Source organism: Lissotriton vulgaris, chromosome 12 (genome assembly GCF_964263255.1).
Source record: "Lissotriton vulgaris chromosome 12, aLisVul1.2, whole genome shotgun sequence".
Taxonomy (NCBI): domain Eukaryota; kingdom Metazoa; phylum Chordata; class Amphibia; order Caudata; family Salamandridae; genus Lissotriton; species Lissotriton vulgaris.
In genome coordinates, this window is record NC_141700.1 from 62,326,134 (window position 1) to 62,470,312 (window position 144,179).

General features: G+C 46.6%; 1 protein-coding gene across 2 annotated transcripts; it reads left to right on the forward strand.

The window, feature by feature from the left end:
* Window positions 1-1,109: 1,109 nt before the first annotated feature.
* CACTIN (cactin, spliceosome C complex subunit) lies at window positions 1,110-60,555 on the forward strand. Of its 2 annotated transcripts, XM_086947113.1 has the most exons (11): window positions 1,124-2,183; window positions 2,244-3,193; window positions 29,890-30,385; window positions 38,472-38,567; window positions 39,256-39,401; window positions 39,559-39,721; window positions 42,261-42,375; window positions 44,091-44,283; window positions 45,922-46,044; window positions 46,679-46,935; window positions 57,400-60,555. In XM_086947113.1, exons 1-11 carry the CDS (start codon window positions 1,161-1,163, stop codon window positions 57,888-57,890), a joined length of 4,053 nt encoding a protein of 1,350 aa, XP_086803239.1. In that variant the 5' UTR covers window positions 1,124-1,160; the 3' UTR covers window positions 57,891-60,555. The 2 variants fall into 2 exon arrangements, with proteins under 2 accessions (XP_086803238.1, XP_086803239.1); XM_086947112.1 differs by having other exon boundaries at window positions 1,110-3,193.
* The last annotated feature ends 83,624 nt before the right edge of the window (window positions 60,556-144,179 follow it).

The following is a 144,179-nucleotide window of genomic DNA, read 5'->3' on the forward strand; positions in this document are numbered from 1 at the left end:
TTAAACTACGGATGCATTCTGTTAACACCATCGCTGCGTGCAAGATTCCCCTCCTGTGCTGGGCCCTAATGTAAATGGGTGCTCATGACGAGCTCAGCTCGTCATGAGCACACGAGAGGTATACCTGAGCTCGTCATGAGCATCGAAGGGGTTAAGCCGGGTGTTCCCAGCTGGACCTGTCCACTCATTCTATCCTGCGGACAAACTGAAGAGACTTAGTGGTGGTTTGTTGTTTTGTTCCTTCCCACAGGTTGTACTTGTTTCTTTTCAATAAAGTTTGGGAGGGATGTAGTGTCTTGCAGGATACAGTCTAAAGTTTGTACATGTAGTGTTTCCACCAGCCCCTCCTTGAGGGATGGCTTCCACACCCATCCATCACCGGACAGGTGACCCAGCTATAAAAGGGGCTGAATACATGTGCCCTGGGCCAGTTACCAGTACTATTCCACGGTGTCCGTGTCCATCATTCACAAGTATTTGGGCCTTGAGCCCACTATGTTACACTATCAACCAACATGACCCCATTAAGTTAACTTGCTTTACTCTCCAAAAAGCCTTTTCTTCCATTCTTTTTAATGGGATTCCCCATTTTAACCACCTGGCCTCACTCATTCAAGAGGCTCCATGTGGACATTGATTCTGCGCAAATCTCTTCTTCTCCCTGTGAAAAATAAAACGAATGTGACCTTGTGTAATATTACTGGTATTCGGCGAGATACTGTGGGGCGCACAAGCTGGGCATGTTTCAGTAGAAACAGCACCCTTGCAAGCTGTCATGTCAAGCACATCCTGGATAATTGAGCATAAGGCCCTTTTTTTGCTCTTTGTCTAGCATATTTTGCAGAAAATAAATATGTACAGGTTAGATCACGACAGTAAGACACTTATAATTTTGCAAGGAGATTTTTCTTTATTCTTTTGCATTATCAAACATCAGTTATCATTTTTAAGGAGAAAAACAAAATTTACATGAATGTGGTTAAACCATTGCAATATGGCCGACCCTTCAAGCAGCGAAATACTGTAGGCCTTCGTTTGTGTCAATGCCCTTCCCTGTCCACGCGGGGTCTTTCCTGGCTCTCGTCGCATGTTTAGGTGTCCGCGGCGATGCCAGATAGAGAAAGACCCATCCATGAACTAGTGGCCGGGCGGCTCCTGCTATGGGCTCCCGGGAGCGGGCCGGGAAGCGCAGGAAGAGGAAGCGGGACTCGGAGTCAGACTCGGGCGCGGAGAGCAGGCGGCGGCGCAGGCCGCAGTCCTCGGACTCTGAAAGCGGCAGTGACCGGGGCTGGAGGAGGGAGAGGCGGCGTGCAGAGCCGGAGAGAGGCCGAGGGAGGGAGCTGAGCCGCTTCGGGTCGGGTATCCCCGCGGAGGGACGGCCCAGACCCAGCAGCTCCAGTGACAGCGAGAAGGTGCGCAGGAGGAGCCCCCCTACGACCCGTCTGAACGACAGAGAGCACCAGGGGGTGAGGAGGGAGCGGGGAAAGGCCCACAGGAGCAGCCGCCCATCTTCAGCCGAAGCCAGGGGAAAGAAAGGAAAGCCGGGCCGCGCTGGGTCCAGCAGCTCCAGTGACAGGGGCAGGAGGAGCCGGCCTGGGTCCAGCAGCCCTGGGGGCCGAGGGAAGCAGAAGGCCCTGGGCAGGAGGAGCCGGTCTAGCTCCAGTGACAGGGGCAAGAAGGCCCTGGGCAGGAGGAGCCGGTCTAGTTCCAGTGACAGGGGCAAGAAGGCCCTGGGTAGGAGGAGCCGGCCTGTGTCCAGCAGCTCTAGTGACAGGGGCAAGAAGGCCCTGGGCAAGAGGAGCCGGCATGGGTCCAGCAGCCCTGGGGGCCGAGGGAAGCAGAAGGCCCTGGGCAGGAGAAGCCGGTCTAGCTCCAGTGACAGGGGCAAGAAGGCCCTGGGCAAGAGGAGCCGGCCTGGGTCCAACAGCCCTGGGGGCCGAGGGAAGCAGAAGGCCCTGGGCAGGAGGAGCCGGTCTGACTCCAGCAGCTCCAGTGACAGGGGCAAGAAGGCACGGGGCAGGAGGAGCCCATTTAAGCCCAGCAGCCCTGGTGGCCGTGGGAAGCAGAAGGCCCTGGGCAGGAGGAGCCTGTCTGGGTCCAGCAGCCCTGGGGACATAGGAAAGCAGAAGCCCTGCAGGAGGAGCCGGTCTGGGTCCAGCAGCTCCAGTGACAGGGGCAAGAAGGCCCTGGGCAGGAGGAGCCCATTAAGGCCCAGCAGCCCTGGGGATCGAAGGAAGCCGAAGGCCCTGGGCAGGAGGAGCCCATTAAGGCCCAGCAGCCCTGGGGATCGAGGGAAGCCGAAGGCCCTGGGCAGGAGGAGCCCATTAAGGCCCAGCAGCCCTGGGGATCGAGGGAAGCCGAAGGCCCTGGGCAGGAGGAGGCGGTCTGGGTCCAGCAGCTCCAGTGACAGGGGCAAGAAGGCCCTTGGCAGGAGGAGCCCATTTGGGCCCAGCAGCCCTGTGGACCTAGGGAAGCAGAAGCCCAGCAGGAGGAGCCCGTCTGGGTCTAGCAGCTCCAGTGACAGGGGCAAGAAGGCCCTGGGCAGGAGGAGCCCGCCGCGGCCCAGCAACCCTGGGGACCGAGGGAAGCAGAAGGCCCTGGGCAGGAGGAGCCGGTCTGGGTCCAGCAGTAGCTCCAGGGAACGGGGGAGGCAGAAGCCCTGCAGAAAGAGCCGCTCAAGTTCCAACGACAATGGGAAGAAGAAGCCCCGCAGGAGAAGCCGCTCGGGATCCAGCAGTCCGGAGGGCCGTGTTAAGGCACAACCTGGTACCAGGGACAGACGACCAGGACTCCCCGGAGGCAGGAGTCGCAGTGGCTCCAGAAGCAGGATGAAGTGTGTCCGCGGTGCCTCCCCGTCAAGCAGTAGAGAGAAAAAGCGTCCGAGGAGGACACGCAGGTCGTCAAGCTCTTCTGGATCCAGTGCCTCAGGGGAGAGAAGGAAGCACAGGCCCCGCAAAGAGAACAGCTCGGCCTCCAGACCTGGTAGCCCTGCTGAGGACAGGCAGGCCCGGTCTGTGGGGAGCGGAGCCAAGCGCAGGAGACGCAGCGGGTCCTCTGGTTCAAGGGACAGACAGGCATCGAAAGAGAAGAGGAAGCGTGTCCGGGACTCGCCGCAGAACTCCCATCCACGGAGGAAGAGGGATAACTCCCAGGGGAAAGAACGGCGCCAGCGAAAGAGGGAACACAGTGGCAGGTGAGCATGAAATCTGTTTCCTCTTGACCCTGCTCCCCCATCCAATAGGTTACAATGTCCACTTTTCTATTATATCTGACAGTCCTAGGATTGTGTTGATTATAAAGTTCCGATGTCAAGTGGTAAAAAATGTTTTTTTTTTAAATGAACAAAATGGTTACTAACCAGTGGGAGTAGTTTTGCTGAATTTCAACCCAACCATTAGATGACCGAATAATGCACAGCATGTGAATCCAGAAAAGATTAATGCTACAAAACGTTATCTGCCATCAGTATGACCTTGCATCACTTGTGAGTTTAGGTACCTTCTTGACCTTAGTTTGAGGATTGTGGCATAGTCCCAAGTCTGTTTTGGTTGGTGAGCTGCAATGTCAGTCGTGTATTTCTGGTGTTGATTGATACTAGCGATACGTTTTTTTATGATGATAAACTGAGTTCCAGATATGTCAACACACTTTTTTTTGTCTTCTATCACATGGTATTGGCTCATTTAACACAGACTTTCATTTAAGAGCCCTTATCACACAGAGAAGATGCTCTTTTTTAAAAAAAAACATCCACAGAGTTCCCAGCGCCTTGGAGCAGGCTCTGCCTGGCTGATGGCCATTATGCTTTTTAAAATCTTTCATGGACATAGACTTCCGTTTCAGAAGCTTTTTAGTGTTATTTGCTACAAGGTGGAAGTAGATGCTCAAGTAAGAACTGGACTCCTAAGCCCTATTCCCTTCACAGCACTTCCATAGCTGGTAAGGCAGTAACTGGCTCTGTGCCCACCCCTGGTGGCAGAAGATCTTTTGTGGGCCATAACAAGAACTTACAGTGGGTTTATAGTCTGTCAAATTCTTCAATTGGTTGGCTTCATCGTACACATTTGCTTGCTTCATACTTGGTGACAATTGTTCCTCTTACTTCCTCTTCTTTTTGTTCCTCGCCGAAGCATGGTCTTTTGCTATCCTTTGGATTGGCTGACTTGTATTCTTCGAATCCTCACTTTTGGGGAACTATTTTCCTTTTTTGTCAAGCGCTTAATGAGCGTACATGTTTTCCTTTCTTCCTTGTATGTTTTTCCCCTTTGGTACCCGCCCCAGAGTTCTTGTTATTCTCTCTCTGATGTGCTTCTGCTTCTTCCCTGCCCTTCTGCTTCTCCCCTGCCTTCGCACTCCTTTTTGTTCTGTCCCTACTTTATTCGATGCCCTCCCTACATCCACCCAGCTTTTTAGGTTGAAGCTTGCCAGGAGGTTACGATCAACCTTTACTACTGGCGTGAGCATCAACCCTCTCTGCTTACATTTTTTTGTTTTTTTTAAGTATTTCCTAGAGCAAAGACACTTTTCAGTTTTCTGTTTGGAATGTTCCCATTGGTGCAGAAAACTGCTGAATAGCCAGCTTCATGTAATGCATGTTGATAGTATAACAGTTTGAGGAAGGGTGATTCGAACTTGTTAAGTAAAATATAGTTAGGATTCCAGTATGGAATGTGGTGTGCGGCTATAGAAGGTATGAAGATACCTATGAAACCCCCTGCAAAAATTGAAGGCTGGCAAGTTGGTAAACTAACTATTCAAAAATTTGCAACATTCCTGACAGTTTTTCAATTCTGTTAAGGTCATGGGGGTGAGGATTATGCTTCTCTTCCTTTTACTGCTTCAAAACAAAAGCCAATCACAAACTTTTTTGAAACACTACATTTCCCATGACTCCATACAGCCACCTGACCAACCATAGAGACCCAGCCCTATATAACTCCTCAACATCCCTTTATAACTCCTCAATATCCCATGCACTTTCTTTCTGTGCTCAGTTCAATGAAACAAAGGCAGTCTGAAAACCTAGCAGTGCCGGATACAACCAACGTTCAGGCATCTGCAACAAGGCATCAGCTAACAGTACTTGAGCCCCAACAGGGGTCGGAATCTGGACTCCTTCCAATGATTCTTCAATGAGCATCTCCGCCGTAAAGTAGCTCCTCACCAACCAGGGGATCTCCATTTCCCTTGGAACGTTGGATAATCTGACTTTCATTTGTTACTCGTTCCTAGTAAGTAATCAATATATTAAGCCGTAAAACTGACCTAACCACAGACATCTCATAACCAGAATACAGTGGAGAGGGAGGGAACAAGGAATAATCAGATTACATATCAACTGTAATACATAATCACAGATATATAAATACATCGTGGTAGGGATAAAGCTCGCTATATCCTTAATAGAATGGGAAATTCTTGTCTATAATGTTGGAAAATTTTAATTCTATGTCATGCTAGAGGTTCCGATTATGCTTGTTTAAACCTGTGTCACCACAACAGAAGCAACAACCACAATAGGTTTACAATAGAATGACTGGAACGTTGATTACACTGATCAATCTGCCGCTTTCAGAATGCCAGACAAACTAGAACTCAGTAAATGATTTAGAGGCCAGTGCGCCACACGTTGAGTGGGCAACCAACATGGAAATGTGAATCCCAGCTTCACTCATAAGCCAATGCACCCATCTCTCAAGAGTGCCAGAGGCCACTGAGCGAAAGGATTTCTCAAAAGCAATTGGCCTCTCATATCAGTACGAAATTCAGCAGTACTTACCTCGTATGCTTTCAAACGCTGCACCACATGAAGTTTGGGGTTCTCTGGAAAAGCAGGATAAGAAACCGATGATGAATTACATTTGTAACCCCGTCGGAGGAAAAAACTCATCCTGCAAGATCCGTTTCTCGGACGTCTGACACCCTCTTACAAGATATGAGACACAATAGCGTAGTTAGTTTGGGCAACAATTGCTTTCAGGACATATATTTATTGTGAGACCAGGTTTCAAACACCGCACGACCACAGACACATCCCACAAAACAGAATACTTAAGAAGAGGAAGAGGGACCCTGCTGATGCCTCTCTGTAACTTACAGACAATGGGGTGTTCGCCTACCGGTTTACCATCAACCAATAAATGACCCGCAAAAATGGCGGACCTAAAATTGTTAACAGATCTGTATGCAATACAAAACAGATGCCAGGGATGACAAAAAAGTCACTACCTAACAACAATCTACTTCAGCTGGATCTGCACCCCTTTTCACGGCACTAGCCACTCCAACGCTTCCAAATGGAAGAATTTCGTTGGTGAGTGCTGGAAGACCAGGCCAGACTGATAGGTCATTAGCCCCCTGCTAAGTCCTGGGACACTCCATCTGCTCCTAAAACTCTTCAAGCTACTAGAGAGAGGTATTGTGACAAGATCAACAGCAGAGGAGTGGGGAGTGGGGGGGGGGGTTCGCGGCGGAAGGAGATTACAACGGAATCCGAATCAGACAAGCACAGGTGAGCTCCAGGAGAACTGAAATAATGGCCGTCCTCTCCAAAAAAGTGTCGCTAGCACAAGTTATGCTAGTTGATGGCGCAGCTGAGCCAACACCCTGGGGATCATCAAGAACTGGGTAAAGGCATTAAACAGATTCGGAGTCCAGTCCAGAAGAAAAGAGTCTGTGGCTTGGGCTTCCGGATCTGGAGGCCAACTGAAGAAGATTGAGAGTTGGCAATTGAGCCGAGGCACAATCGGGTCTATCGCACAAGGACCCCACATGCGATTCAGCGCATGGAACACTCTCTGATCGAGTCTCCAGTTGCTGAAATCCCGAAGATGCCTGGACTGCCATTCCGCAGCAGTATTGCTCTGTCCCGGAAGGTATTCCGTCACTACAGAGATCCAATGCTGCAGACAAAAATGACAAAAATCCATGGCAATCTCCAATAGAATGCAGGATTTCGTCCCGCCCAGATTCTTCCAGTAGCGTACCGCCGAAATATTGTCCATTTGAAGCAGTATGCAACAACCCAACCTCGCTGGAGAGAGGCTGCGGATCACAAAGTATATTGCTAGGCGCTCCAAGCAATTGATATGGAGGGACCGCTCCTCCTGAGACCAATGACCTCCTGTTGAAATCGTGCCGCAATGCGCTTCCCAACCCTAGCGACTGGCATCAGACTCGATCACAATCTCTGGAGTTGAGACAAATATCGCCCTATCATTCCATGCTTCCATGTGATTTAACCTCCACAACATCTGACCTGTTCGGCATAGCTGAGGCCTTTCTGCAGATGTCGAATCTTGAATCTCTGAAGCGCCAATAATGCTGGGGACCTGGGAAAATGTCTTGTATCGATGAGGCCAACAAATCCACTACTCGAGCAAACAACACCAAGGACACGGTCCGCCTGCTCTGAATCTACCTCTACTCTCTCTTGATATTCTGGACTTTTTGGGGAGAGAGAATCGGTTGGCAAAGGAGGGGGGATCTACTTGAAATCCCAGAAATTTTATGCATTAGAATGGAGTAAGAACAGACTTCTGAGGATTCACTATAAAATATTAACAACAACGTGTAAACGAATAAAGAATATTTAAACAAAAAATCTTTTTAGTGTCTTTTTCTTCATATATATCTCTCTTACTATCCCCCTCAAGAACAAAGAAACCCCTTAAAGAAAAATATTCCTAAGGGGAACCAATGTCCCTGTGTGATTTACAGAAGGAAAGGAAGATCTTATCTTTTTTAGTTGTTGTTAATATATTGACTGGGGTACAGGAGTGCCTGCTCATGCCCTTTCTCTCTAGTTGTTATTTGAGATTCACTATAAAACCCAGATTTTGGAGAAGGATGATTGTCCATTTCAAGGGAGTGATAACCAACTGAGGGCATTGGGCCATGAGCATGTTGTTGCCTAAATAAATAATTAGACGCTCCTCCCCGAGAGCTCTGAGCTTCTACCACTGGCCTTAGGAGCTTTATAAAGCACCAAGGGGCTGATGAGAGTCCGAAGGGGAGGACTTTGTTCTCGTAACAAAGGTCTTGCCAAAGGAACTGCAGAAATCTTCTGTGGGGTAGACACATTTGAATGGAAATGTATGCTTTCTTCAAATCTAGACCAGCCATCCAATCCCCTTCCTGAAGAATATTCCACAAAAGATGGATGCTCTCCATCTTGAAATGGCGATAGACAACCCAGCCATTGAAGTCCTTGAGATTCAACATTAGATGAGAACAGCCATCCTTCTTTTCAACCAGGAAGATGCAGCTGAGAAATCGGGTGGGTGACAGGCAGAGGCTATGGAACCCTTTTGAAGAAGGGTATCAACTTCGGAGGAGATTAATCTCGCTCTCGTTTGGAGAAATACATCATTGGAGGGGAAATGGATTGTCTCAGGGAACTGTAGAGTTTGTTTGTAGCCCTGAACAGTCTCCAGAACCCAAGCATCTTTAGTAAGTGTCTGCCAAACGTGTAGGAAAGACTGAATCGCATCTAAAAACGGAATTAGTTCTCCCTGCGTTACCAGAGTTCTGGGAGCAGCCTTGAGAGTCTCCATAGCGCCCTTTCAGGAATCAATTCTTGTTGGAGCGGGGACGAGAGGAGTAGAGGGTGGGGTTGTTTGGGTCTTGGTAGCCACTTCGGTTCTGATAGTAATAACCTCTGTGTGGGCCTTGTTTGTTTCCACGGCCGAACATGCACCCTCTAAAACTTCCAGTCCTGCAAAAGACCTTGCGGTGGGGCCCTTGCGCCTTATCCAAACTGCTAATTGTTGCCACGCATTTGAAAAGCTTGTTTAGGAAAGGTTGGCCAAACAGCAGACCCTGTGCCACTGGGCCTGATTCCGATGATGCAAGTTCGGTGAGCTTTGGTTCGAGCTTAAGGAGGATGGACCTGCACCTCTTGCTGGAAATGGCACAGTTTATGCTGCCTACTCAACAAATAGCTTATTGCGCCCAACCTATCAACTCAACTGGGTCGATGGACATGTCTGACTCCTTGGCTCGGCAGCTCAGCTCCTGGATCTTTGTTAAAGGACCGGACAAGTCCAGCAGCTTATCCTGACCGGACGGGCAGGATCTATGGATCCCTTTTTTTGGATCTTTAGAATACTTTTTTGGTACCTGACCAGGGTAGGATCAACCTCGAGGGTGTCTGAGACCTTGCCCGGAAGATCATGGCTAGGCCATTTGGACCATAGCCGAGCTCGCACATCTTTATCAAAAGCCTAACAGATATGTGATTGAACGTATACCGCCGCTTCTTGCGGAGGGAGCCATGGAGTACATTTTGGATGGACAGTTTCAAGTGGGCTCAAATATAAACTGCGCGGCCTGAGGAGTGGGATTTACGTGACGCTCCTTGTGTTTGTTATGGCCAGACGCATCTTCGTGGTATGAGATTTGGCCCGAGGAAGAGCCGAAATTATCATCCTGAAATGGATCGGGTGCTTCAACAGAGGATGCAGCGCTATAGTCCTGATCTGCAGTGGGAGAGTTGGCCAACCTCTCAAAGACAGCAGCGTGCGGACCTCTAGAGACCTTACCACTGGTCTTGGAACGTAAGGGACGGGTAAGCAGCCAACCCTGCTGCTTTGCTTACCCACAGAGCTGGTGGTTCAAGGGCTCAGTGGCCCTTACCAGGGCTTTGTTGACTAAATGCTGCTCCCCAACATCTAAAGCGTCCACTGCGTCTTCCCCCAGAGGTCCAGCAGTGTCCTCATAATAATGCCCTCTTCGTAATATTCAGCCAAAAATACGTTTTCTGCACAGCGGAGGGCAAAAGACCAACGAGCATCAGAGGCATAAACAAGCCTCAATAAGGCGCAATCGGGGAAGAAGTAATCCAAACACCAAGTCGGGCAAAGTATTTAAAGTAATGAAGTCAATAAAGAGTGGAGGGGGTGTCTGCACCATGAACTCTAGGCAGAACCTATATACATTTTCCAACCCTGTACTGTAGCAGAGGCAACAGGGCGTAAATTGGGAGCTGTACACGAGGGCCAGGACAGTGAAGAAGTTTAACGCATCTTCGCATGTTCAGTTGAAGCCCCCGGTTTGTGGAAGGCAAACAAATGGCCTCCGCGCATGAGCAGGGCCGCCCAGTGTGTAAAGAGAAAGTGGACCGTGCCGCATGCAGACACGTGTCCTAGCTCCCTTCTCCTGCTTCACTTAAAACTAGTTCCGGATATCAAATGCCCCGTTAGTAGGTAGCGCGCTTCCAAGGCGTAGAAAAAATAAAAGTGAAACGTGATTGGTGCGGCAGGATCACGGTATAAAAAAACACCTTAACAGTTGGCAATAACACATAAAGAGCGTCCGAAGTGCCAAAAAATGCAAGAATGTAAAGCCATTAATCAACAGACAATAGCACAAACTTTCATAAAGACATAATGAAGAGTGTACTTAACTGGCTGCGAAGCGGCAAAGAAAGAGGAAGTGCATGGGATGTGAGGAGTTCTATAGGGCTGGGTCTCTATGGTTGGTCAGGTGACTGTATGGAGGCATGGGAAATGTAGTGTTTCAAAAAACGTTGTGATTGGCTGCTGTTTTGAAGTAGTAAAAGAAAGAGGAGCATAATCGGAGCCTCCGGTCCTGAAATAGAATTGAAATGCTTGCTGTCCTGCTGGTAAAGCAGTGGAAAAGATTGTACTCTTGGGGACATGTATATAGCAAGCATTTGCAATGCAATAGGTCTCGCAGTTATGTGAGTTTAAGCTATTGACATTGTAAATAACAATGCCTTTTATTTTTTGTTTTCTTTTTAAAAACTTAAATACAAGGCATTGTTATTTACCACGCCAATAGCTTAAACTTGCGTAACTGCGAGACCTATTGCATTGCAAATGCTTGTTTTCTTTCCAACAAGCACTCATAAAAAGTGTGTTTGCAGTCCTCTGCTTCACTCAGTTGTTTTTAACCCACACCTTGCCCTCCACCAGCTGTGTTGTTTTTAAGCCACCCGCCCTCTTCCTGCTCTCAGCTGCTATTTTTTAAACCCCCCTCCCCCCCACTGTTTTAACCAAGTCCCCTGGCCCCCTCTGTTTTTATTGCTTCCCAATGCGCCTCCCACACTTTCTTGTTTCAACTTGCACTTTCTGTTGTTTCACCCACCTCCTGGCTCTTTCCTCCGCTCTCCAATGTGTTCCTGACCATCCTCCTTCATTTTGTTTGAACCCCTTCCACCACCAGTGCTCTTTTAGACATATTGCACAGCAGCGCAGGCTGCGCTGCTGTGCAACATGGCTTCCGCGGAGGGTGGGAACCATGACCTGATCAATACTGGGCTGGCCACGTCATTGTGCTTTTTTATTTAATAACTTTAAGCCATGTTTAACATGTAAAAAAACTTTGACAAATCCAGTACATTTCACGTAGGTGAAACCTATTGACTTTGCAAATGCTTTTTTCCAGCAGCTGTCCCCTTTTTTTCTCTAAGTCTAAGATGACCTTTAAGATACAATCTGAAGTCTAACACTAAGGACGAGCATCAGAATCCTAGGTGCACAGCTCTGGAAGATGCTAACACCAGACCTGAGAAGCCAACAGATTTGTCGTCAATTAAGAGAAATGAACAAGCATTTACAATGCAACAGTCTCGCCTTTGTAAAAGTTAGAGCTATTGGCATTGTAAATGACAAACTTTTTATTTGTGTTGGTTTTGAAAACAGATAAATAAATGGCATTGTCATTTACAATGCCAATAGCTTAATCTCTCGCAAATGCCAGACATATTGCATTTGCACCCACACGCACACACAGAGGGCCACACACACACACACACATAGATGTGGTGCTGGTGAATGTGGTGGTGGTGGATGTGGTGGTGTAGGATGTGGTGGTGTAAGCATAAGAAAAAAATGTGTGGGCGTAAGAAAGAGTTCAGCGCCCGCTGCGTAAAGGGGACACCCATACCGGGCCCTTTGCAAGTTCACACCTCTCAATAGTTCTTTTCACCCCACCCTTACCTGCCGTGCTCCACCCAGACTTCAGGACCAGGGCGTGCCAAGTGCGGATAGAATTATGGAAAACAAGCCATGGCAAAGCCAAGGCGCGTGTTTAATGTACTAAGGCATGGAATGTTAGCACATTGGAGCGAGATACACAGGCGGGAATTAGCAGGCACGAGAGAGTTGTAAATTAGTCCCACCTGCAATGTAAGCGTTCAAGGAGAGGCGGAAGGCTATACTCCTAGCCAACAATATTAGGTGAGAGGTCTGTACCGCTGAAGCTGATTGGGTAAATCTCAAGCCAATGACTGAAAAAGATTGGTTTTAAGAAAGCCAATCGCTGAAAGGGGTGGACCTGAAGCCACCTGTATGTATATTGTTAACAAAAGGCCACTTGCAACTGCGCTGTCAAAACCCAGATGGATAAAAGTCCAAACAACAGAAGGAAGCTGCCCAGAGTTTCCCCAGGCGTCTCTGCGTCCAGTGAACCCCAGCAGCATGGCAGATCTCAGTCAGGAGGCATCTTCGAAATACATCAGGTGGGGTGACTGTATTGGTCCCTCAAGATTTATTTACCCACAATGCACCCTGGGAAGCACCAATGTTTACAATACAGCACCTTCAGGAGTTCAAGAGTTACTCAAACTTAATGAGGAGAACGGATGGCGTGTCTGAATCCATGGGGCAGATACAGGGGCAGTTAGAACTTTGAGGAACAGATGGGGCAGACATATAAAAGATGTCGAAGTTTACAGCAGAGGAAAGAAGGAACGGAGAAAGAATGAAAGAAGGTCGAAAATAGATGGAAGGAAAGAGCTGAGGGGAGACTACAGGGAGAGAACGTGACCGGAAGAAAGAAAAGAGATGGGAAGTAGTGAACGAGAAAGTGAAAGAAAAAGAAGGGAGAAATAAATATTTTAAAACGAAACAATGGAGCTGAGGCAGGTGCAAGGGGAAATGGAGAGGAAGGAAGGGGAGAAGGAAGGAAAAATGGAAAGACCAGATAATGGTGGAAAAGACAACAGAATTTATTAAAGAGGAAAGGAAAAGAACAAAGATGGAAGGAAATGGAGAGAAGAAAATGAATGGTGTAAATAGAGACAATAAAGAAGGGAACTTGGGAGAAAGAAGAAAATGGCAAAGAAAAAATAAACTGTAAAAGTGGAAGGACAAGAGATGAAATGACGGAAAAGAGAGGAAGTGAAGAGAAAACAAACGAGATGGGTTACACTGAAGAAGATATAATGAGGAGGGGATGAACAGAGAAGAATAAGAGTGAGAAAGTAAAAATTGAGCGAGATAAGGATGAACAGCAACAAAGACAGGAACCACGGGTGAGGACAGAAATAAAAGGGGGGAAAAAAGTAAGAATGAAAAATAAACACTCGAAAGATAGATTGAAGAGGGTTGGGTCATGTTTTTAATTTTTAAGTCGTGATCAGGGTGCTGAGCTGAGAGGCATCAGGGAGGATTAGGGAAGGGAGCTGGGGCAGCTGGAGAGTAAACTAGGCAGGAGCAAGTATGTCAGAGACTAAGAAACCATTGGGGGGGATGAGAAAGGATCAGAAAAGGGGCAGATAAAGGAAGTATTCGAGTGTCAGAGGGAAGCAGGATAGGGGCGTAAATCTGTCAGATTGATGGTGCGTGTGAGGGCAGATGGAGAGGCAAGAGAAGGGCAGTTAGAGGAACAGATATGGGGCAGTGGGGACAGAGTGTAAAGAAATGACGCTTAATGGAGCGGATGAGGGTTGGCATTGGCGAGGTCAAGGGCAGGCCGGGGCAGGTGCAGATGCAAGAGAAGGGGCAGTTAGAGGAACAAATGTGGCAGAGAGTGGAGAGACTGACACTGGGGTACATGAGGGCAGGCACTGGCGAGACAAGGGCAGACAGTAGGGTTGGGGCAGGTGCAATGCAAGAGAAGGGGCACAGATGGGGCAGAAAGTGATGGAGCACAGAGTGGAGAGAACTGACACTCATTGGGGTAGATGAGGGCAGGCACTGGCGGGGTCAAGGGCAGAGCGGTGGTTGGGGTAGGTACAGATAGAAGCGAAGGGGCAGTTAGGGGGAACTTAAGGAACAGATGGGGCAGAAAGTGAACGGGCACAGAATAGAGAAAACTGACACTCTGGGGTAGACGAGGGCAGGCAATGGTGGGGTCTAGGGCAGAGCGGGAGTTGGGACAGGTACGGATGTAAGAGCAGGGGCAGTTAGAGGGAACTTAAGGAAGAGAAGGGGCAGAGAGTTGAAGAAACTCAAATCTTCATTCTCAGGGGTCTCACTAATACTTGATAACAAAGAAGTTGGCACAGAAGCTGAAATATGAAAAGACATCTTTATTAAACTTAAACAAGTGAGACTACGTCACACAGAAGCCAACTGAATGAGGCAGTCTGAGGAGTACAGAAAACAGAGGTCTTGTATATGCTTAGGGTCACAAACTCAGCATAAAAGTAAGGGGCAGTCCTAGCTTTTGCAAACATACAAAATGCCTAACATGGACATGCAAGATCTGTCAAATATTAGCCAATAGGAAAACATTCAAAACAAGGCATCATTTAACCAGAACATCCCCCTTGAGGCGTGCTTTTGCCCAACCCGATAAGTCAATCAATTACAGCACATATAGGTCAATCAGTAATGGCAGAACATGTCTGTGTGCTTCAAAGGAAAGGTTGTGAAATAAGAAAACGCAGGGAGAGAATAGCGAAGGCCAAAAGATAAGATACGGCACAAGAAGAATGCTAAAGGCTAACAGGTAGTTGATACAGGGATTAGGTGGTCCAGACAAGAATTAGTTTAGGCCGGCTGGTGTCTGAGATGGGTTTCAAGACCAGGACAGAGGGGGTTTTCAACACATTGCAGTCCAAAGGGCAGAGACACTTCGTGAATCATGCAGCCTGTGTAAAGGCAACACAAAATGGAGTTGAATGTAAAATGGAGTCCAAATTAAAGAACCTCAGACCCTCCTTTTGCCATTACACCGGCAAATACTAATTAATTGCTAGGCGAGCATTTTCCATTCTAAACATTTCATTAAAGGTATGAGCAGGAATACAAAGAGGACAGAGCATTGGGTCATAATTAACATATAGACAACAGGAGAAAGTAATGAAAACTATTACAAACCAATTATCATTTTCTACTACCCCAAGCAAAAAGCAAATCCTAAAATTATCTAGTAAGATTTTTAGGGCTCCTATGCATTTCAGTAATTTATTATATATTCAGGTGAAACAGTGGCGATACTTATCAATGCTCTGAGGTGAAAAGGGGATACTCTTCCACAGAGAATGGACTTTATTCTGCTTTTACTAAACAGAGTACTACTTTAAAACAATGCCAGCAAAACAATAAGAATCAGTCTCCTAACACCCATTTTATGCAATCACACGGAAACCACTTGTGAAACCACAACCATGCCCAGAGTCCGTTCCATGCCTCTCTGGCAGGCTTCTATTGTCTATCAAATCTGCTCCCATTGTTTTCACATTGGGTCTCTCAATTCAGGCATTCCATGAAAATAGTGCTTCTCAGTATCCGTTGGAGTGCCCTCCTGGCAAACACTCACAGCTCACTTGAAAGTCTCAATGTCTCAATGCAGTGCACCAGTGTCTCTCCTCTGCGGCAGACACTACAGATATTGTGCTCTTCATTGGTCATGGGCACAGATCATTTAGTGCAGACCCGGGTCTACATTCTCAGGCTCCAACAATCATTATTCAGTGTCAGAGGACGCTCAAGCTGCTCTTTCATGGGCACCAGAATGTAGTGCCTTTTGCCAATCTTGGATCCTCCGGTGCACTGCACTTCCGTTGGAGCAAAGGAAAAGGGGGATGTGTGTGGCCAAAACTCAGGCCAAGGGGCTCAAGGGACTGCACACTGTCAGAGGTTACCAGCACATGACAGGTGGAAAACTGAAGCCTCAAAACAACAGGAATCCGTCTTTCGCTCTTTTGCACTGAAATTCTGGTTCTGTGATGTTCAATGCCGTCTGATGGAGCAAGTGCGATGCTTTAAACAGTTCATTGTATAACAAGGGGACTGCAAGCAGATGGCCTGCAATCTTCAAAGGAGTGGCCATACGCCATGGGACAATTCTGATCTAGAATACACTGTAATTTCTCAAAGACAATACAAAGACAAAGGCAGTAGGCAAAACAGTGCCTCTAGCCTCTTCAATTGGGTTTCCGTGTGAGAGAATATCCTCCACCATCTTAGGGTAGATAGCGACATGATGAAGTCTAGGTATTCCTAAATTCCTAATCTAGAACATCTCAAACGAAAAATCGCATAATACAGATTATCAGGGACATTTAGATACCTCCCTTTTAATAACTGTGCATCAGGTGCACTATGCAACACACAAGCTAATGATCAAATGTGGAAACAAAAGACAAGAACTAGAGAGTCCTGGTATTTCCATGATTTAGAACACATCTTATCTCACCAAAAATTAAAGAAGCAGGAACAAAAGGGTAAAAAACCAAATTAAAATAGTCAATGAAAATTTGTCATGTTCAAAAAAATAAACGTAAGGTATCTCCTATTGGGGTGGAAAACTTGTCTTACTATAGTATTGAGTCAGTTAACCAGTCCATCACTACCCTGACAGTCAGACTGGAAAACCTCGAAGTAGGCCTAAAGAAAATTCTTAAAAAAACAGTCTGGTCATACAAAAGAGAATTATACATAATATAGGGGTTCCTGGTACATTACTGCAGTCTGGAAGTGTGAACCTGAACAATACACCAATAATAATAAATGGGCTGACGGGTGAAAGGAATATGGAAAAGGGAAATGGAACTAGGACACAGCTAAAATCCCCAATAACTAGGCACGATGTGACATCGGTCAGGGGAGAAGCGACAAAATAAAAATCTATAGGAAGAACAAGAAATTACTTGGGTGATAGTCAAGCATGTGACACAATACCAAGAGTATGGGTGATACACAAAAATCAAAATAGTTCACAAATGTTAGTTCTACCGCTGGCCGCTTAACCATATACGGTAACCTTAGCTAATGTTCCAGTTCCTTCTTCAGGGAAAAATGAAACCTTGTTTACTTTATGGTACAAAGCCATACACTACTTAGGAAGCAGAACTGACTAATGTAATATAGAAATTAGGTCACCATGTACAAGAGTCACAGATCTATAATTTATCCTTTCATCCAATCAGGATACATAAATCTAGGGCTGCCTGTTCCTTAAGGGAAGGGGGCAGTAACGTGACTAACGGCAGGTGACACACTTTAATCCTGTATATCTTTTATTTTTCTTGAATACTATTTATAGCCAAATTGACATACACTGGTGAAGTGTTGTCTGTGTCGTGCACAGTATGAAAATATCATATCTGTGAAATTTAGCAAATCAACCCAACTGTTGTGCAGCGATATGCATCGTCATAAAGATCCCTTCACAACACAGGGGAACTTGTAATAGTATCAGAACCAACAACAACAAAACAAAAACATGCATAGAATAAAAAAATGCACAAAACGCACATTTCAAGCCATCAGAAATACTTGCTGTATATCGAGCACAAAAAGCATAGACAAAACAATAGCATATGTGAATGAGCGGTGACGCACAACACCATGTCATGTACTTTATGCACTGTGAACCTGCAGCCCAAAACCCAATATTCGGGCCTGCTTAATTTGTCAGGTTTAAAATACTTACCCTCCTTTTGACAGCAGATCACCAGGCAGTGGAAATCGGCTGTCAAATACAACTTACTGTGTCGCTTCTGACACACAGGAGCAGCAAGAACAATTCATGATAGGACCAAATACACAAACATAAAAAACACATGAACATTTCTTTCTAAAGAAGTTACGCAAAAACACATCTCGTTTCAACCAACCAAACTTGCGTGTCTTGTCAGCCTTAAAATCACCCAGAACAATCCATGAATGATCTGTGGGCAGAAGCAAAAGAATACACAACACACAAAAGTGAAACATTTCTCATAACAAACAAATATCATATATAACGTCTAATCAGAAGACAAAACATGACACACATTAATAAACACAAAAATAAATTTCCATTACTTAACTGTTACCATCTTGTCAGTCAGCTTGCAACATTAAGCCACCTTAATTTTAACTTTCTAAAAGTAAAATTGTTTTACTGACACTCCATGTTAATTTGGCACCACAATTTCCACTGTGAAAAATAATTCTTAATTGACAAATTGTTCTCACTTAGGCATGTAGCCTTCAAAATTTTAGTAAAGGGCTTAGTCTTATTTTCTGTCTAAGACTTAATGTAATACTTTGTTTTCTGTCAAATAAAAGCAACTAGCAGACATTATTTTTTTTAGAGCAGAGATACAAATGTATCAGTTCTGCAGAGCATTTAGCATGATGTTGAGACTTTCAAAGAAACCCTTTTTTCATATTTTCCCTTTGGAATTAAGGTCTTTAATTTTATTGATGTTCTTATGGAGAAACCAGAAACCACCCCTTTTAGAGGCCCGTTTAGCAAGGTCATTCTGCACTTCACAGAGACAAGGCCCTAATTTAAAAGGTCACAGATGTCAACATGACAGCCTCCTTCCATTGTTTACAGGGAAACTTAAGATAGCACCTCAGCGCGACTTGAGCCAGCCTCTGCAGCTCTCCTAGCCCCCAGCTTCTGCACACTCTGAGGCTAGGTAAGCGCCGCGATTTGAGGCTGCTCCTGAAAGAATTTATTTGCTGCTAACTAGCGCGAGCACAGCGCTTTTTAAAACGCGGAAATAATTAATTAATTGTTCACTTTTTAAAATTAATCGAAGGGTCCTGTTTCCTGGTGGGGTTTGAGTTAGGACATACCCACACTCTAATCGGAGATTGCACCGCTGTTGAGCGGGTCTTTAGCTGCTTTCTTGCTCTCTTGGGGTGGGAAGACATCTTGGGGGAGGAAGCGCCGCTTTGGGACGCCATTGTGGTTTGCAGCCTAGTTGCTGCCTGGCCACCTGCACGCTCGAGGCTACTTAAGCTGAGAAGCACAGGGCTTCTTCTTGCTAGGTAAGCGCCGCGATTTGAGGCTGCTCCTGAAAGAATTTATTTGCTGCTAACTAGCGCGAGCACAGCGCTTTTTAAAACGCGGAAATAATTAATTAATTGTTCACTTTTTAAAATTAATCGAAGGGTCCTGTTTCCTGGTGGGGTTTGAGTTAGGACATACCCACACTCTAATCGGAGATTGCACCGCTGTTGAGCGGGTCTTTAGCTGCTTTCTTGCTCTCTTGGGGTGGGAAGACATCTTGGGGGAGGAAGCGCCGCTTTGGGACGCCATTGTGGTTTGCAGCCTAGTTGCTGCCTGGCCACCTGCACGCTCGAGGCTACTTAACCCTGCCCTCATGCAGGCGCGCAGCGTATGCGCGCAGCGTGGGCGCGCCGGAGGCTCGCCAGAGGCAAGCCCATCCATCAGGGCCCAGACGGGACCCGGGGCCACGACCCCTGGTTCTCGCTTGGTTTACTCCAGAGGTGAGTTGGAGTCTTTGAACTCCTGTAATCTTGATATCAGCCCAGAATGTGTTGCCATTCTTGAGCGCGAGAGACTCCTGTCTACCCCCACTCCCCAGTCGGATCGGAAGGTGATAAGTCAAGCCCGAGGCTTACGCTTTGGCCTACTTAATACTCGCTCCCTGCAACGACACAATCTAGAGGTGTTCACCCTTCTAGAAGGAGGAGAACTAGATCTCCTGGGACTCACCGAGACATGGTTAGAGGATTCCTCTATGCCGGATCTCGTTGCCTCCCTACCACCCGACTTCTCGGCACTTTTCCACAATAGATCTGGAGACAAGAGGGGGGGGGGTGTTGCCCTCCTGTACAACTCACGCCTTTTGGTCGAAAGGGTCCTGATGGAAAATTTAGCAGGTGCGGAAGTGATGGGTGTTAAGCTGCAATCAGGAACGGACTGTTTGCTGATTATGCTAGTCTATCGCCCTCCGTGGACTACGCCTGACTTCCCTGACTTGTTCATAAGACTGGTACAGGACATTCGCTCAAGATATGACAAGGTAATGATAATGGGGGATTTTAACTACCATTGGGAGAAGGTCCCAAAAGATGGTCAGGCGTTACAGATTGATGAGGCACTAACCTCATTAGACCTGGTTCAACAAGTAAGAGGACCAACACATGCCAAGGGACACACTCTAGACTTGGTGTGGACGACAGTTCCTGTTCAGGACATGGTTGCGGCTCAGCCATGCGTGTGGTCTGACCACTACTTGGTGAGAGGCAAGGTTTTGGCGAATAGACAGAAAACAACAACTAAAGGAGGATGGAAGGCAGTTAGGAAGTGGAATAAGATCGATGGGGAAAAAATGGTAAATATACTTCGCACCAACTCCCTTGCTAACGATCGCCCCCTCAACCCAGAGGCCCTTTGTGGGGCACTCACGGACAAACTTCAGATTGCTATAGACACAGTTGCACCAATCTGTAGGGTGAACCGCTCGGATAGGAAACGAGGGGCCCCATGGTACAATGAGTCACTCAGAGCTCAGAAACGGGGGCTACGTAAACGGGAAAGATACTGGCGGAAAAACTATAGTCCTGACTCTCGCAGTAACTACCTACGGGCTCTCGCTGATTATAAGCAAGCGATTATAGCCAGGAAGTCCGAGTTCTACGAAGAGAGGATTTCTTCAGCCACGAACCCTCAGAAAGAAGTCTTCCGAGTCCTTACGGAGCTCAGGAAGAATAAGGAACAGTCCCCGGACTTTAGTCAGGAGGATTGTCAGAAGTTCCAGGACTTCTTTACCAACAAAGTCATTGACTTGGTCACTGAAATTGCGGCAACCTCGCAAATTGACTGTCCACCGGTGGATGTCCCAGCCATACTGCCAATTACAATCCCGCTCTCTAATCTACCCTTGATCACTAAGGATAGTTTAGTCTCCCTCACGGGACGGGTTAAGTCCGGTTCTAGGTCGGACCCATGCCCACCTGAAGTGTTTAAACTTGCACTCCCGGGCATTGAGGAGGACGTGCTGAGTCTCCTGAATCTTTCTCTACAAACGGGCCAAGTGCCATCGGCCTTCAAGGAAGCTCGTCTGATTCCCTTGTTAAAAAAACCAGGGGCAGACGCAAAATGTCTGAAGAACTTCAGACCAATTTCCCAGCTACCATTCCTGGCGAAGGTTCTGGAGCAGCATGTCCTTATCACCCTCTCTGAACATCTGGAAAGTAACATGCTGCTAGAACCGAACCAAGCAGGGTTCCGCACGAACCACAGCACGGAGCTGGTGATGTTGTCAATCGTGGATGAACTTAGGAACAGAGCAGACAAGAAAATCCCGGGGGCCCTGGTGCTGTTGGACCTCTCCGCGGCATTTGATACCGTGTGTCATGAACAACTACTGTCGCGGATGAGGGATATCGGCATTCAGGGCATAGCATTGGCATGGTTCACATCCTTTCTTCAAGGGAGGACGCAGAAAGTGCAATTGGGTGACATGCTTTCTACCGCAGCCTCGATCACTTGCGGGGTCCCACAAGGGTCGGCTCTGTCACCCCTATTGTTCAATATATACCTGCAGCCTTTGATTCGGATGCTTAATCAAATGGACTGTCAGGTATATAACTACGCAGACGACACCCAGATTATTATCCAGCTGGAGGATAGCCAGAATGCCTTTACCAGACTGCAAAACATTCTGAGAAGCACAGCTAACTGGATGTCCGGCAACTCCCTAAAAATCAATCCGGACAAAACCGAGGTGTTGCCGATTACCATCGCTGGCAACCCTTGGTGTGATCGTTTCTGGCCTGGGGAGTTGGGCACGCCGCCAGAACCGGCAGAGGTGGTCAAGAGTCTGGGCATCCAGGTGGACAGTAAGTTGTCCATGAAAAAGCAAGTTTCAGCTGTGGTGGGCTGTTGCGTCGGCCTCCTTCGCCAACTTAGGAAAGTTTCCCCGTTACTTTCTTTTTCCACCTTAAGGAGCGCGGTTTCTGCAATGATTTTGGCCAGGCTGGATTATGGCAATTCATTGTATATAGGACTCCCACAGGGTCTCTTAAATAGAATGCAGACGGTAATGAATGATGCTGCTAGGCTCATCTTCAAGAAACCAAGGAGTACCCAGGCATCCCCCCTCCTGCGGGAACTCCATTGGTTGCCAGTGAGGCAGAGATTAATGTTCAAGGGGCTCTGCATTGTACACAAGGCGCTTCATGGCAGAGCACCCACCTATCTGAAATCTCGTCTGTCCCTTTACAAACCAGGGAGGGCGCTTAGATCTGCTGACTCTATTTATCTGGTTCAGCCACGCTGTAGACTGACTACTGTGGGTGGACGCGCTTTTTCACATACTTTGCCAGCTATGTGGAATAAATTACCGCTGAAACTCCGCAATGAAAAGAAACTAATGCCTTTCCGCAAACAACTAAAAACTGTGCTTTTCCAGCAAGCGTGGGGTGGCCTTTAAATGTAATTCTGATGCATCTTTTATTGTCTAGCTGATCCTAACAAAGCGCTTAGAGACCCCTGGGTTATAGGGCGCTATATAAGTCACAATAAATAAATAAATAAATAAATAAAAGGCCTTCCTAATTCCTCCTAACCTGCAATAATTCACTCTATTTTGAAAAAATAATTTCTCCTTTTTAGGCGCAAAAAAATTATCTCTATTCCCAGATTATTAAACAACATTTACTGTGAATAATTCACAGAACCTAATAACACACATACCAGTTTTTAGAACAAATGCTTGTTGCAATGGTACTCATTTCATAAACCTTAAATGGATTTCACTGGGCCATTTAAAAGTAAACCCCACATGGGGACTACCTGCAAATTTGTATTATACCTAAATGTATGCATTTACTGAAGCCTAAAGCACTTTAAAGCTATTATAAATGGCAAGAATGCTGTTTTAAATGGTCTATTTTACCCAAATTCCACTTTGATATTAGGGGCACTTAAAAATAAATATCCTATAATTGTGTTACATATTAATCATCCTCAGAATGTTCTTTATAAATTGCAGAGATTGGACATTAGACATATCTCATGTAAATCCTTAGAAAAATGAGGTTTTTTTACGCCTGCGCTAAGTAAAATTCCATATGCTAATGTCCTCATTATGCAGGACAGCACAACTTAAATTAAATTATAATGCTAGGAGGTCACAGTATGAGCATTAAGCTTCATGAATAGTAAAAAACGAATTTTGTAGCACTTATTTTTAATAATTATTTTTCATAATTAATAATTATTTTTCATAAACCCAATCGTTTTTGATAATTCCACATATAAAAGCCAGCTGCATCTCTTGCCTATCATTTTTGACGCATTCATTTATAAGCCTAAGCACAGAAGCCTAACTTGAAACATGACAAAATTTGGCGCCACATTTTTTCTTTCTAAAAAGGACAATTTTTATTTAGCAACAGACCCAAGAATATGCTTACAAAAATGCTTAAAGAGAGGAAACCCTTAATTGAAATGCCTTCCTGTAATACAAAATAATGAACCTTAGTTTTGGAACCTTTTGAAAACAACATTCTGAAATGCAAAGATTCACCCGTGTTTAACTGAGGGCAAAGTCCTGGCTGAGTAAATACTCCTGTTTATTTAGCTTGTCTCTCAGCATTGTAACATGAGCACGGTGGCAGTCTTTTTCAAACGAAGACACATCAATGCATGTTCTATAATATGCGTCTGAGTTCAGCAAAAATTTACTTCAGCTGAAGTGTTTGGCTGGAAATTTCTAATACAATGTGTGTAAGTAAAAAATGCTATAAGTTTGGTTTTCTACAAAACACACCATTCGTTTTTGGGGGCCTTTTTATTCCTAGTGAATGTTTAAATATTTTTTTTAAGCATTTAGACATTTTGCTTTATAGACTGAAAAACCACAAACACACATTTGAGCTCATTTCAGACATAAACAGAAAGGGGTTAAAACACTCAGGACACACAATACGGTGCGCTTTAGCCATGCATTTCGTGAATAGCGCCATCGCTATTCACTTACAGAAGTTTGCACTAATGGGAAAACCACATAGACATTTAAATACACATTTAACCCACAAATCAATACTCAGGACAGAAACAAAGGACAGCGCACAGACTGTACTTGAACCTAACCATTTGCAAATACTAGTTGTAAGTCATATTTACAAGAAACGCTTCTCAATAGTGTTCCAAAAGACTGTAAAAACAGACTGCTGCATATCCAAGAAGCCAAAACACTCAATTCACTAGCTTTGGCTGGCAGAACACCAAAAATCGCTCTGCATATCTTCATTCATAAAATTGCGCAGAACAAAGGATCCTTGTTTTGTATTATGTCATATTTTAATTCCTTGGGGATACAAAATCACCAAGGAAGAAATATGTTTTTAAATCTAAACCTATTTATGATATTCCCTCTAGGGGAGCCGGCTAATTTACTTCACATTACACTATGGTACCTTTCAAAAAAGCAACACATTCTTTGATGCACGCTTGAAAACAGGCATGCCAGAAATATTTGCAGAATATGCAAATATTATAATCAAAGTAGTGCTTAAGGTACTTTTCGTACGTGCACCGTTCAATAAAACCAAATAGAGAAAAATCTCCTCATTACCTGCCTACACAAATTGCAATTTGCATATCCAAAATCCAAAACATATATAAAGTTGGCCAACACAAATTCCAAAGCTACAGTAAGCGTTACTAAACTACCTTACTCTTACCAATCGAAAGGTTGTCCAATTTCTAACTGCCAAGTTCTGAATGACCTAACGGTCTATTTTAGAATACTTACGCCAAAAATATTCTCAGTCAGGAGTGACATCATGTGGAGGATCAAAATCAGGAAGATCAGAAATATACTGGGCTGCAGAGACAAAGAATCTCCAGAATCCCTGTGCACAGAGTACCTTCTTAGTAGAATCCTGTTCTGTCCTCCTCAGTAGATTTCAGTCTCCTGACAAGATCACTCCCACAGATAGTCACTCCTCTGATGAAGCCCACGTTGGCCGCGCCAATTGAAGAAACTCAAATCTTCATTCTCGGTGGTCTCACTAATACTTGATAACAAAGAAGTTGGCACAGAAGCTGAAATATGAAAAGACATCTTTATTAAACTTAAACAAGTGAGACTACGTCGCACAGAAGCCTTAGCAACTGAATGAGGCAGTCTGAGGAGTACAGAAAACAGAGGCCTTATATATGCTTAGGGTTACAAACTCAGCATAAAAGTAAGGGGCAGTCCTAGCTTTTGCTAACATGCAAAAGGCCTAACATGGACATGCAAGATCTGCCAAATATTAGCCAATAGGAAAACATTCAAAACAAAGCATCATGTAACCAGAACATCCCCCTTGAGTCGTGCTTTTGCCCAACCCGATAAGTCAATCAATTACAGCACATATAGGTCAATCAGTAATGGCAGAACATGTCTGTGTGCTTCAAAGGAAAGGTTGTGAAATAGGAAAACACAGGGAGAGAATAGCGAAGGCCAAAAGATAGATACGGCACAAGAAGAATGCTAAAGGCTAACAGATAGTTGATACAGGGATTAGGTGGTCCAGACAAGAATTAGTTTAGGCCGGCTGGTGTCTGAGATGGGTTTCAAGACAAGGACGGAGGGGGTTTTCAACGCATTGCAGTCCAAAGGGCAGAGACACTTCGTGAATCATGCAGCCTGTGTAAAGGCAACACAAAATGGAGTTAAATGTAAAATGGAGTCAAAATTAAAGAACCTCAGAGTGGCGGGAGCTGGCACTCTGGGTATATGAGGGCAGGCCCCTGCGGGGTCCAGGGTAGGCTGGGGGTTGGGGCAGGTATGGATGCGAGAAGGGGCAGTTAGAGGAAAGTTTGGGGAGCAGATGGGGCAGAGAGTGATCGAGCACAGAGTGGAGAGAGCTGACACTCACTGGGGTAGATGAGGGCAGGCACTGGCGGGGTCGGGCAGACCGTAGGGTTGGGGCAGCTACAGATGCAAGTGAGAAGGCAGTTAGAGGGAACTTTGGGGAGCAGGTGGGACAGAGCGCGGAGGGAGCTGACACCCTCCACGCTCCGGGGGGGCTAGCGGGGTCTCCGGGCCTCGTCCATGGCGTGGATCCTGCAGCACAAGCTCTTCATAGGGCTCCACGGGGAGGGGGTGGGAGCCTGGTCGTGTACGGTGGCCCCGCTGGCCCAAGCAGAGGCAGCATGGCCGCAAGAAAGGGAAGGGTATCTGGAGTACCGGAGGCCGTGAAGTCCTCGCCAGGGCCGGAGTGCACCGTGCCGCGGGAGCGTTGTGGTTGGGAAGTGCTGGTGGCACAGTGATCGCAGGTCAGGCCCTCCAACTGCATGGTAAAGCAGAGTTCTCTTGGAAGTGTCAGCCGTGGTAGTCGACAGTGAGGAAGCGCTGCACAATTGGAACGCAGAATTTAAGGGACTCTAAGGCTTCGTAAATCTGCATGCGGTGCAAGCAACGAACCAAACAGTCTTAGGGGTAACACCACCATGTTTCTTCGAGGTCCAGCAGAAATGCCTTGGAGAAACGCCCCATCATTTTCAGACTGGGGGGGCGTGTTTTTCTTTCTCTCCTCTTCCCATTGGCTGGAATGTAAAATTCCAGCCAATGGGAAGAAGAGAGAAAGAAACTAAAAAACACACCCCTCAATCCGAAAAAGACGGGGCTTAAATGGAAAGAGAAACCTCTTCTCCAATGGCTGGCCTCCGTTTAGGAAGCCAGCCAATGGAGAAGAGGGGCGGGTTTAAGCCCCATACTCTAGAAACATAAAATCTCGCCAGCGAGACTGCGCAAGCGCAGCCTACGTAGGCCGAGACCTAAAAAGGAGGCTCTTTGCTTCTAGATGCCAAAAGAAGCACCTCTTCTTCTGAATACAGGACTCCTCTTCACCTTGGAGTTGAACATACATGATAGGAATTCCCTGATCTTGTCTCTGATCCATAACTTTTGACCCTGGAGAAGTCCTAAAATTGATACTTTCAAAGGCTTAGCGCTATGAAATGGCTTCTTGTTGCACATCAGCGGCTTATAAGTCAATAAAATGTCATAATTCTACGCAATCATCTAAATTGACTGTCACTGCTCAGGGCTCGACAAATCTAAAAAATTGTACTAGTCCTGCAGGTCTAGTAACTTGGAAAATCCCCTCGACCCAACTGCAACCTACTTGACCTCTGTCTTTGAAAACAGAGCAAAAGTGACAAGTTAACAAGATTTAAAGGCATCTTTATTGCTTAGTTCCTTTGTGAGCAATAAAAATGCCTTTAAATCTTGTTATCTTGTCACTTTTGCTCCGTTTTCAAAGGCAGAGGACAAAAGTTAGTTTGTTTCCTACTCGCCAGAAAGGGCGAGTAGGAGCTAAAAATAGCTCGTCCTCATCCATTCTCCCTCGCAAATGCGAGCAGGCGAGTGGATTTGTCGAGCCCTGCTGCTGAACAGGGACGGCGGCTCTTGGGTGATGCGACCGGTGCACCCGCAACTGGCTCTAACCTCGGAGGTGCTGTATTTGGAAACACTATAAATAACTTACATGTGTAAACGCACCTGCTAAATTGTTCCTTGTGTGTCCAACAGTTTTCAGGCAGCAATAAAAATGTCAAGATAACTGGTGATTATTATGTCTGCTAGAGAGAGTGAGTTTCCTCTAGTAGCAGTTTTGACTCATCATGAAATAGTGCTGAAGGTTAATGTGCCTGCTGCAAATAACTTTTACCATGTAGATCACAGAACTGTATTTTTTGTGGATAGCTCACTGGGGTACTGCTTTTGCAACCGAGAACCTTTTGTTACTTACAGTTAATGAGTAACATTCTCAATATATAGCACAGTGACCTATGAATCGTCATCAAAGAGATGCATGCGAGGTATAGGCTTGGAACATTGCTTTTTCCCTACTCTTTCATTTTCCTAATGTTGCTAAAAAGGTTTGCTGGGTAGAAGTCCTTTCTTATTAGTAAAGTCAACCCAACCACTGCCGTACTTCTTTAAATCGTAAATTTGTGCTTCTTCAGACCAAGCACTCTTAAAGTATACTGGCTACTAGTATGGATGACACGAGATTCCTGCACCTTACTATTCTCATTGTGTTATGTAACATTTCCCATCGACTGATATACACCGGTATGTTTTATTGTTTCTGTATAATGTGTTAGTGATGCAAAGTGCTCCCTACACTGGTATGAGTAGCACGATAAAGCAAATGAAATGCTTGTGGGAGAGGTGCTATGGAGGAATGAGGAAACTATTAGAGGGTGTTAGTGAGGGAATCAATGAAGGAGATTTATTTTATTTTCATTTGAAGAGTTTTATATAACGCTGGCTAGACCCGGAGGTATCAGAGCACTTTACATGAGAATTAGCGTGTTACATAAATTACATCTGTTACTGCAGGATAGCATAACATAGGGAAAAAACAGTGATTACACAGTTACATGATTTACATAGCATAACATAGACACAAGTCCTATGGGGCATAAAAGGTAGAGGGGGAAAAGTAAAAAGGGTTGGAATGTAGATCGAGGTAGGGTGGAGGAAGGCGGGGTAGCTCGCGCAAAAAAGATTGTTGCACCGGGCGCCACCAGTGCTAAAACTGGCCCGGTGGCTGAAGTAAAAAATGTACAGCTGCTTCAAGTTCCATATTTTGTACAGTGTCCTCTGTAAAAGTAGATATAGGTTTAGTGATATAAAAGCTGGTCCGGGTACGCGCACTTGCCTTGCAATAAAACCCATGGCCAATACCTGCCCTTTATGACAGCTCCGATGTGGTGTTGACAGAACTACCGGTTCGGCAATCCGGTGCTCTGACATCTGTTCCAGTTACACACCTGATCGATCTCTTTTACAGTGAAATAAAGTGAAACCTACACCCTCCCCTGTCAGGCATTCGACAGCAGGGCCCGGGCGAGCACTTGAGCTGTTTAACCCCTTCGTTGTTGTGGGCCTGTGCGTGACAGTATTAAGCCAGTAACAGGTAGCGCCTCCGATCAGGAACGCACATGTAGTATAAGGGCCTGTGGCCACTGACTTGTGTCTATGCAAGTAGTGAAAGGAAACCGAAACACACACACATTACATTAGCCAAGAGATTTCGATCTCAAAAAGATCACAGTAATTTTTTTTTCTGTTTTAAGTGACTTCTGGGCATATGCTGAATTTTTTTTTTTTTTTTTATTACTTTTTTCTGTAAGGCATGGGTGTATAGATCTACTTTCTTTCTGGATTCCGAAAGGTTTGACCAGTCAGGCGATCCGTACCGGGAGTTGTAATTAAATGTGTAGGCTTTGAGGATGTTTTCCTGGGGCCACCTTCGCTGACCTTTTCTGCCTTTTATCTCAATGGACGAACGGCATAATTTATCACTGAACATTTATCTCTTGCGTGCGTACATAGCACTCTGGAATGTTCTGTTGACTCTTTGCTGGAAATGGAAAACAAGTTACACTGAGTGTGTCTGGCACTGTATTAAATCTCCGACATTCACAAACTCTGTGATTAATAGCGCAACTTCTCCGAGACCGGCACTTACAGACCAATAAACAGCGTGACAAAGCTTCAGATAAGAAACTTCGCCACAACGGCCGTAAAGCAGGCTACCATGTCCCAAGGGCCCGTTCCAAAAGCGGACAGGGCGGCAACTTAAAACCCTCCTTTCTAATGGAAAGCCAGCGTTTACCATGAAAGCTGACGCTTCCCAATTGAAAGAGGGGCAGGGCTTAGGCTCCCTTTTTGTTTACAAGCTCTCTCACTGGGCGGGGTAGCTTCGCTGCCACACCCACGCGAGACCTAAAAAATATATGAAGAAACCTAATGCTTTGTGACTGACAATGACATCCAGACTAATTCTATCGGGATGATTCACTTTACTTTCTTGCGAACCAACCATGGGGATCCACCTTTCCACTACTTAGATTGCTCATCATCCCTCTAGTTAACCGGTGTCTCTTTGATCGTTACATATAAGATTATATTCATGTTTTTTTTAGATCGGATTCTTCGGAGGAGCAGAAGAAACAAAAAGATCAGACGATCCGAAGTGCAGACTTCAACAAACCAAGCCAACAGCATGGACTTTCCCAATCCAGGGACCACTCATCTGATTCAGACTCCAGTGTGCCACGCAAGGATAAGAAAAGGGGCAGAGGCAGCCGCGAAAGGAGTAGCAGGCAGAGGTCTCATTGCTCTGTATCCTCTGTCAGCTCAATATCGCCGGCTCGCTCTCAGAGTCCAAAGGGAGACTTGGAGATCCAGCTGACTCTTCAGGAGCGGCTTCGACTCAAGGAGGACAAAAAACGTCAACAGGAGATGCTGAAGGCCATGGAGACTCCTGAGGATAAGCGGGCCCGACGCCTAGCCAAAAAGGAGGCTAAGGAAAGGAAGAAGCGGGAGAAAATGGGCTGGGGCGAGGAGTACATGGGCTACACCAATACAGACAACCCTTTTGGGGACAACAACTTGCTGGGGTCCTTCATTTGGAACAAGGTGAGTGAAGCTTTATCCGTATGAAGGTGGTGATGTGTAATTTGTTGTGTAGCTTAAGTCCATTAAAATAGACAGTATGTCTGGCTTGTGTTTTTAGAGCGAAGTTAAATATACAACTAGGGTTGACTACTACTTCCTTTTAGGAGAAAGAAATATGGGAAGCCAAAGATTTGCTACTGGGACGGGAACTAGATGGACTCGAAGGTATTGAAGTTGTAGTGGTCGGGCAGGAACACCCTACTTCACACCATAACACCAAACAGATGTGTAATTGGCTGAACGTTTCGCTGTTAAACTCTTGATTATGAAGATATAAACCCGAGCAGGCATGAGGTGGTCCACCAAATAAAAATACCAAGCGGTTTTCTTTTTGCAGCTCATGGCCTTAGGTCAGTTGGTTCTGCAACACATACTACAAGTTCCACCGACAGCAACCCCTGAAATAAAGAGGCATGCTCACATTGGATCCTAGAGGTAGGAAACTCTGGGACAGTGCAAAATCATATGGAGAAGTACCATCCAAACAGCTTGAAAAATGACCAGAGAAAGAGTCAAAAGGCGGGGGTGGATTGACCGCTCTGTCCCAGTAACCGGGGCCATAAACAAGTAGTTAGAACGGCACAGGCTGTACTGAAACTTTGCTCTGGGGCCAACAGCACATACCAGAATTGCAAAAACGATTCTGCAACCCCAGTGAGGTGCACCCACATGTCCTTTGAGGAGCCCTCGTTCAGCATTGAAATCACAACCTGGAAAGTCCACGTTTAACTCTTAGGTTAGAGGGGTACATTAATCCACCTACCCTTCGTGCTCGAGAGTTCTGTTTTCAAATGCAAATTAACTTGCTCCCATGAATGTGCTTAAATAGTTGTTAGGTGAACTTAAAATCACAGACCGCTGTCTACCTAAAGTGCCAAGAAGCCAAACAGGAGCTTGGTGCACTTTTCAAAAATAAATGTCTCACATAGCGCACATGACAGATCGACTGATCGATTGTCTTTGTGAATCTGGCCACGGAATGAATATTCAGAGTTTGTGAAGAGCCAGAAGCTATTTTTGAGAAGCTAGGGGTAACTAGGGAGTATTGCTCAAGATTCACTCTGAAACGAATGCACCAGTGGGATCCGGGAAGAAAGAGAGACGAGTACATGAATACGCATGAGACCTGAGGGAGTGAATGGCAAGAGACGAGAGAACGTGGACTCTACAAGCCAGATTGGAATTTCACAAACCAGCTTGCGAACTGAGATCCCATAGTTTGACTTTAGCCAAAATGAAATGAATAAGGAATGCCGAATCAGGAGCCTGCTCCTTGTCTTATTTGGTTGCAGTTCAATGGAACTCTTTACCGTTGGACATTTGTTTAATTGATAATCATACTAGGTTTAAGAAAAAAGTGAAAACTTGGTTCTTTCCTAGTTAAGACGTTCCTGTCTTGGTTTAGTGAATCTCGCTCAGAGGATGGGTTGGGCGTCTACCTAGTACTGGGACATCCCTTGGGGGATAAGTTTTGCGCTCGACAAATAAGAAAAATAAAATAAAGTAATAAATGCACAAAATAGAACATGAAATGAATATCCAAAGTAGACCAGGGAATGAATGCACCAATGGGAACAGGGATTAAATAGGGCATGGGGCACTCACAAATATTTACTGAGGGGCCACAGGTAAAGTTTTAGAGTTTGACCGCGGCCACATTGGTTGGGGAGGGGGTTGGTTGAGCAATCATAGATGTAAAGCAAGATAAAAAACAGCAAATGTATGCTTACTTCTGAAATCTACTAAAAGAATGAATTTCCGTATATTTTATTTCCTCTTCTTTGTGTGTTTTACAAACCAGAGAAAATAAGTTGAGAAAAGTTCACTTAGAAAAGTAATCCGGAAATAAATGATTTACTTTTTAAAATGCTAACATGATATGCTAAACTGTCTTAGAAATGTGTTAATTCCCTCTTCTGTACGCTTCTGCAGTGCCCCTAGTGTGTCATGAATTGCATGTTTATATTTCGATAATTAAACTGGGAGTCACACATGGAAGTGGCTGCTTTCACTGGTTCGGGCTTCAAATAGCAATGGAATGCTCACAAGGAGGGTCTGGCAGGCCGCATGTGGCCCCCGGGCCGTACAATGAGTCTCAGTGGAATAAATAGGCAGAAAAGACGAGGGAATGAATATGTAAAAGACCACATGGCATGGAAGAGTAAAATAGACAAGGGAATGAGTGAACCAAAGAGACCTAGGAAATGCATTACCCAAAGGGACAGAGGAATGAAGGAGCAGTTGAGACCATGCAACGACTGAGCTAGCAGGCCAGTGAATGAATGTGGGACCAGGGAATGAATGACCCAAAGGTGGGCATTGAATCAATAAGCCAGAGGAGACCAGGGAACAAATGAGTCTGAAGAGAGCAGGCTGCGTATGAGCAAGCGGGACCTTTGTCTGAATGAGTCAGTGAGTAAGGAACAAATGAGCCAAACTGATCAATGAATAAATGAGCCATGCAGAGCCACAAACAAATGAGACTTGGGTACTATGGCATGAATAAGTCAGATGGGCTCGGGATTTGATGAATGAGTAAACCCAGAGCTTGAATGAGAGAGGACGAAGGGAATTAATAAGCCAGTGGAATTGGGGATTTAATGAACAAGTAGAACCAGAGCTTGAATGAACGAGAGAGAGGGAGAAGGGAATGAATAAGCAAGTGGAGCTATCAAGGGAATGAGCCCGAAGGACTTCTGAATGAATGACATACGGGAGCCAGAGTGTGATTGAGCCGAAGGACTGGGGAATGAATGTGCAATTACGACCAGCGTGTGAGTGAACAGAGGATTTGAGCCAGGCGACTTTACCCTGAATAGATGTTCTACTGGTGTGCCAAAAAGCAATGCTGCGCGCTCAAACCTAGAGGGAGAACACAGAGTTTACAAGAAGTAAAGGTACACAAGAGAATGAGCTCCTCAACACACCCACCAGGGAAGAGAGTGATTTGCCGAGTAATTAATGTACTAGTACACTATAGACAGGAGAACTGTTCGCCAAACACCAACAGCTTGTGTCAAAGGTATTTTTTGGGACTTTATTTCTATTTTATAGTATCTCAAAATCATGGCCCACACTGGTTGTCCTGTTTGCCTTCTTAATACAGAAAATAAAATGTGGTGGTGTGAAGCTCATGGGCAAATTGACACTGTTTTTGTATTTTAGGGTACCTTGAAAAGAAAGTATTGTGTGAAGACGTTCTACCACATCCTGTGAAAGGGCTTCAGAAATGTTTTGCCTTTTGAAGTGTCTCTATTAAATGGGTGTGAAACTTCTGGCAGCTAAGTTTGAGAAGCTCCCAGGCACAGAAGGAGATGTCTACTCAGATGTAGGGTAACAGAGAGGCGAGCGGTTCATTTGTTCTGTGCGTTCCAGGACCAGTCTGGCTTCTCTGTTCAGATGGAATGTTTCAGAAGGAAAGGAGACTAACAAAAGGCCTGATGGCACTCCTGCAGACCCCCCAGGCTATAGCGGCAATGATTCGCAAATTTAGCGGCACAAATATGGAAATTTAGCAGCACAAATATGGAAATTTAGCAGCATTTTTGCTGCATTTTATTTTACTCCTAATCATTCATTTTCAGCTTTTAAATCAATGGAAACTGTTTTAGCAGAGTATTCCACTTTGAATAGGCAACCTGGAATATTGAATAGAGGAAGCAGCCCACAGGTGAACACTGTTATTCCTTGGAAATGCAATTCTCCATTTGCCTTAGTATAGGTTGGTAGCAGTTATCGTACCTTTTGACACATTGTGGGGCCGGTGTTTGGCACATCCTTAACCCGTTTCTCGCCTGAGAGTCTGAGGGCGGCTGGACACCGCTTTCGTGGACAGGCCATGGCCCGTTGAACAGGTCCAAGAAGGCCCACTGTGCGAAAAATAACTGACTTTGGGGTAGATAAGAGATTTTAATATAAAGGTCTTTACAGGTGGTCTCTTTGCTAGACAAAGTAGCTTGGTAACGTGACTTTGGCGAGGCTGTACATAGAAGGGTCACACACTGTGTACATTATTTACAGCTGCCACGTGAGTCCATGTGTTGTCAACAGTCCTTTGCATGTTGTCTTTATGCTCCCAGTTTTAACCTCTTGGCTGCCTAGCCTTTACCCTCAAAAAAGCAGAGACCTTTTTGGGGTTATTGTAGGAAGCTGCCTCTATGTATGGTGCACCATATCGAGATACACTGCAGTGTGTCTAGGCAACACCCAAATTAAATACAGAGACACAAATGACACTCCAAATGCTCTCTTTTGCAGTAGTGTGGACACACAGGCATATCAGAGGGTAGTGCGAAAACATTTATTTATACACAGGCTTTAAATGAGAGAGACACCAAATAAAGACCTACACTGATTCATAAAAATAACACATACTTCTATATGAATTTAGATGTGATCTTGAAAAGTAGGATGAGCTTTTTAGTCTAGTTTTGGATTGGAAGTATTATTGGTGTGTGGATGGAGGACCCCAGCAACAGTCCCCACACTCTCCACCACATGCAGCAGGCCCCTGGGGGCCCTACACAGGAATCACCATGCCGAGGGGTAGTCATGCCATCCCAAGTCTTTAGCTCACACTCTAGGCTGGCAGCAGAGGGCAGGTGGCAAAGTAGGCCCAGTCGCTGCTAGGGGTGCCCCCAGGCAGCCCTTCTGGGCAAGTCCAGGCCCAAGCAAGCAAATCCAATCCCTCAAAGGAGGCTCGTTGGGGTGCAGGATACATGGCCCTCTAGAGTCCAGGTGGCAGACACTGCTACGTCTCAGCACCAGGCCCTTGCCAACTGGCCCTGTTCTCAGACTGTGGCTAGTTAACCACAGCAATCAGTATGCCCCCTTCTCACCTGATATGCCGCGAGTGGAGTGAGGGGCTTTGCTCATGTGTGGTCGGTGGGCCAGAGGCACAGGATGCGCAACCCTCTCTGTTTGCGCCACTTTCTGGAGATCAAGTGCAGCGGGAGGCCTCACCTTCAGCTCCCCTCCCTGACCTGGCCTCACAGCCACTCGCCGACCAGCCATGCGCCCTCCAGCCCAGACTATCAGCACCTCACAGCTGGCCCGTGGTCTCTGCTGCAGGGACAGGAGGAGACTTGTTATGTGAGCCCGTAACTCACAATGTCACTCCACAGGCCCTGCATTGAGGTCCCTTCAAGCCAGAACCTGTTGAGACATTTACTAGGTCTCACTGGATACCACATAATATCTTTAGCCTACTGTAGGACCGTAGTGAGGAAAGAACACTTTAATGGGGGGGTTCTTGATTTCGCAGGCACTTTTGTAAAAATTGCGCCTTTTTTTTTTTTTTTTTTTTTTTTTTTACAAAAGTGCGATTTCGTGGCAAATCGCGAAATCCTGGAGGGTCTGTTTGAGGGATGGAAGAGAAGCACTGGCCATAAAGGGAATGTGCCAGCAGAATAAACTCCTGTCTTACCCTGGAGCGCAGTAATAAACGAGCCGAGGATTCCAGTGTGAAAGGCGTCAAGTCTGTTGTCACATTCGTTCCTTAGCTTGGTGTTGCCCTTTCTACACAATGCAGAGCTGTTCAGAATAAAGAAAGGCTAAAAAGTGAATTCTTGTTTGGGTAGAAAGCTCTTTGCAAAGATACAGCTGTGGCTGTGTTGAATTATACTGGCAGGAGCTTGCTAGAGCTCACTCGGATATGTTAGACGTGCAGAAGTTAGGGTTTCAATTTATACATCTTGCCTTCTGCCCCAAATGCCTAAGTTTGTCTGTGTAAGTAAATATTATCTTGATGATCAAAAAGAAAATGGCCATTTTCCTAGAGCCAGCAATCTTTTGGGCAACAGAACCCATCTTTTTGTACCAGTTTTTAACGGATATCCCGATTTCACTTGATGTGCGTACTTTATTCTCCACGAACGTGAAATTAAAAATCTAGTTTGGTCCTTTTTCAGCTATTGGAGCAGTGTTCATTTTTCAGAACTATAAGGCTAATACATTGGCTATTTTACTTAGGGAAGCAAACTGCAGCATTATCTAGATTAGAGTAGCCAGTCAGTCAGTCAAAAACTCTTTATTCGATTAATTAAAATCATAAAAGAAGCAACATTACATACATACAAAGTAAAAATATATATACATTTAAAAACAGACATCTATGTACATACATACATTCAATGCAGATTATATATTGCAACGTTCATGGGGTGTTAATTAATACAAATTATCTCCTATTGTAATTAAAAACCACTATTAAAACAGTACAAATATTAAAAATTCTATTCCACGATTATGGGGAAGTGGTTTAGATCAATTTATCTGTAGGGTTCTTTTGTTTTTAACTCTGGCTGCAGCCACCAGAAAACTAGCTACGCTGAAGATAACTCGCACATTGTTCAGTAATTGCAAATACAGTAGTGCAGGCCTCACCTGCAGGAAACCCGCTTCTCGTAATATGGGCAGCAAGAATTTATTTCGTGCCACCGAAAATTTGTCACAAAACATAATAAGGTGAAGGGTGTCTTGTGTCGAGAAGTTGTCGCAGGAACATGGTGGAGAATCAGCTGGCTTACCCCAATGTTGTTGATCTCCCAACACAAGATGAATAAGGTTAAATCTAAACCTTGTAAGCAAAAAGCGATGGTATGGCTTTGTTACAATCCTGAGGTAGGGTTCTGTGTGGGGCGAGGACTGCAGAGCATAAATGCTTCTTACTCCTGATTTTTTGAGTTCTATATCCTCCCTGTCTGCCTCAGCCATGATTTGAAAGTTCTGCTTAATCCATCCCAAATCCTCTTTCTTGATACCCTCTGGGGTGGAAAACACGTCCAGACGTCCCAGCCTGACACACGCCGCTCTAACGTATGCCAGCCATGGGATGCTAAGTGCTTTGTCTAGAGCCAAACAGTCTTTAAGGATGAGATGATTAAGGGTAATGTCCTCATTTAGCCATGTCTTAGCCCAACAAATCAAAGGTGCTGCCTTAAGATGATCTGTGATATATCCCATTCCTAGTTCACAGTGTACTGCCATGGTTGACGATGAATGTGGTACTGCCAGCAGTGATCTAAAAAACTTATTTTCTACCAATTGAATTTTATCCACGTTGGCATATCCCCAAATCGGTGCCCCGTAAGACGCAATGGCCCGACACTTAGCCTTATAGATTTTGAGCATGGGTTCCATGGGTTTCGCTCCCAGTCTTTTAGCAAAATTGAGAAGCCCTATGGTGGATCTAGCCACTATGTTGCTTTTGTGCTTCATCTGGGGACCCCAATTACCTTTCTCATCGAATAATACCCCCAGATAGGTAAAGACTGGGACCCTTGCGACTTCCGCCCCCAGGCATCTAAAGATATTAACATTCCTAGGCTTCCTGCCGGCCCCTGCAATCATGACATGGGATTTTTTACTATTTATTTTGAGGTCAAGGGCTTCCATAAATTTTCCAAAGCTGTCCAACAGCCTTTGTAGACCCAGACCTGTACGAGCAATGAGAACGGCATCATCAGCGTACAGGAGGACCGGGATACCCGTTCCACCTGCACTAGGGATGTCCGCACCAGCCTTAGCTAAAGATTTTTCCAGGCCATTTATATATATCGTGAAAAGGAGGGAAGCCAGAATGCAGCCTTGTCTGACTCCCCGTCTCGATCTAAATTGATCCGTGCACCTGCCGTCCTGTGTAACCCTGATTAGAGTAGCAAAAGAGAATTAGGGCCATTAAGTGTTTTCCCGTTTTTGCTCAGTTCAACAAAATACCAGAACTACATGGCATCTACCACTTCTAATCAGGAGTATTCCCATTTTTTTTTTTTTTTTTAAGTACTGGTGATTTAAGATAAACGCCTTCATACTAGGACCTGGTAGACGGCGAGAATCCTGTCGAGCGTGTTTCACAATTTCAAAAGATGTTTGTATTTTTTTAAGGTCACCTAGTCATTGACTAAAACTCACTGAGTAGTTAAAGCTGAAGCCAGGCACGCTTGTATGTTCTAGAATGGTTTCATGTGGATGTTTTTCTCCTGTGCGGCAATGTTAACCAGAATGATTCCTTATGTCTTAAACATGTCGATTTGATTTGATTTTTCAGGCTCTAGAAAAAAAAGGTATTTCACATCTCGGGGAGAAGGACCTAAAAGACAGGAACAAGCAAATCCAGGAGGACAACCGCTTGGAGCTCCAGAAGGTATGAAGGCCCACCATCTATCTGTTCTCCTGACAGCTGGGATTTTCTTTTCCTATTTTATGACATGAGGCAGGTTTAGCATCTTCTTGCTGTCCTTGTAGATCTGAATAAATCCTTTGTCAATGTGCCATCTTTAGTAACGTTGTCTCCAGACACAGATATAATCTTGCCTCTTCATTGCAAAGTTATCCTTGTATTGCTCTGTCTGGCATGGCCAGTCTTTTCTTTCGCATGTTTGTGCATTTCGTGTGGCCTTTGCCTTTTGCAGGGTAGTACTATTAGAGTGGGGTGATGGACTTAAGATGGAAGTCTGAGTTTTCTAATCCGGTCGCCATTTAGCAATCACCTAATAAAAACTTAGTGTATTTCATTTTGAAGGATGACCTGACTGGATAATTATCCACAAAACAGTTTCAAGAATTTAAATAATAAACCGTCAAATGTTATCAAATGCTTCAGGCCATCTTTTTCATCCTCCCTGCTGGTGATCAGGTGGGGTGTCTATGATGTTTAATGTGGAATGAGTCTGACACATGTACCAGCCAGATCTTAGCTGTAGTACTTTATATTGCCGCTCCCATGTCGTGTCCCCCTCCTTTATTTATCATAAGGCCTCCACTTGTCCATTTAGCAAGCTCTTTGCATCTACTGGTTTATCATTGGTTTGTTGTGCCCATTGACTTTCTAGGTTAAGCAGTTGCGCTTGGAGCGTGAACGAGAAAAAGTTATGCGAGAACAGGAATTGGAAATGCTTCAGAGGGAGAAAGAGGCAGAACATTTCAAGACCTGGGAAGAGCAAGAGGACAACTTCCACCTCCACCAAGCCAAGCTCAGGTGAGTGTACCAGCAGAGAAAGAGACAGATCAACGCTGCTATTTGTTGAACTGTGCAGTTGCACTGCCTCTATGCCTCTGGTAGGTTAGTTCAATGTAAATATTCTTTTTTTTTTTTTTTTTTTTTTTTTTTTTTTTTTGTTCTTCTTTATGGTCAGGTCCAAAATCCGTATCCGGGATGGTCGGGCCAAACCGATAGACTTGCTGGCCAAGTACATCAGCGCCGAGGATGATGACCTTGCCGTGGAGATGCATGAGCCTTACACGTTCCTGAATGGACTGACAGCCCCTGACCTTGAAGACCTTTTGGAGGACATCCAGGTCTGGATTGGAGAGCAGGGGTGCCTCACTATTGCTGTTTCTTTGGCAAAGTCTTCACTATTCTCGTATTAAACTGAATCTGTGAATGTGTTTCAAAAATATAATTGAAATAGAACATATTAAACAAAAACTGTGGTTAATATAATGAGACTCAAACCTGCAGTAGTTCTAATCTTTACTTTTTCAGAGCTTCTTTCAGGTCAAAAGTAATGTGCTGCTTTACACTTCAACCCTCTGTGAGTAGCTCACTTAATAGAGAGAGCTCACACAATATTCATAATTCTGTAAATTACTCAACACATTACTGTTTTTATCTCTCAAATTGCTTTAAAAAAGCAATTGTAGCCTGGCCAGCTATTGCTTGCTGTTTTGTACCAATGTGACCATGGCAGAAATAGGTTCACGGATACTCAGGCTGGGCAAATTAGGGATTCAGTGTTATGCATATGCCAAGGTTGTTTTCTTTATATGTGGCACCCAACCACATCTATTCCATACACTCTAACAACAATCTAGATTTATCCTCTGGCTTCTTCACTAATTTTTCCCAAAGTATATTTTCCCAGTTGGGTCTCCTACACTCTTGTACAGTTGTCAGTGCCAATATACAGCTGGCAATTGGTGTTCTATTGTATTGAGTTCTTTGTAGACCTTAGTGGAGGCTTTGCACTGAATTTGAAACATTGGGTGGCCAGCAGCGGTGGCCCATTACCTGCCAAAGTGGCGGGTGGGCCAGAGGAGGAACAAGTGGAGGGTGAGGTTCGGGGATAAAAAAAAATTAAATAACTTACCTGAACACCCCTGCCGCATTGCGCTCTTCCAGTCTTCTTCTGAGCACAGGCTCCCAGACTGTACTGCAGCCAATCCTGACACTGCTTGAAAGCTGCGTCGGATTTGGCCAGACCGCTGTCAACTTGCACTCCCAGGCAGACTTGGAGCCTGCTCTCTCCAGCCCCAGCAACGCAGCTTGGACTGGAGAGGGCTTAAGTACATGTGACTGTTCGGCTGGCCTGAGACAGGCGGCCAAACGGTCATGCGTACTAAAACAGTACCCACCACTCCCTCCCCCCCACCCCACCACCAGCAGTGCTGTCCCTTGGACCCGCCCCAAGACTCAGATTCCTGGGGACGGGTCCAGGGGGATTAACATAAAACAAGTTTAAAGCCAGTTTTATTATCGATTTATTTGAGGGCGGTGGTGAGGCGGCACGCTCCTCTGCCATAGTGGAGGGGCCGCCGCTGGTGGCCAGTGCTGATCTTGGAGTTAGTGCTACGTTCTGTAAATGTTGTAGCTTTGACAGGGAGCAGAAAGAAACCAGGAGTTTTCCTTGGTGGGTGATTGTCTAGACAAACTCTAGGCACAAACTGCGAAGCCAAAGCCTGCAGTTCTGGAACGAAAGTTGCTGGACACCGCTGTCTAGTCATGTACTTTAAAAATACTTTTCTTTAGCCTACAAAAGTCTACATATGCTAAGGAAAAAAAGCTTGAGCAAAGTAGGAACTGGCATAAGTTTGCTGAATTTAGTATAGGTTCCGTTTGCCCCTAATATATACAAAGGGACCTGCTTCTAGTAAGATTTTAGAACTTCATCCCACTATGCCTCATCGTAAGAGACCCTTTAGTCAAGCCCTAAAACATAGTAGTTCTCTCTTTCTCTGGTTTGTTAAGCACACGCTCGAACCTAGAGCGGTCATCAGCTTGCTGTTGACTTCGCCACCAGGAGCACATTCCTTGTTATCAGACAACACCCCAGTAAATGCAGCATATGATGAGTGATAATATGGAAACTCTGGGGGCTTAAAAGGAACCTTTGTCCATGTGCTGAGATCTGAGGTGTAGTAATGATAGAGGAATTTATAAAGTGGTGTTAAGGACCCATCGAGATCACATGAGTTTTCAAAACTCGCACGGTTTTCTGTGCTCTTTAATTCTGATTATGACAATTAGCTTATCTACCTCTAATAGGTTTAAGGATTATTGGGACTCAGTCCTTTCTTCTGCAGCGGGCACATACGTCAGTAATGAGCCGTAAACCCATGAAGACCGGTCGGAAAATGCCTCAGTGTGGGGGCTCAGGATGAACAAGTGGCATGCTTCCGTGTTGATGGGTATGCGATGATGGCCGCCCTTGCTGATCTTCCATGGAATCATTCCTCGAACATTCATTTTTTCAGTAGATGGAAATCCAAAGTCCTGAGTCTGAGCCTCGGTTTTTATTTTTTTAAAGCCAGATTTACTTGTTAGGACCCAATGCTAATTCAGTGATAGCCACATTAGTGCTTTTAGTTTAATTAGTTCCTGTTGTGCCTTCTATTACCCTGTCCATGGGGATCGGTGGGTTTGTATACGGATATAGTGAGTGTTTGCAAGGACCTGAACTGCCCCAAGGTGTTTGTTCAGCTTTTACATTCTACCCGCTGTGTCCTTGCCTGTCAGAAGCTATATACTCCATTTTCACTACGTCATTGCTTATTGTGTGTGCTTCTTAAGCCGGTTTGTCTCCTTGAAACATTCCTCATGTGTTTTTTTTTTTTCCAGGTATACATGGAATTGGAGCAGGGTAAAAATGTAGACTTCTGGCGCGACATGACCATCATTACCGAGGATGAAATCTCCAAGCTTCGCAAACTGGAGGCTTCTGGGAAAGGGCCAGGTAATGAAAGATCAGAAGTCTGTTACAGTACCCCAATATTTAAAAGGCATCGTCAGTGGCTATGGGACTAGGCCTAACGGTGGTACGAGTGGTTTCTCCACCTGACCCCAAGAAATAACATAGGTTGAAATGGCACAGATTGACAACAAGAAAACAGTGGTCAGGAAGCAGGTAGTTGAAGGCTCCTCAGAGGCTTTGCTTCGGTGTGCCATCATTAGCATGTTTCTCACTGCATTTATGTGTCTGGTGCAAAAACGTTTTGAGGCTTCATTTAATTTGTTTTCTATGAAAAAAAGTATGTTCTGACATTGCTTTTGCTGTGGAGTATATTGCTCATTACCTCAGCTTTTGTTTTTTCAAGCACTTTTGTCTCCGAAGCCGTAACTTATGCTGTCTTTGATTATCGCTATGCATTGGTCTCCAAAGTCTACTTAGACGCTTTATAAATCCGAAATAGAAATGGCCCTCTCTGGCAAACACTTTGTAACAAGTAAGAACTAGCTGTGAGCTCACATTTGGCTTGGGGTGGGGCATGGGAAGGGAATTTAGGTTCAAAGCTTTTGCACAGATTTCTGAATTGTGGGCAATGTTGCAAGACCTGTGATGGCCCATACTCTTCATCTGTAGAGAGTGGAGTATGTGACTGGTTACGTAGTTACAGTGTAAGGACATTACTGGGGACACTGCTTTGCTGTGAAATAGAAATTCCACTGCTCGCTCCATTAAATTGAATGCTATACAAAAGCAGGCAGTGAAAATGAGCCTGAAATCAAACCAGGCACAGCATCTGTACTTCTGTTTTTGTCAACCTAGCAATTAAGGACCCAGGCACTGTAGCAGCCTAGTGCATTTGAGTGCCTCCTCCATAGCACTGTAATAACTGATCCTTGGCACCCTTCTCTATTAAATCCCCTCTATCACATCCTGACCCATTAAACCAAATCTTGTCCGATGAGGCTTTGCTATCTGAGAAATTGTAGCCCGTTGGGCCCTCTGACTGTCACTCTTGTGCATGATGACCATGCGCTGCACGCTTTAGTAGCATCTCTCTAATATCATAGCTGAAAAAAACCTTCTCTGGAAATTCTGGAACCAGTAATGCCAAAACAATCAGACCTTAGCAGTCTGAAACACAAACTATTAAAGGGAAACAGAGTTGCAAGTTTTTTCACTCCTTTTGTGAAATCCAGACTCATGACAGACTGGGTTTACACTTCCAGCTTCTGCAATGTTTTCAGTAAAGCTACCTCAGTAGAAGGTGCCCTTTTTATCCTTTTGATTGAATATGCTCCCCCACCCGCAGAGTAAAGTGACTTTCAATCCTGAAGGAATGTGCTTCTCTTACTCAAGTAGGTGCTTGTGTGCTGCCACATGCCCCCAGCAGCTTGAACTCCTTCAAAGTGGCCCTGTACATTGTGGGTTATATTTCACGTGTCAATTGATACTGTAAGTAGCTTATAGAACCTGCTAGATCTTCATAACTGATGCATATTAGTGTGACAACCCTCTTTTTCCCCCAAATATGTTTACATAGAGAGAATATCAGTGTGACAGGCATGGTATGGCATCTGTCATGGATTTGTTAAATGCTGGTCACTTTTTCATGGAGCAGATCTTGTGTGTCCTTCCCCTCTGTAGTAAGCAAAGAATCTGCTTCCGCTGTAAGTGCAGTTATGTTTTGTGAATTTGCAGATCTATTTTCTGATCCCTGGCAGGAGAGCGGCGTGAAGGAGTGAACGCCTCAGTGAGCTCGGACGTGCAGCAGGTCTTCAAGGGGAAGAGCTACATCCAGCTTCAGGTCATCTACCAAGGGATCGAGAACAAGATCCGGGCAGGTGGGCCCAACCTGGACATCGGCTACTGGGAGAGTCTGCTGCAGCAGCTGCGGGCCTACATGGCCAGGGCAAGGTGAGATGGAGATACTAAACCACAAATTAGTTCCACTCTTATGGAGTGCCTTTAACCAGCAGGTGTTTCTACTAATCCACTTTGTTGCATTCCTGTTATCAACTTGATCAGAAATGCTGTTTCACTTCAAGGGATCCTCCCCATGTTCTAAACCTTCAAATAGTTCCTTTGTGTCAATTGGACCAGCAAATATACAAGTTTGTAAGTGCTAACTCAATTTCATATACATTATTTTTATCCTTTCATTTCTAAACCTCTTTTGAAAATAAGAAGCTAAATAGGAAAGTGATTTACTGCTCCATTAAACTTTCTCGAGTGAAGGGTTTCTCTTTCGATGTAGAGTGGCCCGTACCAGACCAGCCTTATGGTCGGGTCACACTTCTGAGCTCATTATGATTTGGACTCTGATTCTAAGGTTGACAGAATATGTTTGGCTGGAACGTTTGACTGCTTGGGCTTCCTTGGCCGGTATCAGTAGGTCTCCAGACGGAGTCACCACTCTGATCTCCTTGCGAGAGTTCTCTGCGCTCTCTGCCTACCTACATTCAACCTGGGAACATTTCGAGTTTTAATTGTCAGTCATCTGTTGAGATACAATACATTGCAAAACATTGTTTGTCTCTGGAAATTTACTCTTAGTGCTGGACTTTATACTTTTTCTTTCACCTTTCATGTTCCATAAAAAAAAAAGCACAAATTCGGAAGGAGAACAATGTTTCAAGAGAAAATATATTTAACATTTATTTTAGATTGATTGATTATGGTACACCTGACAGTCGAACTGCTCCAATTTTATTCATCTGGGAAGGGGGGTGTTTTTTGGGCGAAATATTGTAACATGTAAGTAACTATTTTTCCACACTGGTATCGTCCGGAGTGTAATTTGTGAAATCCATGTTAAGTGCAGTTGTTAGCAACAGTGATCTTAGTGGTTCATCAAACCCCCTCGTGTGATGCACACAAGCGGGTTCGGTGGCCAGCCACACAGTGATGGATTTACCCTGGGTGCCTGTGGTAATATTTGAAATGGGATCCAGAGCCAAGTTCATGTTTCTGTCCTCACTGTAATGCACGCCTTCCATGGTTTGTGCTCTAGAAAGCAGTGATAATAAATAACATTTAATTTATGGAAAAAAGGGAAAAAAATCTGTACTGTACTGGGAATCTGTGTTCAAAGAAATATTATGAGAAAACAAACATTGCTCACAGATGTCGGAGGCCTTGGAGTTTACAGAGTCTGTACATACACTTTAACTTGTATTTCCAGTTTTTTTTGCGAATTGCAGTTTAAAGCCAACTTTACCAATCCACACCTTCTCTCTGTTGTCTGCCTTCAGCGAAGCAAGCGTCGTTACTCTGGGCCTTGTGTTGGTTTGTTTTTCACAGAAAAATGTTACATTTTATAGCAACCGTATTGTCTGCCCCATGCTTCTGTGCAGAGGCCAGGCTAAGCATACTTGTTCATTTGCATCCGTGTACATTTCTGGTACATATGGTCCCCAGGACAAGTTGATTTTGGTCTGCTGCCATCGTTCGAAGTGTGGTTTGATTCCTGGTGGAATCTCAGTCATGAATAATGCATCTGGTAACTATGGGTCTCTGCTTTCTGTTTCTGAATCTTGTTTTTATTTTGTCCAGGCTTCGAGAGAGGCATCAGGATGTATTGCGACAGAAGCTGTACAAGCTGAAGCAAGAGCAAGGTGTCGAGAGTGAGCCTCTGTTTCCCATTGTCAAGAAGGAGCCAGTGTCCCCGGATGAAAGGTGTTTGCAGTTCACGTCTGCTCTCTTTTGCATTTCCTCCTAACACGCACTCTTCCCGCTCATTTTACCATCTTCCGTTTGGTTTTTTCTCTCTGCTGTTTTTCCTCTATTCCCTTTGGGTATCCTCTCAAATATACTCGTCCTTGAGGAGTCTAGCACAAACTCTTGTACGCGAATCCCCAGTTGAGTCCTTTAAATGTGTTTAATTGTTGAAGTAATTTTCAGAGTGTAAAACTTTAAATGCAAAGATGTTTAAATATGATCCCTTATACTCGGATTGTTGGTTTCTGCCAACAAGAAGTACAAACCATCAGCTATCCAGGTGAAATAGGTTTCCTTGATGTGTGTTTTTTGATAGAGGCCCTCATAATATAATCCTGCATTGTCAATAATGATTTCCCTCAAAACTCTCAGTAACTGCCCTAATGTTTTTTTCAGAGTTACACGTTTACTGACTATAATGAAAGCTGCTTCTGGCTCCTCCCTATTTTCAGTGTTTTTAGATTTGCGGAGTTATCCACTGAAGTTGGCAATGCTTTTTTGCTTGTTTTTACGGATAGGCTCCTTCTGCTGTGGGATACAAGTTATCTGGCCTCATGTTGTGTTCTTCTTGCTCGTTCGCTCTGTTGTTTAGGCCAGAACCAGAGGAGACCTCTGCGGAGCAGCCCGGTCCATCGACTGAGGAGGCCGAAGAGGAGGGCAAGACCGAGGGTGGAGAGGCTGTGCTCCTGGAGGAGGATCTCATCCAGCAGAGCCTGGATGACTATGACGCAGGGAAGTACAGCCCCAAGCTGCTCACCACCTCAGAGCTGCCATTCGATGCCCATGTGGTGGAGATGGAAGAGGACCTCCAGCGGCTTATGGTGTTCCGGCAGCAGTTCCAGGTCACAGGTACGGCTTATGGTGGTGATGATGCAAAGCCTGTTCATCCTCTGTTTCTACAGTAATGTGTGGTTTGTAGTTTTCTTTTGCTGACGGAACACATGACCATGTTACTATTGGGAGCTTTAGAGCATGGTGTATGTGTAGCGTGATTAGTTACCAGCTGAGTTTGCTGAAGGCAGTTTTTATAAGGGTTTGCGTTTGACCCTCTTTTCTGTGCACTAAAATTGTGTGATGGTTTTGCTCTGGCATTCCTGTTACATCACTGTCTTGGCTCGCAAATGTTAAACATCAATCCACTCTTAGGACTTCTTAGGGATTATATTTGCCTGCATGATTAGGCTTGAGATTAGTTTTTGATAGCTGACCTCTGGCTCTTGTCTAGAAGGATTAGTATGTTTCCCGATTTCTCTGGAGGGCTGCCAGAGAAGACGAGGTCACTTGAGCAGCGTCTGCTTGTGCTGGCCCACCTGCTTCCCGTTCTCTCTGGCTATGCGGCGCACTGTGATATGGAAGACTTGGCAACCCTGGCCATTATAGACATCCCAGACAATCCCATACCAGGAGCACCTTCGATGAGAAGGTAATCGGCCAGCAGGGAGACGATCCTGATTGGTGTTGAGCTCAATATGGTGTTACCAGTGTCAAGCCAGGAGGACTGGCCTGGGTTCAGCATATGAACCCTCTTCTAGGCTCTGAGTGAAGTCTGTTTGGGTTTCCGGACTCCTACACCCTCACCTCTTTACTGCTATGTCTGGTTGGAGTGGATATCTACATCTTGTTGAAGGAGGATGAGTGGGTGGAGAGGCTGGTGTGAAGGTGCATCATCCCATCCCTCCTTTTTGGGTGAAATGTCCCATAGTACCGCACTGTAGAAAGCTTGATCTTTATATTGTGGACCAAAACGAGGTACACTGTGTAAAGAGTCCAGGCAACCCTTATTGATTTACAGTGGCAAAAATTAGAACACTAAATGCTCTGTGTTGTGGTAGTGTGGGCGAGCAGTTTGGACTTATCATAGGGTAGTGCTATAAGCATTTGTTGTGATCACAGAGGTATAATAAATGAGACACCCTCCAGAATAAATCTGAGACCAATTTAGAAAAATAAGTCATTTTTATATACATTTGATACCAACAACTTCGTTATCAGCTAAATCCTTTTTAAAATATTTAATTTCACAGGTAAGTAAGCAGTTCACTTAAAAGCGTCTTTACGCAGCAATGCTTCCTTATGGGAGAAAAATATGTTGCATACAGTAATTTGCGATCGGTTTCCAGGTGTCTCTTTCAGGACTTGGAGTTGTAGTCGGCCACGGTCCAAAGTACCACCAGTAGTTACTCGTTACCTGCCCTGGGGCATCCGGATGCAGAGGTGTTGGTCAGGTTGGTAGCTTTGCGCGCTACGCAAGGTGGAAAGAGGGGGGCACCTAGAAACAGGCTCCAGAGGGGGACTTGCGGACAAGACCGAGAGCTGGGAGGGGCTTGGGTCACAAGGTGGCACAGCCGGTCGTCGTACCAGGGCTAAGGCACTCTAGTGCAGAGTGGAAAGGTCGCTGGGCCCTTTGCGTCCTAGGACCCTGCGGTTGTCACCCTCGCCAGTGGTGGGTGCACAAATCAGGACAGCTGGGCCACTCTGGAGGTGGGTCTCTGCTATGCTGATGTACCTTGACGGCTGCTTGATCTTGGTGTAGTGGGAGTCTGGGTTGCTGTCTCAGTTTCTGTAAGGGGTCCGGTACCCCGGGTATGGGTCCTGTGCATCTCCGGTCGATCGTTAGTGTCCTCTTAGTCAGCGGGAGCCAGATCTGAACTTCAGGAGCACAGGTGCCTCTTCCTGGGACCTGCTGCTGTGTGCTGTCTAGGGAGCGTAAACTCGGTGAACCGAACTTTGCGTCTTCTGTGCCTGCGGACTGCAGAGGATTAGCTCCTCGAATCAAAAGGAGATTGCTAGCAATTTGCGAAGGGCTGACAGTCTCCTGGGGTTCTTGATAGATGCTCAGCTGCAGGACGAGTCGCGAGTCACAATTGTCGAGACTGATGCCGGCATGGTTTGGTGCCAAAAGTCCAGAGCAAGTCTTCTGTTCTCTTTTTTCCAGTGACTCTTTTTTTTTTTTTGTCCTCATTTTTTTTTTTTATTTAAACAAACTTAATTGTTTTTTTTACTTTTTGTCCTCTTATTCCATTGAATCTAAGTTCTTGGCATCAGGGGTGCCTCCTAAATAGTCAATTTAGGGGCATTAAGGGGAGTGACGAGTAGTAAGCAATGGGCTACTTATCTTGAGGGTGGCTACATCCCCTATATGACCTCTTCCTGTGGGAAGTGGGCATCGCCTTGACCCAGAGAACCTGACTCCACCAAACCCAAGATGGTGGAATTCTAAGTTTTATGTTCACATCAGGTAGCCCACCTTAGGGGTGGAACTAGCCTGATGGGGAACACACCACCCGACTAGCTAATTTTCCCGCCTGTCCTGGTGCCAAATGGGCAAAGATGGTATTTCCCCTGTCTGTGGAAGTCTTGGGTTGCATATCAAAGGCGGCAGAGGTCTTTGAAGCCTCCTGTGTTGATATGCTGCACCTCCAGTCGGCTGGAACAGGCACTGTTTCTGCCCTCCGAGAGCTCGGGCTCTCACCTCCAGGGGGTCAGAAACTGGTCTGTGCTGGCAGGCTGATCTGCACCAGTCAGCCAGTACAGTAGTAGTCGATAGGTTTTCAGGGGGCACCTCTAAGGTGCCTTCTCGGTGCATGTATTAATAAATCCATGGCGGGAATCTGTGTGGGTTTAATAATACGAGATGTGTATCAAACGCTTCTAGGTTTCATTGAAGCCATCATCTGGCTGGGGAACTCGAACATACCAGTGTCTAGCACATGTTCTAGAAATGGCTTCCCTGTTCACTTGTAACATCTTGCAGTTCACTTTGACATCACAGGGGCAGAGTTGCTCATGCAGATATGTCCAGGCATGTAGTATAAAGCAACCTGCCTAAAGGCTGCTGTGGGGTGACTTGCCTATACTGCAGGCAGTGTCTGCAGGCATGGCACACAGGAGGTGTGCCATGTCGTGGCTTCCCTTTTTTCTGCACCAAATCACGTAGCCTGCAATGGCAGTGTGCTGAGGGCTCCCTTGGGGTGGCACAATACATTCTGCAGCCCTTAGCCCTCTTTACCCTCATTGTCCTAGGTATCTGGGTTGCCATTTACTAGGGACCTACAGGGGGAGCTAAAGGTATTGCCACTTGGGGGAACAATTGTACACTTTTGGGATAGAGGACTAGCACTGGGGACCTGGATAGCAGGAACCCACTGCACTTCTGTCAAATTTGCATTAAATACCAGGCAAAAAGTGGGGTGACCATGAAAGTGATGATTGGTAATCTTTGCTTACATAATCCAGTTTCATGTTAAACCTCCAGGGCTCTAATCCAAGAACTCTGCTGAGGGGGTATGCAAGGGTGCAGCCCTGGGGGTAGGGTGGGGTGTTCCAGGATTACCCGGAAGTAGGAGTCCAGGCTCCTGGTTTGAAACCAAAGGCTGTTACCCAGGGCTTGTCGTTCAACAGCATGAGATGCATGGATTTGACAAGACAATCTGCAGAACCAGTTGTCGGTCACAAGAAATGTTTATTTAATGTATCATAGAGACTGGAATTTTGCTTTTTTAGGCATCCCTTTTGTAATATTTTCCCAAACCTATGCATTGCGGGTTCTGTTTGCAGGAGGCTTTTGGCTACAGCAATAAACAGAGCTAAGATGCCGGCTGATGACGTGACATGGTCTCATGTCTGCATTGGAGCGTCACAGATTGATTCTGTGACGTTTCTCTATATTCATGAATATTTTCTTGGGGATTTGCAAAGCATTTCCTCAGCAAACTTCACAAAGTTGTGTTGAAACTTCACAGCCTCCCACAGCAGCTTCACTCCGCAGAGGCCATCTTGGTCTCAAGCGCCTCTCGAAGCCTGGGGTTCGGCTCTGCAGTCGGAACTCCAGGACGCCCCAGGTCAGTTCTTGCATATAGCGCCGGTGCACTCCATGAGGAGCTGTTGAGCTCTACAAATCCTCTCGCTAGGTGGGTTACGAGGAAAACATCTGCAACTGTATTGGGTAAAAAAAAAGAAATCAAGAACTCGCGTGAGTTTTCAAGCCACTCTGTTTTTGCACAGAAACGCCGTTTGCGAAGTGCGCACAACTCCGGCTTCACAAACGTTGTTAACTTGGGAAACGTTTGCTGACGAAAGCTCGATGTCCCTCACGCATACCCTGAATTTTCTACACTAAATGGTTCAGTGAATCCCATACGGCCACCCTTTGCCTTTTATTACCGTTCAATGTTTAGAGCAGGGGTTGGTATTTGTTGTTACTGCGAGGCAGTGACTCCGTTTAATACTAGACGGCAGTTTTGGAGTTTTTGGTGGACTTTAGGTTTGGTTTTTCAGTGTCTGTTTTTGAATTTCTGGTGCTTGAAGTGAGTTCTCCTGCGGCCCTCCTGGTCTCCCTCCAGCCCAGCGCCTGATTGCTCGCCCAACATTCTGGACTCGGAGACCATCCGAGGATTACAGGGTTTTTTTCGACTCTATTCTCAATTTGAAAATGTAAATACAGTGCAACAAAGGAGCAATCTTGGCAGAGCCTGGTTTTGGAATATATCCCCGTGTACACTTTAAAGCCCAGCTGTGCGCTTTCTACCCGAGTTTTAAAGGATGCCGCTGGGAGGCGAGTGTAAACCGTGACATGCTGGCGCGCTTCTGCCTATCGGCCACACGATGTCGCTGCAGGATCTCGCATCTGACTTGGAGGTTAATGAGGAACAGCCCCAGGCAAAGCGCGTCTGCCCTGTGTCATGGTGTTTTATAAACGCAGTATTTTTGTTAGTAGAACCAGCTGTGGGGAAATCAACCTACTGTTCCAGCCTGGTTCCCTGGCGCATGCCGTGGCGGGTACATGGCTCTCTGCCCGGCTGGACATGACGCCCGGGGCAGCGGGCTCCTCTGGGGGCTTGCCTTGGAAGCCCTCCTGCTGGCCGAGCCCTGCGGCTGGAGATGCTTCTCTGGTCCCGCCAGCAGGTCAGTGTGACTCCACTTTGGCTGCCGGGGGCGAGCTGGCTGTAGTTCCTGCCGCTTCAAGTTCATCCTCTGCCGCTCTTCTCTGGGACAGTTTTCTCTGTCTTTTTTACATTCATTTTGTCACTAAGTAATTCGCCTTACAATTCATAATCTTTTTGGAATTGTGAGACCGTAGGACTCCATTTTAAGTTCGTGTGAACCACTCTGTCATTCTTGGATTTGCTGTTCATCTATTTGCGTTCACATAGATGTTTTTTAAAAAAAATGTTATTAGCAGCACATGTGATAGTGAAATGGCATTTAACTATTTAAATGGAAATACAGTTAAAAAAAAAAGTTTTACGTTCAGCTCAATGGTGTGGCAGTTTTTTTTAATAGTAAGACAATGCCACATTCCTTCCATCTAAATCCGGTACATTTCTGTCTCTTTTGGTCCCATTGGTCACTGAGCTCTGTACATTTACACCAGTGCGAACCCATACAAAATAAAAGATAGACAGCGGAAATAGGAATTTTACAATTTGAAAAAACACACACAACTCATCAAAAGCATATATTTTTTTTATAATTAAGCAAAGGTTGGACTATTCCCTCATTTAGAAGGTCATTTGTCACATTGATCTGTTAGCTGTGATAAATCTACTGACAAGTTCCACGTTTCTCAAACTTTGAGGATATTCCTAATAAACTTGTATTGGTTCCTTTAGCCTCTGGGCCCATTTGACGGGAACAGAGCAAGGTGGGCGGGCTCTGTGCGCCCCACGAGACATCTTAAATTGTAGCCTGGCTTTAAAGGCAGGTATGAAAGATGCCTACACCCTTGAAGCTTCTAGTCCCTGAGTTGACCTGGAAGTGGCTGTATTCAGAATATATTGCCGCACTCTGCCAGAAAACGATTCCAACTCCATTCCAGGGTGGGGGCCTGACAGATGGAAGCCGGATTTCACTTACGCTTCTTGGAGGCGAGTGCTGGAGTAAGGGGTGGGTTTTTGTAATGATATTTGGAGTGACCTAAGCTGAGATCCTTTAGAGTAAGTCTTATTGCAAGCGGACAATGAGGTTTGTATCTTTGGATGCAGTCCCCAGATGTCTGTTTGCTTCATTTTATGCATGCCATGTGTAAAGTTTAGACACTTCTGGTGCCCTGCGTCAGATAACTATAGAGATGCATAAATAATATTTAACTATTCCACTAGACCTCTTCGCCACAACCACCCTCTCCGGGGAGTTTTACTCCTTGCTACGACTCTTCGTTATCCCACAATGGAGCTGGAAACTATACTTTCCTGTAAGATTTTGTCTGCAGTCTTTGCCCTGTTATACAGGGTCAGGTGCTAAAGTGATCAGAATGGCAAATTGAAGCATCTGGTTACTTTTAATCTGCTAGATTGGCCTCCAGGGGATGCTTTTTCGTACTCTTGATAGCAGGAGATTTCTATTAAAAAGTGTTTTAGAACGATTCGTACTGATTGTGAGAAGTTGGCCCGATATGCAGCGTTCGCTATTCTAGCGACCACTATGTATCGTTCCAAACGACCCTTATGGTGATTGGTTGTAAGTCAACCTTAGACCAGCTATCCTAGTAGCGTGGATACGAGCAGTCTTCGGGCTAAACTCTAGAGGGCGTGTTAAGCCAGCTGTAATACCATCACATATACCCCTTGAACACCCAGTGAAAGGACACCACATAAGTGTTATGAAAATAAACAGTATATTTATTAGAATCACAACAGCCCTGTACTCTTTATGAGGACAGGGTACTAAGCACAGAACCAAAGCTCTTTAAAAATACTTCAAGTGCACAATTAAAACAAGTGCCCGAGGGCACGGAAAGTTTAGTGGTCTCGGGCGGACCCGATAAGGCAAGTCGGAAGCGAGGGACTCGGGACCCTAGAGTAAGGAGGCTATGCAGGCACCGAAATGCCGAAGTTACCTAGCCACGAGGCCTGCGGCTGCACAAGTCTTACAGGCGTCGGGGGTCTTCGCTGACGAGCCAGGAGCCGGAAGAAAAGGAGTTGCTGGCCGGCGACCAGTGATGAATAGTTCGTAGAGATCCAAGCCTGGATCAGAGATCGTTGATACCTGAAAGCAGAGGGGACCAAGTTCGTACTACTAGCCAGTAGTCAGAGGGTACCAGGAAGGTACCGGTTAGCCGTCACCTCGACTAGGTGAGTGGGCGACGCTAGGCTCTGCAGTCTCACGGACCAGGAGGCGTTGTCGGCGACCAGGATGGAGGTGCGAGCTGTCCCACGAAGGTTGATGCTGTTGGCGTCGCTGGGCCCAGGATTGGGGCAACAAGCCTTGGCAGATTTCAGGGCCACGTGGTGGGCCTAAAATGGGGTTTTGAGTGGACCAGGAGGGTCCAGGGTACTCCTCTCGGAAAAGGGAGCAAGGGCCGGTCCGGAGCAACCAGACCAGCAGCGTTGTTTGTCGGATGTCGTCAAAGAAGGGCACAAGCTAGCGGCTAGTGACCAGACAACGTGCTGAGCAGCGAGCAGAAGGGCCCCACGCAGATCGTGGAGATGCTGGGAGACTGCACTTCGGTGCTGGAGCTACTCAGGGTAGGGGCTTCTCGGACCCCAGAGCACTCACCAGAGAATTGCTTCGATGGTCGTGCTGATTAAGAAAGCGTGCAGGTTTTGATGATGGCCGGTCCCTCGAGGTCTCGTCGCACCCACAGATCTCAGCTGAGCTGACGACGTGGGTAGAGGTCAGAGGTGCCAGGGAAGCCGGTTCTCGTCGAGCTGGGCCGTCGGATCCTTGAGGAAGGACTTGCAGCAAACCGCAGAGTTCTTAGGTGGTGCCTGCGGATGCAGGGTGACTACTCCTTAGCCACAAGGGAGAAATCTTGAGAAGAGTCTCGAAGTCCTTTCGTAGAAAGTATTCTTGATTCAAAGATGATCTAATTTGGAAGGGTCCCCGCTCCAGCCTTTATCCTAAAGAAAGGGGTGGGTACATGACTAGGTCCTGCCCTAAGGGTGGGACCAGGAAGGGGGGTAGTTGCACCCCTCTCCCCCTGCTGGACTTTCCCCAGGTTAGGGGCTGCGCGCCCCTGGAACTGGTTCTAGCCGGCTGATGCGTAGTGAGCACCGGGGTGCCACTCCGCAGTCACCTTCTCGCAAAGCCCTACCTACCCAGAATACACAAACCCTGTCTGGGACGGTGCGAACACCGCCCTTGACAGGAAACCCTTTGTCCAAGCTCTCCTCGCTGGAAGGACTCCCAGCAGCAGGAGGTCAGACTCGTGTCTGTGGTGGCAGCGTCCATTTTGTGGAGCTGAGGCTTCAGTTAACTTTAACCGGGGTTCACAGTTACGTACATGTCGTGTCCCTCTAGAAGGGCGGAATGCTAACCTCATCGCCAGAGTTGGTGAGGGGGCAGCATCCCGATTCGTATGACACCTTACTCGACATGTCTTGATAACGCGATACCGAAGTTACCGATATGATACGCGTTATCATGGAACAGCCATTGGGTCTTGGTTCCGCAAGCTGCAACCGGGCTCGGCTCGTGCCAGAGCCCAATTCACACGGTTCCCTGCACTCTGCCTTCAGGATTGTCAAGGCCTGCCATAGGAGTGACTGATAGGAACTCGGGTGTCCATTTTAAGGTTAGGTATAGGGACACTATACCTATAGCAACTGGCGAGTACGCCACGTGGCCCCAGCTGTCGTGCAGCCAGTTGTGTCAGATTTAGATGGCCATCCAGGGGTGGCATAATACATGCTTCAGCCCCTGGTAGGCCCTGGGTACACCGATGCCCTGAGTTACAGGGTCTGACGGGGTGGCCCAGTTCCAATTGGGTAATGCACCTAAGGTACACATATCAATTTAGCGAGAGAACAGCTAGGCTGTGGGTCTGATTGGCAGGCCCACAGCCCAAGAAAGTCGTAAACCAGTGAAACAAAAGCAAAAAGTCCGGGTGATCATAGGATTGCACACCCTACTCTCCTACACTGATAACTTCTGATCTGACAAAAAATCGACAACCGTGGTACGTGTGCATGGTTCATATGATTGTGGACTTCCAGGGTGTCCAAGTAAGTATGCGTCTGCCTGTGGTCTTCTACTGAATACAGATGGTTAGGTGGTGTTTTGTGCTTCTGTTTTTCCTGTTGTAGCCTAATCACAGTGTTCAGTGTGGGTACGTTAGGAAGGTCATTTTTCCACCTACTTCCATATGGTTTGTAGGCATACAATTTTACTGTATAGGTGATTCACTGGTTATCATCCAAAGTTTTGTTCTTTACCTTCTAAGGCATCTCAAAATGCTTAAAAATAAAATCCCCTGACAGTTAGAAGCTAAGAATATAGCCTTATAGCCTGCAGTAGCGGCTATATCGGCTGTTAAAGGCCTGCTCCAGCATTCCGGCTCAGGCTTTTAAGAGACAAGCAAGACTTAAATGCCAGTTTAGCCCAGCTTCGGAGGGCTCTAAGGCTATTAGAACGTTCCGCCCCTAGAGGGCAGAATGTTCTAACAAATAAAACAAAGGCCTCACGGAGCCCACGGGTGTTGAAATCCCCTCAGGCTCCGTGAGAATTTAGTTCACAGCAACAGCTGTGAACACATATTGGAATGTTGATGCCCCAGGCTTCTCGGAGCCATTAGAAGGCCGGAGCACTCCATTGTCTTAATTGGGGCTCCCAATATTCCAATCTTTTAATATAGCCTTATAGCGCGCCGTAGCGGGCTATACCGCTATTAAAGGCCCGCTGAATCGTTAAAGGCCCGAGCCGAAGGCGAGGGACTTTAACGAGACAGCGGGACTTTAATAGCCGGTATAGCCCTGCTACGAAGGGCTATAAGGCTATTAGAACATTCTGCCACTAGAGGGCAGAATGTTCTAACAAATTAAACAAAGAGTTCTTGAAGCTCGAAGGGATATAAATCCCCTCGAGCTTCGAGAAGCCTTTGTAGAACATTGGAATGTTGCTCTGCGGGCCTTTACCGGCCCGTAGAAGCAGGGAGCACTCCATTGTCTGCAATGGAGCTCCCAACATTCCAACGTTCTAATAATACTTTAAACCCAATTAAACAACATAGCAGGAAGACAAATCAAAAGCCAAAGGAAGAGTTGTGCTATAATACACTATGCATGTCGTCCAATGTTATTTCTATTTGTTGATCGTAGACTAGGTTAGGCAATTGTATGTATCTGAATTGTTGGGTGTCTTGGATTCTCAATTCAAAAGCACAAGGATTAACATTCAGTTTCCATGTCACATACTTATCAATTTTTCTCTACACCAAAGATTTATTCAATACGTGCTTTCTCAAGACTGTTCTTTAATAGCTCTTCAAATGTCTTCTGTTTATCAATCTAAGCTTAGTTTGCCAACAAGTTCTCAGATCTGCCAGCATCTCACCTTGCCTTGCGTGCTCTAACTCTGTGTGTTTTAAAACTTTAGGTGGTGCGGTTGAGACAGCCGAGGACATCTTTGTTCGAAAGGCCAAGGAGGGGATGGGCCAAGACGAGGCGCAGTTCAGTGTCGAGGTGCCCGTGACCAGCAAGGCCTATCTCTGGGCAGACAAGTACCGACCCCGCAAGCCTCGCTTCTTCAACCGGGTGCACACCGGTTTTGAGTGGAACAAATACAACCAAACTCATTATGACTTTGACAACCCCCCACCCAAGATTGTGCAGGGCTACAAGTTCAACATCTTCTACCCGGACCTGATCAATAAACGTTCTACGCCAGAGTACTTCCTGGAGGCCTGCCACGACAACAAGGACTTTGCCATCTTGCGTTTTCACGCAGGTCCGCCCTATGAGGACATTGCTTTTAAGATAGTCAACCGCGAGTGGGAGTACTCGCACCGGCACGGCTTCCGCTGCCAGTTCTCCAATGGCATCTTCCAGCTCTGGTTTCACTTCAAGCGGTACCGCTATCGCAGATGAGCACTGTGGAGTGTGGGAGTCAGTCACCAGCACAAACTTGTATTTATATTTTCATATTTCTCTGCCCATACACACTAATCTAATGTCTGGGATTGTGAGCTCTGGAAGTGCTTTGGGCTGTCATTGCATTCCTGGACTGGTTCCTACAGTCTCAGCCCATCACTTCCTGTCAGGCTTTGGATGCTGTTTTTTAGACCTGGACCTAAACAAATGTTCCCTGTATTATATCACATAAAATAAAGTCACTGACTATATTATGTGGCCCGTTCATTCAGAATCCCCGGGAGACTGTCCACTCTCAGCTGTATAGCCTCCCCATCCTGTCTAGACTACTCCTGTGCATCACAGTCCCCTGGTTATTGCTTTCTGTTTGATATTCATTCATGCACTTTAATGGTTTAACTTGTACACGTCATCGTGCAAAGCAGATAACTCCCCGGACCAGCTTCCTTCATAGTCCTGTGTTTTTTTTTATCCCTTTGGTAGAGAATAGAAATATCCCCGTCACTTAGGTTCTTTTTCTTCTAATCCAGAATGCGTTTCTAGCGAGTGTGGGTGTCTTGGGTGCATAGAGTGGGGAACGGAGTGAACATAGTAAAGCATAGTAGTCCATGGCTAAGCCTTGATATCTGGATGAATTTTCGGTCAGTGGAAAATTGGGGTAGAATCTAAATCTATGGTTGAGTGGAAATCAGTCCGAAATATTAACTTTTAAGGTTTTCTTGAGGACAGATGAGGCTAACACTAACAACAGATATTGGCACTTTGATGGCAGTACAAGTGAGTGTGCTTGTTTTTGTGTGTGCTTGAAGTTTTGACATTGTGCTGGTGCTCGTTTCAAGATTGAAGCTATCAGTTGAGATGTGTGTCATCAAAGAATTGTGTAGAAGTGGCAGGGTAGAGTGGTAGCTGAAGGGGAGGGGCGTAGCTTGAGATGAGTTATGTACTAAGAATGAGTGATATACTTCAGACAGACTGAGTGGTAGTTCTTGTTGGTGTATGCACGGACCTGGAGGGCATTTGAGATGCCTGTGGCCTTTCTGGAAAGGTCCTGAGCCCTATAGAGCTGCCATGAATGCTGTATGTCTAAAACACAGGCTTCTTTACATCTCTGGCTAGCATGCCCCTTTCTGTAAGGTTCAGAGATGGTTGTATTGGTTTGGTAGGCATTGTTTGTTTTCATTAGGGTAAGAATTGGTCCGTTGCTGATGTCGCCCCCTATGTATCAGTAAGATAGCTGCCATGAGTCATGTCAGCCTCCTGCAGTGGCCTGTTGCCCTTCTCTAGGTTGGTACTATATACATACCTCTAATTGCATAAATACAGACCAGGACTATGGAGCGTTTTGCTGAATGCGTCCAGTATGGTCAGGTCGCTGGGGAAAGGTGAGGGCCGAGCTACGGCAGTGTCAGTCGGTGATGGTTAGGTTGATCTTTGAGGTCAGACCTACTGTCTGAGCTTGTAATAGCTGAATGTTGGTTGAGGGTCAGTGATGGAGATCCCTGTGAGGTCACTGAGCGGGATGAACCTTACCTTCCAGTCCTTCGTGCAGTGACCGTACTAGGCCGCTAGTTTAGTACATTGGGATGAACCTTCATTACATTGGACGGTTCCAAGAATTCTTCGATAAGTTCATAAATTCAGAATTGTTTTTCTAATTATTCAGGATGGGAGCTGGGTTTCCCAAACATTTTATTCTACGTAAATCTCTAGATCAGTGGTTCTTAACCTTTTGACGTCTGTGGACCCCCACTGGGGATCCGCACTGAGCCATTATTGGAATCTGGGGACCCACGCTGCGTCATTACTGGAAGCGAGGTACCCCGGCTTAAGCTATTTTGATATTTCAAACCCCAAAGCAATACACAAAAATTGAGAAATGAGCATTCGTAAAACAAATACATGAATATAGAAATGATGAAATATTTGATCTAATTCACAAACAAATATAAACGTTTTTAAGCTTTTGCTAAATTCAATTGAACACGTATTGTCCCCATGATATCCTGATTGATGCGCTTGCTCTGCTCCAATCTGAGGACGCCAACTTCATATTTGGCCTCCAATTTCAAATTCCTTCACATTTATGGAGGGTTTTAAAATGTAAAATTGTACTTCATGTATATAAAATTTAATAATCTGTTGATGTTCAATTTTCTAAGCAGTCGTGGACCTTGTGGATGGGTGTCGCGGACCCACTGGGGCCCCTGTACTGCAGATTAAGAACGGCAGCTCTTGATTGAAGCCGGCAGCCACTGTGGACTCCTCCATGTTGGGTTTCTGTGCTACCGCCTTTGAAATATTATGGAAATGTTCATCAGATGGAAAAAGCAGTGTTGTCTGTGGCTGGATGGCTGCATCCCGCGCAGAGTTCTCCATCTGGCAAGGTTTTTACATTGGCAGCCAATGGAAAAGGAGCTTAAATCGACCAATGACATTCCACCTGTATACATGCTTTATAAACTTTTTATAGTTGTTTTCTATCTTGATTCCAGTTCACATAGAAGGCTGAGCTTCAAGCAGATAGAACTTTGAGATGTGCATCTAATGACTTCTGTGAAGGTTGCTGGGAGCATATTGGTCTTTTAGGATCCTGTCGAGTGTCGCTTGAAAGTGGACGGGTCAGAACCTGTCAAAACAGGCAATTAAAAAGCACGTGACATTCTTTTGAGCTGTATTCCTTTTTTGGGGGGTAATAATTGTTTTTATTTATAAAGTTTTATATAGCGCAAACTTGATCCCGAAGGATATCGGAGCGCTTTACAATTTGAGGCAAAGGTAACAAATCAGAACATTAGTCTACCATGGGGAATCTAATGGGCATTGAATCCACTAGTACAAACATAACAGCTCAATATAACCTGAGTGCACAAGTAGGAATGGGTTATGCGATGGAGCATAGAGAGAGATTGGGTTGTATTCCTTTTTTGAGGGGGGGGGGGGGGAGGTAATTGTTTAATTTGTGCGTAAAATAAGAATTTAAACATGTTTTGCAAAATGTGCTTTGGTATTTGTGTTTTTAAAGTGTTTAATTCACAGCAGAATTATGAGGGGAACCAGTCATTAGACTTTACTGTTGATGACTGTTATAAACTAAAACTTTAGCTTATTCCTACCCTTGCACCTGAAAGACCAGTTCTGATAACATGGACAGTAACGCCAGAGCTCTTCATACAGCCGCGATAAATCCCCCCCCCCCACCCAGAGTTGTTTTATTTTAATCATTGGGAACGTTGAGCAAGTTCATCCTCTTAAGTAACTGGGTTTCGGTCCCTCTCCTGCTAGAGCTATGTGAGGTGGTTTCTGCCCTACCCCAGATAGTGACAGTAGCACATGCCAACCGGAGTTGAAGATTCTTTGCACCTTTTTGGGTGGAAGTCAGGATGCCTTAAAGTGGCTTCTACACTTCATGATGTTTTCTTTCTGCGATGCACAGGTGACAACACGCGCAACATTCCGCTGCCCCTCATTGCACAGGCTACCTGTGGACCATTCCACTCCCGCTCCCTGCAATGAAGAGAACTTTAAGCCTCTCCTGCTGCAGAGTTGGAATTGTCCTTCTGTAGATGGTCATTTGAAAGCTCACCGTATTACTCGAGTATTCTATGGACATGATAATTCCCTTGTTGCTTCCATCATCCCACTCACTGCATGAGATACTAGCATTCACGGCAGCTGATGGTTGGGATTTTTACAAAACACCTTTTACTCTGATGAACACGTCTGTTTAAGGCCTGGCTTAGGAACATCTTCTAAAAGTTCTGATGGTCTTCTTTTTGGCAGTGTAGTGGGCAGATCTGTCCTCCTCATGTGCCTGCAAGGTTCACATGCTGCATTGTCATATTGTTCCCCCTACAGGCACCTGAATGGGGCAGTCGGTATGATTTGATATTTAGCTATTTGAGGAAGCCTCATCTCTATTAGAAATATTTCAGATACATTTGCGACACATGCACAGAATCTGCATACTGTGGACTGTTGCTGTGAGGAACTTTAATAGAATGAGAATTTCAAATCTCTTTTGTTTGTGTACTGCAATGGAGGTCTGTGCTGACTTGACTTAACGTCCGCCAATCAGGAATCCAAAGTTTGTATTTCTGTCTGAGCCAGAGTGGTTTTTGCTATCAAAGCTATCCTGCAACCTTTACAAGAGAACATGGCAGGGTCGTTTGCACTGGTTCTACTTCTCAGGGTAGGACCCTCAGGACCTGCAGAAAAGCTTCAGTTGGCAGCCCTACGGTATTTTTGTTTGGCTATGGTAGTGAGTTGAATGTTAGGTTTGCTTCTAGTTGTAAATGCTTTGTTCATTAGCCTGGTACTTAATTCCCCCACTTTAGGAAGGCCAAAATGATGCTAATAAAAGGTAGCAACTGCTCATTAAATAAGTATAATTTATTTTGACAGAGGCGATGCTCCCTCCCTAGAGGTGAGGTATTGTAGCAGATGAAAGGTGCTATGTCCTGTCCTAGCAGATTACTTTTTGTTCTGAGTTGGTTGCTAGCAATACTTTGTTGTGGATAGTTATTGATCCCAGATTGTGTGCATGGGACAGTTGCTTGATCCTTCGGGTCAATTTTTGTATTTTTTTTAATTTGTGCTTTTGTTTTTGCATCTACTTCGACACTCTACATGAAGGCAGCAAACGCACAGTAAAAGCTGGGCTGATGCGCTACATGAGGCATGTGGGAAAGGCTGGACTCTAGCTCAGGACCTCAAAAGTAGTTGTCTCCATCGACAAGTGGCTGTTGTCATCAGAAAAAGCGGACTTTCCAGCTAAACGTTGTTTACTTTAGCGCCCCCAAATCTCTCATCACCCCACTGGATGTACTGAGGTTTTTTTGTTGTTGGATACTGTATCTTCACGCCAGGCTGTTTCAACACTGGACAAAATTGGCCCACGACCTTCCATTTCCCTTCAATAGTTTGAACGATGGGGTTGGAATGGGGACTTTGTACATATCTTGTTCAATGGGGCTGTCTTCGCCCTGGCTGCTGATAAAAGTGCAAGTTGAATCGACTCATTTCCCACATTGTGATCTGCTTGCGCCAGAAGATATCAAAAAGCAGATGCATGTTCATCTCGGTGTGGAATGTACATTTCTGGCCTTAAGAGAGGTGTCTGAATGATAACCTAGGTGGGAATGATCTGCTTTTGAGAGCGCACAGACATGTCCTAGTCTGTTTGTCATAAATTAGATTTCCTTCATTCTGCGGGTCTATGCCAGCTAGGCCTGAGGAAGGTAACTCAGTTTGTGACCTCTGTTCTATCACAGCCTTAGATTTTGGAGCCAAAAAGCAACATTTGCTCCTAAATTGTACTTTGATATGTTTCTTTAACCCCTTCGCTGCTGGGCTGATTCCCCCTCTGTGCTGGGGGGAGAGGGGGCGTGCACAGCGCCCCAGTGCTCATGACGAGCTCAGCTCCTCATGAGCCACGGTTCGCGTGTGCTCATGACAAGCTGAGCTCGACACGGCCACACCTGTTTCCATAGAACACTCAGCACGGCAGGGGAATTATACCCGCGTGCGAGCGTTCTAACAGCCGTGGCGATCTCAGCTCGTCATGAGCACACGAGAACCGTGGCTCATGACGAGCTGAGCTAGTCATGAGCCTGGGAGGGGTTAAAGTGTTTAGTTCAGGGCAGAGTTATGAGCGCAACCAGGCAATACAGACTTTTCTGTTGATGACGGTTGCCATATCCTACTCTTGCACCTGAAAGACAAGTTCTGATAATACGGACTTTGACAGCGGAGCCCTTCATACAACCACAACAAATACCCCACAGAGTTGTTTTGTATCATTGACTAAGTTGGGCAAGTTCACCCTCTTAACTAGCTGGGGTTCAGCCCCTCTCCTGCTAGAGCCGTGGGAGGCTGTTTCTGCCCAGATAGTGACAGTAGCACGGGCCAATCTGAGCTGAAGACTTTGCACCCTTCTGGGTGGAAGTCAGAATACCACCAGGTGTACTCTACACTTCATGATGGTTTCCTTCTGTGATGGACAGGCAACAGTATGCATGCCTTTCTACTGCCCCTCAATGCACAGATGACAATATGTGGACCATTCCACTGCTGCTACCTCCACCCGTGGAGAACTTTAAGCCTCACTGCTGCAGAGTTGGAATTGTCCTTTTGTGGCTTGGATGGACATTTGAAAGCTCTCCGTATTTCTCAAGAGTATTCTGTGGACAAGATAATTCCCTTGTTGCTTCCACCACTTCCCCATCGGCTCGCTGCTTGAGATACTGGCACTCAAGACTGCTGGTAATTGGGTTTTCACAAAGCACCTTCTACCCAGGTGGACAGTTCCATTTAAGGCCTGCCTTCGGGTGATTTTCTAAAGTTGTGATGTTCTTTTTATTGGCGGTGTAGTGGCTTTCTCGTGTGGCCGTAAAGCTCACACACTGCATTGTTGTCTTGCTCCCCTACAGGCACCTGAATGGTGCGGTTGTTATAATTTGATATTTAGCGATTCGAGGAAGCCTTAACTCTATTAGAAAGATTTCGAATACATTTGCTACAAATGCACAGAATCCTCGCTTCCAACTTGGCCAATGCATACTGAAGACTGTTGATGTGAGAATGATAATTTTAAATCTTTTTTGTTTGCGTACTGCACTGGAGGTCTGTGCTGACTTGACTACCGTCTGCCAGTTGGGGAATCCCAAGTTTGGATTTCCTACCCGTCTGCACCACAAGTGGTTTTTGTTTTTTATGTTGTTGCAATCAAAGCTATCCTGCACCTTTAAAAGAGACAGTGGAAGGGTCTTCTGCACTGGTTCTAGTTCTCAGGGTAGGACCCTCGGGACCAGCAGGGAAGCTTCAGTTGGCAGCTATAGGGTATTTTTGTTTGGGTATGGTAGTGAGTTGACTGTTTAGCATTGTATCTGAATTGCAAGAGGCTTGCATCTAGCTGTAAATGCTTTGTTCATTGACTGAGCACGTAATACTACCACTTTGGGAAGGCTAAAAGGATGCAATTAAGAAAAGAGTGCACCTGCTCATTAAATAAATATTTATTTTGCCAGAGGTGATGCTCACTCACTAGAGGTGAGGTGTACTGTAGCAAGTGGAAAGTGACATGTCATAGCATATTCTTTTGTTGTGACTTGGCTGCTAGCAGTACTTTGTTGTGGAGAGTTATTGATCCCATACTTGTGTGCATGGCACAGTTGCATGATCCTTTGCCCTCATGTCAATTTTAGTATTTTTTAGGTCGAGCAGACCTTACTCTCAATGCGTGAGCATTGAGAGTGTCTGCTTCAGACCTTTTGCAGCCCGTATGGGGAATGAGTTGGGAATGAGGACACCAATCTGTTACGAGCTGCGTTTTTCCTCGCGGGAGCGCGCGTCTGATACCTGCGCATGCGCGGTGTAAGCCCTGGCTCTCACACAGACACAGGCAGCCCCCACCCCTCTGCATGCACGCACGCACACACACAGGCGCAAGCCCTCGCTCACACACAGACACAGGCAGCCCCCACCCCTCTGCATGCACGCACACACACACAGGCGCGCGCATGCACACGCAGGCACACTATCCCCTGCCTCGCATTCTCTCAATCACACACAGTCACGCATGCGCACACACATGCACACACACACACGCACGCACACACGCATACACACAGGCCTTCACATTAGCCCTGGCCCTCCCCTCCCCTCCCACTCACCGGGCTCTTTCGGCGTATTTCGTGTCTCCTCTGCAGCGCTGGTCGGAGTCGGCCGGCTTCACTGCTTCCTCGGCGGCGGCGGGCGGAACTTCCTGCTGGATTGCAGGCCCCGCCCCCGTCTTGGCCAAAAGTGCCTGACTTCCGGTTTACACGGAGCAGGGCTGCGGCGGTGACTCCACATCAGGCTGGTCACGCGCCCTCAAGGTATGGGACGTGTTTAAAAATCAAAATCTTAGGAACGTACTTTGACCGCGGCCTGAACTCGCTTATGGAAAGGCCAAAGAAAATATAAAGTAGAAGATTAGGCACTGAGCATATGCAATAACAGATGGCCAGTCAGGAGTGCTGATTACTCTTTTGAGGCATGAAGTGTTGCGGTGCAACATTTTAATGGAAGAAAATAGCCCGCAGGATGTTGCTTTATAGACACTTTAACTAACATTGTGAATCCACTGTTGAGCCTGAGAGTTGCCTTCTTCTGCTCACGTGCTGCTTGGGGTTCTGTTCCCCTGGGCGCGCGTGACAAACTCGGACTAATACCGTCTGCTGACATAAGATGGGTGCGCAGATTGTTTGGCCTTTAAAAGTTAATACTTAACACTGATGTTTCTCCAAATTGGCTTCTGCCAGGAAGATGTTTCTTCCAAGTCGGCTCCTGCCAGGGAGAGTTCACGGTACAAGGCGCGCGTGTGGCTCTGACGGGCTTAGGGGTCAGGGATTTCTTGGTTAGACCCAGAGAAGGAAAGAAGCAACAGCGTTTCACAGTTCTCACTGTACAGCGTTTCTCAGTTTTTATCGAGCCGCCCCTCTTTGAAATACCGATGACCGTGCGACCCGTAAACTTCTCACAGGAATCGCTATAATAAGTATTTGGGCATGCAATGTAGAAGTCGGGAACTGCGACACAGCCGAAACGTGACCCCGCACCGGAACGGCTAAGAGTGCTCGTGCATACGTTCTAGAAACCTGCTAGGTGCCACGGGGCCTGGCGCCGGCCTTGGGTGCGGGCTGTGTTGAGAGAATGCGCAGTATGAGTAGGCTTGCGAGGCAGCTGATTAGTAAAGCGCGAAAGGGCGTGTGGTAGCCTCGGAAGAAGCTGGCCTGTTTTACAGACTGGGTAGGAGGTGGCTACGCATACGAGACCTGCTTAGGCAGTTAGTGTTTAATAGTGTTTCAGGCGGTGGGTTGCAAGTATTCTACATCTGAACTGCAAGCCTCTTTGTGGTTAAGCAAAAATTTAATGTAATACTGATCGAGTGCAACACTGCCACCCTATGGTTTCTTTCGGAATCGCTAAGCTTGGCCATTTCGTATCGGCTTTGCATTTCGGGTTCATAATACCCCAGAAGTATATCAGCATACTTTTTAGGTCGAGCAGACCTTACTCTCAATGCGTGAGCATTGAGAGTGTCTGCTTCAGACCTTTTGCAGCCCGTATGGGGAATGAGTTGGGAATGAGGACACCAATCTGTTACGAGCGTTTTTCCTTGCGGGAGCGCGCGTCTGATACCTGCGCATGCGCGGTGCAAGCCCTGGCTCTCACACAGACACAGGCAGCCCCCACCCCTCTGCATGCACGCACGCACACACACAGGCGCAAGCCCTCGCTCACACACAGACACAGGCAGCCCCCACCCCTCTGCATGCACGCACACACACACAGGCGCGCGCATGCACACGCAGGCACACTATCCCCTGCCTCGCATTCTCTCAATCACACACAGTCACGCATGCGCACACACATGCACACACACACACACGCACGCACACACGCATACACACAGGCCTTCACATTAGCCCTGGCCCTCCCCTCCCCTCCCACTCACCGGGCTCTTTCGGCGTGTTTCGTGTCTCCTCTGCAGCGCTGGTCGGAGTCCGCCGGCTTCACTGCTTCCTCGGCGGCGGCGGGCGGAACTTCCTGCTGGATTGCAGGCCCCGCCCCGTCTCGGCCAAAAGTGCCTGACTTCCGGTTTACACGGAGCAGGGCTGCGGCGGTGATTTCGAATGCTCATTAAGTTATTGAATGTTTTTTTTTACTGCTTTTAACATAAAAATGCGGGCAAAGCCAATAAAATATAGTCTTGTGACTACCCTGCGCTTGTTTTTGCTGATGTTGTTGTGGTGGCAAAACTCCAGAGCAGTTTCAATACGTGTGTTCTGATTTCGCTTTGCTGCCCTTTGAGTGTGATATGTACGGTCAGGGGCATTTAGGAGAAGGCGTTGCGTACATCCTTTCGTTTGGTCTCAGCTAAACTACCCAAGGCCATTGTTTTTATGTGCCCGTGCACGAGCTTGCCGTTTGCTCAGGCATTTCTCCTCCCCCTAATTAGTCACCCCTGCTGTTGCTGCCCACGGCCGGCCGTACTTTGTCTCCCATTTCGCCCCCCCCCCTCCCCACAGAAATTCCAAGAGCTTGTTAACGATGCTTTCTCTGCTGTAGCTATATACCAAGTGAGAAGTGGGCTGTTTCAGAATGTAGACACTTCAGTGGCTGGTTCTTGTTATCTTTGCCGAGGTCTGTCTGTATGGGAGTAACCCAATTTTCAATGACAGCCCGTGATTACAGGAAGGAATCACACCAACCCCCACTTGTTAAAGAAGCGTGAGCGGTTATTCTGCACAAGAGAGGGTCTATTTCGAACATAAGACGAACTCGTCCTGCATTAAGGCACTGAACTAGGCGGGCATCTAGCTGGAGTCGTTTAAAAAAGCATGCGTCTGGCGTGGGGTCTGTGAGGTGAAAGGTCAGAGTGCTGAATTATGTTGACGTCGGAACCCACAGAGTTCCTGAGGGTTCAAGAACTACCATTGTCACCTTCAGACACAGCAAGGCCCCTCCCGTTAGGCAAGGCTGAAAGCAGGCTCACAGGCAGCATATTAATGAAGAGAGGCTTAATCCCAGAAGAAAACCAGCACAAGTACGCGACTCACCCTCACCCTCACCCCCCCTCACCCCCACAACCCCTCACAACAACCCTCACCCCCACACCCCCTCAATCTCAAACCCCCTCACTCTCACCCCCCCTCACCCTCACACCCCCTCCCCCTCACACCCCCTCACCCTCACACCCCCTCACACCCCTACCTCCACACACCCTCACACCCCCTCACCCTCACCCCCACACACCCTCACCCTCACACCTGCTCACTCTCACATCCCCTCACCCTCACACACCCTCACACCCCCTCACCCACCCTCACCCTCACACACCCTCACCCTCACACACCCTCACCCTCACATCCCCTCACCCTCCCTCACACACCATCACACACACACCCTCACACCCCCATACCCCTCACACACCCTCGCACACACTCACAACCCCTCACACCCCCACACCCTCACACCCCTCACCCTCACACCCCTCACCCTCACACCCCCCTAACCCTCACATCCCTTCACCCTCACACCCCCTCACCCCCTCACCCTCACATCCCTTCACCCTCACATCCCTTCACCCTCACATCCCCTCACACACCCACCCTCACCAGCATAGCATAACAAAACACAGCATAGCATAACAAAATACAGCATAGCATAGCATAACAAAACACAGCATAGCATAGCATAACAAAAACAAGCATAGGATAGCAAAACATAGCATAACAAAACAAAGCATAACAAAACAAAGCATAACAAAACAAAGCATAACAAAACAAAGCATAACAAAACAAAGCATAACAAAACAAAGCATAACAAAACATAGCAAAACACAACAAAGCATAGCATAACAAAACATAGCATAACATAACAAAACATCGCATAACAAAACAAAGCACAAAACATAATAAAGCGTAGCCAAACACAACAAAACATAGCATAGCCAAACAAAACAAAACATAGCATAGCAAAACAAAACATAGCCTATCATAGCAAAACATAGCATATCATATCAAAACATAGCAAAGCATAACATAGCATAGCAAAACATAGCAAAACATAGCATAGCATAGCAAAACATAGCATAACAAAACACAACATAGGATAGCAAAACAAAGCATAGAATAACAAAACAAAACATAGGATAGCAAAACAAAACATAGCATAGCATACAGCATCACTCAGCACCACCACAGCATCACTCAGGGGCACCACAACAGCACTATGCGCTACCACAGCATCACTGAACACCACTGCATCACTTGTTCGCCATCACAACATCACTCAGCGCCACCACAGCATCAATCTGTGCAACCATTCAACAACTAGTTCAAATATTTTCTCTCAATGTTTCAAGCTTTATTACAAATGTAACAAAAAGATGTTAATATTTCACTTCTGTTCTTGGATTTTCGTCACAATAAAATACACTTAACATAATCTTCACAAAAGTTATTTACTAAAGTTTAAGCTATTGCCATTATAAATTACTATGACTTTTATTTAAGTATTAATTATTTAAAAAAATTAAAAGCCATTGTTATTTGTAATATCAATACATGCAAGTCACGTACATACAACACATATTGCATTACAAATGCTATAGGTGTCATATTTGCGAAAGTTAAAACTATTGGCTTTATAAATGACAAAGCTATAATTTCGCTATTTTCAAAAACAAAACATAAATAAAAAATGTGTCATTTACAATACCAATAGCTCAAACTTTCCTAATGCGAGACCTATTGCATTGCAAATGCTTGTTTAATTTGTGCTTTTCTTTTTGCATCTACTACAACACTCTACATGAAGGTGGCAAACGCTCAGTTAAAGCTGGACCGATGCGCTGCAAAGGATGTGGGGAAGGGCGGACTCTATCCCAGGACCTCGAAAGTAGTCAACTCCATGGACAAGTGGCTGCTGTATTCAGAAAAAGCAGGCTTTCCTGTTGAGCTTTGCTTACTTCAGCACCCCTGAATCTCTCGTTCCTCCCACTAGATGTACTGAGGGTTCTATTTGTGAGATATTGCATCTTCACGCCAGACTGTTTCAACACTAAACCAACTTGGCCAGCGACCCTCAATTTTTCTACAATAGTTTGTACATACCTTGTCAAATGCAGCTGTCAGCACCTTGGCTGCTGATGAAAGTGCGAGTCTAGCTGACTCATTCGCCACATTTTGATCTGCTTGGGCCAGAAGATATCAAACTTCAGATGCATGTTCATCTCTTGTGTGGAATATACATTTCTGGCCTTAAGAGATGTTTGAATGATGACCTAAGTGGAAATGGTCTGCTTTTGAGAGTGCACGAGGTGTGCACACACAGGAAGGTCACTGTTTGTGATTTCTGTTCTATTCCAGCCTTTGATTTTTGGACCAAGAAGCAAAATTGTTTCTTTGTTTAATCAATAGACTGAACCGTGCATTTGTGATGGCAGACATGAAAATACTTACTACATTGACATAAACCTCTTGCAAAGTACAGACACTGTTGCACTATGGCTTGCAACAAATGAACCTTGTGTAGCCGCTCCTGGGTTCTCTTGTTCCCCGTACCATTGCGATGTGTCTCCATCTGCTCCTCGCACGCATATGCAATTCTGCTCCATTTGTGTTCCATTGCAAAACTACCCAGAGCCAACCCCATGTGGATGGAAAATACGACAGCACCATAGATGGAGGAGTGAACGATGGTCCATTCAATCGTACTGGGTGCTTGCCCTGCCCGCCTCATCGGATATAGGTCTTCATCCCAACGTCCCTGTGTTAACCACTGCCACTACAGTGCCAAAGACGAGCCTACTTTCGATTTTTCGCTTTCTACCCAAGATTCATTACCCTCCTTCCATGCTTGTTCCTTCATCCCGCTTAACCCAGCTCCGTCCTGCACACTTTGTGAGCCATCTACGTGAACCACAACAACACATCACCAACTCCCTACCCACTAGCAGCCTGTTACACTCAACACTATGCTTGCATCTCTTGCTACTCCACGCTAGCCTCACTCCTGTGCAAGTCTTCACCAGTGCTGATAGTTGCATGTGCCAAAACCCAGCTGGACTCTACTGTTGTCATAACACGTATGACTGCAATGTATGTAACTAGCACAGCCCTCATCGCTAACACCATAAGGAACCTTTCAATGCCAAGATATGCTCAACAAGGAAAGACACAATCCGCCAATTCCAAAACTGTAAAGCCCATTCCTACCAAGATCAACTGAACCAAGCAGACCAGCCTCAACAGAAATACATCCCACATGTCCTCCGCAATGTTCTCAAACTTTGCGATAGGGTGGGTGTGAAACTATCCAATCCTGCTACCTTGCACCTTGGCAGCACTTGGTTCTTCTGTCTTTGGGCTGCTTATAAAAAGTTGATGGACCAGCGGGTTTTGCTTGTTTTTGGTGGTCAAAATAAATCCCGGGAGCCACATATGAAAAGGGATCTCACCCCGGTTCAGTACTAGGACTTGGGTTCATCAGACCCTGTCGAAAACCCCAGGTGCTTGGACAGTGGGAAGAGGCAGGTGGGGGTGTAACCTCAACACTGAGGAAGTGTCACTTCAGATTAATCATTCTGAAAGTGGCGTATCCCAAAGTAGAAATATTGAACACTTAACAAAACAAACAAAGAAGTGTAGGAAAAGAGCCAAACCGGAAAAAGATGAGGGAGGTAGGATGAAAAGGGCGGTGGAAAGATTTAGTGCCCTCCTCTTAAGGAAAAACGAGCATTGGCATAGCCAATTGGTCTCGCATTTGGGACCTTATAAGTGTTTAGCCATGCAACAGTTGATGTTGGTGCACTAAGGATATTCTGCTGCATAACTAAATACTTATAGAGTCCAAAAAGCGAGACCTATTGGCTATGCCAATGGCTGTTTGTTGTTGTTGTTTTGTTTAAGTTGCCAGATCTACAATAGCTGGACATGGTTTCTGTTAACCGTTCTTTGCATCAAATGAACTTGTTTTCATTGCTCTGAATGTTGTTTCCATTCTGGTTGTAGGAAACAGTCATTCCCGGGGTGTGGGGGCTGCCTAGCTGTGCGCATGCACCAAATTTTGCAAATGAGAAAAAGCCTGGTGCAGGCGCAGTATACAGGTGGGGAGTGAGTGAGCCCCAGGCAGCGTGACTCACTCACACAGGAGTTTATACACTGCACCTGCATACTCAGCATGGTTTAAGGAAACTCAACCCACTCCCTCCCAGGCATTGAACACATATTTGCCCCAGTATTGGAACTTTCATAGATTCCCATGCTTTGTATCATTCCCCGTCGTCGGAATGGGAGCCTCGGTAAATAGAAAATACCTTAATAATAAGCACAAAGTGAAAAAATAGGCCTAGGCCTCATCTCATTTTGTAGCTTATCTACCTCTCTTTGTAAAAGAGACCAAATTCTTGCAGTAGCCAATCAGAGCAGCCTCACCCCATAGAACCTTTCTGAGAGAAACTCCGAGCCTCAGATTTTCTACCGCACGTTGCGCAAGGGAGTCTCCATTGAGCTCTGCTCATTTTCTTCAATTCCAAACTCTTTTTCTTCAACTTATATCTCTTTTTTTTTTGTCATGTCTGACAAGGAGAAAAAAGCACTTTTCAGAGCCTGTGCTACCTGCTCTAAGAAGAGATTGTTTGTCGAGGACAAACATGTGGACTGTATATACTGCCTGTATCCGGACCATAAAGCCACGAACTGCAAGATTTGCAGAACCTTCTCCACAAAGACCTTGAGGGACAGGGAAGGACGTCTCCTCACATGGCTTCAGAAGATGAAGGACCGCAAAGAACTTGTGTCATCAGACAGTGAGGGCTCCTCGTCGATGGTGTCATCTAAGAAGTCTAAGAAGAGGGGTAGGTCCCCCCCTTCTACTTCAGACGAGCCCCTTCTCAAGGCCTTACCAGGGACCTCTGATAGGTCTGACAGGCCTGCTTCCCAAAAATCTCCTCACCACGGTGAAAAGGAGAGGCAGGGAAAGCCTGAGGAATCACAACCCTCTAAAAAGGCGAAGAAAGTTGCTCCTGTCACTTCACCACCCTCTGAAAGGCATAGAGGGGTGAAAAAGCCTTCAACTACAACTCAGGAGGTCGTTTCGGATAAAAAACAGCGGTCGTCGGCTGTGAAAACCACAGGTACGCCGACGATTTCTGTAAAAAAGGATGTGTCTGTGAAATTAGCCTCGTCGACGGGCTCGTCGACGACGGCTGCGACAACGGCGCCTGCACCGTCGACGGTGTTCAAGACACCTGATGCCTGTTTGTCGTCGACGAAAATCACCTTCTCCACGTCGACGACGATGACAACAAAGATCGCTTCGGCGACGACGAGGACGACGTCGACGACGACCGTGTCGACGACTCCTGTAACCTTGATGCTGACGACGAGTTCGTCGACGATCCCGTCGACGCTCCATCCATCGTCGACGATGAGCTTCTCCTCGTCGATGGCACAATCCTCGACGACAAGCGCAGTTTCTTCGTCGGCGCTTCCGTCGACGACACAATCCTTGAAAGCGTTACCGTCGACGACGACGACCCCGTCGACGATGTCGTCGACGACTGAAAAAACTGTTTTTTCACGCAAAAGGAGGCAAATAACACCAGAAATGACGTCTCCGCGACAGGTTCAAAAATTTCCACCTAACCTACTGTTGGATGACGATTCTGATGAAGAAGCTTATAGCGACTTTGGCCAAGCGTATAGCCCTTCTGACCTGCAAGTTATGGTTCAGGATATCAGTTCTGAGGAAGGAGAGATGGAACACCAACACTATGTTCCAGAACATTATTATGGAGGAGAGGAAATGCCTAGCATGCAAATGCCTTTGCAGAAGCCTTCGCGTCAATCTTAGCAAGAGATGGTGGCGATGCCATCCACTCTTATCTCGGATCTACAACTTATGTTGCAAGACTACCGAAGGCGTTTTCCGACTCCTCAGGAGGTCCAACAGGTGCGCACTCCGACACCTCCGCCTCAGCCATCACAGCCTGTGACAGAACACTCTTTGCCTCTGAAAGAGCGTGATACTGCACCTGCAGCACATCTACAAGAAGTAGTGCCTGTTCATGATACGGATGATGATACTGCCTCGTCAGATGCGGACCAACAAGTGGACCCTGACCAAGACCAGCACGTGGACTGGAATCCAGATGACACTCGTGATCTGGACATCACAGAACCTGATAACGCTACCTCTCCTCCAGCGTATGTTGGAGGTTTTCACAACTTGATGGAACGGGCTTCCAAGAGGTTTGGTCTCCCGGTTACCACGGTTCAGTCAGAATGTTTCTTGTACGATTTCAAGGAACCATTCAGGAAATCAGTACGTTTAATCCCCATCATTGAACATGTTTGGACTGAAGGCCTGAAGGCTATGCAAAATCCAGCCACAGTCCTCCCGGTGCTTCCAAGACTGGAGAAAAAGTATAAGGCACCAGATGGCAGTCCGGCGTGTCTCCTGGGTCAACCAAAACCGGACTCTGTAATTTCTCAGGCCGCACAGAGCAGATCAAAAAGCCCATCCACGCCGCTAACTACGCCTCCAGATAAAGAGGGCAGGCGTTTAGACAATGTGGGTAAAAGATTCTCCACAATGGCCAGTTTTATGGTTAGGGCGGCTAATGCTTTGGCGATTCTGGGGTGTTACGATCGCCAGATGTGGTGCGACCTTTCTCCGTTGTTGTGGAGGAACAACAGGATTCCTCTAAGGAAGAGGTAAAGAAGATATTGCTGGAGGGAGAGCGGGCCTCTTCGGAGGTGATTGACTGTGCTATGGACATATCAACCACAGCATTTCGAGCACTAGCCGGCTCGGCGGTCCTGAGACGCCAAGGATGGTTGAGGGCCACGTGGTTCAGACAGGAGGTGCAGAATAAGATTCTAGATCTGCCATACGATGGAGAGATGCTATTTGGCAAACACGTAGATGACGCCCTACAGGGCATAAAGAAAGATACTGATACGGCCAATCCTTAGGAACGTTGCAATATCGCAAAGTACCCTTCAGAGGAGCAAGAGGGAGAGGATTTTCCACCTATAGAGGCGGCAATCAGCACCGCTACCCTTCCGGCTCACAATCTAGCCAGACATATAAACCTCAATACTCTCAGAGGGGTTCTTTCTCTCGCCAACAGCCGAGAGGACGACAAGGCCAGCAAAGGAGAGACAACACCAGGAAACAATAGCGGCCAGGTGGCTCTTTCCACTGTTCCTGTGCCCTCATTAACACCAGTGGGGGGCAGGATTGCCCATTGCCTCAACAATTGGATGGTCATAACAACAGACCAGTGGGTCCTACAGATCATCAAGGAAGGGCACACGTTGGAATTTCAAGATCTTCCTCCAACAAGAGCTCCAGACGCCTTTCCACCCAAACATCTAAAACTCCTTCATCTCGAAGCCCCCCAACTCTTCACCAAGGGGGCAATAGAACCTGTACCCCTCTCCCAAAAGGGGAAAGGGTTCTATTCCAGGTTCTTCCTGGTTCGGAAGACGAGGGACAAGTGGCGTCCGATTTTAGATCTGCGGTAGCTCAACACTTATCTCATCAAGTTATCCTTCAGGATGATCACTCTTCAGGACATCCTCCGCCTTCTCAATCCAGGGGACTACATGCGACCCTAGAATTGGAAGACTCTTACTTCCACATACCTATTCATCCAGCTCACAGGCAATACCTTTGGTTTACAGTAGGCAAGAGCCACTTTCAATTCAAAGTGCTGCCTTTTGGTCTCCGATTCGCTCCACGGATCTTTACAAAGGTACTAGCTCCGGTGGCAGCCTTTCTCAGGAGACAGTCTTTAGAGGTCTTTCCATATCTGGACGATTGGCTGCTGAAAGCTCCTTCTTTCCAAGAGCCGTCCAGGGCAGTCACGACCTGCAGACAACTGTCCGAGCAACTGGGTCTTCGGCTCAACAGAGAAAAATCAGTTTTACGCCCCTCCAAGGCAGCGAGGTTTCTAGGGGCTATCCTGGACACAGAGTGCTGCCTGGCTTTTCCTTCGGAAGAGTGCCAGAACAAGCTGATTTTTTCAGCCCTCCTTCTTCAGACAAGGAATTTTCTGTCAGTTCGCAAGTACAAATCGCTGCTCGGATCGATTTCATCCTGCATACCATTGGTTCCACACTGCAGGCTGCGAATGCGTCCACTGCAAGAACAGTTGGACAAACAATGGCGTCAAGTCACAGGCTCCTTCGACGACAGGATTGTCATTACTCCGGAGATGAGGAAGGCAAGCAGCTGGTGGTTGCTGAAAGACAATCTTTCCAGAGGTTTACCGTTCCAACTTCCACCATCTCCCATGGTTTTGACGACAGATGCTTCCATGGAAGGTTGGGGAGCGGTCCTCCAAGAACTGAAGGTCAGTGGCCATTGGAGCCCAGTCCAGGTCAAGTTCCACATCAATCTACTGGAACTTATCGACATTCGTCTGGCCTTACAAGCCTTCCTTCCACGAATACGCGACCGTGCAGTGCTGGTTCGTACAGACAACACCACAGCCATGCACTACATAAACAAGCAAGGCGGAACGAGATCTTCCACCCTCTCGAAGGAAGCCCAGACACTTTGGAATTGGGTGATCCAAAACAATATCGCCCTTTCAGCGGAACATCTAGCGGGAACACTCAATGTCACGGCGGCCGCTTTAAGTCACCGAAGGACTATCTCCCACGAGTGGGAACTGGACCAGACAATTCTGGAGGAACTGTTTGCACGCTGGGGGACCCCATCCATCGATCTGTTTGCAACTCCCCAGAATGCCAAATGCCAGTCCTTCGCAAGCAGGGTTCACCATCGGGAGTCCTTGGGGAATGCCCTTTTGATTGCTTGGTCCTGCGCATTTGTTTACGCTTTTCCTCCCATTCCGCTGATTCCGAGACTGATCCGCAAGCTCAAGGTAGAGCCGTGCAGGATGATTCTGATCGCACCAGCATGGCCCAGACAGTTTTGGTACACAGAACTTCTCCTCCTCTCCCAGGATCAGCCAATTCTCCTACATCCTGTTCCAACACTGTTGACAATGGCTCACGGATAGGTTCTACATCCTGACTTGCAGTCTCTACGATTGACAGCGTGGCTCCTGAGTTCAGAGAGTTCTAGGGTTTAAATCTCTCAGGAGAATGTAAAGACATTTTGGCCCAGGCCCGAGCACCTAGTACCAACAAGACATATCGGGCTAAATGGAAGAGATTCTGTTTTTGGTGTCGGAAAGAAGGTCTACATCCATATACTTCTGCACCGCACCAACTCTTACCTTACATCCTTTCTCTGGCGAAATCTGGATTGGCTCCTTCTTCTGTAAAGGTACATCTAGCGGCCATTTCTAGTTTCAGACGTTCATCATCAGGTCCTTCCCTGTGGTCGGCAAGGATTATTAAACAATTCCTGAAAGGTTTATTCAGGGTCTTTCCACCAGTCCGGCCTCCACCACCAGCCTGGCATCTGAATTTAGTCTTGTCATATCTTATGAAGGCCCCATTTGAGCCTATTCATAAGGCTGACCTTAAGTTTCTCTCGTTGAAACTAGCTCTTCTCTTGGCCCTGACATCGGCTAGAAGAGTTAGTGAGCTCCAGGCTTTCACAATTGAGGAACCTTTTCTACAGTTCAAAAATAATGTTCTCATCCTACGGACAAATCCTAAATTTAGTCCGAAGGTGCCCTCAGAATTTCATCTGAATGAGCCGGTGGTCTTAAAATCTTTCTTTCCGCAACCTTTCACACCAGCTGAAAGAGCTTTGCACTCTTTGGACATTCACAGATGTCTTAAATTCTACTTGGAGCGCACAAGACAGTTCAGAAAGTCTTCCCAGCTTTTTGTTTCATTCAGCGCTCCTCGAAAGGGGTGTCCAGTTTCTAAACCCTGCATTTCCCGCTGGATTTCCAGTGCTATACATTTTTGCCATCAAGCAGCAGGAAAACCACTTCAACGAGCAGTTCGTGCTCATTCTACGAGATCAATGGCTTCATCGGTGGCTCTATTTGCAGGTGTCCCGATCAATGACATATGTAAAGCAGCGACATGAAGCAGTGTCCACACCTTCACTCGCCACTACTGCTTGGATTCTTCTGTGAAAGAGGATGCGGCAGTGGGCCAGGCGGTTTTGAGGAACCTTTTCCAATAAGTCGGTGAGCTTTCCTTCTATCCCGCCTTCCTGTTTGCATATTTTGTATTACTTGTTATTATTTTGCTTTATGATGCTAATGTGTATCTGGTTTTTCTTATCAGAATTATGTATGACATTTTCAGGTGCACATATTACAAAATATGGTTTTTAGGTCTCGCTGGTACTGCATCCGAAGGATGCATCCAGCTGGAGACTTATAGCTGCCCGTCTCGGGGGAATGAGGGACAAGAGGGTGCCACGTGCTTCTCTTGTGCTGGATTTGACTGCGTGCACGCGCACCCACACTCACGCATGCACACATACACAGCCACACGCATACACAGGCACACACACACACACCCCCCGTCGCCGCCGCACCTACACACACACTAGCGCACCTACACACACACACAGAGACCCCCCCCACACACTCACCAGCGCACCTACGCACACACACATACAAAGACCCCCTCCCCCCGCCATCGCACACATACACACACACACAAGCGCACCCCCCTCCCCCCTAGAACTAAGCCCCACTTACCGCCATTCGGGACTTCTGTAGCCGGGGCTCTCCCTCGGGATTGGGAGCCCCGCTCTCAGGCACTCAGTGGGCGCGTGCGCGGGACTTCCGAAGACGGAAGTCCCGCCCAAAGGAACTGGCTCAAATACGCATGCGCAGTGACCAGACGCTCCAACCAAAGCAGCTCTGCGCCTCCTCGCACCTGGCCCATATGAAACTCCCCTTTGTTGTGTCTTTTACGCTAATGTTTTTGCACTTATCCTTGTAATACCGACTTTGCACCATTGATGATTCCAGGGTACGTACAGGTCCAACTACCAACTATTCCCCTAACTGCACACCGCTTAGCCCCACCCGCAGGTAAAGCTCTTTGTGACGCTGTGCCCAGTACACAAAAGAAACTTTATGGTTGTTGCAGGTGTTGAAAAAATAAACAAACATTCTGCGCAAAACGTCCGATATTCTCCCATACATTACACGTATTAAAACTAAATTAAAGGAAAACCGTATTTAAAGCAATCTGTTCGAGAATTATTCAAAGTCATCAGGACATGACTCAGCAGGACAGAGCAGGCTCCATCAGGGGGCCCCTGAACGGCTGGTGCTCACTTTACCCAGGACTTAAAACATCTCGGTTCTCAACCAGAATGAAGTCTACTTTGATTGCAAGTGAGACACGTGCTTCTGACGGAACTCTCCTTCATATTAGACACCGACAAAACAAAACACGCTAGAGGTGTTTTAATACTGTGCGTTGCTACTGCAGCGTTTGACTTAGTATTGCAGTGCATCTGTGTTACCTTTATTAGACGCACTGGATCAGAAAGCCCGCTACTAACACTGAATCTGCCTTACGCAAGCTTCGTGCCCATGCGGTACTGGTGTGAAGCGATGCCTTCACTGTTGCCACTGATGTGCATGTGGTGAATGAGTGGAACATTACGCTGCTGTTACTGTGTTAACGTGTTCTGTGCACAGGAGAAACGAGAAACAGCTACTGACGGTTCTGGAATATTTGCGAGTGATGCTCATATTGCGGCTGCTGCCAGTCTTCTGCCGGAGTTTAGCTTACAGATGCCTGTGCTGTAACCCTGCTGTGAGGCAGCAACTATTCTGAATACAATTAGCTGGCACAGTTGGAGCTAGGATGAAGGAAAATTGGTGTGCCAACCCAGAGTGCCACTTTTCCTTCTCAAGCAATACAATGCTAGAAGTTCCAGTACTTTACAGTTCCCATTTTTTTCATGCCCAATAAATTGCACGCGAGTGGCAATTTTGATACTTTCAATCACACAAAAGGTGATGAAGGAATGCTTGCAAAAATTCAAGCTCTAGCAATCACTCTTATATCATTTCAATTCACTATAGACGCAATGTCCGCCTTATGCGAATTAGTCAGTACGGACACAGAAGTGCAGCCGGCAGCAAATGCCAGTGGCCAAGATTAATTCAAGCATTTAGTCAATCACCTGGCTTGTTGCATTTAAATCCTTTGCCAGCTGAGGTACGAGCTCAGGTCATTCACACCTCCGGGCCAGAAGTTCACCCTGATTTGGGACCAATCCACGAAATCAGCCCTTCCTATCCTAGTTAGGTACAGGCCAGAGTAGCGGATCTTTACCTGGGGACAAATGCACCTATACAGATTGGCAGCAATTCTTTTGAATATGTATCCCACACAAATGTGAAAATCTTAAAACGCTGTGTAAAATGTGAATGAAATTAAAACGGAACACTAGTAGTTAAGTTAGTATCCATCTTGGTTCATAGGAGTCCCAGCTTTATAGTATAGTGGACCCAATATATCGGACTTGTGGCCCGAATTGAAGCACTAGTGTGTTCTTGGTCTGCACATACATTTGGAGCAAAAAAAACAAAGCAATGTTAAGATGCAGCACAGTGCTTCCCCTTTTATAAATCAGGCATATGGAAAGCTCCAGCCTTCCCAGTAAGAGCAACATTTGGGTTTGTGCATATCATGGTTTGCTAATTAAATAAAATCGTTCATATTGGTTTGATGTATAGTCTGTATTCTTTCAATTTAAAAACAAGCATTTGCAATGCAATAGGTCTCTCATTATTAAAGTTTGAACTATTGGCATTGCTAAATAATGCAACACCAATAGCTCAAACTTTAATAATGCGAGACCTATTGCATTGCAAATGCTTGTTCTATTTACTGCTAGTTATTCTGATACAAAGCATGGGGATCTATGAAAGTTCCAATACTGGGGCAAGAAAACAAGTTACTTACCTGTAACTTTGGTTCCCCAGTATTGGTAACTTTCATAGATTCCCATGCGCCCACCCGCCTCCCCTGGGAAAGCTCAGCCTTATTGTCTTATGATGTTGCTGTTCACAACGGCTACGAAAATCTGAGGCTCTGAGTTTCTCTCAGGAAGGTTCTATGGGGTGAGGCTGCTCTGATTGGCTACTGTAAGAATTTGGTCTCTTTTACAAAAAGAGGTAGATAAGCTACAAAATTAGATGAGGCCTAGGCCTATTTTTTCACTTTGTGCTTATCACTAAGGTATTTTCTATTTACCGAGGCTCCCATTCCGACGACGAGGAATGATACAAAGCATGGGAATCTATGAAAGTTACCAATACTGGGGAACCAAAGTTACAGGTAAGTAACTTGTTTTCTTACCAAGAAACTCTGAGAAGAGCCTGCCTGCTGCACTGACGGCTGGTGGTGTGTGGGCCTGGTGAAAGCGTGCATTGATGGCTGGTGGTGCGTGTGCCTGGTGAAAGTGTGCACTGACGGCTGGTGGTGTGTGTGCCCGGTGGAAGCGTGCACTGACGGCTGGTGGTGTGTGTGCGCCTGGTGAAAGCGTGCACTGACGGCTGGTGATGTGTGTGCCTGGTGGAAGCGTGCACTGACGGCTGGTGGTGTGTGTGCCTGGTGGAAGCATGCATTGACGGCTGGTGGTGTGTGTGCCTAGTGAAAGCATGCTCCGACAGCTGGTGGTGTGGGTGTGCCTGGTGAAAGCATGCACTGACGGCTGGTGGTGCGTGAGCCTGGTGGAAGCGTGCACCAACGGCTGGTGGTGTGTGTGCCTGGTGGAAATGTGCACCGACGACTGGTGGTGTGGGTGCCTGGTGTAAGTGTGCACCGACGACTGGTGGTGTGGGTGCCTGGTGGAAGCGTGCATCGACGGCTGATGGTGTGTGTGTGCCTGGTGGAAGCGTGCACAGATGGCTGGTGGTGTGTGTGCCTGGTGTAAGCGTGCACCAATGGCTGGTGGTGTGTGTGCTTGGTGGAAGTGTGCGCTGATGGCTGGTGGTGTGTGTGCCTGGTGGAAGCGTGCGCCGATGGCTGGGGTTGTGTGTGCCTGGTGGAAGCGTGCATTGACGGCTGGTGGTGTGTGTGCGCGCCTGGTGGAAGCGTGCACCAACGGCTGGTTGTGTGTTTGCCTGGTGGAAGCGTGCACTGATGCCTGTAGTGTGTGTGCCTGGTGGAAGCAGGAGCATTCACAGCATAGAAGACACAAATGAAACTGACGAAGAGGAGGGGGGAGTGCGAGCAGAGGAGCATGATTCACAGCAATAAAAACACAGATGGCAGCTGTGCACGCGCTCGTAAGCTGGAGGCCAGCAAAAGCCTCTGGTGGCACTTTTAAAAGCCACTTACTAAATGTCTTGAAGATGGGAGAATGAGTCAGGACTTCTAGCAAACCCAAAGAGGAAAATACCACATTGAAATAAAAAACGTACACATTGGGAAGAGAAGCTATTGGAAGTAACAAAGAAAGAGAAGTAAATAAAGTGAATGCTTTGTGGAGTGGGGAGCCATTTGAGACACTGAAACAGAGTGTTGTGTAGTACAGTTTTCTCCATGTATCTAGTCAAGCAGCGGTGTGGAGTTGGGACGGAGATGGTTCCTTGCGTGGGCCTGCTGTGTAGCCTGTTGAAGTGGCTCAGTTTAGTTGCCACAAGTTATCTTGCATCCACGTCGGGTACCTCCAGTAGGTGCTTCATTTGTTTAGTGGGAAGATGGGGTTGGATCCACATTGTAAGGATGAGAATAATTGAATAAAAAAGGGATGGGAAAGACCCTGGGAGCGATCAAATAATCGATCAATCAGAGCATTTATAGAGCGCACTACTCACCCGTGAGGGTGTCAAGGAGCTTGGGGTACCCCTACTGCTCGAACAGCCAGGTCTTGAGTAGCCTCCTGAAGGTAAGTAGGTCCTGGGTCTGACTCATGTGGATTGGGAGGGTGTTCCAGGTTTTTGCAGCGAGGTAGGAGAATGATCTGCCGCCAGTGGTCGCTCTTCGGATGCGGGGGACGGTAGTGAGTGCGAGGTCGGTTTGGGGTGTAGAAGGTGAGTCGTTTGTTAAGGTATACTGGTCCGGTGTTGTGGAGTACCTTGTGTGCAATACCAGTCTTAAAAAGTCATGACTGACCTGATGTTTTTGTTCCCGGATTTCCCTAAGTCCTAGGGCACCGGAACCAATTTTCCTTGCTGGAAACTCTGGCTGGTGTAGTTGGTACGATTTGGGATACAAGTGCAACCGAGCCTGGTCCCTGCTCGACTCCCTTCTAAGGCAAGAATTATGGAAGGAATTTAACCTGGAAAAACGAGGTCTACACAATTGCTTCCCGTTCTGTTGGATTAACTTGTAATAGAAGAATTTATAAGATGGGATACTGGCCGCAAACATTTCCAGTCATGGGGTATGCCCGCACAAAAATCTGCATGCCTTGCAGTTGTGTTTTGGAGAGCACCCCTGAAAACAAAATGCTCCTAGGCTGGGATGCGAGTACCTTTGCTCTAGAGACTGAAAGGCTTGGCCTTTTTTCTTTTTCTTCAAAGGAGGACCTAATTTACAGTATTTTGTATTGTTATTGCATTTATATAGGCTTGCTACCCCTGATGGGGTTTTGAAGCGCTTTTTCGGTGAGTAGCACGCTACTTCGGAACCCAGAAAGGATTAGTGGTGAATTAGTATAGTGAAAATATGAAAGTAATTTGAGTGGAGGATATGTTAGTCAGTTATTTGGATTGAGAAGGGTATTGGAGGGATAGAGAAGGGGAAAAGGTTTGCATTCATATAGTGCTTGCTACCCCTGATGGGGGGGTTGAAGTGCTTTTTTCGGCGAATAGCACGCTACTCTGGAACCCGTACAGTGTTAGTAGTGAATTAGTATAGTGAGTATATTCCGAATATGTAAATGACTTCCATTTAAAGTCATTAAATGTGAACTTTTCGTGATATTTTAACAATCTGGCCTAGATCGCGTCCTCCTGGTCCTATGCTTGGCCTGCCTGTGGTCTGTTTAACCTACCCCCTGCCTCTTTTATGATGGCTCCTTGTCCTTTTGATGTTTATTTCCTTCTTTCTCAATGCAAAGTACTTGCCTCTTGTATTCCCTGGGGCGTGTTCTTTGACTTGAAGCCAAGGGTTGGGAGCCGGTAAAGTTGGAGCAGACAGCAGAGGCAAACAGCGAGCTTTCCTGGCATGAGCCTAATTCTGTACCAAGTATGTGCCAGGCTGCTGGCATCTGAGAATGCTTGGAGTCATGAAAGGCTGGGCCGACCTCGCTGGAATTATTATTTTTCTGTCCCTCGAGTACTCCGTTAAACAGTAAAATAAAAATCCCAGAGGCTGCACTATTTTGAACTTCTTCATGAAGACTGTTCACAATGGATTTGCCTTTCCTGAATTCAGTAAGGGACGAGTGGGAATGTCTGCACAGTTAATTCATTTCAGATTAAAGGGCCTATGCATATGTCAGCCTGCTGTGTGCTATTGTCGTCAGAAACTCGACGGAAGACAATGTTTGGCTTGTTTGCTCCTGGAAAACGGGGGGGGGGGGGTCTATCTCTTGGCAACGCAGAAGAGATGCGAAACTGTTGTCCTGTGCGAAGCTGGTTTGCAAAGCACCCTCACCCACTGGTCATGTTGGTGCTATAAAATACTTCTAATAAAACAATCCCGAAAAATGTGTATTCAAAATATCGTTTTTGTGGAATAATGCAAACTGTCCTTTTCAAACTACAGGTGAGTATTAATATGTCTACCTTTCTAAGAGTCTCTCCCTTGGGGAGTCTCCCAAGAAATGTGCGATACTGTGTTTTGTAGCTCCTCATACCCTTTATAAAAACCAAAGCGCTTTTCAGGGGTCAGGTAGGACTTTGTCAACCAAGCACAATGGTTCGAGTAACGTGTTAGTTTATCACGTGGACTTTCTGGCAACCCTATTGGTGATGTACGTGAGGCCTGAGGGATGCCTTTATCGTGTTGCGACAAACTTGTCGCTCGCATGTCTGTGTTGCACGAAGCAGAGTTACTAATACATTTGCTTATTTCTTTTTGTGCACGCAATTAATTTGTATCCTTTTATGTTGTAGTTCACAGTGACAGCACTGAATGTATCCTTTTAGTTAATTTATTTTGTATTTGTATTTTGCACAGAAGAATGCATCAGTGTACTGATCATTCTATAGTCCTACAAATCTAAATTGGAAAACGTTTAACACCACAGCTTCATATTTGTAAACGCAGTTCCATTTAAGGCCTACTCTGAGTTGACTGATATAAATAAAACATGGCGCACTCAAAGATATACAGCAGGTAAATTACTTCCAGAAAATGGTGTCATCAGGAAAAACGTTACCCTTGGTATTGCTGAGGGAATGCTGTCTGCATGCAGGTCTGTCAGTCATCCTGGTCGTAACTGTCTGGACAGGTCATCTCATGGTTCTATTTATGCAAACAGGGGTGACTTATATGTTCCAGAGGTTTTGTGTTGCGTTTACCCTGGTGTACGTTACGCCTTCCTGGGCCGCTAATGGAACTTTCTCGCTCAAACCGGTATAGCTTACACCATTCTGAAGAAATAGGAGCAAACGAGTAGCAAGAGTGAATAAATAACTTTTTAAAAATACTTCTCTTTATTAGGTTGTTATTCCAAATCAGCAGACAATTAATAAATAACACTTAAGCCAATTTTCCAAACACTATGTATGCTTTTTTACACACTGCTGAAAAGTCTCTGTGGTTCGTAAAATATTTTTGATGTTTGTTTGTATTTTTTTCTTTTCAGTTCTAATTATCTTACATCACATGTGCCTCCCTCTCCCTTCTTTTAAACAGAGTTGACTACTTGGTGCATCGCCAGCGCATGTATGACGGTACGACGCGTACCGTCACAACGCGTGCTTTTAGAACGCGTTCCTTACAACGCAAGTCGTTACCACGACTTGCGTTGGGGGTGCGGATTGAGGATAGTATAATTTACTATTCTGACACTAGGGAAGGTGTTTGAATAGTAAATATACTATTCTTAATCCTCTAGCGCCCTCCAGCGCAAGTCGTGGTTACGACTTGCGTTGTAACGGACGAGTCGTAAAAGCACTGCGGAGTAAAATCCGCGTCGTAAAGTATGTTCCCCATCGCCAGCACATGTGTTTCTCTGGTGTAACTTACATGTACTATAAAATGTAAGGCTTATATTTGCACTTGGTAGTGAAACTAAGTTCCATTTGGGCCTGTGTGCCCCACTTTCGGTGAGCGCTCTTGTGACCTAGCGTGGCAATGCCGTGGAGTATGATATAGGGTACGTGTCTGTAAATGATGCACGCATGAACAAATCTGAAAGAGACACGTTAGTGATAGATTCCTTACCTTAGAATATCCCCAGGCGTCAGACTGGATCCGGAAATTTTTGCGTAGCAATACCCCTGCGCGCTGGTAGGCGTCGTCTGCGGCGTGAGCGCCGGGATGACGTCATCGGAGTATATAGACGGCGCCCATGCGCGCTGACGTCAGTTCTTCTTTTTTCCGCGCCAGCTAGCGCAGATCCGGAAGAAGCTCTACCCCCAGTCACTTTTTGACTGAAAACTTTTTTGATCTTTTTGATCCTCTAGTTAGTCGATTCTCGACTATCGGTGCCAGGGATGCCCGGGTTCAAGCCTTGCTCGAAGTGCGGCCGACTCATGTCGGTCACGGACCCCCATCGCCGGTGCCTGAAGTGCTTAGGCCTCGACCACGACGATCGAACCTGCTCCGACTGCCGGGCCCTGACGTCGAAGGCTAGGCGGGAGCGGTCCCGCAAGCGTCTCGAGCTGAGGCAGTCGGCCCGCGCCGCTCCAGGTCCCGGTCCCGGTCCCACGGGAGGTCGAGGGACAGGTCGCGAGGTCGGAGTCATCGACGTTCCGGGAGTGGACACCGATCGTCTGGTTCCAAGTCCTCAGGTAAGAGGCATGAGAGGTCGGAGCGACACCATCGATCCTCCGACCCGCCCCGTCGCTCGCACGATGCTGTTAAAAAGGGTTCCAAAGACAACCGGTAACCAAAGACCCTTTTATGTTGCCCGGCGGTATCGCCTCTATGACCCACCGATATTAATCAAATGAAGAAGCAGGCGCTGGAGACTGGAAGGCAGGAAACGAGGATTTTATTCTCTCCGGAGGAGAACACATCAATTCAGACAGCAAGTATCGTCACGAGGTGCTCTCTCCACATCTCTGAGGCCTGGCCTCTTATACTAGGGTTTATGACCTTTATTGCACATAACACATTCTCGCAATACTTTAGTACTTGAAAGAACATCCTCGGAATCTCCCCTTCAGACCCGTTCCCACATACATTTACAGTTGGATTCCCCACCCCGGTCACAACAGGTGATGGTTGTCGCACAGCAGGGCATTCCGCTGATTCACGGAATGCATGGGGTTGGTCGGATCTCATGGGGTGGGGGCTTTGATCGATTCGGGGGTCTTTTGATGGGGAGGGGAAGCTTCCTACTGTACGGGGTAATAAACAGTATCCGCAGAGCCAGGTGGCGGCCTGGGAACAGGGAAGACAAACGGGGACACAGGAAAAGGGGGTTTGCATCAAAAGGGTTTGAGGCCATGAAAGGAATGAGGGGAGGTGTCGCGCTGGGAACAGGATGGGATTCCGTGGTGAAGCTGCGCTGAAGAGGGGTTTATGACCCAAGGCATGAGAGAGCGGGGGTTGTCAGCGTGCGGGGGAATGCTTGCGAGGTTAAGAGAGAGAGAGACGCGCTGGCTATCAGCGAGGGGCAGGGAGGTCATGGTGCTCAAAAAAATGGCTGCCGCTTACGCGCACGAATGGGCTTGGAAAAGGGGCAAGATGGCGTTGATAATGTTCACCAAGTTTGTATTTATTTTCCACAGTCCTCCCTTTAACATTTCCAAGACATCTTGCTGGCCTATTTCCTATCTACACCTATATGCAGCGATCATAAGTAAGGGAGAGGGGACTTAGGCGAAAGAACTGTACATAAACATCACATTATAAACATCATATTGAAAAATCTCATCATTTAGTAGGCGGGTTCATCGTTAAGTTGGTTGCAGAAAAAGTCATCGTAATGCAATATCAGACTAGAATTATGTAGCGAGGGCGTTGGGTACAGATCATAGAATAAGAACTGGTAAGTTATCATATAAGTAAGTCCTTTTTGTATACGGCGGGTGCATAGTCAGTCCAATGGTGGTTGGGAGAGAAATGAGATACAGTAAAAAAATATATATATCAGAGTTCTCGTTGTCCTTTGTCGTCTTCTGTCGGCACTGTTGAGCACCTGGATTACCTATCAACAGAAATGTTCATGTGGATTGAGTCGTTGGGGGTCTGCGGGTAGGGGTGCATTCTATTTGGTTTTCGTCAGACCTCGTAGGAGGAATGCGTTACGGTTTTGGAGCAGGTGCATCTTCTTCCGCAATGCAGAGCATAGATTTGCAATGGAAAATGCAATTGTTCCAGAATTGTGAGATCTGTTCGTTTCTTGAGTCTGTGTGGTGGGCATTTCCTGTTGCTTCCATCATCTTCAAGGTGCTTGGTAGCGGGCAGAACCACAGACTTTGTTTATCTTTTCTTCGGGGGCGACCCTTGGTGGAGTTCTAGGTCACCGTTCTGGGATTTAACATAGTTCGTGGTCTACTTAGTCGGAGCTCCCTCCCTTCTGACGCAGGGAGTACTCTTCTCTGGGTAGCTCAGTAGGATTTGGAGGAACTTGGGAGTTCGGGTGGAAAGGTGCGGGTGTGAACAGTCCTTATGGTAGGTCGGAGGAGGAGGGGATGGAGCAAGGCCAAGTCGGGAACAGATCAGGGGGACGGAGGGTTTGCGACAGGCGGGTCCGTAACCATGTTCAGAGAGCGGGGACTTTTTGGCACACGTTGATCATAGAGCAGGGGCTTCAGGTCAGCCCTTTCCTTAGCTTTGTTTGAAACAGTGCCCCGTCCTGCGACTCCTTACTGCTGTGGTCTCGCCTCGGCCTCCGTCGCTGATGTTCCACCATCCGCAGTCAGGCCGCGTGCTCCCACATCCGGTCTCTTTCCCCTCCGACAGTGATACCCTTAAATGAGTGTTGAAAAGACAGTCTTTAGAGATTTTGCAGAAGAAGGTAATTACATAAATCTATTTCTCTCCCAACACCAAGCAACTGGGGTAAGCACTCGCTACATTTGAGATTTTTGCGGCTAACGTATAAACAATTGATGATGGGTTTGCCGGATTCCTTACAACCTCCTTTCGTTGGCTAATTCTTTGGCGCTTTGATGATTATTACGTTCATTTGTAATAGGTACGAGGTCGGGTACTCATTCATTGCATACGTCTATTATAGTAGATGTCAGTTCTTCTGGCAGAGACCCATTTCCCTAGTACGAGTCTTGCAAGGCTAGGCTGGTCTTCAGGGCCTTGTATTTTACGAAAAAGTGCAACGTGCTATTCACCATAGTCTGATAGGCATCCTTCTGAGGGAGGAACATAGGCTAAACAACTCTTCATTACATCAAATGCGTAAAAATCTTTTAGCTAAACATCCTATTTTCAATAAGGTTTACTGCAACAAGTTCTTTTGGTTTTCGATCTAATTTTAACTTTGCACACATCTTTCTAACTTTCTATATAAATTCTCGCAACCTGGTTACTACGAAAAACTTGGGGGGGGGGGGCTTGCAATAATTATTAAACTTATCTTTGGGGTGGGTGCAATCCTATGGAAAACAATTAGGAACGCAGCCAATTGGAGCGAGGGGCGTTTTTCAAGTTCTCGTTCAGGGCAGCTGATACCAAACTGGGGGCATTTTGGGTAGATGGGGGTGTCTCGATCATTTGCTTACTGTTTGGGGTACGGGGACAATTTGGAATGGGGGTGGTCGCATTACCACAGACATATTTTATCATAGAAGCCACTGACAAATAGTTCCCTGGCTGTGGGTCAAATTTAGGGAACCTCAGTCGTCTTACCTGTCCCTTTCCTACTGGCCAATTTAAATTTCATCCATATTTAGCAGAAAAGGAGAGGTAGTAACGTGGTACCGATACAATTTTATTTAGGACAAATTTGTGCAAATACTTGTGGTATTTGGGGCCAATCAGGAGGTGCACCAGGTTCGCCAATTAGGTGCCAGTCGCTAGGAAGAGGGAAAGTGTGGAGGGGTGAAAGAGTGAGAGAGAGAGAGAGAGAGAGAGAGAGAAAAAGAGAAAGAGAGAGAGAGAGAGACAATAGGCAAAACAGTACACATGGGACATAGAGAATGACCGTGTATTGTTTGGGCTATTCAGTGCGTTACCCAACGTTAGACGTTTCGGGTCTGTGTTAGGATGTAAAAAGCATGCAGTTTTGGGACAGAAAAGCATTAGATCTAGTACAAAAAGGTCGTGCATTGGGTAGGGCGTCCTTTTTGTGTCGTCTTGCAGCGGTAGTCCGTTTTCATGCATCGGGCGTGACGTGGTTCCAGATCCCTTACGATACTCTAATCGGGATTCTAATGTAACCTGCAGAGGGAAAAAGGGGGAAAAAAGGGGAGGTAGGGGGACAACATTCGAACACATCAAATGTATGGGCACGAAAGTCCTTTACTTACCACATACTCGTACTTATCTCTTCGGGATATAATCCCTTAGGGTTTTGGTTTCCTAAAGTCATGGGGGCAGGCAATGTGATAGGTGGTTCATGGGGAGGTTCGAGGATGGCATTAAGGATCGTGTGTAGTGAAAACGCTAAAAAGGAATCAGAGGTGCCTAGCGTGAGGTACCCGGTTTTGTAGATGTATCCGGCCTTCGGGATCCTTAAATCATTCCCAAAGCTGTGAGGTTCTAAGACATATCAGTTCTGTGAAAAATAAATACAAACTTGGTGAACATTATCGGCGCCATCTTGCCCCCTTTCCAGGCCCATTCGTGCGCGTAAGCGGCAGCCATTTTGAGCACCATGGCCTCCCTGCCCCTCACTAATAGCCAGCGCGTCTCTCTCTCTCTTAACCTCGCAAGCATTCCCCCGCACGCTGACAACCCCCCGCTCTCTCATGCCTTGGGTCATAAACCCCTCTCCAGCGCAGCTTCACCACGGAACCCCATCCTGTTCCCAGCGCGACACCTCCCTTCATTCCTTTCATGGCCTCAAACCCTTTTGATGCAAACCCCCTTTTCCTGTGTCCCCGTTTGTCTTCCTCGTTCCCAGGCTGCCACCTGACCCTGCGGATACTGTTTATTACCCCGTACAGTAGGAAGCTTCCCCTCCCCATCAAAAGACCCCCGAACCGATCAAAGCCCCCACCCCATGAGATCCGATCAACCCCATGCATTCCGTGAATCGGCGGAATGCCCTGCTGTGCGACCACCACCACCTGTTGTGACCGGGGTGGGGAATCCAACTGTAAATGTATGTGGGAACGGGTCTGAAGGGGAGATTCCGAGGATGTTCTTTCAAGTATTAAAATATTACGAGAATGTGTTATGTGCAATAAAGGTTGTAAACTCTAGTATAAGAGGCCCGGCCTCAGAGATGTGGTTAGAGCACCTCGTGACGATACTTGCTGTCTGAATTGATGTGTTCTCCTCCGGAGAGAATAAAATCCTCGTTTCCCGCCTTCCAGTCTCCAGCGCCTGCTTCTTCATTGATTAATATTGGTGGGTCATAGAGGCGATACCGCCGGGCAACATAAAAGGGTCTTTGGTTACCGGTTGTCTTTGGAACCCTTTTTAACAATTGGCGTCCCAAACGTGGGGCCCATCAGCGACTCGTGGATCCAGTGGGAGAGGTCCTGACGACAGAGTGAACGACTGCAACGATCGGAAGGTACCCTGTCCGATAGACCCTTGTCTGACAGCCGATCATCCGAACTTCACTGGTTCCGAACAGACCTCTCTCGAGTGATCTGCGGTCCTGACTGGGAACCATCAGGAGTGCCACGAGAAGTACGAAGAGAAGAGGACGATCGGGCGCTGGATTCGGAAGACGAGAAACTGTCCATGCGGTCCGGGTAAGGTCGTGTAAACACGACGAAATTGCGATAGTGATAGATAATTGGAAGTAATTGATAATTGTTGTGAAAATACTAGTATTACTCTTTGTTAATTTATTGGAGATTCGCTGTCTGCAAACGGAGAAACAACAGGCTCTCCCTTTATAAACAGCGAAGGATAGGTACGCACCCGTCGGACCTATTTTCCCCCTCCCCATTGAACAATTGCCCCCCCCCCCCCATTGATTAATTGTTATAGATCGTTTTCTGGAGATTCTCTGTCTACAAACAGGGAAGATTAGGTCCCCTCTTTGCAGATAGTGAAAGGGTAGGTGACGCGAACCTTTGCGAGCCTACTTATTCTCCCCATTGACCATATTGATTTTTTATTTTCGACCTAAACATTGATTAACTGTTATAGATTGTTTTCTGGAGATTCTCTGTCTGAAAACAGGGAAGATTAGGTCCCCTCTTTGCAGATAGTGAAAGGGTAGGTGACGCGAACCTTTGCGAGCCTACTTATTCTCCCCATTGACCATATTGATTTTTTATTTTTGACCTAACGTTGATCGATCGCTCAGAATTGGTTCATGAGGTATTCACTACGTGCAAACAACGTAGAATAGAAATATTCTGTCTAGTCTTTGCGCGCAGTGATAAGATAGGTAGTGCTGACTATTATCCCATTGTGATCCGTCATGCCTGTCTTCTCCCCACTGGTCAGTAGCCTGTTTAACCCGGACCGCTTATTAGAGATGAACCATCCGGCTCCGCTGGAAGGCACCCCTAATAAGGACATGTTCATGAAGCATGGATTAATTGCTATAGCCTATAGTGAGCTGTGGCATAAATATACGAAAAGGGATCGAGAAAGACAGTGGCCACTGAGAGGATCCTTTGATCTCGACAAAATAGAAACAGTAGAAATAGCCCTTCGTAGGAATGAAACAACACCTATTATGCTCGATAGTCTCGGTATGTGGCGCAAAGAAGCCACGCAACGAAGGGAGAGCGACGAATTTAGAAAAGGTGAAGGGACACGACGGACAAACCTCCAAACGTCTAGTAGGCAAAGGGAAGGGCCAGCGATGGCACAGTCCCGAGGAGTAGACATGAAAAGCGAATGGTGTAAAGGGATGTGCCGACAAGCCAACCCCGGAACACAACGACCTGAAGGTAATCCCCCGACATTACGCACAGGACGGACAGATTTAAAACAAAACCAATGTGCTTTCTGTAAATGTCTTGGACACTGGAAAGCCCAATGCCCGACTCTGCAAAGCATAGGTAAGAATGAAGGGGTGACAGAAAGGACGGACCGACAGAAAGGAAAAAGACGTGAGATAAAAACCAATCAGACTAGTGCAGACAGAACAGACAGGACCACCCCGTTCGATTATGCTCGGTGGCACAGATTTCGTCAGACCAATTTTAACGACATGTTAGAGTTCTGGGACTGATTGCTCTCTGTTGCTCCCCCACTCTGAAAAACAAACACAACTGCAGGTCAGTGTAAACAACCCCCCCCGTTAGAGAAAAGATTCAAGAAAGCCAAGCGTCTATTATATAACTTAGGATTTAATTACGGTAAAACATACAACCAACAGTAAATAGAATAACTAGTAGAACTCTCTAAAAAGCAAACTTGACTAATAGGAAAAATACAAAACATGTTATGCTCACTCCGGAAGTCCTCGAAATGTAACAGTTCGATGGTCCCGCCCATCCGAAACACATAGCACGTGTGGGGCGGGGCCTGCCAGCAACCATGAGCCCAAAAAGAGATTGCTGGCGAGAAGGTACTGGAGACCCCACACAGCGGGCAATGAAATGGTCTTCCCATATTGCCCTTCCAGGGATGGCGTCCCCCGGGCCGCGAGTAGGGAGGGGGCGGATGAAAATGACCCCCTCCCTCATATCTCCTGGTCCGGCCATCACGAATTCCTCCATCGAACGGATGCAGGGTGGGCAGGGAGGAAGAGGCGACGCGGACGAGCCTCTTCCACCTCCACAGGTAGGAGGCCTCCCTGCCCTGGCCCGACGCCGATGTCCTCCAGCCGGGCGACGGCCATATACCTACGCTGCACAGGAAATATAATGTCCGGCTGGTATATTTCCGTAACACAGGACATATAATGCCCGACTCGTATATTTTCTCAGTACAGGATATACAAAGACCCGGCTGGTATACCTGCATGGTACAGGACACACAATGTCCGATGGGCATACTTCCGGAGTACCGGATGTACAGTGGTCCCCCAAGAGTCGGAATCAGGGGTGTAGGGTGGTCATCATGTGCGCCCCTGATTCCAAGAGACGGCGTAGGATGCACCGGGAGAGGAAGACGGCACGGTGAGCCTCCCTCACCTCCCCAGATGAAGGCTCCACTGCTGCACCCTGGCGCCCCGAACCAAAATGTCCTGCTCCAACCGCATGATGCTCTGTTTTTCGCCATCACAAGAAGTTTTCCTCCGCTCCTGATGGATACGGCAAAGGTTGCTGCAGGGCCTCAAAATGGCGTCTGGGCCCTTGAAAGGCGGGTCTAGGCCGCTGGAGTAACTTTGTCCGAAATTGCAACCCGGGCGCTCGCCCACCTGGGCGCAAGCCCCCACCATCGACAAAACATCCCCTCGACTTTGAAGATTCTACCAAAGTCCCAAGAGCCCTCGGCCCCTTCAGGCTTCCGGTGAGGAACAGTTGCATTGATCTCAAATGAAATAACCACGGCACAGCAACAAGATGGCGGTGCCCTCGTGTCTGCATCAGCTTCCGTCTGAACCACCCAGGAACATTATGAGCTAACGAACTCGAGCAAGTTCCGGCTGAACATCAACATGACCCGGTAAGAGAGACTCTACCCCCTCCCTCTCTTGATTGACGGTCCGCACCACCAGCCCCTCTGTTAGCACAGTTTTCTTTTGAACTGCCGAAAGGGACTCTGGTCCAACCGCCAATTGCCGGGGATATTTTTGCCCCTGATGCTACTTCCGGACTAAACCGACCTCGCCCAAAATGGCGCTGGTACCAATGGAAACTAATAAATGCCTCGTGGTGTCCCTTAGCTAATGAAACTTGATGTACTAAGATATATATGTATATATATATGAACCATTGCGCACTCGATGTTAAAGGGAGGAGGGTTCACTTGGCAAACATTTAAGAAGAGGTTCTGTAAAAATGTTGATTTCAATGAACAATTTATTTTTGATATTTGTTGTAACTGATACATAACGTCGCTCATAATGCACGCCCGCGGTTTGCATTTAGGAAATGTGATTACGATGAGCTTGACTGTGTTTCCATCTATGAACTGAAATGCCCCTGATTCCTTCGTCACGCAATGAAATATTTTTTGGTTACTTACAAATAATTAATTAGACCTTTTTACATGTTCTTGTACTACAAAATAACCCCTACTGTATGTGTTTCCATCGACGACATGTCAGGCCAAAATATGAATTGCGCTCTCACCTTTTACGTACTGAATAACTCTACAAATAAAAGTCTTAGAAGCTATGGATAGGCTCCGCGTACTTTTGTAAATACGGGTATCGGTGGGAGGGTTTTTCTGTGCGCAACTGTTCTGCTCTCTCTTTAAGGTTATCCGAGAAACGGTTGTTCGGCCCTGGGTTGATGGTCAAAACGAAGGTATGATACGCTGCTTATGAAGAAGGACCTCGACTTCAGAGAATGGGTAAAGTAAAATGGTGTGATTGATAAATTGTTATAAGGATATGGTGGTCGAAGGTACTAAGGTACAGGGTTGAACGAAGAACTGGTATGCCTTAAGAACATCACAGCTTTGGGAATGATTTAGGGACCCCGATGACCGGATACATCTACGAAACCGGGTACCTCGCGCTAGGCACCTCTGATTCCTCTTTTTAGCGTTTTTCACTACACACGATCCTTAACGCCATCCTCGAACCTCCCCATGAACCACCTATCACATTGCCTGCCCCCATGACTTTAAGAAACCAGAACCCTAAGGGATTATATCCCGAAGAGACAAGTACGATTATGTGGTAAGTAAAGGATTTTCGTGCCCTTACTTTTGATGTGTTCGAATGTTGTCCCCCTACCCCCCCCTTTTTCTCCCCCTTTTTCCCTCTGCAGGTTACATTAGAATCCCGATTAGAGTATCATAAGGGATCTGGAACCACGTCACGCCCGATGCATGAAGACGGACTAGCGCTACAAAATGGCACAACAAGGACGCTCTCACGACCTTTTTTTACCAAATCTAACGCTTTTCTGTCCCAAAACTGCATGCTTCCCACCTCCTAACACAGACCCGAAACGTCTAACGTTGGGTAACGCACTGAATAGCCCAAACAATACGCGGTCATTCTCTATGTCACACGTGTACTGTTCGGCCTATTGTCTCTCTCTCTCTCTCTCTCTCTCTCTCTCTCTCTCTCTCTCTCTTTCTCTCACTCACTCTTCCACCCCTCCACACTTTCCCTCTTCCTAAACAACTGGCACCTAATTGGCGAACCTGGTGCACCTCCTGATTGGCCCCAAATACCACAAGTATTTGCACAAATTTGTCCTAAATAAAATTGTATCGACACCACGTTACTACCTCTCCTTTTCTACTAAAATATGGATGAAATTTAAATTGGCCGATAGGAAAGGGACAGGTAAGACGACTAAGGTTCCCTAAATTTGACCCACTCTCAGGGAACTATTTGTCAGTGGCTTCTATGATAAAATATGTCTGTAGTAATACGACCATCCCCATTGCAAATTGTCTCCATACCCCAAGCTGTAAGAAATGATCGAGACACCCCCATCTACCCAAAATGCCCCCAGTTTGGTATCAGCCGCCCTGAACGAGAACTTGAAAAACGCACATTGCTCCGATTCACTACGTTCCTGATCGTTTTTCATAAGATCCCACCTTCCCCGAGGATAAGTTTAATAATTATTGCAAACCACCCCTCCCGAGTTTTCGTAGTAACCAGGTTGCGAGGATTTATATAGAAAGTTAGAAGGATGTGTGCAAAGTTGAAAATTAGATTGAAAAACGAAAGAACTTGTTGCAATAGGCATGGTTGAAAATAAGATGTTTTTATGTAATGCAGACTCGTTTAGCCTATGTTCATCCCTCAGAAGGATGCTTATCAGACTATGGTGAATAGCACGTTGCACTTTTTGTAAAATACAAGGCCCTGAAGACTAGCCTAGCCTTGTAAGACTCGTACTAGGGAAATGGGTCTCTGCCAGAAGAACTGACATCTACTATAATAGACATATGACAAATGAACGTAATAATCATCAAAGCGTCAAAGAATTAGCCAACAAAAGGAAGTTGCAAGGAACCCAGCAAACCCATCATCAATTGTTTATACGTAAGCCGCAAAAATCTCAAATGTAGCGAGTGCTTACCCCTGCTGCTTGGTGTTGGGAGAGAAATAGATTTATGTAATTACCTTCTTCTGCAAAATCTCTAAAGACTGTCTTTTCAAACTCATTTAAGGGTACCACTGTCGGAGGAGAAAGAGACCGGATGTGGGAGCACGTGGCCTGACTGCGGATTGTGGAACATCAGCGAAGGAGGCCGAGGCGAGACCCCAGCAGTAAGGAGACGCCGGACGGGGCACTGTTTCAAACAAAGCTAAGGAAAGGGCTGACCTGAAGCCCCTGCTCTATGATCAACGTGTGCCAAAAAGCCCCCGCTCTCTGAACATGGTCTCGGACTCGCCTGACGCAAAACTCTCCGCCTCCCCCTGATCTGTTCCCGACTTGGCCTTGCTCCATCCCCTCTTCCTCCGACCTACCATAAGGACTGTTCACACCCGCACCTTTCCACCCGAACTCCCAAGTTCCTCCAAATCCTACTGAGCTACCTAGAGAAGAGTACTCCCTACGTCAGAAGGGAGGGAGCTCCGACTAAGTAGACCACGAACTATGCTAATCTTAGAACGGTGACCTAGAACTCCACCAAGGGTCGCCTCCAAAGAAAAGATGAACGAAGTATGTGGTTCTACCCGCTGCTGAACGCCTCGAAGATGATGGAAGCGACAGGAAATGCCCACCACAGAGACTCAAGAAACAAACAGATCTCACAATTCAGGAACAATCGCATTTTTTATTGCAAATCTATGCTCTGCATTACGGAAGAAGATGCATCTGCTCCAAAACAGTAACGCATTGCTCCTATGAGGCCTGGCGAAACAAGCCCCTGCCCGCAGACCTCCAACGACTCAATCCATATGAACATTCCTGTTGACAGACCGAATTGTAATCCAGGTGCTTAACAGTGCCAACAGAAGACGACAAAAGACAACGAGAACTCTGATATTTTTTTCTATCTCTCCTTTCTCTCCCAATCACCATTGGACTGACTATGCACCCGCCGTATACAAAAAGGACTTACTTATATGATAACTTACCAGTTCTTATTCTATGATCTGTACCCAACGCCCTCGCTACGTGATTCTAGTCTGATATTGCATTACGATGACTTTTTCCTGCAACCAAATTAACAATGAACCCGCCTACTGACTGATGAGATTTTTCAAATATGATGTTTATAATGTGATGTTTACGTACAGTTCTTTCACCCAAGTCCCCTCTCCCTTACTTATGATCACTGCATATAGGGGTAGATAGGAAATAGGCCAGCAAGATGTCTTAGAAATGTTAAAGGGAGGACTGTGAAAAATAAATACAAACTTGGTGAACATTATCGGCGCCATCTTGCCCCCTTTCCAGGCCCATTCGTGCGCGTAAGCGGCAGCCATTTTGAGCACCATGGCCTCCCTGCCCCTCACTAATAGCCAGCGCGTCTCTCTCTCTCTTAACCTCGCAAGCATTCCCCCGCACGCTGACAACCCCCCGCTCTCTCATGCCTTGGGTCATAAACCCCTCTCCAGCGCAGCTTCACCACGGAACCCCATCCTGTTCCCAGCGCGACACCTCCCTTCATTCCTTTCATGGCCTCAAACCCTTTTGATGCAAACCCCCTTTTCCTGTGTCCCCGTTTGTCTTCCTCGTTCCCAGGCTGCCACCTGACCCTGCGGATACTGTTTATTACCCCGTACAGTAGGAAGCTTCCCCTCCCCATCAAAAGACCCCCGAACCGATCAAAGCCCCCACCCCATGAGATCCGATCAACCCCATGCATTCCGTGAATCGGCGGAATGCCCTGCTGTGCGACCACCACCACCTGTTGTGACCGGGGTGGGGAATCCAACTGTAAATGTATGTGGGAACGGGTCTGAAGGGGAGATTCCGAGGATGTTCTTTCAAGTATTAAAATATTACGAGAATGTGTTATGTGCAATAAAGGTTGTAAACTCTAGTATAAGAGGCCCGGCCTCAGAGATGTGGTTAGAGCACCTCGTGACGATACTTGCTGTCTGAATTGATGTGTTCTCCTCCGGAGAGAATAAAATCCTCGTTTCCCGCCTTCCAGTCTCCAGCGCCTGCTTCTTCATTGATTAATATTGGTGGGTCATAGAGGCGATACCGCCGGGCAACATAAAAGGGTCTTTGGTTACCGGTTGTCTTTGGAACCCTTTTTAACAGTTCTTCGTTTTAACCCGGTACCTTAGTACCTTCGACCACCATATCTTAATAACATTTTATCAATCACCCCGCTTTACTTTACCCATTCTCAGAAGTCGAGGTCCTTCTTCATATGTTAGTCCCTGAGCTTAGTCGCATATTTTGGAGGCAACGTATCATACCTGGGATCCGATCATCAATCCGGGGCCGGACAACCATTTCTCGGATAACCTTGAAAAAAAGAGCAGAACGGTTGCGCATAGAAAAACCCTCCCACCGATACCCGCATTTACAAAAGTATGCGATGCCTATCCGTAGCTTTTTAAGACCTTTATTTGTAGATTTATTCAGTACGTAAAATGTGAGAGCGCAATTCATATTTTGGCCTGACATGTCGTCGATGGAAGCACATACAGTGGGGGGTTATTTTGTAGCACAAGAACATGTAAAAAAGGTCTAATTAATTATTTGCAAGTAACCAAAAACATTTCATTGCGTGACGAAGGAATCAGGGGCATTTCAGTTCATAAATGGAAACACAGTCAAGCTCATCGTAATCACATTTCCTAGATGTAAACCGCGGGTGTGCATCATAAGCGACGTTATGTATCAGTTACAACAAATATCAAAAATAAATTGTTCATTGAAATCAACATTTTACGGAACCCTTCTTAAATGTTCGCCAAGTGAACCCTCCTCCCTTTAACATCGAGTGCGCAATGGTTCGTATATATATATATATATCTTAGTACATCAAGTTTCATTAGCTAAGGAACACCACGAGGCATCCGTTAGTTTCCATTGATACCGGCGCCATTTTGGGCGAGGCCGGCTTAATCCGGAAGTAGCATCAGAGGAGAAAATGTCCCCGACGATTGGCGGTTGGACCAGGGTCCCTTTCGGCAGTTCAAAAAACTGTGCTAGCAGAGGGGCTGGTGGTGTGGACCGTCAATCAAGAGAGGGAGGGGGTAGAGTCTTTCTTACCGGGTCATGTTGATGTTCAGCCGGAACTTACTCGAGTTCGTTAGCCCATAATGTTCCTGGGTGGTTCAGACGGAAGCTGATGCAGACACGAGAGCACCGCCATCTTGTTGCTAAGCCGTGGTTATTTCATTTGAGATCAATGCAACTGTTCCTCACCGGAAGCCTGAAGGGGCCGAGGGCTCTTGGGACTTTGGTAGAATCTTCAAAGTCGAGGGGATGTTTGTCGATGGTGGGGGCTTGCGCCCAGGTGGGCAAGTGCCCGAGTTGCAATTTCGGACAAAGTTACTCCAGCGGCCTAGACCCGCCTTTCGAGGGCCCAGACGCCATTTTGAGACCCTGTGGCAGCCACCTTTGCCGTATCCATCAGGAGTGGAAGAAAACTTCTTGTGATGGCGAAAGACAGAGCATCATGCGGCTGGAGCAGGACATTTTGGTTCGGGGCGCCAGGGTGCAGCAGTGGAGCCTTCATCTGGGGAGGTGAGGGAGGCTCACCCGTGCCGTCTCCCTCTCCCGGCGCATCCTTCGCCGTCCCTTTGAATCAGGGGCGCACATGATGACCACCCTACGCCCCTGATTCCGACTCTTGGGGGACCACTGTACATCCGGTGCTCCGCAAATATACCAGTCGGGCGTTGTATGTCTTGTGCTGCGAAAATATACCAGGCGGGTATGATATGTCCTGTGCAGCGTAGGTATATGGCCGTCGCCCGGCTGGAGGACTTCGGCGCCGGGCCAGGGCAGGGAAGCCTCCTACCTGTGGAGGTGGGAGAGGCTCGTCCGCGTCGCCTCTCCCTCCCTGCCCACCCTGCATCCGTTCGATGGAGGAATTCGTGATGGCCGGACCAGGAGATACGAGGGAGGGGGTCATTTGCAGCCGCCCCCTCCCTACTCGCGGCCCGGGGGACGCCATCCCTGGAAGGGCAGTATGGAAAGACCATTTCATTGCCTGCTTTGTGGAGTCTCCAGTACCTTCTCGCCAGCGATCTCTTTTTGGCCCATGGTTGCTGGCAGGCCCCGCCCCACACGTGCTATGTGTTTCGGATGGGCGGGACCATCGAACTGTTACATTGGAAGACTTCCGGAGTGAGCATAATATGTTTTGTATTTTTTTCCTATTAGTAAAGTTTGTTTTTTAGAGAGTTCTACTAGTTATTCTATTTACTGTTGGTTGTGTGTTTTACCGTAATTAAATCCTAAGTTATATAATAGACGCTTGGCTTTCTTGAGTCTTTTCTCTAACGGGGGGTTGTTTACACTGGTCTGTAATTGTGTTTGGTTTTTCAGAGTGGGGGAGCAACAGAGAGCAATCAGTCCCAGAACTCTAACATGTCATTAAAATTGGTCTGACGAAATCTGTGCCACCGAGCATAATCAAACGGGGTGGTCCTGTCTGTTCTGTCTGCACTAGTCTGATTGGTTTTTATCTCACGCCTTTTCCCTTTATGTCGGCCTGTTCTTTCTGTCGACCCTCCGTTCTTACCTATGCTCTGCAGAGTCGGGCATTGGGCTTTCCAGTGTCCAAGACATTTACAGAAAGCACATTGATTTTGTTTTACATCTGTTCGTCCTGTGCATGGTGCCGGGGGATTACCTTCGGGTCGTTGTGTTCCGGGGTTGACTTGTCGGCACACCCCTTTACACCGTTCTCTTTTCATGTCTACTCCTCGGGACTGTGCCATCGCTGGCCCTTCCCTTTGCCTACTAGACGTTCGGAGGGTTGTCCGTCGTGTCCCTTCATCTTTTCTAAATTCGTCGCCTTCCCTTCGTCGTGTGGCTTCTTTGCGCCACATGCCGAGACTATCGAGCATAATAGGTGTTGTTTCATTCCTACGAAGGGCTATTTCTACCGTTTCTATTTTGTCAAGATCAAAGGATCCTCTCAGTGGCCACTGACTTTCTCGATCCTTTTTCGTATATTTATGCCATAGCTCACTATAGGCTATAGCGATTAATCCATGCTTCATGAACATGTCCTTATTAGGGGTGCCTTCCAGCGGAGCCGGATGGTTCATCTCTAATAAGCGGTCCGGGCTAAACAGGCTACTAACCAGTGGGGAGAAGACAGGCATGACGGATCACAATGGGATAATAGTCAGCACTACCTATCTTATCACTGCGCGCAAAGACTAGATAGAATATTTCTATTCTACGTTGTTTGCACGTAGTGAATACCTCATGAACCAATTCTGAGCAATCAATGTTAGGTCAAAAATAAAAAATCAATATGGTCAATGGGGAGAATAAGTAGGCTCGCAAAGGTTCGCGTCACCTACCCTTTCACTATCTGTAAAGAGGGGACCTATTTTTCCCTGTTTGCAGACAGAGAATCTCCAGAAAACAATCTATAACAGTTAATCAATGGGGGGGAGGGGGGGGGCAATTGTTCAGTGGGGGGGGGAGATAGGTCCGACGGGTGCGTACCTATCCTTCGCTGTTTATAAAGGGAGAGCCTGTTGTTTCTCCGTTTGTAGACAGTGAATCTCCAATAAATTAACAAAAAGTAATACTAGTATTTTCTCAACAATTATCAATCATTTTCAATTATCTATCACTTTCGCAATTCGTCGTGTTTACACGACCTTACCCGGACCGCATGGACAGTTTCTTGTCTTCCGAATCCAGCGCCCGATCGTCCTCTTCTCTTCGTACTTCTCGTGGCACTCCTGATGGTTCCCAGTCAGGACCGCAGATCACTCGAGAGAGGTCTGTTCGGAACCAGTGAAGTTCGGATGATCGGCTGTCAGACGAGGGTCTATCGGACAGGGTACCTTCCGATCGTTGCAGTCGTTCACTCTGTCGTCAGGACCTCTCCCACTGGATCCACGAGTCGCTGATGGGCCCCACGTTTGGGACGCCAATTGTTAAAAAGGGTTCCAAAGACAACCGGTAACCAAAGACCCTTTTATGTTGCCCGGCGGTATCGCCTCTATGACCCACCGATATTAATCAAATGAAGAAGCAGGCGCTGGAGACTGGAAGGCAGGAAACGAGGATTTTATTCTCTCCGGAGGAGAACACATCAATTCAGACAGCAAGTATCGTCACGAGGTGCTCTCTCCACATCTCTGAGGCCTGGCCTCTTATACTAGGGTTTATGACCTTTATTGCACATAACACATTCTCGCAATACTTTAGTACTTGAAAGAACATCCTCGGAATCTCCCCTTCAGACCCGTTCCCACATACATTTACAGTTGGATTCCCCACCCCGGTCACAACAGGTGATGGTTGTCGCACAGCAGGGCATTCCGCTGATTCACGGAATGCATGGGGTTGGTCGGATCTCATGGGGTGGGGGCTTTGATCGATTCGGGGGTCTTTTGATGGGGAGGGGAAGCTTCCTACTGTACGGGGTAATAAACAGTATCCGCAGAGCCAGGTGGCGGCCTGGGAACAGGGAAGACAAACGGGGACACAGGAAAAGGGGGTTTGCATCAAAAGGGTTTGAGGCCATGAAAGGAATGAGGGGAGGTGTCGCGCTGGGAACAGGATGGGATTCCGTGGTGAAGCTGCGCTGAAGAGGGGTTTATGACCCAAGGCATGAGAGAGCGGGGGTTGTCAGCGTGCGGGGGAATGCTTGCGAGGTTAAGAGAGAGAGAGACGCGCTGGCTATCAGCGAGGGGCAGGGAGGTCATGGTGCTCAAAAAAATGGCTGCCGCTTACGCGCACGAATGGGCTTGGAAAAGGGGCAAGATGGCGTCGATAATGTTCACCAAGTTTGTATTTATTTTCCACAATGCGACCGGGGATTCGGGCGACACCGCCCACGCGGCTCCGCGGGAGTCGCAAGCGTCGCCGCCTGCCCCACACCTTCGGGTCCCTGGGCACGGCGCGTCGCAGGAGGAGGTCGAGAGGTACCTCATGGCCATGAGGGCCCTCCCTCCTCAGTCGGTTCCCGTGGCGCCTTCGGGCCGATCGGCTCCGTCTGGAGGTCCTTCCGGGTCGGGCGCTTCGGCCCCGACGACGTCGGGTGCTTCGGCCCCGGCGCCGCTGGCGACTTCGGTCCCGGCGCCGCGCGACCTCGCTGGATCCGGCTCCGGATCCGGGACCTCGCCGGTCGACCCTACGACCTCGCCGGCGACGTCCCTTCAGGTGTCGTCCCCGGCAGCCGAAGTGGTTGCCGACCCCAATGCTTCCTACGGTCCTACTCAGGTGTCGGAGGGGCGCCGCTGGGCGCCGATTCCGTCGGCCTTCGGAGAGTTCTATCTCCACGAGGAGGCCCTGGCTGTTAATCCTGGTCTCCAGGAGCCGGGTGACGAGGAGCAATGGGAGGGGTCCGAGGACCCTCTGGCACGTGATTGCCAGTCTCATCAGGACTGGACATATGAGCTTGGGGCGGCCAGTGGTATTGACACCTCGCCAGACACTGGATTTACGTCGCCCCCGACTGTGGCTTCGGAGGCGGGTTCTGCTTACAGTGTAGTGTTGACGAAGGCAGCTAAGGCCCTAAACCTTGAGCTCCCCGTCGCGGCCGTGAGGACTAATCTCCTCACTGAGGTCCTCAAACAGCAGTCCGGCTCCGCGGAGCCCCTCCTGCCGTTCAACGAGGCCTTGTGTGACGTTCTTCTGGGCACTTGGTCCAAGCCCGCCACAGGCCCCCCTGTGGATAGGAACGTGGCCAGACGCTACCGCCCGGCACCGGGCGACCCTTGCTTTTTGTCCACCCACCCCACCCCCGAGAGCCTGGTCATCCAGGCCTCCAACTCCCAGACCGTATTCCCGTCGGCCCCGCCCGACAGGGAATCCAAGAGATATGAGCAGTTCGGGAAGAAGGTCTTCTCGTCTGTGAGCCTAGGGCTCCGGTCAGTGAACACCAACTGTCTCTTGGGCCGCTACACCCACACTCTGTGGGACACGGTTGCGGAGGTGCTGCCACAATGCCCTGAGGAGGTCAGGGCTAAACTCAGCCAAACCCTTGCGGACGGCCGAGATGCGGCACGCTTTTCTATCCGGTGTGGGCTGGATACCACGGACTCACTGGGCAGGGCGATGGCAACGACGGTGGCGGTTCGACGCCACGCCTGGTTGAGGTCCGCCAACTTCTCGGCCGATGTCCAGGCCACCCTCCTGGACATGCCGTTTGATGGCCGTCGCCTCTTCGGCGACAAGGCAGACCATGCGCTGGAACGTTTCAAGGACTCCAGGGCCACGGCCAAGTCCTTGGGCCTTACGGCCCCACGCCAGCAATCGGGTGCCTTTCGCTCCTTTCGTGGCCACGGAAGGGGCGCCCCACCACGGACCGTCAGCCACGCGCCGCAGAATGTTCAGCAACGCGGTGGCGGCCGTGGGAACCGCCGTGGCGGTGGTCGGGGCCAACGGCGAGGCCAGTCCACACCTCCCTCAGCAGCCCCCGCCTCAAAACCTTCCTAGTCCGAGTTTTCAGGCCCATGTGACGCCTGTGGGAGGCAGGGTTCGCCATCACCTCTCCCACTGGCATACAGTCACTTCGGACAGGTGGGTGCTGCAAATTGTCCGAAGGGGTTTCTCCCTCCCCTTCGAGTCTTCCCCTCCATCCATGCCACCTCAATACCACCGTGTGTCGGGGGATCACTTGCAACTTCTGCAAGAGGAGGTTTCGGCCCTCTTGGCCAAGAGGGCCATCGAGCGCGTTCCTGGGCCAGAAGTAGGACGTGGCTGTTACTCCCACTACTTTCTGGTACCCAAGAAGGGCAAAGGGGGCCTACGCCCTATCTTGGATCTGCGGAACGTCAACGGCTTCCTCCGGACGGAGAAGTTCAAGATGCTCACTTTGGCTCAGGTCCTAGCTGCCCTGGACCCCGGAGACTGGATGGTAGCGTTGGACTTGCAGGACGCCTATTTCCACATCCCCGTCCTGCCGGCCCACCGGCGTTACCTACGGTTCATGGTAGGCCAAGAGCACTTTCAGTTTACCGTGCTCCCCTTCGGCCTTGCCAGCGCCCCACGGGTGTTCACAAAGGTGATGGCGGTGGTCGCAGCCCATCTGCGCAGGCAAGGGGTGTCAGTCTTCCCCTACCTCGACGACTGGTTGTTGAAGGCGGGCTCGCCCCAGACAGTCGTCACCCACCTCCAGACTACGGCCGACCTCCTGCACTTGCTGGGGTTTTCCATCAATGTGCCGAAGTCACACCTGTGTCCCTCTCAGAAGCTCCTTTTCATCGGAGCGGTTCTCGACTCGGCGCAGTTTCGGGTTTACCCACCCGAGCAGCGGGTTCGGGATATTCAGGCTCTGATTCCTGTCTTCAGGCCGTTATCCCGGGTCTCGGTCAGGTTGACGCTGCGGCTTCTGGGACTGATGGCCTCCTGCATCCTTCTGGTGCGTCACGCCAGGTGGCGGATGCGGGCTCTGCAGTGGGACCTGAAGTTTCAGTGGGCCCAGCATCAGGGCAACCTGTCCGATCATGTCCTGATCTCGGAGGGCACTGCGAAGCAACTGCAGTGGTGGCTCACGGACCGCGACTGGGTCAGTGGCAGACCCCTCTCTCTACCCCAGCCGGAGCACGTAGTTGTGACGGACGCGTCCCTCCAGGGCTGGGGAGGCCACATGGGAGAGGCGGAGATCAGAGGCCTCTGGTCTCCGGCGGAGTCCCGGCTCCACATCAACCTTCTGGAGCTGCGGGCGATTCGTCTTGCACTGAAGGCATTCCTCCCCTCTGTCAGGGGGAGCGTGGTGCAAGTGTTCACCGACAACACCACCGCCATGTGGTACTGCAACAAACAGGGCGGTGTGGGGTCGTGGACCCTTTGCCAGGAGGCTCTGCGCCTCTGGCAGTGGCTGGAACATCAGGGCGTGACCCTGGTGGTTCAACACCTGGCAGGCTCTCTGAATGCCAGGGCGGACGAACTCAGCCGCCGGTGCATGATGGATCACGAATGGCGTCTGAACTCGGACGTGGCGCAAGGTCTCTTTCGACAGTGGGGAGAGCCTTGGTTAGATCTATTCGCCACAGAAGAGAACGCGCAATGTCAGCAGTTCTGCGCGTTGGAGTTTCCAAGGCGGCACTCGCTCGGAGACGCTTTTCGTCGCGAGTGGAGCTGCGGCCTGTTGTACGCCTTTCCGCCTATACCACTTCTGCCCAGAGTGCTGAAGAAGATCAGGCGCGACCGGGCCCAGGTCGTCCTTGTGGCTCCGGACTGGGCACGAAGATACTGGTATCCCGAGCTACTCAGCATGTCAGTCGATCCCCCGATTCGTCTGCCTCTTCGGGAGGACCTTCTGTCGCAGCAGCAGGGGACGGTCCTGCACCCGAACCTGTCCAGTCTCCACCTACAAGCTTGGAGATTGAGCGGCGGCAGTTGAGGCCATTTGACTTGCCTCCCGAAGTCTGTGACATCATTCTGGCAGCCAGGCATCCCTCCACGAAGTCGGTATACGCCTGCCGGTGGAATAGATTTGTGGCATGGTGCGCAGCAAAGGCTGTGGATCCCCTCTCTGCACCCCTTTCGGAAGTGCTGCTCTTTCTTCTTTCCCTTGCCCAGCAGGGCTCTGCTCTGGGCACTCTTAAAGGGTACCTTTCTGCTCTTTCAGCCTTCTTGAGGCTACCAGATCAGCCTTCCTTGTTCAAGTCCCCTATAGTGAGTAGATTTCTGAAGGGCATCACGCACATGTTCCCTCCTGTTCCCTTCGTGATGCCCCAGTGGGACTTGAATCTTGTTCTCACCTATCTGATGTGTGCTCCCTTTGAGCCACTTCATAACTGTCCTCTTCGTCTCCTTACTCTGAAGACGGCCTTCCTGGTTGCCATCACCTCTGCCAGGAGGGTGAGTGAGCTCCAGGCTCTTTCTTCTTCTCCACCTTTCCTGTCTGTTCATCCTGATAAGGTGGTGTTGCGTACACGGCCTTCCTTTCTGCCCAAGGTTGTCACGGCCTTCCACATCAGGCAGTCCATCACCTTGCCCACCTTCTTTCCGCCTCCGCATCCCTCGAAAGAGGAGGAGAGGCTCCACCGTCTGGATCCAAAACGTGCGCTCTCCTACTACCTAGACCGCACTCGCCAATTCCGGGTGGATGACCAACTCTTCGTTGGTTACGTGGGCGCGAAGAAGGGAAAGGCTGTACACAAAAGGACCATCTCCAGGTGGATCATCTTGTGCATCCAAGCATGCTACTCCATGGCGAGGAAGGAGCCCCCGGCTGGATTGCGGGCTCACTCCACTCGGGCCACGGCAACGACAACTGCCCTGGGCCGCGGTGTCCCCCTGCAGGACATCTGTCAGGCAGCCACGTGGGCCTCGCTGCACACGTTCGCAAGACACTACTGCCTGGACAGTCAAGTCCGGAGGGATGGCTTCTTTGGCCGTTCCGTCCTCCAGGACTTTCTGGTGTGATATTGGTTCGCAGACCCACCACCGGGGTTGGTATTGCTGGGGTATCTATTCTAAGGTAAGGAATCTATCACTAACGTGTCTCTTTCAGATGCACAAGTTACTACTTGTGTAACGATATATCTGTAAGAGACATTAGTTAGTGATAGATTCCTTACCGCCCTCCCATCCTCCCCGTTCTGCGAACCGATATTTAGGGTTAAGGTCATCCCCTTTCAGGGCCCTAGTTTCATGGCACCAGTGTTGGTTCTATCATGGCTCTGCGTATCTGGCGCGGAAAAGCTGTGTTATCAGAACTGACGTCAGCGCGCATGGGCGCCGTCTATATACTCCGATGACGTCATCCCGGCGCTCACGACGCCGACGACGGACGCGGAGCCGCAGACGACGCCTACCAGCGCGCAGGGGTATTGCTACGCAAAAATTTCCGGATCCAGTCTGACGCCTGGGGATATTCTAAGGTAAGGAATCTATCACTAACTAATGTCTCTTACAGATATATCGTTACACAAGTAGTAACTTGTGCATCACATCCACACAGGCTTGTAGCTACACCTTTCTTAATAAAGTTTAACTTATGCATGTGTTACCTTGACATCTTTTTCCTGGGGAAAAGTAAATTATACCTAGAGCAAAAACTTTGTACTTTAGATCAGTAATCCTGGGAATATAATGTTAAAATGCCCGGCCAGCCTTTTTGTCATCAGTGGCTTTGAAAAATAAAGCTAAAAAAACAAACATTTCATAAGTACACTTACCACTGGTGGTGCTGGTCAATCTGTGTGCCATAAGTGCTGTGCTTTCTAGAGGGTCCTCTTTTGAGATAGGAAGTTCAACCGGGGCAAAATTCCCGCCAAAAGTCCTGGAGCAGTGTGGTCCCTATGGGGGCATTATAGATCTCCAGCACAGAGAACCTAAAGCCAGAATATGGTGCAGGCATTATCCCAAGGGGTGATTTTTGTTGTGAAGAAAACAGACCCTCTGACTTTGCCACAGAAAATATGCTTCCCGTTGGGGTTGGAGGTGGGAGTAAGTTAAAGGAAAAACGTTTTCTACAAGAATCTGCCTCTGATGGGAAAGGGGTCTTACTCCGCTGCACGCTCATGACCCAAGAATGCGCTGTTCCTGTGGCCAAATAATGCAACTCAGTGAAAATCAAGCCCAGAGTAATTGTACAATTTTCCACGCTTGCTCAGCTTCCTGCCTCTGCTTGTTTGTCTTATTTCGGTCTCCTGTCAGAGGCGTCCAAATGTGTTCTTCTGTTTATAACCAGTCCTGTCTAGAGAGTGGGCAGTGACTGCGGGGCGTAGATCCCGACTGCTGCAATGTCTCTTATCCTGGCCTGCCTGAACCAGATCTCATGTAGGAAAAATATGAGCCTCATGTGAGCAGGGGATGGAAATACCATATAGCATTAATAAATGTTCTAGAGGGCATTATTATGAGATAATTGCCTGCCACCTAAGTTATGCATTGCAAGCTGAAGAGGTTATTGGGGCAATATTAGACTCGAATCCATCTTTTTTTACAAAAAAAACCACATACTAGCGAAAAAGAAGGGATACAATGAGCTAGTACCCCAGGGCTCCAAATCTGGATCCTGCTCAAACCAGATTTTGTCAGAATGGTCTTATATCCATAAGCAGTGTTTTATTTGTGCCAGTGTTTGCCTGTACTCGGGTCTTGGCACTCAGTTCTTAACTCTGGCACTTTTTTTGTGACAGTCCACCACATGGTGGCGCTGTCTGCCTATTTTCAGCAGAGCAATTCAGTTTATGAATGCAATATGGCCTAATAATAATATTAGTGTGACTACAGGCCATTGGTACTGGCATTTTGCAGCACTGACAGGGGCAGTGAGTGGTGCCAGCTGCTTCTGCATCTTATCGATGCATGTGGCCCGGACACATTACTTTTTTTTTTTATTAAGCACTGTCCAGAAGGCACCTCTTCTTTGATCTCTCTGTATCTCTTGGTGGTCTTTGATACCACGCATGCCCAGGGATTTCGCACTAAAACCTCCATGACCTATGTAGTATATATCTAGCCTTTGACTGTCTCAAATCCTTTGTGCGCCTGGATTTCCTACTGGGTGATTAACCGCGCTTTATAATTCCTGATTGATTGATTTGACAGAAAGGCTTCTGGCCTTCCCTCCCGCCTTTTAGATTTGTATTTGGCGCTCACAATACACCAACTTCTCCCCTTCAGGAAGACATTAAAGACTTGTCTAAGTTTTTGTTGGATGTGAATCGGTGTACCTGATGAGTTTCCTTTGTGCCCCACTTTCTACAAAATATTTGCTGCTCCTCTGGCAGCCTTGATAATTTTTTACCCTCCCTACTTCGTCACTAACGCAGACAATAAACAACTTCGGATCATACTGGATGGGAATACCCCACTAAGGTACGCATTTTCAAGTCTTGTTCCTTATGGATGGATAGCGGTTCTCAGAAATTGGAATCGGAGAAGGTCCTACTTAGATAGGAGGAGCCCTCTATCTGGGCCTCAGCTGGTTGGTCGTCGACCCTGGTCTGTGGCTAAAGTGAAATGCTTATTTGCTGCTCATTGTATGCCTATGAATCAGATGGTATCAGCTTCATTTGGCCTCCTTTACACAGTGAGTCGGATTCTATCTATCTGCCACCAGAGGGCTCACGGATGGTGGTGCAGGCTACTTTATCTTCTCTCTTGGACCACAATGATGCTATCCTTCTGAGCCTGCCTGAAACTTTGCCTACCAAGCTTCAGACCGCTCAAATGGCTGTGGTTTGTCGTCTCCTCAATACTCTGCCTCGTGCTCCTATAAGCACCTTTATGTCTGTTCTTCATTGGATTTCGGTCAGGAAATTTGTCAATTTTCGAATCACAATGCCTAGTCCGAAGAGCTGTAAATAAGACTGATTAGAGGTGTCGTCCATCTCTCAGTTGTACGAACCTTCCCAGTGCTAGCAGTTCTGCTCTTTCGACTCCGGGTTCTGAGGATCAAACGTGGAAAGTTTGGCTGATGATCCGTCTCTGTGCTGGCCACCTAATGCAGGAACTGACACTGCAAGAGTATTGGAGGAAATTAGCAAAATAATCCATGAATCCTCTCTAGCATGTGGCTGAATAGAAGAGTTGAGGCCAATAAGGATGTACCAGAGTCGACTAACTCAGCCAGTCCGGCAGCTGAGCTCAACTCGGCATGTGCCAGAGACCGCTCATTGGTGAAATATGCAGGGGTCACCCCAGTAGCCCATGCCATGAGTAGCAGTTCACCATAGACAATAAACACACCCACTCCACTGCGCAGAGTGGCCACTTTATTAACACATATGGCAGACGCCCCACAACTCATTAGTACAACTGGTGACTGAGTATTATCATGAGTCCAGTTAGGTACTGGTCGGCAGAATCCTATATCCCCACCAGATTCTGTCCAAAAAGTGACAACCGGTTCCAGTCCTACCCTAGTACAATGCCAACTGCTTCAGTAAGGAAGGTGTGGGCCAGAGAGCGGTAATGAGGTGCTGAAGTTAGGCACATCTGGCCCTCAGACCAGAAGGCTTCCGGGCTAGAAGTAAGTACCTGAACAACAAGGTGCGGATGCGACCACGCCAAAAGTCTGCTGGAATTGGAATCTATTTTGTGTAAACCTGGGCAAATAAGTGTGCATGTCTCCACAGAAACGAAGGAAAACACTTGGAAGGGCAAGTTTGTGGAAATGTTCTGCTTGATTAGGGCAAAAGAAGGGTGCTCGAAGGCAAGGAACGAGCTTGAAGTAAAAGACTGCAAAGAATGCAAAAAGGAGAGAAAAACTAAGATGGTAGTCGAGTTTCACGTGATACTTCATGCAGTGCTGTTAGACAAGAAACCAGAACTAGCAGTCGAATTGATGTATTATGAAAATGAGAATTTAAAAGGTACAGTACCATTATGGAGGTATTGCGTGGCTGGATTATGACTAGGATTTTAATTGTGCAAAAGTTGATGCCTTCGATAGGTGGGATCAGACAGAGGTAGCTGTTTAGTTCCGGGTCAGAGCTGAAGTCACAACTAGCATTATTTTCACCACAACCAACCCTTGGGAAAGATAGGTGCTTGCTTGTTCTTTAACAGAAAGGCCTGCAACCAACCATCACGCAGAAGTTAGTCTAAACATAGTTGTTCCTTTTGCGGCCTCCCATTACAACCCGAGTTAAAATGTGCAAAGAGAGTGAAAGAAAAGGTCAGAGTCTTCCAAGTCTAGCAAGTGAAGATGTCCCGTCGCCAGAAGAAATGAAAGGCCTATTACCAGGGATTTAACTTTAACATGATCTTGGAGCTACAAGGGGATTGTTTTCTGGTTTTTCAGAAGGATTCAGAACACCAGCTTTGGGGAAGGATACACAAATGAAATATAACAATCGGTTAGCACAATTTGCCTGCCCAGAGGTAGGTCAAGGAAAAATACAAAACAATTGTCACTGTCCAGGATAGGTGGCCCCTTCATGGTCCCTCCTCTGGATAAATGTGTCTGTTCTCCATTGGTACCTTTGAATGAACCCGACCAGATTCAATACATTTATAATCTTTCAGCCTCAAGGGGCACCTCTATCAAAGAGGCCATTGACCCACACTTATTCTGCCCTCCATCCATCCTTGGACCAAGAGCTATTAAACCTAAGGCTGCCGGGCCAGAGACCTCTGCTGGTAAAACCAAATACGGAGAAATTAACTTCCCGTTCATTCCAGTCCATCCAGGTAATTATCACTTGCTAAATGTATGCCAATGGGTTCTGAAGCTTCCTGTGCATATTTTGGGAAATTCAACACAATCTCACAGTAATTTATTTTTTTCTTGCACCACAGGTGTAATCAATGTGATCCACAACCTTGTTGACTTTTTGTTCATGTGGGCCCAATCGTTTAGCAAGTGGGCAACCGCTTTAGTTAGATGTCTATTGCACGGTCCATGATGGGCTTAAACAGAAGCATTGTCACTCCGGATTGTCCACTGAGATCGGATACTATTTGAAAATCTGCCACATCCCCTACAGAAATGTAACAAATCTGCTGCCTGATCTGTTCCGTCTGTCTCCAAGGAAGTGATGGGATCGAAGGCAGACTCTGTGGGTAGTTTGAGTTGTTTCTGTTTCTACCATTCAGAAATCAAACTGTGGTTTGAATCTGGTTTTGTAAGAATTATCAAATTTGTCAACTCTTTCCCACTTTTGTTGCTGTCTCTATATGAAGCTGTAGCTGAAGCAAAGACTCTAGCTGAAGCAAAGACTCCCTTAGGGTTTGAAAGGTTAGACTTCCTTTAGTTGGCCTTCAAAAATCTCCGACTGATGATCGAGCCACGATACGCTGCTTTGCGGACCGACCCTTTTCAAAAAACGTACAGATTCGAACAGCGTCCTACACACTTGGTGTTTCAACTCACCTTGTGCAACCAATTGAGGCGGTTTGCATTTCTTTATTTTCAAGAACTCAATTGAAGTTATCGAGATTTTTGAAGGCCAACTAAAGGAAGTCTAACCTTTCAAACCCTAAGGGAGTCTTTGCTTCAGCAATTGAATAGACATCGTCCTGATGATGGTCTTCTTGACATCAGCAACCAAGACCGAAACGTCGACATTCCATCAACTCCTCTAATGTTGTTTTACAACACAAATTCACAACCACATTTAATTGATCATTTTGGGTTGTCTTTTTTTCACTAATTAGGAGCTGATGTGTTAAGTCATGAACTATAGATACATTTTTGCCAATCTTTGTTCATGATCTTTTGCTAAAATTAATTTGTTCATTTATCTCCCATAACTTGTTTTCAGTAAAGATTTTTCTTTGAAATACAAATTCCTCTGCTCTGTTTTTCTTCTGACCTTCCATTAATTAATTTATCCATATACAATAATATCGTTATCCTGTGGATACTATTGAGTGTGTTACTGTGGTACAACTCAGAACTCAGACCGAATAATTCAAAAACAAAATCCCTTGTAGCATCCTTTGTTTTGAATTGCACATTGCCCAAGCCTACACGAGTCTATTGGGTTTCTCCTTGCTTATAACAATAACCCCACCAAGGCAGCTGAAAGTAGGATTAAATTCCCAAAGAGCTATGGAAACTTGCTGCCGCGCTTCACCAGAATTGATTACCGCTTTCCTAGCTCCGAAAACGTGCAGCGGATATGAGTGGTCCTTTTGGGCTTGTCGAATGTCCCTGCTGAGGAAGGGGAGAGATTACATATTTTCCTGAAAACAAATAATCAAGTTTGGGGGATGCGGGTGGAGGGGGGGATCAACTATATGAGCACTCGCCTCACTCGTTCAGGTTCCTTGCCAGGCATGCTGGGGCAGGATAATTTAGCAAGTTTTCAATCAAGCGAGCCTTGAGTGGGTGGTCAAGGTTTTCCGGAAAAAGGAGGGACTCTGGGTACCATTAGAAATGAATAAGTTACACAATATTCTGGCGCAACAGCCTTACATTTACAAATCAAGTTATAAATAAAAATTATCTGATGGAGCATTTACAGAACCCTTCAGGTAGGCGATCTGTTGGGAAGACCTAAATCTGGCTGTGATGGAGGACTTCCGTGTTCCAATGTACACATTGACAAGATGTTTTTGTCAATCAAACTTTTCCCTTTGAAGTCTTGCTAGCGTGGGAGGGGCTCATCAGCCTACGTGAGGCTCTTGGGTCGATGATGACCCAGCTGCTCGCCTATAGGAGTATATGGCTTCGCAACCGCGAGTTTCTTCTATGGTTGTTTTGTTTCATGACGATGGCAGGGCTCTATCCCATTGTTCGTTCGCATTGTTGACCAATCCACAGCAGGGCTTGAGCCAAGAAATGTTTCTCTTCATTCCGAATTGTCGCGGCAGCCAATATAGGCTTTAGCTTCGGTCAAATTAAGGAATTAGGACGGTGGGCTTCATCTTGCTAAAAAGGCTATGTGGCTCCCGAACTGACATAATTTAATAAACACTTTCACATGTTATCTCTTTTAGTAAGCAATATCATCAAAATGTATGTGCGCGGTTGGCCTCCTTGCTCCTGGTTGGTGTGGAGGGTGAAGAAAGTGAACCGATTAGGGTCACTGTGGTCACTCGCGACCACCTCTCGGCCTTCCATGCAAATGAAGAGTCGGTCAGACAGTAGAAAATACAAACAAAAGGTATTTATTAGTATGCGCTCAAGCGGAGTCCGTCTGACCAGCCCCCTTAGATTGCTGCAGAGGGACTGACCCCCGCCAGCCTGGTAATTAATGCAACCTATACATTTTCAGTACCCCTAAAGACAGGCCCAGACTGGAATCTTCCAGTTAGTAGCTGGTGAACAAAGGACACACAGAAAGATAAGTTTTGATCCTGAGACCGGGCACACACTATCTCTGTGCCAAGGTCGTTCTGCCTGTGCCTATCACTGGGCAAGTGGGAGCAGGACTCTATCTAGTGGGAAAGGTATGCTCTAACAAGAACAGTGTATTCATTAGTACAGCGAGGCTCAATCTTTGAGAAATGCAAAAAAAAACAACTGAGGCTGCTTTCTGTTGAGGCAGACAGTATGAGATAGAAGCTTAGTTTCGATCATGGTACAAAATGGCGCTGAATACAAAATGGTGCCGCGAATGCTAACTTATATCGTACAATGCATAAGGAGATTGACCTAAAACGTTTTCCATTCCAACAAGGGCGAAGGACCTGGTTGCACTGGTGACTTTTGTTGTGGGCGGCGTATGCTATACTCCATCATTGTTCAAAACCTGTTTGCCATAAATCAATACTTTGTACAATTAAAGATTTGATGAGTGGATTTTTGTTCTGGGCGTTTACTTCCTCAGGCGCTGGTTCAAATGATCAAGACATTGTGGATCGCACGGGGCTTTAGCCGCTGAGTGGACTGCATGGTGTAGGACCCCTCATTACCTGGTAAAGTAGGGCGCGCTCTGGGACTCTTCCCCACCAGGGGACATGCAAGTGGTTTCACCTCTATGCGTGAAGGGGTGGAATGGAGCTGCAGTACTCAACCTAAGCGCGTATAATGGACACGCCAAGATCCGCTGCTATGGCATATAACAGAGAGATACGTTTGTCACTTGTTATGGTTTTTGTGAACGGAAAGAAATTATGAAATATTCTTTAATAACAAATGCCACCAGAAATAAGCCAAAAAGGGTTTATGCATCTGGTTTTTATGGACTTGAATGAGTGAGAGGGTTTTGCAGACGCAATAGGGCATATCCCAGCGTAAAAAACTGATTTGCACATTTAATGTTGTTAATGAAAAGGAATGTGGCTCTGGCAGTGAAGTTGTCCAGAACCATCAGGGGCGGAGCCTCAAGGCCTAAAATGCAGCCCAGCCCATCTGACATTGGCCAGATGGACTGTCACTCCGCCTCTACCGGCCATTATTACCACAGTTCCAGTTAATGGCGCATGCAATGCTCACTGGCCTAAAATGTCCGCCTTCCCCATCAGGGAACATTCCACTGGAATCTCTCCTTGATTTTCAGTGGCAATCATTACTGAAGGAAGGCATCTGTTGTGGATTAAAAGGGATAAATAGACAGGAAGAGCAAAAAGTCCTCACTCCCTTTGCAAGGAAAAAGGTTTAAAAATAACTTGCAATCAGAGATGAGCTATGTTCCACAGAACTACCAAGGCTGTCCACATTCTTGACCTAGTAAATAATAAATAAATAATTCAATGGTGTCCCTATGTCTGCTTACTTCATTTTATTTTCATGTCTTATTTTTTCTCCTCTCGTACCGATAAATATATCCTTTTTGTCCATACAGATCAGTCAGTAGAATGGGTCAGAGACTGCTCGCTGTAGGTCTTCTGTGCTGTTTCAGAGCCCGCTCTGCAGATCCTTGCGAGGTGCAAGTTGAATACATGTGCAATGTTGGATTAAAAGACCAATTATTAGAAAGCTTTAGGGGAATATTTTGCATGGGACAAGGAGTGAGCATTGGCGCAAGCTCACCGTAGAAGTGCTGGAAGCAAACAAAAAATACATTTAATTTACAGCAACCTCTGCTGCATAGGGGGCGCAAGAGAGTTCTTCATCACAAGCAAAGTTGGAGTGGTGTGTATGTATTTCAAAACCAGAAGGATGATTAAGCTGCATCGGCCTCAATTGGTTTATCTTTTCGACTCTTTTCCTTGCTCTTTAGTATTGACTAGTCAAGAAGCGCCTCAAATAGTCTTTTCGGTACTCCAAATATTCTACTGTTTAAATTTGTAGCTTTAAATAAAAGTTTTTTTCCCCCTGTGGCATACTGGTTTTTGTACCACTGCATTTTGTACAATAAAAGCACAAAAATATGGAGGGTGAGGTTGTCGGGGGGAGGGGGTTGAGTGCGGTTCATGTGTATGTATTTATATATGACAGAAGTGGCACTGTATATATAGCTGCCAAAATTAAAACTTTACCTGCTTTATCGATCTGTGGGCCCCTATGATCTCGGTTCCAGGGGATTACATTTTTGGAAATATATATATATATATATATATATTTTTTTTTTTTGTTGACACGAAGGATGCGGCACAACACAGTTCCAGTTCAGTTTCAAGGTAATTTATTGCTCCAAACTCAGACCAACGCGTTTCAGCCTAGACACAGGCTTTGTTCACTGTGTCTAGGCTGAAACGCGTTGGTCTGAGTTTGGAGCAATAAAATACCTTGAAACTGAACTGGAACTGTGTTGTGCCGCATCCTTCGTGTCAAAATTGAATAATGGGCTAGGATCCGGCCCCCATGCAGCAGCACCCACAACAGAGCGCTTGGAGCCGTGCGGATCAATATATACATAAATATATATATATCCTAATGGGTTAAATAATACGGAAGAATTGCACAATTTTTTGTAAGTATTATTTGGATCCCAGGCATTCATCTATGAATCAAGGTTTTAATTTCTGACATCTGAATAAATAATGCAGATTACTGAATTGCTGGCATTGGTGGATATGTTGTATTTCTCCACATGATACATAGGTTCCGTAATATCATGACAAATGAATAGTAATGAGAAGGAGAATACACATTTGAGATTAAGATGAATTCTTATTGGCAACAGTTTCCATATAGTTCTAAAAGTATAGAACATGTAAATATTCAAATCAGAGGTTTTTCTGTTCTATATTTTACCTCCTTTTTGTACTGATTTTACTGGAATGATAAAGTTTTAAAACACTATTTATATATTTTTAACAATATTTTATCCAATATATGAGGATTCATTCTTGTTGAATATATTGATTAATAGATGTTATTTATCATACGGTTTGCACTTTACAATAGCTATTTGCACAGATAATTTGCACAGTTTTTTTGCACAGTAATTTATTAATCTTTGCTACAGTTTGCACCTGGTTTAGACATATACGGAACATTTTCGATGTTCTTTATAATGAATAAATACTGGTTATTGAATTTTCTGTATTGATACATTTATAGGCAGCTCATCGAACAAGAGTACAGTGACAATATATATGTTTGATTTACACATTGTGTCATGTTTTATGCTTTGTGGGTAAGACCAAAGCTACTACCTATTTAGATTGTAAATATCGCAGCTTTATTTATTTAATATCTGTATTTATACAGTGATGAAAAAGATCTATTATGTGGCTGCTATATTAATTTCACATATTGATCTATTTATGTAAAAGTATATCAATAAATGATAGTATATGCCGAATGGATTGAGTATTTTCTCACTGTTGATGGTCATCTGACCTAATCACATGGTGCTGGTGGGAGTGCACAAACTAGCATTTAAAAAAGAGAAATGTTTGCTGTGGCCGTTATGTGATCAAGGGCTTTTCACGCCCAAAACGCGTCATCTGTAAAGACTTGGCAACAAAGAAATAAAAGGAACATCTTGCCGAATTTGAGTGGTCTGTTCTCCTTCTTCGACGGCGTTTCCAGGCTGGAGGTGGTTTGGAGAGTTGTTGACTGATATATATATAGAAGAAAGAGTTGCCCCTGGGTGGGATGCACTTACAGGTAGGAATTAATGCCAACGCAAGGGCGCGAGCCGCGAACAAAGTCCTTTTCCTGCCAGACGTGTTTCGGGCCAACGCCCTCTTCAGTGGCAGACCATGTGACATGACGGCAGCGGCAAGCACCAGTAAATACCCACAGTGATTATACGCAGGTGTAACACCTGAAGCAATGATTTCTGGGACTGGTGGTTTAGTAGAACCCAAGTGGGTCGCTGCCATTCACATGCAAAAAAGTATTAAAAGGATTGCCAATGTCCCCGCAGGCACCCCGCAAGTAAAAGGCACCTCCCGTACCACAGTAAGCTGCCCAAATGAGGTAGCTGTGGACCCGCAGTTTTTCAGAGTCCCAGAAACAATTAAAAAAAAAAAATTTATTTAAAAAATTCTCACTTTGCGAGAGAAAAATTCAGCTACAACATACCGTCATCCACTGTGGTTGTCACAGCCTTTGCCGCTAGCTGAACTGTGGGACTTCAGCCCCACCAACGTAATGTGTATGTTGTTATGACAGTTATAAGAAAGTCACTTGTGTTTTATCAAACACTCATCGTGGGATGTGTGTAACCTTCAAATGCAGGAGAGTCACTTGGAAGATTTTATAAACACAATCGTTCTCAGTCCATTACTCTTACCGGATGCTGTACGCGCCAACTCATTAAATACAGCTCAAGGGATAAGGAGCGATTGAGTTGGAAGCCAGCATTGACTATGATGAAGCATCTTATAGATTGTGTTAATAAAACACAAGCTCGGGTTCTACTTTTCCCAACTGACCAGAGCTCTTCATCTTATCACTTCTGTCGTTTCAAGGAAAAACCAAATTCCTGCCGAGAAGTTCTATGTCGACCTATCATTCATTTTCATTGGGGAGAATTTAAAAGATAAGTAGGGCCCTGTCTTTTTCTGATAGGCAGAAGGCCACTGCAACAACCAGCGCATCATCCCAGCATTGACTGCCAAGACACCATTAAATTCGTCATTGCCCTCATCCCTATGGAAACTAAGACGGGATTGCTGAATTCAACCAGACACACAATGTCTTCCGCTGACCACGTCTCCGCCTTGTCATGAACAAGAATTTCCATTTTCTTTTGAGGTCTTAAATGCCTCACTTTTCTTGTGCAATTTTTTTTTATGAGAATGCAAATAAGCCAATATTTGACCCATTTAAGGAAACATCCATCTTTGATTGACGAGTCGCCCTATCGGCTTTAGACTGATTTGTAAATTATCTTTCCCAGTAAATCTCGTATGGATTAAAGTGATCACTGAACTGCAACAGCGCATTCAAGCCCACCTTTTGCTTAACTCCTGCCAATCCTGCTTTAGATGCAGACGTGCTCTAAATATGAACAGTACTTTAAATGGAACAAAATAAGTGCAGGTACTCACCAAAAGGAGCGGTGAACTGTGGGTGGAGTTTGGAGCCAGCATAAGGGTGGTGCTAAGGGCAGGAGAAGATGCGGGCTAGGTTTTTTGATCTTTCTAAACTGTGTATGCAAAGAATATCTATGCATTGTAAGAATGCCTCATGCATCTGCCCATGAGTCATTACACTAATAACCATTTACATAGCGCTAAATAATAAGTGTTTAATATTGACCCAAAAAGTTTTTAGAATAACAAAATATTTAGGAAAAAACAGCAAGATTCCAAACGTATGCCTTGAAGCGTGCATGCTTTGCCTTGATACAGGATCATAAGTCACTAAGCTATATGACAAGGCTTGTAACTTTTTTTTAACATCCCATTTTCCTTTAAGGAAATTGGGCTGTATTTTAAACAAAGATTGTCTTATTTAAAAGCACTCCAAGGCGTGGTGCTCAGTCGATAGCAGCAGGCCACCATGCCTATGAATGTAGCCAATAGTAGTGGGTGGTAATTTTCAACCTACCTCTTGCACATTAATAAGGTAGGTATTGTTGCAACCCACTATTTGACATTTTGTGAACTGCAAAATACCAATGCATTCAGTTTAAGTCTATGATCAAATTTGGACCACTTCAACCAATTGCATTTTAGTACATTCTTTTTAAGAAATTGTAATTTGTGGTCTGTCACAATTTACTCCTTTTTTTATTCGAATATTTATACAGGAGGGTCTTAGTTCGTATTAAATAGAGAAATGTCTTCATTAGTTCTTTCATTGAATATTTCGAGCCTTATTTAGTTCTTACTGCGCATATTTGGTACTCAGAATTCCTGCATTAGTTCTCTAAGTCAAAATGACATGCTACATATCAATTGGAACATAGAATCCCTTCATTAGATCTCTTATTCAACATTTCATGCTAAATTAAGTCATTAGAGCACACCATTCCTTCATCAGTTTTCTAATTCTACATATACTGCTATATTTAGTTCTTAGAGATCATATTTGGTATTCAGAAGTCTTGCATTAGGTCGATCATTATACACCGCGTGTCATATTTAGATCTTACATTTTAAATTCTCTACATTGAATTCCACCACTTGCTCTCTCATTATAGCTGTGAATCCATCAGTTATTCTTTCATTACTCACAGCTTGCATGTAGGTGGGTGTGTCTAAGGGAGGGGGCAAACGCCTGTAGCTTCCCAAATTGTATATATCATGTAACAAAAATTTCAAAAGATTGTCACTTTGCATCCAAAAGCCAAACATTTTCCAAACCCAAATGGTCTCATTGGAAGTGTACTTGGCATACTACATTTGTAGGACGGACACAGCTGAGAGAAAAGTTCAGCTACAGCATACTCTCCGCAGTGGTTGTTGCGGCCTTTGCCGTTAGCGAAAATGTGGGATTTCAGCCCCACCAACTTAATACGTAAGTTGTTATGACAGTTATAATAAAGTCAATTGTGTTTATCAAAAACTCATTGTGGGATATGTGCAACCTTCAAAAGCAGGAGAGTCACTTGGAAGATTTCATAAACACACTTTTCCTCAGCCCATTACTCTTACCGGAAACTGTACAACCCAACTTATTACATACAGCTCAAGGGACAGGGAGCGATTGACTTGGAAGCCAGCGTTGACTATGATTAAGCATCTTCTAATAAAACAGAATCCTGGGTTCTATTTTTCCCGACTGACCAGAGTTCTTCATCTTATCACTTTTGTCGTTTTAAGGAAAAAACAAATTCCTGCCGAGAAGTTCTATGTCGACCTGTCATTAATTTTCATTGGGGAAAATTTGGAAGATAAGTAGGGCCCTGTCTTTTGATGATAAGCCGAAGGCCACCGCAACAACCAGCGCATCATCCCAGCATTGATTGCCAAGACACCATTAAATTCGCCATTGCCTTCATCCCCATGGAAAAAAAGATGGAACTGTTGAATTCAACCAGACGCTCTTCCACTGACCGTGTCTCTGCCTTGTTATGAGCAATAATTTCCATTTTCTTTTGAGGTCTTGAATGCCTCGCTTTTCTTGTGCTATTTTTTTAACGAGAGTGCAAATAAGCCAATATTAGACCCATTTAAAGAAACATCCATCTTTGATTGACGAGTCGCCCTATCGGCTTTAGACCCATCTGTAATTTATCTTGCCCAGTAAATCGCGTATGAATTAAAGTGATCACTGAACTGCAACAGCGCATTGTTGAAGCCCACCTTCTGCTTAACTCCTGCCAATCCTTCTTTAGATGCAGACGTGCTCTAAGTATGAACAGTGCTTTAAGTGAACAAAATAAGTGCAGGTACTCACCAAAAGGAGCGGTTAACTGGGGGGTGGAGTTTGGAGCCAACACAAGGGCAGGAGAAGGGGCGGGCTAGGTTTTTGGATCTTTCTAAACTGTGTATCTAAGAAATCTGCATGCATTACAAGAATGTCCCATGTAGCTGCCCATGAGTTATTACGCTAATAACCATTTATATAACTAATAAGTGTTTTTTTTTTATTGACCAAAATAAAAAAAATGAGCAACCTTAGAATAACAAAATATTGAGGAAAAAATTACAAGGTTCCAAACGAATGCCTTGAAGCTTGCATGGATTGTCTTGATACAGGGTCATAGGTCACTAAGTTATATGACAAGGACTTTAACTTGCGACCTGCAGGTAACACAAGGAACTTTGCAACAAAAACAGAAACCAACTGGTCTTTCTACATTAAAAAGCAAATCTGTGATCTGCATGTGTTATGCTGTGCTTTACAGCAGGCAAATTAACAATGTATGCAATTTCATGCTGTGTTGAGCCTTTGATGACAATGCACACAGATCTTTCCAGCAAGTGCATTAACCACCATTAACCATTAACCACCAGAGTTATTAAAGTGCCATTGTACCTGGAAACTTGTTGGTTACACAAAGATCTCTATAGAAGGTGATATTTTTAAATGCAGCCTGTTGTGATCAGTTGAGCATCACTTAATAAAGTTATTAACACGTTTGTCCTGCTGTCAATTTGTGAGGGGAGGGGGGGCAAAGTTTAAAAAAAATAATTCAGACTTTGCTCTTTGTGACTGCCAACTTTTGTGGCCAACCCGTGGCTCTTGACTGATTGATAAAACTAGATTTTGGCCTCATGAGTAGCCATTATTACAATACTTTGGTCTCCACCGGAGTCTGAAGAGCTTCTGTAAATATTTCATTTCTGACCTGCGCTGCCAAGGTAGCAAGTGTAAGTACTTCTGCTGAAGACATGAAGACTGTATCTTAGCTACTCTGGAAAAGATGGAGATGGGCTGACCGTTTACATACATGATGTGTGTGGACTCCCACAAAATATGTGAGCAGGGCTTTGTAGTGTATTAGCGTAGGATCTGCTTACTATGGTTACCCCCACTTTTTGCTGTGTTTCACTGGTTTATCGACTTTAGTCTGGCTGTGGCCCTGCTAATCAGACTAGCTGTTCTCTCTCACCTGTACATTAGGTACACACCAGATTGGTTACCGGGTGACCCTTGTGAGTCCCTAGTATATGGTACCTTTGGTACCAAAGGCATAGGTACCCCAGAGGCCTACCAGGGGCAGAAGCATGTATTATGCCACCCCTGGGAAGCCTTCCAAAATCGCACCACATGTCTGCACTTGCAGCCTGTGTAAGGTGGTGTGAGCACCCCTTACTTAGATATAATAACAGACACATATTAACCTATAAGTCACTCCTATGGCAGGCCTTGACAATCCTGAAGGCAGAGTGCTTGGTTTTGTGTGAGAGGGTGCCCTAGCATGAGATGAGCCCCTCTGCAGCTTTCAGAATCCCTTCCTTATAGCTGTTCTGTGATATAGCCATACCATATACTCTTAAGTGCATATAATCCTCACGGTTAATGCTAACTTTGGTTTGGTTTTATCAAAACATGTCATGTTTGGTGTCAAACAATTTGGAAAACTACCCCCTCCAGTTCTGGCGGCGGGGGTAGCATTCCACCCTTCTAGAGGGAGAAGACATGTACACACTTACTTTCCCGGTAATAGTTTAAAAGAGCCCCAGCATCACAAAATGGATGTTGCTGCCACAGACATGAGTCTGACCTCCTGCTGCTGGATGAAACCCGGCAGGGGAGGCCTGAACAATAGGTTTCCTGTCCAGGGAGGTGCCAGCACCTCCCCAGACAGGCTTTAGTGTATTGGGGCAGGGTTGGTTGCATTCAGTGAATGCTTTTCAGACAGTGCCTGGGGCACACAAGGTGTCCCTGTGCATTTCCCAGTTCAAACCGGTTGCTGGGGCACTCAGCCCCAGCTCTGGCGCGAAACTGGATAAAGGGGAAGTGGTGTAACCACCCCCTCCCCAGGTCCTCCCATAGATGGGACCCTAGAGTTAGTCCAACCCCTAAACTTAGTATAAGTATAGGAGCCCAGTCCCTAGGACTTTAGATTACCCTGGACGAAACTCTGATACAGAAATCTTGGACCTTCGACATTCCATATCGACTGGAAGACAGAAGAAATCTCCCTTGGGGTCAAGGAGTGACTACCCTGTTCAAACAGGCACCAAAGAAGTATCTTGCGGGTCTGCATTTTCGAGGCTTCCGCCAGATCCCGAAGAATCTGCGACACAGGACATGGACTTCCAGACATCTCTGAGGCTGACACGAGTCCCCAGTGAAGCTGAGACCTGTAGCTATCACGAGAGATGTGGGACCGGAACTCCTGGACATCCTGCAGATTTGCTAGTGCATTGACTTCCTGAGCTTTCCAGAAGTTGTGCATTGGGCTACTTGTAGTCCAAGCCCTAAGCACCTTTTGCAGTGAAGATTGTGGGCCTACACTCCACGAGTGTTCCGTGGGCTCGCTTTCCGCATTTCAGCTCGAGGCGCCTTCGTGATACCTAGTCCGTTGGCTAGTGGGTCCCCATGAAGGAATCTACTTTGTTTCTTGGGCTTCCCTGGTTGCTCCAGACCTGCCCCGACTCCCCTCCAAAGGGTGAGTCTCTCAGACCTTGGTGGTCTGTTCGGAAGCCAATCTTTTCATCTTGCGTGGGTTGCTGTTGCCAAGGCTTGTTGGGTCTAATCCGGATTCCGACACTGCAGCACTCGACATCCTTTGTGGAACAGCTTGAATCCAGCTCCTGGTCATTGTCGACACCTCCTGGCCCTCGTGGATGAAGAGTCAAGCTTCACCTGCATCACTTGAAAGCACCCGACATCGGCTGGCATCCTCTTGTCGCCATCTTGGTCACTGTCTAGTGACCCAGACTCTGTCCCCTCTGCTTTCAGGTTCTTCAGATCTCCGATCCACCCTTGGATCTATCCGGACACTTTTCTCCTGGTCGCCTGCAGCACTTCTTTGCAGCTCGCCATTGAAAATGACGACGAACCCCGACACGAAAAGGCACTTATGCACCCGGCTTCCCTGGGTGAGGTAACACAAGTACTTTGGTGCTCCCGTGGGTCTTGACTCTCGAAGTGTCCAGTACTGAAGGGGGTTCCACCGTAGTCCACTCCTAAGTGTCCTTAATCTTTAACTTTGAAACTAAAACTTTCTCCATAGAAGTCAATGGTGATTTCTGGCTGTGGTTAGACACTGCACGCGTCCCCCGTGGGTCTCCTGCATCCCTACCTTGGGTGGTTCCTGGTTGCCCCCGCGGTTCTACAGGCCCTAGGCCTTGTCTCTATCTTTACAGCAGTACTTATACCACTTTCTTAGTATATGGTTTGTGAGGCCCCTAGGGCAAAACGTATACTGTGCTAGTTTACTGTGTGCTATTTAAGTCCTTGTATTGTACTTTTGCCTCTAGCCTCATAAAGAGACTAGAGGGGTTGTGTTTAGAATAAATACATATATATTTGATATATACCTGGTGTGGTTCTCCTTTCATTTGATTATTCAAGGGATTATAGACTGGTAAAAAAAAAGCTGCTTTACATTCCTTCAAGACTTAGCCTGAAGGCTGCTCTCCACAGCTACCACTAGTATAGCTTTCTATAAAGGTTGTCTTAAACCTACTATCAATAAGGGTCGTTTGGACTGGTGCAAGGCGCCCACTAGAATAGTGGACAGCATATGCCAGGCCAACTTCTCACAGGTAGTTCCCAAGTGGCACCATGCTTTGTGACATGTTCAGTCTCTCCTTGATTTTTGCAATAAATAGTTTGCATGCTGCGACTTTAAAACTGTCCTACTTAGAATGAGCAAAAGAAACTACAAATCCCAGAATGCAAAGGTTTGCCATCTAAAATGCAAAAACAGTATGAAAGTGTCCCTTGTTCAATGGAGCCTCATGTCACATCTGGTTTATATCTGGTTTTCCATCTGAAGCGAAGAAGTCGCCATGTGTAAAATGTTAATAAAAATTATTTTGCCTTTTAAGTTTTTTTCTTGGTTTGAAGTTAATCAGGAAAATAGTAGATGGCAGGGATTTTCTTTCATGCCAATACATTTAATTTAAATTGCTGATGGACAAAGATCTGCAGGCATTTAAAGCAAATGGGCTGCTAAAAAGCTGTATTGCCCAGAAAAATGCTTCCTTAATCCCCGCCCATTAGGATTTTACAGTTACCTTTCTGCTTCCACCAAGTCAGATAAAGAAAACTGCAGCAAAAAACACTCCTGGCTCTAACTCCCACAGATGCACAGTGAACATATTTGTAAAGCAGACATTCACTGGTAGGCATCTTGGCACTGAATAACAGATGTTTGTTGTTACCCAACTTAATGGTACTCATTTTATCGACCTCAGATGGATGAAAGGCTGAGTGGCCCCGCCAGGATTTGAACCTGCTGTGGATGCATTACTCCACTGAGCCACCAAACCCGGCTCGGTCCCTGTGTCCTGGAGACAAGAGCTTCAGTTCATGAGGCAGCAACACCCGTGTGGAAGCTGGGCCCATGCGAGTACTGGTACTCTCACTTGGCCTGATTTTTTTGTTTAAAATACGGGATTTATTTTAAACTAACATTTTTTTTTAATCACCGGTTATATAGACTGCGAATTATGCATTCCTAACAGTCTGTCAGTCAGGGTGCACTTTACTGGAGGGGGCACTTTGCACGTGCGTTTGCACATCAAAGAAGTTCCTCTCATTGCTTGTTTCCCTGCTGTGCGCCTGCTCTGTGGTGTTAAATACTACATGGGCGCGGGCCTCCGCGTGCACTGAGTGTGGCTGAGGGGCTGTGAGCGACCCGTGCCACCTGCTGCTCTTCCCGCCTTTTCCCCGCTCTGCCCCCTTCAATCTGCGCAGCCGCAGTGCGCCGACTCTGGTGCAGCAGGAGGCGGGACTGGTCTCAGAGGCACTGGATTGGTTGGTTGGAAGGAAAAAAGCAGCCTGTGATTGGTGGAGCTTTCGGCAACTTCTGACAGAGTCCGTGAACTTCTGACAGACCCGTGCCAGGCTCGCGCACCTTCTTACTACTTCTCCAGGTGCACAGGCATGGGAGACTGGGGGTTCAGTCAGAGACTGGGGCTCCCGAGATAAAAGAGACATACCAGAAAGAGAGGCCTGAATTACAAGCCAAAAGAGAAGGGGAGGAACCAGAAAAGGAGGAATACAGAAAGGTGAGGGGCTGTCATTTAAACAGACCACATGTCACTCAGGGCAGAGCTCCCAGGAGAAGAGAGTGTGTCTGGAAGAGGCTTTGACTGAGGTAGAGTGCCTTGTCACAAAAGACCCGTGTAGTAGAATTAAGAGCCCAATGTGATGAAAATATCATGACCAGGGCCGAGGGTCGTGTGGGGATGCCCCTCTGGTGAAAGGTCTTGTGTGGTAGAAGCTTACACATGTCCGTGTGGTACAGCTCTAACTGTAAAGTTAAGTTACTTGTAGTTTAAAGGCCCGCGTGGCAATGCCTGTGTGTGGTAAAGTTGCTTCTAGTTTAAGACCCTGCATCTCAAGGGTGTTAATTGCCTCCTGTGGTAAAAGGTGGCAAATATCTGTGTGGGTTAAAAAGTTGCGGATGGTACATTTCTCTGTGGTAATAAGGCCATGTTAGGGGCAGTTTCGTTTGGGAACATAGAGTTCCGAATGGTCCATTTTCACGTGGTCAGTCATGTGCTGTTAAAGGTGAGAAATTCAGGGGGTTATGTACAAGCCCCTTGCGCCACTTTTGCGTCATTTTCCCCATGTTAAAATGACGCAAAAGTGGCGCAATGGGCTTGTAAGTAAGGCCCTCAGTGTGGTGAAGTTGTGACGGCCAAGGCTCGGTGGGGGTTTGTTCATATAGTGTGGAGAGAAAGTTATATGTGGCACATGGAGACACATTTGTGTGGTGAGTTCTAGCTCGTTCAAGGTTATTTGGGGTAAAAAAAGAACAAAAAAGTGTGGGACAAATGTCCCTGGGGTAAGGTGAGGTGATGTTTGCTAAAGCTCTACTTGCGACAAGATTCCCGTGCGTGCCTGAAAGAATTGTGTATTATCAGTATTTCGTGTGGTGCGTGCTTCCACCTGGTACATATTCCTGTGGGCGCTATAATCCTCATTGTATCCGGTCAGGGGTGTCCTCCCGGGGGCTCCGGACAGAGCCGGCTCCGCGCCTTGTAGTGCTGCGCGGGCGCAGAGCCGCCAGAGGGACAGGGCGGGAGAGAGAGTCAGTCAGAGACACCCCTCCGGAGAGAGTGGATCACACACAAGATAAAAGGCGGGAGATATTGGACGCCGAAGGGCTGGCGGGCGCCTCTCTCTGACGGGGGGAGGGGACGACAGACCTCACAGCCCAGACCCCAGTCCACTCCAGACACAGACGACAAAAGCCCCGGGAGAAGGGGGGAGGGGGGGACAAACCTTGTGGGAAAAGTACGTGTGGTAAAAAAAAAACTTGTATCAAAAGTAAGAGCTCTGTGAGGGGAGACGTGTGTCAAAGGAAGGCCCAGTGAGCTGAAAGTCTTGTGTGGAAAAATTCGGTCTGTTAAACATCCCGCAGGGCTGAGGGCCCGCCCTCCCCCTTTTTTTGCCGTTTTATACAGCGCGAAATTCGACCCGAAAGTATTGGAGCGCTTTACATGAGCACCAGTGACATTACACATGCGGTAAAAGGCATGTGTAGTGCATTCCTTTACCTCCTGACAGAGCTCCGGCCCCCACCTCCTTCCGCACCCTTCCCGCCTCTCGCTGCTGCGCAGGCGCGGAGCCTCTGGCGAGTGTGGCGCAAGGGCCCGCGGATGAGAGGCCGCACGGGTCCTTGTGGTGATGTCACCCCCCCCTCGTGAAAAGGGACACATAGTGCAGGCCCTCAAGTGGTAAATGGTCCTCTGTGGTATTTATTAATTTATGTATGCGTTTTTATATAGCGCGGACTTTACCCGAAGGCGTCAGAGCGCTTCACAATAGGCACGTTAAAGATACATGAGGAGAAAATTACAAGTGAGCAAATTACAAAAGCAAACGTTAAGTTACATGAGGTAAAAGTGACAATTGTGAGCAAACAAAATACAAGAGGTAGCAAACGGTGCATTACAGGAGGAAAAAAAGTGACATGTGTGCAGGTTACAAAGGGGTACAAAGTATAAGTAGAGGTATAGTGCTGCAATAAATGGCAGACACTCAAGCACAAGAACAAACGTTAAGTAGGCAATGGTGGCACTTGTGCAAGTATCAAAAGCAAACAAAATGTGAGAGGTAGCAAACAGTGTGTTACAAGAGAAAAGTGGCATGTGCATGTTACAAAAGAGTACCAGACACAGTTAGAGGATAATACTTCAATAAATGGCAGACACTCAACCACAAGAACACACTGGGAAGTGTCGGCGCTGTGAGTCCCGTCTGGTGGAAAGTGGGGGCTTCTCTGGAGTGAAGGTCTCACGGGGGCGGTGGGGTCCGTCGGTCGGTCCTGAGGGAACAATTTCTGTGTGGGTACATTTGTGTCACTTGTGTGGAAAGTATCGAGTATCTGTGAGTGTAAGTGTGGTAAGGTTCTGCCTTGGTTTTTGTTCTTGGGGTGAGTGACCCTGGGGTGACCTCTGTGTGCGAACAGGTGCTGTGCGCCCCCTCAGCTCGGGGTGTGCAGCAGACACAGTGTAGCGTTGCCGGGGGGGTTGGGCATTGCACCCCCGGAGCGTGCGGCGCCCCAGGAAACACTGTATCTGTCTGTCCGTGCAGAGCGCTCCAGAGTCCCGAGGAGACTCCAGAAAAAGCAGTCTCTCCCCGCCGCTCTCTCAAGATGAAGTAATCTCTTCCTGGCTCCGTCCCTTTCTCTAGCGCCCCTCAGAGACTCTCCTGATAAAGCACTAACTTCCTGGCTCTGCCCCCCACTCCAGCGTCCCTCGGAGAGCCACTCCAGTTAAAGCAGTCTCTTTCCATCTCTACAGACTCTCTCCAGCGTCCCTCGGAGACCCACTGCAGTTAAAGCAGTTTCTTTCCATCTCTCCTCTCTCAAAGCGTCCCTCGGAGACCCTCTCCAGATAAAGCAGTCTGTTCCCCGCTCCTCTGATTCTCTCCATGGTCCCTTGTACATCCTCTGCAGATAAAGCCGTCTTTTCCCCGCTCCCCTGACTCTTTTCAGGGCCCGCAGATAAAGCAGTCTCTTCCGAGACCCTCTGCCTCTCTCCGGGGTCCCTCCGGAGGGGAGATAAAGGCGTCACCCAGGTGCATTTTTTTGGCCCATACTCACCCATGATGGGGGAATTATTAAAACGCCCATGCAGCTGGAAACTCCAAAAAGGCCTCAGAAACTCTCAGAAGGAAAATGCCCATTTCCGAAAGTGGTATCTTTAAAATTATAATCTAAAATCCGACCTTACCATTAAAGAGGATTTTAAATTACGATTAATTTGAGTGTCATCATCATTTCTCTTTATTGCTCTCAATCCGAAATTAATCCTTATTATTCAAAATAAGGCAACCCAGTGTTAGCTGATGTAAAACAAAGTTTATTGCATGATTAATTAAAAAAAAAGTTGAACTCAAACAAACATAAAACATTTAACATGATATCTGCCTAAAAAAAAAATCTGCCTTAAGTGGAAAAACAGACATGATAAAATCCTATAAAGGGTCTGTACCAATATAAAAAACAGTACACAATATATAATTGATTAAAAGGCATTATCATTTCATGTCAAAACATGTCAGAGGTAAACTGTTGTTTACAAAGTGCTGATGTGCTGGAGGGGGAACTATATGGGACGGGGTGATGAATAAGCATAGTCTAAAATTCACAAAATGAGGTAAAACAAAATAAAAGCACAAGAATTTGTGCTAGCATTGAAAGTCACTTTTTCCTAAATGATGATGATGTCGAAATCATGAATGGCGTTGGCTTCATTCGCCATTTTCCTGTTGTTTCAGCGTATGTAAAAATACTGACATGAATTTTGCCAGCCTGACGTTGAAAACTGTGTTTGACGGATTCAGGGCTGCTATAACGCCTGACTACAGGACCATACATTCACGAGGTTAACTTGTTGGCTAGCAAGTGTCTGCAAGGTTCTAATAATTCGGGATGCAAACACAAAACATGTAAAAAGGATTCTTGCTATAGAGCCCGCATTTCACCTCTGGTGGTTGGGTTTGCCACTTCAGTAGACGGTCCAGTGTTGGCAAAACCCTGAAACGAAATGCCAGGAATCTAATTTTTGTATACCTACAGTGTTAGCCTCAGGGCCGGCTTTAACACTGGTGGTGCCCGGTGCAACAATGTCTGTTGGCGCCCTCCCAATGACCACCTCTGCCATGGATTTCCTCACTAGCACCCTTTAAAAGTGCCCCTCAAGTCTCTATAACCACCGTTCTTCAGATTAATTTAGTTTTATAGCGCCACTCAGACCAGTGTAAGGTGTCAGAGCAGTTTACACCACACACACACATTGCACTGAGACAATTATATGTGTGTAAATCAGTGTACAGGAAATGTTACATCAGACAGTGCTACAAAGTGTAGTGTAGGAGTGACATGTCATTGATACTGGTAGGCAGTAAAGGTTAAGTTCTTATTCAGGAAAAACTCAAACTCAGAATTTAAAACGTAACATCATTGTTAGGGGTTCTCTTTCATAATAAGAAATGTTTTCTAGCCAAATGAACCCTTTTCACAAGATTAGGATGATGAAAGACGGGGCAAAAAATATATAGCTCTTAACATATACCTTGCAGTTTGCATTCAGCTCTAGGATGACAGTTAATAACTCTGTGTTCTACATTAGGATTTTGACTTATAAACAACAAGTAACAAAAGGAGCTCTCTTACAGAAGTGGTAACACACTGACCTATTTACATTAAATGCACTTCGTTATCTGCATGGTACATTCTTAGCAGCAGGCATTTTAACCCTCTGCGCTACCTTGTTACCATGAGTCAAAACTTCCACTAGAGAAACCTCAAGTCTCTTTCCAGAAAGACAATTTATCACCAGACTTCTCTTGACATTTTAATTGATGTCTGAAAGTTGCTGGAGGAGAGGAAGGAGGCAGCAGGTGCTTCTAAAATAATACACATTTTCAAAAATGACACCACCACCCCGAGTCAACGCCCGGTGTGGTCGCACCGATCGCACCACCCTAGTGCCTGCCCTGGTTAGCCTATCGGAGAGAAAGGCCTTACAAGTGAAAAACGATGTTAGGAATTTTTGACTATCAGGACATGTAAAACTTAAACTCACATGTCCTACTTTTCAATTAACAAAGCACCCTACACTATGAACCTTTAGGGCCTACCTTAGGGGTGTATTTAAATAAAAGGTTTAGGCCTGAAAAAAGTTGTATTTTGCCAGGTCGAAATTACAGTATAAAACTGCAGTACAGACTGCAGTGTCAGACCGTAGACATTTTATTTAAGCTATTTTAGTGGGCGGTACAATGAGTGCTGCTGCCCACTAGAAGCATTTACTTTTCATGTACATGGCATTGAATCTACTAGGGATTTACAAGTAAACTAAATGTGCCAATTGGGTGTAGTATAATTTTACCATTTTTGAGGGAGAGAGCAAAAGCACTTTAGCACTGGTTATCCGGGGTAAAGTGCACAGAGTCCTAATGCCAGCAAAAACGAGTATGACCAAAATTGGGAAGTGAAGGCAACATTTTTGGAAACCATGCCTTGGATGTCGTCTAACAGTGGCAAATATCTCCTTATAAGGTTCCAAGTGGGAAGGAAAGTTCACAAAAGGGTGAAGGAATCCTTCTGGGCAGTCCTGGAGGTCTTGACTGAAGGGAAAGATTTATATTGAAGTTAATACCAAGGCACCAAACTCTCCCTGACATCAAGGAAAGGAGCGAGCCAAGCAAGGGCACGCAGAAGGAGATCTATTAAAAGTTTCAACTGCAAGAAGTGAGCAGCAGGGGCAAAACTGTAGCAAAGGGGTAAAGAATGCACTGGGTAAAAAAATGGGGACTTAGTGAGGTGATTCATCCATCATTGGTAAATTCCTCCGTACAGATGATTCAAACAGGAATTAAAAGGCTCTACCTCATGGACAATTTCTGGTCAGGCCGCCATCTTGGTAATTTATTTATTTATTTATTATTTAATTTTGGAGAGCGCGACAGCTACCCCTGAGGGTTTCCCGGCGCTAAGATTGTGCAGCTAATATGGCTGGTTGAGGCCGATGGGGTTATTGGTCAAAAAGCCAGGTCTTCACAGCTTTACGGAAACGGATGTAACTGTCCTCTGACCGGATGGTCAGAGGAAGAGAATTCCATAGTTTAGGCCCCAGATAAGTAAAGGAGCGGCCTCCCATTCTTGAAAGTCTGACCCTAGGCACAGAAAAGAGAATTTGAGAAGAGGAGCGAAGGGAACGGGAAGGGGAATAGGGTTGCCCCTTTACTTAAATTCCCAATGTCAGTGGTGCAGGAAAAGACGAAGTTCAAATTTGATATCCTTCCCCCAATGCTCTCCTCTGCAGTCCCACCGCCACCCTCTGCGTCACTGTGAATGTAGAAGCCCCAGAAGGGTCTCGGCAGCAAAGATGCTTAACCACACTCTGAGCTTGGCATCCAGCAACGGCATGCAACCTGACTGTGCAAAGAGCGCACCGCCATTTCCCGTGAGCTAGCTTTCTCTGGTGAGCTCTGGGACAAGCACTGGTGGCAACATTGACTCATAGTGGATGGGAAAGACCTTACAGGGGAGAGATGCCCGCTGACATCTCGTCTTAAAAGGTTACACTAGACTCTCTGAAATGAATCATTCACTCATTAATGCGGGACATGGATGGAGAGCGTGTGTATAGTTTGAATGCGTGAGATAGGGTGAGCCCCGGAGCCTGTTGTATGCTTTACTGAGTGGGCACAGGGGGGCATTTAGGGACGTCTATGTGCAGATGGCATCTCAAAAGCAGGGCTGCTGTGAGGCTGCTCTATCCCGTCATTTAACCTGGAGCATGCCAGAACCATCCTTCGAGGTGCCTCTACAGCTGAAATTCAGTGCCTGGTGGACACGGCCCCCTGCATTATTATTTCTAAGCATCCCATGGAACGTTCCCACCCTTACCCCAGCAGTATCACTTCAGTCAAGTTTCAGTGGCGTGTGGAATTCCACACGCTTCCAGTTGAAGTCTAATCTCCTGTGGTGTCAGCACACTCCTGGCTCTGTCCATTCTTCCTGACTGTGGCTTGACCTTGCTGAGTTGAACACACCAATCACAGAAACTGGCCCCTTACTGGTGTTCCCTTATTCTGCCTGCTCTGATTGGTGAAGCCCCTCAAAATGTGTGCATAGTCCATAAACTGGTTGGTGGGTCTTAGAACAAACACTCAGCAGTAAACCAGTTCAAGGTGTCAGGACACTGGAGACCCACTGTAGCCCCCCCACTACCACCACCTGGACTCCTGCTCAGCTCCCCTCTTCCAGTGGGGGGCCCTCAACCAAAGAGGGGTCTCTGTGGTTGATAACCGGCTTGATGACCAGTTGGAGTGCACTGACATATGTTATGGTTTGTCCACTCTGTGTGTACCTAGCATTACCCAAGAAAGGGGCCAGGAATACCTGTTTGTCTATGATCCTGTGGCAAGAACGTGATACTGGTGTGTTCGAGGATGTTTGAATGCATTATGTGTTTTCTGAGAAGGCATTTTATTGTTTTCGAGTTTGTTTTCTGATGCATTTTTTGGGAAATAAAGTCGGGTAATGATTTTGTTCCGGAATCCTTCATAATGTGAAATAGACCTGAGATAAAAGGTGTAAATAAACGTAAAAACGTTCCTTGATAGATGCGGGTTTTCTTTGTGTTGCGTTTGTGATTGCACAGGCAATGCTGCAGGCATGAATCCTGGAGCGTGAAACCTGCAGCATTAACACAGGAATCCTGAAACACGTTTCAGCATTCCTTTGTTAATGCTGGAGGCTTCCTGTGTGCTACATAACTCCTGTGCTAATTCTGTGGGTTTGGCTGACTCTTCTGTATGATTCATAAGGGTTTGATAGGCACCTGCCCAGTATGGTACAATACCGCCATTTTATTTTTGTCACAAGTATTATGAATCTGAAGTGCAATTTCTTTCCATTAAAGCCTCTTTATTTGACTGTCCCATACAGATACAACAATTCATCGTCTGAAACATGAAGACTGCCAGCTGCTAACTTGGCATTAATCTCTTGGCTTCCACTCCTCTGCCAATGATGTGCGTGGTACCAAACTCTGTCAAATACATCATCTCCTCGGCCAGTGGCAAGCTTGTCGCCTCCTGGACCGTCAGCATCCCTCGACTCATCCAATGGTGAGCCAAGCATCGTCCCATCAACTACGACATCATCTCCTCGGCCAGTGGCAAGCTTGTCTCCTCCTGGACCATCAGCGTCTATCACCTCATCCAATGGTGAGCCCGGCACAGGCTCCTCTTCTGTTTTCTGTTCAGTTAATGATAAGTCCAGCATCAGATCTTTTTCTTTATCGCCATGGTACCATGGTGAGCAATGTACGGTCTTCTGATCGTCTTGACCTGCACTTACCCCTTTTTTTTAGACATTCGTTCAAGGCACCCACTTGTTTTCATCAGCTCAGCCCATGGCAAGTTGGCGCAAACCTCTACTCTTCACCTTTCCAGAATCTAGTAGACTGCGGATGATTCCTTTTCATCATTACAGCCAAAGAGGACCCTGTCCTTGACGCTGCATCTTCATCACTTCAGCTCCTAGGAAGTCAAGTGTCATTCCTTGTCATCAACGCAACCTGCAGTGAGCTTGGCAAGGGCACTTCATCCCCATGACCCACAGTGAGCCAGTTGCCAAGCTTAATGCCCCATAACCCAAGTCAAGTAAACCTAACCCTCAAACTGTTGCCCTCCTTATTTCATCAATTTCATCAAGTTCTATTGAGTGTATGCAGCATTTTCAGGAGAGCCTGCAGAAGATAACGAAAACAGGAAGCAGTTGAGGCGTTCTTCTTAAAGATGTAAATAAGTTAGTTGGAGATAGTACAAACATGATGGTCTTTTGAAGACAGAGTAAGAGAGGAAAAGATACTGGATGCAGTGCACCCACCATGGATGCCTCTTCAGCTTTTCTCAGACTAGGTCTTGTCTCTGCTGCTTCTTCTTCCTCAAGCTCTTATGCAAACTGCAAGTTCAATGCGCCACTGTCTACGATCAGGTGCACAACACCAGCGCGGCTCAGTGTGTGGCAACGTTGCCTTATGTGGAGGCCTCACCACCCACTGGCAGTGGAGGAGAGAATCCAGCAGCAGCTGCGTAAATACACGAAGGGCGACACAGGTGGCCATGGACACCGCATCAGCAACCCACATCTTCTGAAGGATGGAGGCTTTTGCACAGGTGCAGACTACATACAGCTGAAGGTACAAGAAGTCAGTCGTCTTGAGAGACCAGAGCCAGGGACGAACCTGCTTCTAGCAGAAAAGGGTAGGTCTTTCATAGCTTAAAATGCAGGAGGGGAGGGCGACCTCAGACTAGGTTGATGCTCAAATTCCTCTCACATACTCCATAGAACACTAAAAGGAGCTCAGTATAGACCAGATCTCGTTCGTGGTCAGTCCATCTGGCGAATTTAGCCTCTTCTGCCAATGGAGACAACGGATGGGTTTTAAGGGATAAATGACACTTCGTCCTAGGTAACTTTTACCACACATAGCAGCCTTTACTGTGTGCCGCTGTGTCTCTGGATTAACTGTCCATGTTCAGAGTTGCAATCTTTGTGACATGCACAAAAGTTACCACTTTCCAAAAGATGATTCCAACAAAGCGAACAAAATGCACAAATAGACAATATATAATGCTTTGGATTTCGTCAGCCAGTTGTGCATTTCCAATAGCACTGCACCAGGACACAGACCTCACAATGCTTTATTTGCAAAAATGTACTGTGGCCTTCAATTATAGTAAAACAAAGACACTTGTGAGCCAGTTATGTCACTTGGGAGGTGTTTGTCATTCCTCATTCGTTTTCGTTCGAGCAGTGCATCAGCCTGAGGGTTGCTTGTATCCGTCTTCGTCATTCGGTCTGGTTGCACAATTCTGAAATATTTTTATTGTCTATTTACCTATTTTCTTTTGCTTTCTTAGATGACCAGCTTCAATGCCACTTGAATCCAGAGCTCTGTCTGGCAGCGCCCCCTACTGTGAGCCTGGCCACACCTCCAGCTGCAGGACAGGACTGCACCGCTTCTCTGGTCAGTGAGCCTGTATCGCTGTCATGCCTGCTTAACCAAGACGCCTGCTTTGTGCAATCACCAATCTGACTGCTGCTGAGACTCCGTGCAAGAAGTGCCCTGACTGTGCAAGTGAGTGGGCCGCATTTTCACAAAATAATTCCAGAGCATGACAATGGGAACAGCGGTGGGACGGCACAGCGAACTGGCTTCTCTTGCTCCCTTTGTTACTGAAGGAGCTTCTTCATTGTTTGGAGGGTTTGTGTGTCTGTTCTGGTCTGTGCAGATGAGTGACAAGATGAGAGAAAGCGACAATAGATGGATGAACTACTGGACCAGTGAGTGTAGCCACCAGAGAAAAAAACAACACAATGCACTTTCCTATGAGAGTTTTGCTTTCCCCATTGAAGTGTCCGTCTCTTTGGAGGAAAGGAACTCTGCTAAAGGGTGAATGGCCCTTACTACAATAAAGTGCTGTTGAGGGGGTGACATTTTGTCCCCCTTTCTGCAGGTTTTGAAATGTTTAGTGACCAAGACAAAATAACTTTTGAAGAACATGGACAGTGAGAAGCAAATGATTTGAGCAATCAGTGAGAGCTACTTGAAAAAGACTTAAAAGCTATGTAGTCAAGAGAAACTGAGTCTGGCCAGAGAGCCCTTCGAAGGCAGCACAGGGGCTCCTCTACCCTGTGCAGTGTCTTCAGTCTGTGCTCTCCTGCAGTCTTTTCCCCGTAGCAAAGTTGGCTGTGAGCCGAAAGGTGAAGATTCGGCTAGAGGGAGGGAGGGAGGGCTGGGGCTGCTAATTTCCCTCGATGTCCGAGTTTCGGGGATGATCGAACATCCAGTTTGATGGTCAGACCTCCAAGGGTTGCTGAAGGCTCGGCCTGAGAGTTTTTCCTCCTCAAGTGTGGATTGAATGCCCTTTCAGTTCTCAAGACCTCACCCTGGCTCGACTCTCCGACTGCTGTGATTGGACCCATGTTCCAGGACCTCATGTGTGCCTGAGCAGTGACCGATAAGGAATTTGCTTAGTACTGAACACCACACACATTTTGCTCCAGGATTATGAGGCAACGGTGGGAGGATGTGTGGTGTTGTCTATGGCGAGGATGGGGCTTCTGGCAGTAGAGGGGCAGAGCTTATATTTGTAACACAAAACAATAGAAGACAACCCTTTTTGTTATGAAAGGTCAGGCAGCCTTTGCTGACATAAGCACATGATGGGCCTGAAGTGCTAAATACAGCTGTTTCCAGCTGCATTTTCTATGTGTCCTGTCTTAAGGCAACAGACAGCAACATCACACAAGCGCACACTCTCTCATGGTTAAAGTAAATTAACTCCCACTGGAGCATGAATACAGGAGAGGGCAGATACTGAGAGTTGCAATGGCCTATTAGTTACTTTATGGTTGAACAGGGGTGATACGCAAGAAATCTTGCATAAACCTCTGTATACAAATGTTGTGAAGAATGCAATACTTTCCCACTGGGGGTGTTTCTAGAACAAGGGGTCAAGACATGAGAGTTGTCAGGGAAGGCTCAGAATTAATACATTTCTTCTCAAAAGGGGCATTAAATGCCTGGTGCTCCCTTCCACTGGGCTCAGTGGGTGCATGAACTATTAATAATATTACTGTAGCAACAAAGCCATTTTAAAGTAAGTTGTGTTCCTTTAAAGCTCACTTGTGCCTGTAAATGTGCTGCCAGTATTGCTACCCTGGGATGGTTTGTAATATGACCTGTTTTCATCCTTCCTGCAGGATTCTCTCTTTGAAGAGCCGCACAGGGCCCCCTGAGGGGAGGCAGCTTGTGTGAAGACATCTTGCGGTAGGACCTGGGCCTCTCGGCGCTAATGCGCAGGAGCCATTTTATTCAAAGCTCTGAATATTACAGAATGTTTTATTCTTTTATCAAGAATTGTTTAGCTAGAATAGGTACCACGTGCACAACATGAACCACGTCACAAATGTTACATACCTGTGTGTAAACGACAAGGCTTGTTTGTATTATTGCAGTGTTATTTGCTGTTTATTCTCATTTGAAATGTGGGGCTTTTGCGTTTTCCATGTTGATATGGAATCCGGTTAGCCCTGTGCTGTTTGTTTTTGAACTTGTTTGCCTTGCCGTGTTTGTGGTGTTGTATTCATTCTTCAGTTGTCTTTGGCACACAGCAGGCACACCTTATATGAACAGGGCCACTGATGGTGGATAGATATCTCTGCTAGTACTCTGCTTGTTTGCTTCTTTTCACTGCTATGTTATTTGTCGTCTATTGTAAATGGGTTGTGGGGCTTTTGCGTTTTCCATGTTCATATGGAATCCGGTTAGCCCTGGGTATTTGTGGGGTTTCTTCTGCATGCTTTGCTTTGCTTAAAATGCTTTTCCTGAGATTGATTTGTAGGGTGTGGCCGTGGCCCTGTTAGTTTAGGGAGGACGTTTCTCTTCCTTTTTATTCCAATTTAGGACAACAGCGACGAGTGATCCGCGCCCAGAGGAGACGAGAGCCCAGAAGTGAGTTTCACAAAAGTAATCGATAAAGACCATATCAGAGGTTAGACATTCATTACATGATGTTTTCCTTCTTATTTGATATGTTTGCGTGTATTGATTGGCGCCAGCTTGAACCAGACCTATGTGAAATGGAATCTGGCAAAACCAAGTGATAAAAATATAACATCTCAGAAATGACACCGGTGACACATGATGTTTTATCAGAATAAGAGTCTTGCAAAATATCTATGTGTGATGTACACGTTTAGCTATTGCATTTTTTATTTATTTTATGCCTCGTAGGCGGGGTGAATTATTGCACACAGTCCGTGGCGGGCTCCTCTCTGTCACACTTGTGAATGATAAGATAACGCCTCAGTATCCTCGGATATGATTGTCAGCATTATATGAAAATAAAGAACCTAAAATAGTGGCAAATTGAACACTTTGGATGTGATGGGGCATACTGGACTCAATATCCCATACTGCTTTTCACAGGGCAGTTTGGAGGAGGTTGGCCCCGGGCACCGGCGCTGTAAAGTGCACACTGTTTCTACCACGCGGGACATGCGGGGCGAGGACTGGGCCAAGACCGCAACCGCCCGAGACCGGACCAGGTTCACATCTCTCTAATCCACGCCTTGGACCTCTGTACAACGGGTAGGTTGACGTTCACAATGGCTCTTGCTGCAACTTCTCTATTATTCATTTTCTCACCTCTGCTGTCAGGGCGATTAACGAAGAAATAACCTAATTTGTAGAGGAATTGGGGTTAGGTGGAGTTAAGTGCTCAAGAGGGGGGCCTCTGGTGGCAACTGAGGAGGACTGAGATCATTCTGAAAGGTTATCACAGTATCTTTCACTTTTCCTATGGTAATGCTGCAGGTTTCGTGCTGTACGCCGCGTTATTCCCATGCAAAGTCTGTGTTTTCGACGCACTTGTGTATTTCTCATATGGGTATGCTGTGCACAAACCTTGTAGGGGACAGTACTGCCAATGTATTCCTGTTATTAGTATTTTTTATCAGATGTTTTCCATTAACACCTCTTGTATTTTTTCTCATAGAGAAATTATTCATTGCCTTTCGTGAAGAGCGCCATCACCCCGGATGCCAACTGCTTCTTTGATATAAACCTCACGGCTTCAACGCCTCTGCCAGGGATGCGCAGGGAACCAAACCCTGCCTTCCTCACGTGAACCAGTGTTGAGCCTGCGACCAAACATTATCTTCAACACACTGACCAATGATGAGCCTGGCACTGTCGCCCCTTCCTCACCATCTCAACCCCTGGTGCGCCTGGAAAAAACCCCTCATCAACCCATTCAGAATTAAACTAACACTCCGCCTTCGCTGCCCGAGGTAATATACAGGGAAACACCACCGTGTCCTCTTCATCAGTTCAGTCGAGGGTGAGGCTGGCACAGGCGCCTTGTTTTTTTCAACCTCAGCCAATGACAATCCTCGCAGTGACTCCTGCTCTTCGTGTGTGTGCAGTGGGTGAAGCACCAAAGCCTCCTCTTATCAATCCAAAGCCAGGGAGAGCGACAGGACCCTTCTCCCCACAAAGCAAGACCAAGGCAACAGGAGCCGGGTATCTTCATAACAGCAATTACGAGCTTGACTCAGTCGCTGCAGCGAGTGAACTCAGCACGAATCACAATCATCCGCGCCACTGACCAGCCGGGCACCAACCTCTTATTTTCAGCACGTCAGCCAACGGCGAGCCTGGACTCGCTTCCCCCCTTCATCACTTCAGTTAATGGCCCCTGGTGAGCCACTTGACCAACCTTTAGCTTCATCACCAGAAGCGAAGCAAGCCAACCCTCAAGCTTTTCCCTCATTCTTTCTTTTAATTTCTTCAAGTGTTGTTGAATGTATGTGCCTTTTTTATGACTGCCCTGCACCAGATAATGAAACCAGAAGGCAATTGAGGTGTTGTGCTTAGAAACATAATAAGGTAGAGGGAGATAATGCAAACATGAAGGTCTTTTGAAGACAGAGAAAGAGAGGAAAAGATACAGGATGTAAAGCTCCCTCCATGGCTGCTGCTTCAGGTTTCCTCAGACTAGGTCTTGCCTCTGCTGCTTCTTCTCCCTCAAGCTCTTCTGCGCGCGGCAAGTTCAATCCACCGCTGTCTACGATCAGGTGCACAACACCAGCGCGGCTCAGGGTGTGGCAACGGTGCCTTATGTGGAGGAATCATCATCCACTGGCAGAGAAGGAGGCAATCCAGCAGAAGCCGTGAGAATACACTAAGAGCAGCAGAGGCGACCATGGACACCGCATCAGCAACCCGCATCTTCTGCAGGATGCTCCTCTGGGCAGTGAGGCTCTATCGCTGTCGCGCCTGCTCAACCAAGATGCCTGCTTTGTGCACTCACCATCCTGACTGCTGCTGGGACTCCTTGCAAGAAGAGGTGCACTGACTGTGCAAGTGAGTGGGGCTGCATTTTCACAAAATAATTTCAGAGCATGACAATGGGACAAGCGGCGGACGGCACAGACAACAGGCTTGATGCGGCTTCCTCTGTTACTGAATGAGCTTCTTCATTGATTGTAGAGTTTGTGTGTGGTGGTCTGGACCGAAGAGAGAGTGGAGGAGAGAATGAGGCAATGGTTGGATGAACTACTGTATGAGCGAGAGAAGACAATGCAGAAAAACAACATAATGGCCTTTTCCTATGAGAGTTTTGCTTTTCC

Excerpts from the sequence above, each read along its gene's own strand:
- CACTIN (XM_086947112.1), top strand. The coding sequence starts at position 1,161 with ATGGGCTCCCGGGAGCGGGCCGGGAAGCGCAGGAAGAGGAAGCGGGAC. Across the intron at positions 38,568-39,255 it reads ACCGCTTGGAGCTCCAGAAG|GTTAAGCAGTTGCGCTTGGA; the intron begins GTATGAAGGCCC and ends TTGACTTTCTAG. Across the intron at positions 42,376-44,090 it reads GGCTTCTGGGAAAGGGCCAG|GAGAGCGGCGTGAAGGAGTG; the intron begins GTAATGAAAGAT and ends GATCCCTGGCAG.